Source organism: Schistocerca serialis, chromosome 1 (genome assembly GCF_023864345.2).
Source record: "Schistocerca serialis cubense isolate TAMUIC-IGC-003099 chromosome 1, iqSchSeri2.2, whole genome shotgun sequence".
In the NCBI taxonomy this organism is placed as follows: Eukaryota; Metazoa; Arthropoda; class Insecta; order Orthoptera; family Acrididae; genus Schistocerca; species Schistocerca serialis.
This window is the reverse complement of record NC_064638.1, coordinates 865,790,232-865,934,410: the sequence shown is the minus strand read 5'-3', so window position 1 is coordinate 865,934,410 and position 144,179 is coordinate 865,790,232. Positions and strand designations below refer to the sequence as shown.

Below are 144,179 nucleotides of genomic sequence, written 5' to 3'. Positions count from 1 at the left end.
AACAATTTTCTTAATTATTTTGTTGTTTGATCATCTTTTGGTCTAAGAGATAAAGTAGCTAAGGCCTTTTTGCTTCCCAAGCTCAAACCTGTTACTGCCAGTGACATTGGGGTCAACTCGTTGCCTGTTGTGAGTTACATGAGGGCGCCACCCTTTGACACAATATTAAAATTAACATGGTAGAGAATTGTTCTTAAATGAGCCACTCTAGTAGCTCATCTTTATTGGGAAGAAAGTGTAAGAGCAGAGAAGTAGGATACTCAAACATTCACCTCCAGTGTTCTATGTGAATTCTGGTGTCCTCTAATTCTAGACATCGGCCGTGAATACCACTGGCCACGCAGAACAAAAGAAGGGTTTTTCTGGTGGTTCATGATTGCATCACTGCCAGTCGCAGCTTGTCTGTAAGTCCACTGGGCTGTTGACAGACTATGCTGCTCACCCTGATAACCCCAACCCCCACTCCCCACCCACACCACATCCTGCTTCAGGTCCATCATGGAACACAGAATCCTACAGTTTAGTTACATCAAAAATGCCTTTATGAAATGAAACTGAAGGAACTAATACTCTAGTTATCAAAACTGTGCCGTGTGTTTAGTTTTCAGATAATAAAATGTATGATGTGTACATCTGAATCAAACTGTTTCTAACTAGAGAGAAAAATCAGTGAATGGACAGCTAACAACACTTTCTAACTCCAAGATGGGTCTAAATAATTTCTCATTTTAGCCAGAATCAAGTGGCAGTCTCAAATTTACTCAAGTTGGTGGAGTCTTCCTTCTGCCTTCCTGGCCCTAACGCCACTACTGAAAGGCTACTTTCACAAACAAATAATATTTGGACCAGCGACAAGACATAGCTTCCTGTAGAAACTATGAAAGTAAAGTTAGTGGCTAGAATGACTCGAGATGAAACTTGTGCTGGATTTTTTCACATGCAGTCAAAGCATACAGACATGCTGAAGAAAATTCAAAGCACTGATAGATACAATTGGTCTGCTCATACTCCATCTGAGGAGTTACTAATAAAGCATAAATTAATGTAATTTCTGCAACAACTTAAAGTAATATTTTGTATTTATAATTTAATTAAGATTTTCTCCTTTGTTTTGCAATAACAAATTTTGTAATGTGTTCCAAATTTAGATCTAAAAAAATAGTCACCTGAACAGTGGTGTCCAAGTAGGAATGCCTACTGTACAGCTGCCTCCAGCAAGGACTGATTTACTGTGGATCAACAACTTGGTCTTTACTTTCCAGACCACAGAAGAGTTGACTGTTCATTCCATAACTAGGCATAGTATCATATGCCTCTGATAATGCAGATTCCCGCTCTCATATGATGAAGAGGCAGTCATAAGATCCAAAATTGTTGAATCTGGAGTACAACCCATGCAATTACCAATGCCACACAGTTGTGATGAAAAGCTGCATCATGGCTGGAAGTGGCAGCAGCTACCACAAAGTGCTTTACCATCATCTGAATGACGTCTCCACATGGTGTTTGGAGACACCCTGCCTCAGCACTGCTACTGTGGTTGGCTGACTGAAGGCTGCCCACACTTTTGCAGAACGATTGGAATGGCTTATACAGTCTAGGTACACTCGCCAAGGTCTTTTTGCTTTATTTTATTATATGGCAAGCTATGGCACTTGATGTCATGGCTGCGGAAAGACTGCTGGTGGGTTGGTTGGTTTGTGGGATTGAAGGGACCAGACTACTAGGGCCATCGGTCCCATTTTACATGAACTTGAAACCCCCACAAAGAATAAAAACAAACAATGGAGATGACAAGAGATGACGTAGGGCAAGAAAGACACAGAGAGAGACGAGACGAAAGGAATTAAAATCACACCGAGTGTGACAATGGTTGACCGACCATAGAAACAAAAAAGGAAAAGCCAACCGCCAAGAAACGCATTAGAAACCCCAGTCTAAAATCGTAGGCCAAAGGCCAGATAACACAAAAAAGGACAAACACTTAGATCAAGAGATAAAAAAACCCTGCACGAATAAAACTCAAAACTAAATCTGCCATCGCCACGTCATCCGATAAAAGTACAGGAAGTGTATCAGGCAGAGCAAACGTCTGCCTGAGTGGAGTTAGAAGCGGGCAGTCCAAGGAGATGTGGACCACAGTCAAAGCTGACCCACAGCGACATAAAGGTGGGTCCTGACGGTGCAATAAATAGCTGTGCGTTACCTAGGTGTAGCCAATGCGCCGTCGGCAGAGGACAACAGAGCCCTTGCAAGAGACCCGCAAGGAGTAGTGCCATGCACCGGTAGCCTCCTTGATGGCCTGAAGTTTGTTGGGTGAAGGAAGAGCGTGCCATTCTTCATCCCACGTGCGAAGTACCTTCTGCCACAAAACTGACCTGAGGTCACTCTCCAAAAGGCCAATCTCCAAGGCTGGTGCACCAACAGCCTGTTTGGCCAACGTGTCAACACATTCATTTCCTTGGATGCCTACATGACCCGAGGTCCACACAAACACCACAGAGCAGCGGCAAGAGGCAAGAGTATGGAGGGACTCCTGGATAGCCATCACCAGACAAGAGCGAGGGAAACACTGGTCGATAGCTCGTAAGCCACTCAGGGAGTCACTACAGATAACAAAGGCCTCACCTGAGCAGGAGCGGATATACTCTAGGGCGCGAGAGATGGCGACCAGCTCAGCAGTGAAAACACTGCAAACAGCCGGCAATGAGTGTTGTTCATAATGATACCCTAGAGCACGAGCATAACCGACACGACCAGCAACCATCGAACCATCAGTATAGACAATGTCAGAGCCTTGAAACGTGGCATGGATTGAAAGAAAGCGGTGGCAGAGGGCCTCAGGAGGAACTGAGTCTGTCAGGCCCTGTGCCAAATCGCGCCGAAGGCATGGACAGGGCACACACCATGGGGGTTATACGCAGAGGGGAACGAAAAAGAGGTGGAAGACAGAAAATCTCAAGCCCAAAGAGAAGAGCTCCAACGCAAACTGCGATCATACACCCTGACTGGGGCTGCCGTTCTGGAAGACGGACAACCAACTGAGGGAACAGGAGATGATAATTGGGATGCCAAGGGAAGCTACAAAAGTGTGTAGCATAAGCAGTCAGTAATCATTCACGCCGGAACCGCAATGGAGGGGCACCTGCCTCCATAAGTATGCTGTTGACAGAGCTTGTCCGGAAAGCTCCAGTGGCGAGTCGGAGCCCACTGTGAAGGATGCGGTCCAGCAACCGCAATGCGGAAGGGGATGCTGAACCATAAGCCAGGCTCCCATAATCTAGATGGGACTGAATTAACACCTGGAAAAGCCATACAAGAGTAGACCAATCGACAACCCTGCTGGTGTGACTCAAGCAACGAAGAGCATTAAGATGCCGCCAGCACATTTGTTTAAGCTGCTGAATATGAGGCACCCAAGTCAATCGGGTATAAAAAACCAATCCCAAAAACTGATGCATCTCCAGTGCAGCAAGAGGTTCACCTTCAAGATAAAGCTGCGGCTCAGGGTGAATAGTGTGTCACTGGCAGAAATGCATAATGCAGGTCTTGGCAGCTGAAAACTGGAAGGCATGCGCTACAGCCAAAGACTGCGCCTTTCGGATAGTGCCCTGCAGCTGCCGTTCAGCAGCTGCAAAGCCAGCAGAGCTATAGTATAGGCAGAAGTCGTCAGCAGGCGAGGAAGATGAGACAGACGTTCCCACCGCAGCAGAGCGCCCATTAATTGCAATCAAAAAGAGGCAGACACTTAAGACAGATCCTTGCGGTACCCCATTCTCCTATATTCAGGAGGAACTATTGGGGGCCGCAACTTGCACACGGATGGAACGAAGTGACAGAAAATTTTGTACGAAAATCGGGAGTGCACCCCGAAGACCCCAACCATTAAGTGTAGAGAGGATGTGATGTCGCCACATCATATCGTATGCTGTCCGCATGCCAAAAAAGACAGCGTCCAGATGCTGATGGCAGGCAAAGGCCGTACGGATGGCACACTCCAGGCACACCAGATTATTGGAAGCAGAGCGGCCCTTACGGAACCCACCCTGAGACGAAGCCAGAAGGCCCTGAGACTCAAGTAGCTAACTCAACCTCCGGTTCATCATGCGTTCGAGCAACTTGCAAAGAACGTTGGCGAGGCTAATGGGGTGGTAGCTGTCCACCTACAGCAGGTTCTTGCCAGGTTTCAACACGGGAATTATGACACTTTCCCGCCATTGCAATGGGAACTCACCCTCAACCCAGATACAATTGAAAAGGTCTAGGAGGCGTTGCTGGCAGCCCACTGAGAGGTGTTTGAGCATCTGACAGTGGACGCGATCTGGCCCGGGAGCCATATCAGGGCAAGTGGCTAGGGCACTTTGGAATTCCCCATCACTGAACAGAGAATTGTACGATTCAGGGTGGTGCATGTGAAATGAAAGGCTCTGACGTTCCAGTCACTCTTTCAGGGAGCGGAAGGCCAGTGGGTAATTCGCAGAAGTGGAACTCTGAGCCAAATGCTCCGCTAAGCGGTTTGCAATTGCGTCGGAGTCAGTACAGACTGTTCCATTCAGTGAAAGCGCAGGTACGCCGACAGGGGTCTGATAGCCATAGAGTGACCTAATCTTGGCCCAAACCTGCGGTGGAGAGGTACGGAGGCCAATGGTGGAGACATACCTTTCCCAGCACTCCTGCTTGCATTGGCAAATGAGGCGGCGGGCTCGCACACGGAGCCGTTTATAGGCGATGAGGTGTTCCAATGAGGGATGCTGCTTGTGACACTGGAGTGCCTGCCTACGATCTTTAATCGCCTCAGCGATCTTGGGCGACCACCAAGGCACACTCCTCCGCTGAGGGGACCCAGAAGAACAGGGAATGGCAGATTATGCAGCAGTAATGATGCCGGTGGTGACCGAGCGAACCACCACATCAATGGCGTCGTTGGAAAGAGGCATAACAGTGGCAGTGGAGGTGAACGAGTCCCAGTCCGCCTTATTCTTAGCCCATCTGCACGGGCACCCAGAAGAGTGACGTTGTGGTAGTGACAGAAAGATCGGAAAGTGGTCACTACCGCACAAGTCGTCATGCACACTCCATTGGACAGATGGTAATAGGCTAGCGCTGCAGATCAAAAGGTCGATGGCTGAGTATGTGCCATGTGCCACACTGAAATGTGTGAAGGCACCATTATTTAAAAGAGAAAGGTCGAGCTGTGACAATACTTCCTCAATGATGCTGTCTCGGTCTGTTGCCACTGATCCACACCACAGAGGGTTATGGACATTGAAGTCACCCAGTAACAGACTAACGGCAACTGGACTATCAGTGCAGCTAGGACATGCTGTGGAACATCACCATCCGGTGGAAGATAGAGACTGCAGACAGTAACAGCCTGAGGCGTCCACACCCGAACAGCGATAGCCTCTAAAGGTGTTTGTAGAGGGACAGACTCACTGTAAAGGGAGTGAAGGATGTAGATGCAGACACCACCAGATATCCTCTCATAAGCTGCCTGGTTCCTATAACAACCCTGATAGCCACGGAGGGCAGGGGTTCGCATCGCTGGAAACAAAGTTTCCTGAGGGGCAATGCAGAGGAAAGGGTGAAGGCTGAGTAGTTGTCGGAGCTCAGCAAGATGGTGGAAAAAACCGCTGCAGTTCCACTGGAGGATGACATTGTCCATGGCCGAGAAGGGACCGAGGAGGCAGATTATGCTGCGGGGTCACCTGCTGCCACAGATTGAGCACCTGTGCGAGTGACATCCATTGTGTCCGAGTGTCTGGTGAGATCTAGGTCCTCAGCGGACGCCAGAATCTCTACCTCGCCCTCAGACACAGAGCTCGTAGGTTGCGGTGGGATGAGTGCCACTGCAAGTTCCTTCGTCTTAGAGGTCTTCTTCTTGGACTTCTCTTGCTGCTCCTTGGGTTTCACTGGCTGGGAGGGCTTCACCGATTCAGTCTCCGGGACAGAGGATGATCGCGAAGCCCTACGACCAGCTGCTTGTGAGCACTTATGCCACTGCCAGGTGTCATCCTTCACACTTGTGGAAACCTGGGAAGGGAGGGACCCAAGGGCCCCCTTGTGAGTGAGAGGAGCCGAAGAAGTTGGACGCTTCTCTGGCTTAGAAGTGGGGACGGGCATCCCTGATGGGTGGGGTGTGTTGCTCCCAAGGTAGGTGGTGCAGGAGCAACAGGGTGGGTAGTGCGCCCCATGGGCAAGGGGGCATGTGGAGTTGTACAGCTCAGTGAGCCGAATGGAATTCATTGAACTGATGGGTCTATCGCAGTTGTCGTAGTGGCGGCATATGAGGAAGTCATTCGCACAGGATGGAGTCGTTCATATTTCCTCTTAGCCTCAGTATCGGTCAGTCGATCCAGGGTCTTATATTTCTTGATTTTCTGCTCTTTCAGTAAGATACTGCAGTCTGGCAAGCAAGGTGAAGGATGCTCTCCGCAGTTGATGCAGATGGGAGGCAGGGCACATGGAGTATTGGGATGTGATGGGTGTGACATGTGAGGCTGGAAGTACGGTGGGAAGACATACGGCCGAACTTCCAGCACTTAGAGCACCGCATCGGGGGAGGGATATAGGGCTTGACATCACAGCAGCAGACCATCACCTTGACTTTCTCCGGTAATATATCACCCTCGAAGGCCAAGATGAAGGCACCGGTAACAATCTGATTATCCTTCGGACCCCGATGAACACACCAGACGAAATGAACACCTCGACGCTCTAAATTGTTGCGCAGATCGTCATCAGACTGCAAAAGAAGGTCCCTATGGAAAATAATACCTGGACCATATTTAAACTCTTATGGGGTGTGATGGTAACTGAAACATCCCCCAACTTGTCACAAGCAAGTAACCTTCGTGACTGGGCAGAGGATGACGTTTTTATCAATAGTGACAGAGCGCGCATTTTGCACAAGCCCTCCACCTCCCCAAACATGTCCTCTAAATGTTCTACGAAGAATTGAGGCTTTGTTGGCATGAAAGACTCCCCATCAGCTCTCGTACAAACTAGGAACCGGGGCGAATAAATGTCACTGCCATCCTGAGCCCTACGCTCCTCCCACGGTGTGGCCAGGGAGGGGAACGATTTGGGATTGCATTTCTGAGCATTGAATTTAGTCTGAGAATGCTTAGAGACTGCTGGGAGCTGGCCACCAGCAAGAGATGATGTACCACGCTTCCTTGGGGGTCATCCGCCCTGGTGCCACCCACTCCAACAAAGGGCCCTCACCATGGGTGCCACCCAGCCTCAGCAAAGGCCACCTGGCAGGATGACCATTGCTGGGAGTCTTGATGCCCCAGGGAAATAGGCATCTACTCCTTGGCATACGTGGGGAGTTAACCACGCAAGCATCAGCAGAGCGATCCCTGTGTTGTCTGGGGGCTACATCCAACAGGGTACATGGCGGCCCCACCACAACGGACTGTCTACTGTGCTGATGGTAATCGTCTCCGCAAAAAGCAACACTACACAGTGCATGGTGGAAATCGCACCCAGGAATGTATCCTTGCCCATGAGATGGAGAATGAGCAGGATGGCAATGCAACGATGAGAAAGTTGGCTAAAGGTCTCAATGCAAGAGGGAAACGAGGCACCACGTAAGGCGCCCTTCCCCAATTGGCTCGCTCTTCAGAAGAATTTGGAAATATGGAGCTCAAACCCGAGAGGGGAGTTTCACATATAGGCCGAAACATTTGAGGCTCCTTTTAGTCCCCTCTTACGACAGGCAGGAATACTGCAGGCCCATTCTAACCCCCCGGGAAGTCTGTGAGGCCACCTTTCATTACTGGATATTTAAACAGCAGCAGAGTTGCACATCTGATGCATATTGGTGGTGGCATTCATCACTCCATCAATGGACAGAGGCCACCTAGTAACATGGCCTGAGAACTTTGCAATGGGTAAGTCAATGATGTGGTGGACAACACTTTCCATGGTCCAATCTGTCCTCAATCCTGTGTCAGAGCTCAAAAGCAAACAGCTTTCTATAGAGTGACCAGTTTACTCTTCAGATTATCCGTCTTGGTAGCTTCTTTTCAGGGACTGCACCACCCAGTTAGATGGATCCAAAATGGGAAGGTCATCAGCATCACCAAGTTTATTTATCACATTCTGGACCTGTGCAGTTTAAGTTTGCTTACTCTCCACTGACCAGAACAGTGTAAAAAATGTAGACAGTTGAGTTTTATATGCCTCACCTAGGAGAACTTTTAGAAAGTGATGCAAGAGAATATAAAAGCTAACAGAGGAAGACTTTCTCATTATCATAATAATATGTAATGCAATGTATTTTCCAAAGATTTTTGTAAGGGAACAATAAGAAAAATGTGGCAAGAAACCATACATAATTTACATGAAACTTACTATAATCATTTGCAACCAGTTTAACAACTGACCAACACACAGAGAGATTGCTAACCATCATCAACTGATGAATAACAAAATGTGTGGTCTTTCTCAAAAATCAATAAAAATAAAAATGAACAAGTATGCAAAAAATTTGCAAGTATCTTTGCTAAAGCCCCCTCCCATACACGCACAAGGAAAATTCACACAGTGCGTAAAGTGGTATTAGTACACTTAGTTTCTCATTCTGAACCTTCTCTTGAGATGAATTACTGTCCAAAAGAACAGACATCATGCATTCATATACATATAATTACTGTAATAACAAACTCGTAGACAAGACATTGCAAGGTGCTGTAATAAATGTTAAATACAAGAAGAGTAAACAGGATCACAGGAAACAATCAACTAAAAGTTATATGAATTATTGTTTACTTTTAACACTGAATTATTTACATATCAATGAAAAGTATTTTTGTCTCTGATGGTCGACTAGAGCAATTTATTATGCCTATTAAATGTAATGGTACCCTTATAATAAGGGTTCTAATAGGCGAACATTTTGAAGGTTCTCGATACACAAAGTATCTTATTATGAACAGGGAAGACTGGTCATTTTAGATTCCAAAATGTTTATCTTGAAAGTTATTTAAAAGTACAAAAAGAAAATATCACTTCCAATACACTAGAAATAATCAGCACATGGCAAGGCAGCTTTCTCAGGTAACTCAGTTCAGTCACTTTTTTGTGTCAAAGAAGTTATTTGAAAACTCAGGAATCATTTGATAAACTACTAAACAGAATGACAAGAGCTGTGCCATAGTCCCACTGTCTACATAATGTTTCCACTACAGGAGATCACTGTGTGCTACTCATGTGACTAAGTGCTCATTCAGTCTACTACAGTCCAAGAAACATATTGTACATGAAACTGCCAAAAGCATCTCATTCAAGAAACATGAAGCAAAAAATTATTACTGTGGTTCACAATGAAAACCAATGTGAGACCGATATCAGAGATGGTCAATAAATTTAATGCATCATATGATATAATACAACATTGTGCAGTTAACGCCCTAAAGCAAGCCACGACACAGATGATCTACATCTATCATACGCGGCATAATAAATGGCATAATTAGCTCCAAATCGAGCAATGGGCTATGGTAAGTAAGCCAAAACTATATATGTAACTATTGTGAGATGTATCATTTTATGACTGAGTGTGGAATATATCCAGCAAAGGAGGCACAATGATCAGATAAAGAAATAACAGTGAACAACTGAAATGAATATAAAAGGACTAGTCACTTTCATTATAGATAACTAGAATCATCTTGGAAACAGCTGATAAAACTACAATTCTTTTTGTTGTAAATAAACGGTTTAATGTCTCTGTGGTCCAACAATACAGTAACTCATTTACAGTAAAGCTTCAAAGTCAGTATCAAACTCAGTCATTTTTTTCTTGGTGGTGACATGAATGATAATTTTGTCACTGGTAGCAGCCCAGGAGTGTTGAGCCCAACGTGAGACAGACCACTTGGAAATGCAACACTCAGTAGCAGAACAAACAACAGGTACTCAACATAAGTAGATGACTCAAAACAGCAAGTTGTGGATATATTGTAGCAGTCAAAGAGAAACTGTGCACTTCAAGAAACAAAGAAGGGTACCACTTTTGACTACATAATTAATTAGGTACACTGGAATCAGTATGTGAGTAATGCAGATTGGAGATATGAAGCAGAATAATTATATGTAATTACCTAAACATAAAATAAGTGGCAGTGAGAGCATACAGAAGATTTGTTGGATTAAATTAGGGATCAGAAGTGTGAAGTGTTATGTATCCTCATCACCTACTAATGAGCAAGTGTGCCTGTGAGTAATTTTATTACAGTGGTTAGGATGTTTAAATAGCAGAGAAATATTCATTTCTATGTATATAGAAATGCCACTAACGGTTAGAGGCACTCCGCCTGTTAGTAATTTTATTACAGTGGTTAGGGTGTTTAAATAGCACAGAAATATTCATTTATATGTATATAGAAATGCCACTAATGGTTAGAGGCACTCCTCGGGCAGTGTGGGACAGCTGGAGTTTTCAGCAGATGGCCATATGTCACAGCAGGTGCAGCATGGAACTACAAACCTGCACAGACTGCTTAGGTGGGTGTCGGGGTCTTGCATTAAAAGAATCACCAGTGAAAATGGGAGACAAGAATATACATTACGGGCTATTGAGACTCTTGTACATCCTGGAGTTAGTTTCAGGTTAGTCTTCACTCGTAACAGATTTCTCTAACTGAATCTGCAATAAAAGTTAACTACTGTCTTTGATTTTGAGAAATCACATTTCTGTACAAAAGACGCTGTCTTATAAACCCCTTCTATAACAGATGAGATTATAAGGTTTGACTAATAGGAAATATTTAATATATACACAGATGGGGAGCACAGACAACCAGAAGTGTGTTCAGCTGATGGGAGACTAACAAAAATGCTGCAGAATATACAATGGCAGACACATTAAGAAAAATGTTCAATATGTCACAGAAACCACCTTAGCAAATTCTAAAAAATGCAGAATTTCATGTATGATTTACATAACAGTACCAATTTCATAATCCAAATACAAACAATATAAACTCCATAACATCATTTATTAGCAGTGTTTATGAGAGGAACATTTTTAAAAAATTACAGAATTTGAGCAACACTTCTGAATTGTATAACAACTTTATTTTTCTGTGTAACCCATTATTTCAGCCTCACACTCCTTCATCATTAAAGTAAAATGGAATGATCAGAGAAAGCAGCATTGTTCAAAATGCATCAGATTCAGTTGGCTACACTAATTCTAATTCATAGTAACATCCATATTTACAATATATATATATATGTATGTATTTATCATACACTCCTTTCTTTTACACCTTAACTTTTTATATTAAAGATACAAAGGAAAACAATAAAAAATTAACGAGTAACACAAGCATATTACTTTCAAAAATAATGAAATAGAATTCACACACGAACTGAACTTTTATTTATGTAAATCAGTCAAATAAAAATTTAGCCAGGTCTGTATTGAACACTGACAGTTTGTTTTTGCAGATTACTGTAAAATCAGAAACTTGTGCTTTGAATCGTGTTTTTATTGCAAGACCAATTTGATTCCACATATCCAACTGAACTGATGACGGTTTCATTTAGGCTGCTCTGATGCTCTGAATTATCTGGAAGACAGCTGAAAATAAACAAAACAAATCAAGTACATATTTTAACTCAAACAATTTAAAAACTGAAATAAGGAATCTCATCATTTATTGCACATACAGCACAGGCATTTGAAAGCAAACTTTCTTGTAAAATAAGACACAGTTTGATGTTTCACACTTGATGATGCATCAATGTGTATATGATTTTCAGGTCTGCTATGTGCATTTCTTACACAGAATTGCTTCACATCCACAGGTGGTATGTACACGCTACTTGAAGATAACCGCTGCTATTGTCCATAATGCACAGCAATGTTAACTACATTCTGACAGTTTTGTATTTACCTTTCATCTGAGAATGTTACATTACTGTCATTTATATAAATATGATAGGATTTGTAAAATCAAATTTAGGAGTCATAAGTAAACATATGACCAGACTTTTGCTTGATCCTTCCAAGTATTTTTACATGCTCCCTCCTCAACCTGTGCATTCCACAATGCTTTGTTCACACACACACACACACACACACACACACACACACACACACACACACACAAATAAATTGTAAACCTATTCCAAATATTCCCATAGAATGACAACTTTGAAATCTTGCCTGTCATAACAGTATGCATTATACTTAAATTTTTCTTTAAAGCGACCAGCAGGTTTCATTAAAATTCCGTGAATATACTCCACTTGGTCCCTCTAATGATCACTAGAATACCAAATTTTAGCACCTGTTACTACACTTAATATCTACAATACGTTTTCTGGTAAGTTACTCCACTGAAATGATACACACAAGGCTGGATGCGTCCAGGTTGTTGCTTCTACTACACAACATAATCTGAAAGGGCAAACAGGTCAATTATAATTCAGTATAACATAGATAATCACCACTTAAGTTGAAGCACTGAGTCGTCAATACGTACATATGCAAGACAAAGTTTCTGAGACTTCAAATGAATCTTCCTTAAGGTCAAACAGGATACACATAAACACACATACATACATGCATCCATCTACATGACTACACTGTCTGTCCCAGCTGCAGGTTAACAATCATATATTGGCACATTAGTGTGAGCCTTAGCAGTGTGTTGCAGCAGCGCTGACAACAGGTGAGTGTGGAAAGTTGTCACTGCAATAATTCAACAAGGCCAGTGCAATATTGCTAAGCAGGTAAACTTGGTGCAAAATCAAACTCAGCTCTACTGCACAGATTACTGCACAAAGAGGCAAGGCAGATTCCCACACTGACAATAGCAGTGGTGTTTTGTGATATGTGAGTGGTGGTGATGAACAACGTGCATGCTGCTGCCAATTCTAAGTACTGGTCATTTTTGTAATGGAATTATTTTGAGTCTTGCAGCCTAACCAGGACAATGGGGCTGTGCTGGACAAGGGCACCACATGGACCTTCTACCAGTAGAAGTCACCAGTTTCTACAAACTAAGTTCCTGCCTAGACTTACTGCTGTGGTGCAGTGGGCCACATCAGGTCATCTCCAGCAGCACAGTCTATTTCTGCCCAGGGGCAGCAGGTTGCATCCCATGCATACCAGCAGTCATTTGCCATTGTGGGATGAATGTTTCCACGGGTATCCACCACCGTGACAATTAGAGGTCACCTGGGGCCAGGGGAGATACAGAAATATCAAGTACGCATGCTGCTGGGATGGACACCATGTTGCCAGCTTATGTAACAAGGCTTTCAGTGCAGTGGAGTGCCATGTCAGCATTGTGAGATGTGCAGACAGGCAGCAAGCCCAGCAGAATTCCGCAGCCAGCCAGCCACTGAACCGATGTACGAAGCAGCATAGATGCATCAATAAAAGAACTTGTTACATTTGCAGCTGCCTTTCTCTGGAGACCCCTGGACTCCTACCTCAACTCCAATACCTGCTCAAAGCATCTTGGCTCATAGCTGCCCCACCCATACCAGGGGGTAATATATGGCCAACAACATTAAATTAGTACTGCAGCTTGATTGATGTGAAGGTCTGTGTTGGATGGAGCAGGCAAGGAAAGAGCAAGAGGGAGGGTTGGGGGGCTGGCTGACTGCTGGAAGGGAAGGGCAACAAGCCCATGTTGTAGAAATGTGACACTGATGAGCTCAGTCTGATGCAATCAGGGAGAGTTGCTTTTGGTGCACAATGAAATGGAGTGGGAGATGTAGCAGAGGATGAGGGAAATTGTGGAGAGGCGGCTTTGAGTGCAGAATGAATGAAGTGATGTGTTAGGAATACATAAGTCATAAAGCTAGAGTAGGATATTTCACAGATTGGGTGGGCTGTAGAATACTACTTTGGAAAAATTGGGAAGGATTGTGGTTAAAAAGGCTTTTGGCTGGCTAGAGATGGACCATAAACAGTTTGGCATATGATGACATCATATGGGGTGTCCATTGCTAAGGCAGACTCACAACACAGTCATGAACCTGTCCTCTGAAAATGTCAGTCCCACAAAAGTATCAATCCCTTCCAAAGGCTTTATCTTTTGCCACACTCCCAAATTCAGTTGTGGCGGGCTTGTTACAGACCTCCTATCATTCTCCAGAAACCTACAGTGTAAATACTTTTGTACCATTAATTCTACCAATCAGACTCAAACCAAAACCAGTACTGAATCATGCCATACCAAATTTACTCCTCCATCTAACTGTGATCCACCTCCCTCCCTCTTCCCCCAAATCATCCCATTGAAACCCACCAGAATTTTTTAACTACGTACCTTGCCTCACTATTATTCCCGAAATCTCTTAACATGGGAACTTACCTCACATTCGCAGAAAAACTACAATCCACCACCTAAAAGCTGATCCTGACCTTATAATCCCATGCACAAACAACATTCCACCACTTTGGTTCTAAACTGCAAGGATTGTCTGAAGTGGGACTCAACCTGCTGCTAGATATGTCCACCTACAAGCCCTGCCACAGTGACTCCATTCCAGAAACCCAGCAGGATATCTGGCTCCTCGTCAAGTTCTTACATCCATCACAGAGCCTCTCCCCTAAGTCTGTCCCTGTCCTCACCCCCAACACTCCCCACTCTCATACCTTTTACATGTATCCTGAAGTTCATAAACCCAACCACTCAGGACAACTCATTGTGGCTAGTTACTGCGCCACACAGAGAGAATTTCTGTCCTTGTGAACCAACATCTTCAGCCTATCACCTGTAATCGAACCTCCTCCATAAAAGGCACAAAACATTCCATCCACAAATTCTCCACAACTCCTGTTCTTTTACCACCTGGCACCCTGCTCGTCACTGTCCATGTCACCTCCATCTACACGAACTTCCCAATGCCCATTGTACTGCCGCAGTCTTTCCCAACACCTGACTGACTCCAAACCTGCAATCTCCTTCCTGGTCAATGGGATCAACTAGAAGGGATGTTCAGTAAGTAATGCAACACTTTTTTTCCGAAAGCAGGGTGATTTTATTCAGGATTCCAAAACACCACTTTCTTCCCCACTCTCCTGACCTTATGCCACCTTACTGGGAGGGCCTATATGCCTGCTTGGTACTACTCTCCGGGTTGATGTTGGAGGTGACACATTGCAACATCAATAACTTCCCCATCATCCAATCAACCACATACTACTTCCTGTGGAGTGCATCCTTCACTGGAGCAAACAGATGGAAGTCAGAAGGTGCAAGATTCAGGCTTTAGGTTGGATGAGGAAGAACAGTCCAATGAAGTTTTGTGAGCTCCTCTCAGGTTCACAGACTCGTGCAACGCCTTGCATTATCATGGAGAAGGAGAAGTTCATCTGCATTTTTGTGGCAACAAACATGCAGAAGTAATTTCTTCAGTTTCCAGAGGGTAGCACAATACACTTCCGAACTGATCACTACACTATGAGGGAGGGTATCAAACAGAATAACCTCACTCAGAGTTCCAGAAGATTTTCGACTTTACCAGCCAATGGTGTGGTTTTGAATTTTTTCTTGGGAGGACAATTGGTGTGGTGCCTCTCTATGGATTGCCATTTTGTTTCTCAAAGTGATGAACCCATGTTTCATCACCTGTGATAGTGTTCCACAGAAGATTGTCATGATCAGCCTCTTAATGCACAAGTGATTCTGCACAGATGGTCCTTAATTGATCTTTATGGTCTTCTGTTAGGCAGTGAGAAACACAGCAAACATAAACCTATCAGTATCCCATCTGGTGGGAGTGTCAACACTACCAACACAGATGTCCATTTGTGCAGCAACATGTTTTCTTGTGATCCGTCAATCACGCTGAATGAAAGTGTCCACACATTCCAACATTGCAGGAGTCACAACAATTTGCGGCCAGCTGAAACATGGGAGATCAAACAGGTTTGGGCTACCTTGTTGCAATGATGATAGAGGCCTTGTCCAATGACTCACATTGCTTTTGTTCACTACTAAGTCTCCACAGACATTCTGCAAGTGCCTACAATATCTATGATGCTCTGGATTTCTGCCAAATGAAACTCAATGACAGCTCTCTACGTTGAAGGAACCTCTGTTACGGAAATCATTTTGTAGGCGATGTACAGTGCCACCAGGTATCGAAACTTCATGAAACTACAGCGGTTAAAGTGGTAATATGCCACAATGTATCACAATAAATTCCACATTTTTTTTCAACTGAAGTTGGCCAAGAAAAAAAGTGTGTTACATTACTTACTGAACATCCCTTGAATATCCTGAGTCAAAATCACTTCTCCTTTGAAGCCATCACCTACAAACAAATCCATGGTACAGCAATGGACACCACCATAATGCCTCCCACTCTAATACAGTTCTGGGCCATCTACAGGAATCTCCTCCCCCCCCCCCCCCCCAAACCAGCCACAGTCCCAAACCCCTCACCTAGTTCAGACTCACTGAAACACCTTCTTGATCTGGACCATCAGTAAGAACACCCTACCCACATTCCTCCACAACCTTAAAACCTTCTCCTCCATTCACTTCACCTGGTACTTCTCAGCCCAATAATCTATCTTTCCTGATGTTTACCTCCACCTCAACAAGGGCTACATCAGTACATCCATCCACACCAAACCTATTAATCATTAACAATATTTCAATTTTGAAGCTGGCACTCATTCCACATCAAGAAGTCCCTTCAATAAAGCCTAGCTACAAGTGATCACTGCACCTTTAGTGATGAGGTGTCCTTCACCAAATATGCCAAAGTCTCACTGAGTGTTTCAGAGACCAAAATTACCCTCTGTACCTTGTCCAGAAACTGATCTCTCATACCTCTCACACTCTCACCCAGCATTTCATATCTCTCTCTCTCTCTCTCTCATCGTGCCCTAAAATGAGAAATATCCTTCCCCACTAACTTCCCCCAATGGGATTCCACTATGCACACCCAACCTACTCAATACCCTTGCATGTCCCTACGTCCAACCCCTTGCCCCAAGACTCACATTCCTGGGATAGATCTATATGCAATACCTGTCCCATACATCCTCCCACTATCACCTACTTCAGTGCTGTCATGGGCATCTCCTATCTCATCGAAGTCAGGACCATGTACGAAAGCAGCCATGTGAGCTACCAACTTAGCTGCAAGCACTGTGCCACATTCTACACGGGCATGACAAATAACAAACTGCCTGTCCACATGAATGGCCACCACCAAACAATGGCCAAGAGACAGTGAGAATGTCACCAACACAATGTGCTTTACCGCTGCTTCACAGCTCATGCCATCTGGAGTCTTCCCATGAACATTAGCTCTTGTGGATTGTGTTGTTGGTAACAACAAATAATTTATTCCCCTAATATCCCCACCCCCTAGTCTCAACATTCTCTGGTCCATGTCTGCCACCTGCTCATCCCCTTCCCTGCTCTCACTTCAGTAATACACACACCTTCTATCCCGCCAGCATACCTATACAGTCCTTTCACCTTCTCTCCTCTCCCCTTTCCCCTTCTCTCCCCTCCCCAATCCCTGCCACAGCCTCCTGATGCAGTACCTAGCCCTATCCTGTTCCCACCTTGGCCCTGCAGACTTCTGCATGCACCTTCCCCTTCCCCTAACAATACCCTACCATCCTCACCCTCCCCACCTCACATCTCTTCCACCCCCCCCCCCACCCCCTACTACCCACCCCAGCTAGATTGTCACTCACCTCAGATGCAGCCACAGTTTGGCTCAATGCCTAGAGGTGACAGTGATGAGTTATGCTTGTGTCAATGTGCATGTGTTTCCAACTTCCTATGAAGAAAAGCAGAATATTTCTATCACTCTGCTGAGTGATAGAAAGCTGAATATTTCTATCACTCTTTTTCATTTTTCCTTTCTGTGACTCAGCACTGTCTCTATGTGGTGAGTAGCAAATTACCCTTTTCATATTGTTGTGATTTGTAATAATAAAGTAGTAGATTTTATTAAAAGTTTATGACTCAGTGGATTGTAAGCCTCTCTTCCATATTTTGTAAATACAAGGTCTGGACGTCAAAACCACTGCAACTATTAATAGTAGAAAATCTAAGGTGAAATTCAGGGAAGAAATTTTGAAACACTTTGAAATTAAAATAGGATTGAGACAAGGTGATGGACTCTCTGCATTACTTTGCAATTGTGTCTTGGAGAAAGTCATCCAAGTGCAGATAAATTTAAAATGGGAGTTTAAATTTGACAAACCAAACAAATTAGAAAGGACAAACATTAGATTAAACTGTTTAGCTTTTACAGACAACTTCACAATTTTGTGTCTGGACACTGAAACAGCATAAAAACAACATTTTCTTAAATAAATAATAGAAAAGAGGATCTCCAAATATCATTAAAAAAAAGGTCCAGCAGTCACTTGGCTCCCAAAATGCTAAATATAGGAAAATTGTGAGATGTTTTAATTTCAAATATTTCAGTGAATCCATTCAGGAGACTGGCTTGGAAAAGACTGTTTATGAAATTTGTTGCCATAAAATGGAAACAGTCCACAGGCCAACAAAAGGTGTCTATAACAAAAATGCATATAAAAATACACAAAACTTACACATTACAACAATATCATCAAACCAGAGTGTCTTTTCAAACCAGTGTCTGAAACACCCATTTTAAACAGAAAGAGAGAGACTGAGGAAATCCAAGAGAGGGAAAAACAATAAGCAGATTTTTGGCCTGTATCATACCAAAATGAACATACAGATTACGAGCAGATAAAGAAACTGCAAAGTATACCAACATTTCTTCGGATAAGAAAAAAAAATGCAGTCCAAAATTTTGTGGGCAATTTATAAGAACAGAATCAACCACATAAACTTGCCAGGATGTGAAATTCTATAAAAATCACAGTAAGCTTAAAACTGAAGAAATAAAGTGGACTAGGGCAGTAAACAAAAAAGGGAAATCTGCAGGGAGGGGGACTAAAACAACTTTATACACCGGACAGAATAATCTTTGGGCACAAAATTCACAACTGGACAGATGGCCTTGCAGAAAAACCTAAGAAGACAGGGTCAACTTGGTAAAATTCCCTTTGTTTTACATCACAGCCCAGCAGGGCTGAAAAGTCAATAAGGTATCTGCACAGTAGGAAGGCAGACACATCTCGTGATATAAGGAAAATCACTGAACAGGAAAAATGACATGGTTTTCTGGTATATTAACCTGGAATGTAGACACTTGGCTTTTTGATTGCATATAATAAATATGCTTCTGATCAACTGAGTTAAAGTACAGTGTGAGCAACATGTGATATCAGTGCATACGATCATAGATAGATCACAAAATGCCCCACACGTGTTACAGTCCACCTTGAATGTGCTTACACTCAGCTCTTTGTGAACCAGCAAATCAATGCGCACCAAGGACACCTAGATTTGGTGATGGAGCTGAAGTTTACTTGAGAACACACAGGCCACTATTACAGCTACCTGCAACTCTCACCAAGAAATGATACAGGAACCAAATGTCTGATAATGAACACTTGGCTATTCAGCTATAGACCTCACACGTGACAAGTAGCTTCAGCATGGCAATGCCCCACCCCATTTCTAGTGAATTATTAAATAATGATTTGAGGAACACTACAAGGACACGCGGAAGCTGCGAGCACACAAATTTCAAATGGGCACCATTTATCAACCATTAAAGGTTAAGAGTGGAGGGATCATTTGGTTTGGTATATAAATTTAACAACTTCAGAAAAACAAGCAGGAAGTTACGTCTGTCTCTAAGGGCATCTATGATCTACCTGATCTGCTCAGTGTCAAAACGCAGTTATGGCTTTTAGATACATGCTTGGACAACACAACATTACACTCAAAATAAATGCAAAGAAAAAACTGAGGGACTGAAAAAACTTTGTAAAATGATTTCTTAACTGACAATATATATTGAATGTCATTTCTAAATTTTTAAACAGAATTTGAAAGATAAAAATATTACACTCACTCAATCAACTTCACAACCTGAAACACTCTGCATCAGAAACCAGACCAGTGTTCATAATTGCGATACATTTCTGTCCTTGAAACCATTGCTGCCATTACCAATTGTCAATTTCTAAAAAACAAACTTCAAGCATTGATCATAAATTGGCAAGAACAGGAAGGAGGACACTACAGAAAAGGACTAAGATAAATGAATAAAATTCCAGCTGGAGACTGGTTATGAGGCTGTGTATCACGGACACTAAAAGAAAGGAATAAAACAGAATTTAGGCTACAGAAATAAAATTATTGGGATAAGTTTTGAGTATCACAAAAAGAAAAAGAATGATAGGCATTCAAATATGAATATCTAGGACCAGAAGGAAAGATCAAATTAAAGAAACAGATTATTAAATCACATAGCTGTACAATTAAAAACTAACTAAAGGAATTCTAATAATTGATAGACGCATACAAAAGTATAAAAAGACTTCCACACTTCTCGAACTGTTGGTTCCTTCCTCAGGAAGGAAGTAGGATAGGTTGGATCAGGACACACTGACCCCAGTTTGAGAGGAACCTGACTTGTGAGAACATGGAGACATCAAAGTGAGTAGGATGTCAGACAGTGCACTTGTAAGCACTGTGCCAGCTTCAGTTCAGATGGAGATGTAGGGGGAAGATAAATGAGAAGTGAAATGAAGAGTGCAATTAAAAACTGCTAAAATAGAGAGAAGAAAAAATGGGGTGGGGGTGTTGGAGGGGAGGGAGGGGAGGGGAGGGGAGGGGAGGGGAGGGGAGAAAGAGACCAGAGAATAAAAGGTTACATAGTTAATTTATGCATAAATAAAGAAATGCAAGGTGCAGCAAAAACAGGTGACAGCTTTTAATTAATAGTACATCGCTTGTTATACAGAATTTTAACATGTTTATTGACACAATATAAAACAAAGGTGTAGCATTTAAAAATGATGTTATCCGAGAAGCACTTATTTCTTGCCATGATCTATTCAAATCTTCAGGTGAATGAGTAAAGAAAACAAGCCCCACAAATTGTTTTAGTATGGCCAAGAGCGCACCTACTAAATGAGCTAGGAGGAGGGGTGAAGGGAGGGATTGGAGAGACTCTCATTTGTTTTGTGGTGAATTTTAAAATAGTTTTGAGATTTCACAATAAATGGTTCAGGTACTATTAATATCCCTGCTGGGTACACCCCTGAGAATGGGTGAGATTTCCTGGCGAACAGCTCCTCTAAGTTTGCCCAGCGTGCATATTTTCTTTACATACGCCCTTAATATATGACATCTCATTCAAATTCACTCCCCCCCCCCCCCCCCTCACACACACACACACACACACACACACACATACATACATTCTACAAGTCTTTGGAAAGTTTCCAGAAGTAAGTGGCACCTGATGCCTATACGAAGGTTATACAGACTTGGCATCCAATAGCTTCCCAGATGTGTTCCATCAGTCTCAGATCAAGCGAGTTTAGTGGCCAAGACAGCAACATGAGTTCACTATCATACTTCTCAAAGCACTGTAGCAAGATTTTGCCCATTCAATGCCACGAATAATCCTGCCAAGAGATGCCATTGAGAGAGACATGAAGAATGAAGGTATGTGGTGGTTCATACCAATGTACACAGTCCACAGCCATCACAGGGCCTTTAATTACAAATGGCCTGCACTTGAGGCGGGGTGCGAGATTTGTGCAGCCGTTCACTTTGACGACATAACTGAACACGACCATTGGCCTGGTGTAACAAAGAATGTGAATCATCTGACCAGGTGACATATTTCTGTTGATTCATAGCCCAACATCATTGATCCGGTGCCCACTGCAATTGTAATTGAGGATGATGTTGAGTCAACATGGCAATACATATGGGTCATTTGCTGTTGAGTCCCATGTCCAATAATAAGTGCAGAACACTATGCTCTGATACTTGTGCCAGCAGCAGTATTGTACACTGTCATCAGGTCTGCTATGGATTGCTGCTGATCCTTCTTTACAGAGCACTCTGTGATGAGGTTTAGACATCCAACACCTTGCCGCCTACTTGCATTTTCAACCTTCCTTCAACTGGTCTCCATATACGCTCTCACAGCAGCACATCAACAGCCAACAAGCTTTTCCTTTTCCAAGATGGGCCCACAACAGTCAGCCCTCAGTGAAAATCACATACCAAGGAATTTCCACATTTGTATTCCATATCATCACTAGAGTAACTCCTCATTTATCTTTGCTCCAGTTACATACTTTTGTTACTATGACGTGTCAACAATGCGACCAAGAAGAATCCAATTTCAGTGTGGGCAGTAACCATACGTAGGTTGGAACTTAAATAGTAGCAATACTGCTGAGGAGACACTATGCAATGAAATCTACTATTGTTGCTGGTAGCACACATTGTTTACATACCTACCTTACCTCCAAGCAAATGGACTTGCCCGTCCGACGTCACCAGCGTGCGCACAATAAAGGGAAACACAGTGACTTGTGAGCAAGCAATCTAATGTAGTGGTGTCACTATGTTTTCCAAACAGGAACAACAGAGTTGGATCAGGATTGAATGTGCCCGAGGTTGTACAGCACGACAGTGTCATCAAGGTCTTCAAGAGGCGTGCGGAGAATCGGCATTGCCATGCAGAACAGTAGCACGTTGGGTAAAAGCCTTCAATGAAGGTCGGCAAACTATGGCAGACATGCATCGGGCAGGTTGTCCTAGTGTCTCTGAAGAAGCAGTGCATGCGGTTGCTGTGTTAGTGGACAGTGTTCAACGCCATACAATTTGTGAGCTCGCCCATGAAACTGGATTAGCACATTCGACTGTGCTTCGCATCCTGAAGGAATGCCCAGACATGTGAAAAATTGCATCGTAATGGGTTCCGCACGAGTTGACGGAAATGCAGAAATGGATGTGACACCACACTGCTTTGACGCACTTGGAGTGCTATGAGTGCAAAGGAGAGGCTTTCTTACGCAGTGTCGCAACACTGGATGAGACATGGGCCACATCGTACAAGCCAAACCCAAAATGCCAATCCAATGAATGCATCATTATGGGTCGCCGCTAAAGTTGAAAGTGTGTCAGTGCCCCAGTATGGTGAAGGTTATGGTGATTCTCTTGTACGACTGATTGTGTTATCCTAATGCATTACGTTCCTCCATAGCAGACCATCAATGCACATTATTACTGTTTGTTTTTGGAGCATCACCTGCGACCAGCTTTGCGAAAGAGGCGGCAACACTTTCTGTGAACCCACCCATCATTTTGCATGACAATGTGCGGATGCATACAGAGCAAGCTGTTGCTGCTTTGTTCAGTCAATGGGACTGGGAAGTACTGTACCATCCACCATACTCCCCAGACTTAAGTCCTTGTGACTTTGATTTGATTCCAAAGATAAAGGAACCACTTCGTGGCATTCGCTTCAGAGCTGTTCCAGAGATTTGACAGGCAGTAGACTGCTCCATTCACACATCAACAGAACATGCTCTGCTAATGGTATACTATGCCTTCCACATCACTGGCAATGGGTTCTACACAACACTGGTGACTACTTTGAAGGACAGTAGCAGGTGCAAACATGTAACTCTTTTGTATCGGTTGTGAATAAATAGTTGCCACTATTTAAAGTTCCAACCCTCGTATTTTCTCTCATCAATCTGTGTTGAAATCCATGAAACACGCAGACTGAGCAGGGTCACCATTAAGAGAAATTACAAAATCAGGTAATTAACTCGATCAGAATTCCATGCAATGTTGGCTGTGTGAGCAGTTGTCCCATCTTGCTGGTACTACATTCAATGACGATTTAGACACCTTGTCAGTTTGGGTGCCTGAAATTTTTCGAACATTCACTTATAAGGAGTACAGGATCCGTACCAGATACGATTGATAGAGGAAATAGAGAAGATCCAAAGAAGAGCAGTGCGTGTCAGGTGCTTCAAGAAAGGCAGTCCGCATCACATTGGCCTACTGTTAAAGTTCCAAGAGTGTACATTCCCAGAGAGTCAACAAATATATTGCTTCTCCTATGTGTATCTCACAAAAAGTCCATGAAGACAAAATTAGAGAGATTTGAGCCCATGTGGTGGTCTATGAGCAATTTTTCTTCTCGCGAACCATTCCTGACAAACAGGAAAATGGGGGAAGTGACCGTGGTATACAAAGCACCTTCTGCTGGACACTGAAAGATGGCTTGCAAAGTGTATATGTAGGTAATGCCCTGCAGCTCCTCAAATTTGTCCTCAATTCCCCTTTACGGTGTACGATCTAACTGCAAACATATTCATAACAGCAAATCACATTGCAACTTTATCACTGTGAGGGGAAAGTTGGGGTTTTTATATGACAAACAGTGAAAGTTCTTATTGTTGTTATGACCATAAATACGGTGACAACCTTTGTTGCTCATCACGAGAATCTTATTTGTTCTGAGAATGTTACTTGTTTTACGTAATCTAGACCATTTAGTCACTGGACCATGAATGTTATGCAATGGAGAAGTGAAATCATAGCAAACAATTTGCCTTACACTGCAATCAATGAGAAACATTTCAACAGCACTCTTACTAGCTGACCAGTATGTACTGGTCTTCACAGCACGTCTTAATCCCTCAATGTCTTCTTATGTTCTGACTGATGATGGACGAACTGTCAAATAACTTACTTTGAAGCTTTCATTCTAGAACTAAACCAATTACCCAGTCATTTTCCCACCTACAATAAAATCCAGTTAGAAGAGAGTACCTGTCCTCTTTCATCCATATCGAAGAGCTGGAGGAACTGAAGCCAAATTATAATGCCGAATGGATGGTGCTCACACCAGAACTGCTTCAAAGCTACTGAAAGAGCATTGCGTTGACAAGAATGTGTCGCTATGCATCAGTTTAAATGTTTCTTAGTAAGTGAGTAGTTATAAGTTTACAACATCAATCTGACCCTTTAAATTTTGGGCATGCAGCAGCATAAATTATATAATCTTCTCCTAATATTTCAGCCATTTACCTTTCAGTCATCCACAGAGTGATCCGACAGACTGATGCTACACAGTACTTCCTCCATTCTTTTATATACGCAGACTGCACCACTGCACATGCAGACATAGATACCCAAGTGCCAGAGATGTTGACCAATGGCAAAGGAGCATGCATAAATTTAAATCTGTGGTTACATGTTTGATCCATGCTGGGATATCGATAACCAAAGATGGAGTGAGCCTGTAGCATCGATCTGTCAGGTCACTCTGCATACAGCCAAAAAGTGTACATGTACTGGGAAAAGAAATAGATTGTGGCTGCAGGACCACAATTTGCTGGACAAGTCATTGTGCCATTAAAACAGAAGGATGCACACTGTTCTCACTTAGCTGCACCATCTATTAGGAAAATGAAAAAAGTATGAGAAAAGTTGAATGGGGGAAAAAGAAAAATGCGTAAATAAAGACAGGGTAGTGGGAGTATGTTAACAGGCACTACGTCCAGGAGCATGGCTGTTTGCAAGGATATGTTGCAGAGAGAGTTCACATCGCCACAGTTTGGGGAAACTAATACTAGATGATTACCAACTAACGTGTTCATTGTACAGCTTTTTATAAAGGAACAACCACCCAAGTGGACGTATAAGAACTGTCTGCTTTGAGGACATCCCATAATCAGTTGCTGGGCACTCGCTACAGCATGACTCAAGGGATCTGAGTGCCACACCTGCTGCACCACATGGACCATTTGAATCCTCTCACCAGTACTACCTTCCCTGAATTCCCGGAGATTTTTCCCTTGCTCCAAAATGTATCTTCACTTCCAGTGCCCCCCCCCCCCCCCCAAGCACTAACCAGTTTTTTTCTATTTTCATTTTTGTTAGTAGTATTTGTTTGCACATTTCCAACAATTTACTTTGTAACTTGTTTTATCTTTGTGTTTGCTTCTCTTTCCCTTTTCGATCATCACCCATCTCATTTTGTGCTGCTTTCCTTATAATTCTTAATTGGATTATCCATTCCACTTATTTCCTTTCCTCTTACTGGAGTACAGGGAAGGGAAATAAAATACGGAATGAATAATGCAATTAAGAACTCTCACTCTGTCTATCAAATCCAAACTGAAGATGACCATAGTGCTTACCAGAGTGCTAACTTTGACCTCCTAACCTGCTATCTCCAAACTTCACGTGTCTTCCTTTGTCTGCACAGCATAGGGGCCCTCACAATCTAAGGTCTTAGTAATCTGCTCATCCTCTCTAACATTTTCAAATCTATCTTACTGGGCAAGTCAATGGTATTGTGTATAATCACAACTCTACATTTTAAAACACTATGGATGGCAAGACAAGTTTATTCTACATGAACTGTGTGTACAACCTGGGAAATTATTTTCCTAGCTCATGAAAACAGATCTCCAACAGAAAATTATCTTCCCAATACATTTAATTGACTGCTTCTACATCAAAATAACTACAATTTTAAAACATACTCTATAAAGGAAGTTAGCATACAACTGAACATGCTTTACTTGAGGGGATAAGGTGTGTCTCGTGATGAGTGTAGCACTAAAAGCACATCATGGCCAGAATCCAAGGAACAAATAATGAATACAACAGTCATTTTTTATATAGAAGATTATGTCACAGTGATACTACACTCCAGAGGAACATTGTCTACTTTCAGCTTTGAAAACAAATACAAAGGGTACTAACAGACAATGAAATTTACCATTATATATACTTTACAGTCTTGTATCTTTTAACAGTAAGTGCAATACCATTATTGGTCACATTTATTTGTCCTTGATGACAAGTTTTCCAAACTATACATTACCTTACAAGTAAACTATTTTAGCAACGCAATTCTGTTATATATTCTAGTTTTATTATCTCACATCCATCTTCTATCACAATAGTGCACTTCCCCTGGGGATTGACTGACAACAATACACATTACTATGATAAATGAGGATTTTACTTCCGCAGAGTACATTTTTTTTAAGGTTAGGTTAGGTTAGGGAGTCACTGTGTATATGTCAAAAAAAAATGTTGGCAGTGGCGATAAATCTAATGAGAATTCATGAAATTTATCTGTAAATAAGACTCTGAATGTGAATACTTTACCTGAGCCACATACGACAAATATAAATAACGCCAGAAGACCAGGCCCCACTGGGTATTTATCATCTTGTGGTTTCTGCAAACAAGAAAGAAAAGGATTATAATACAAAATAATAGCCCGATAATAAGACTAATACCTTTCAATCTAACCTACACAACTAGCCGGTTTCATCACTACAGTCTTGAGTCTAAAAAAGTTGAATAAAAGGCGTAACTGTGGTAGCACTAATTTTAGGCAATATTTATGACATACTGTAGCTATGAACAATATGGAATGCTTTCAGTTTCAGTGCTCAAAATACTGCGTTTCTTTTTTAAGCTGTTGTTGGTTTCCTAAAACTATCCTCCCATTAACTGCACAAAATTGGTATACTGTCAAACTATGTACCATACGCACCTTCTCTGCCATTGCTATTGTTCTAGGCCTAGCCAGGCCTCGAGGGGACACACACACATACACAGAACAAATGTATTCATGTCAGTGCCAACAGGTTGACAATGGAAATAAAATAAAGTACATTCAATTTTAAAAAATAAATAAAGATCTGAATCTGATGTTGATGCATGAAGAGGTAGAAAGAGAAAAATGCTTCTGTGACTAAAAGTTGAACAACACTTAAATTTGAAGACCATTTAATGAAACTTACCCAGAGAATCAAATCAATGTGGTTTGTTCTGAGAATAATTTCTAAAGTTTGCACGCTGGAAGGCATTTTATTGGCATATTCTGGTTAGCTGCAGACCCTTGTAGCATATGGAATAAATAGTATTCTGGGGGTGAAATATTCATATAAAAGAAAAGCATTATTTCCACCATTTAACAAGGGCACACTGCAAATAATAGTGAAATGATGAATGGAGTAGAGTTGGATGGATTTTGTACATTTATGTCTGAAAGCAAACAGTATTCATGTGCTGGTGATGCATTTTGTTAATTGATTTTTTATATTATGTGTGCTATCTGAAGCCTTTAAATGTGTGTGACTTTATAAGTTGTTTCTTTTACATGCAAAATACTGAATAAGGTAGTATAAAGTAAAGAAACTGGGCTTCCATTTGGGAGGAGCAAGACTAAAACCTGTGTTGCTGTCCAGACTTAGGTTTTCATGAGTCACTAAGGTGAATAACGCAATGATTCCATTGAAAAGACTCTGGCCAATTTCCTGCTCTGCCCTTTAAAAACTGACTTATATCTTTCTTTTTATACAAATGTATTTTGTGTAAATATCTCTGTAAAGTGCAACTTCCTGATAGATTAAAAGTATGAGCTAGACCATGACTCGAACCTGGAACCTTTGCCTTTCAAGGGCAAATATCACCAACTGAGCTACTGGCATCATGGCTCATGATCTGCACTCACAGCTTTACTTGTGCCTTTACTCTCTCTTACCTTCCAAACTTCACAGACGTTTTACTGCATACCCTGCAGGATTATCACTCCTAAATAAATAAATAAATAAGTAATATGGAGAAATGCCATCCTAGGCGAAGGAAACTTTTCTTTACACTGCAGTGGAATGAATGCCAATTTGAAACTTTCTGGCAACTTAATCTGTCAGAACTGGTCTCGTAGCAATATTTAAGAAGTGGTTTACAAGGACGTCTGCACTCTCTACATACAAGTAGGTCATATTTAATAGAAACAAAGCTGAAATAAAGTATGCCAGTCGGTTTAAGGAATCATAACATTTCTGTTTTTAATTTTTTTTTTTTTTTTTTTTTTCTTTATTCATCCAAGGACAATCTCATAATGAATAGGATTTGTCAAGGTGCTAAGTGCAAATTAAGAAGCCAACACATAGAACACAATATGCGTTTGCATTATGGGGATAGGACTAAGCCAGTGCTCTCCAACACCAACATTAAATCAAACAAAAGTAGCTCAATCACTCAACCAACTCCCATATGCAAGATGTGGAAATAAAACTACTTAGCTCAGACCAAAATTTTACACCAATCCCAGCTTACTGTCCAAAATGCACACATCTACTGAAAGGACTGGCATAAATTTTCAAACAGTTACAGTATCCATATCTCCTTTCTGGAAATTTCAATGCACGTAGCATAATGTGGAGTTCTGCGATAAGACACGCTTATGGATGTGAACTTTGAATTATACTGGACTGTATTACTAAATGGCAGGAAAATAGCATTAGTTCCTGCTCTTACCACAGACCAATTGCAACAGCTATGTCAATGTGTTCTCCAGAACTAGCAGCAAAATGTAAGTGGTTAATTAAAAAAAAGGATCCCATGGGATCAGATCATTTTCCCCCAGCCATCTTCTAGTCTTGGCTATCTATCTCAGTCAGTTTTTGTTGTTGTGTTTGGTTTTAGGGCACAAAAACAAGTAGGGTTATACGCGTCCATGTCAAAACTGTAGAACATGAAGAAAAAGAGAGGAGTTAAAAATGACTACACATCAATCCCAATCAACAGAAGAGAAGACAGCTAAAAACATGGATGTGGAGAAAGGTCTATAGCATACGCCATAGAGAAACGGAGGTTCAGAACTAAAAATTAAATGGCCTTTGCCATATTCTATGATAGACAAAAACTAAAACGCAGTCAACAGCCCATGTGTCATTTGCTAAAATGGCCAACAACTCAAATGGGAACACAACCAGTTAAAAGAAGGGCATTCCGACAGGAAATGCAAATAGTCAAAAGTTGAGTGCAATGTGCACCAAGTGGTGTGGAAGCTTCACTTAATAAATGGTGATGGCTAAAAAGAGTGTGCCCAATACACAACCTAGTTAAAATGATCTCCTCAGGGTGGGAGCGCTGAGAGGTGACTGTCCAGGCTGTTGGGACAGGCTTAATAACCCAGAGCTTGTTCCCATGAAGGAAGGGCCAGTGATCTGTCAGTCATCAGGAAAGTGAAATACCAAAATAGCTAGAAGGCCTGAATTTCCTAAAATAATGGAGGTTAAATCTGTAATACCATGACACTTGAATCCCTAAAGATCAATATCACACACTTATGAGATGCACACAAGGATTGGCAAAACAATCTGTTTTCTTCTTCTTCTTCTTCTTCTTCTTCTTCTTCTTCTTCAGTCCAGAGACCAGTTTGATGCAGCTTTCCAGACTTCTCTAACCTATGCAAACTACTTCATCTCCAAGTAACTACTGCAACCTACATCCTTCTGAATCTGTTTAGTGTATTCATGCCTTGGTCTTCCTCTACGATTTTTGCCCTCTGCACTTCCCTCCAATACTAAACTGATGATCCCTTGATGCCTCAAAACATGTCCAACCAACCGATCCCTTCTCCTAGTCAAATTGAACCACAAATTCCCCTTCTCCCCAATTCTATTCAATACCTCTTCATTAGTCACGTGAGCTACTCATCTAATCTTCAGCATTCTTCTGTAGCACCATGTTTCGAAAGTTTCTATTCTCTTCTTGTCCAAACTATTTATCATCCATGTTTCACTTCCATACATGGCTACACTCCATACAAATACTTTCAGAAATGACTTCCTGACACTTAAATCAATAATCGATGTTAACAAATTTCTCTTCTTCAGAAACGCTTTCCTTGACATTGCCAGTCTACATTTTATATCCTCTCTATTTTGACCATCATCAGTTATTTTGCTCCCCAAATAGCAAAACTCCTTTATTACTTTAAGTGTCTCATTTCCTAATCTAATTCCCTCAGCATCACCCGACTTAATTCGACTACATTCCATTATCCTCGTTTTGCTTTTGTTGATGTTCATCTTACACCCTCCTTTCAAGACACTTTCCATTCTGTTCAATTGCTCTTCCAGGTCCTTTGCTGTCTCTGACAGAATTACAATGTCATCGGCAAACCTCAACGTTTTTGTTTCTTCTCCACGGATTTTAATTCCTACTGTAATTTTTTCTTTTGTTTCCTTCACTGCTTGCTCAATATACAGATTGAATAACGTCAGGGATAGGCTACAACCCTGTCACACTCTCTTCTGCTTCCCTTTCATGCCCCTCAACTTGTGTAACTGCCATCTGGTTTTCGTACAAATTGTAAATAGCCTCTCGCTCCCTGCATTTTACCTCTGCCACCTTCAGAATTTGAAAGAGTATTCCAGTCAACATTGTCAAAAGCTTTCTTTAAGTCTACAAATGCTAGAAACGTAGGTTTGCCTTTCCTTAACCTATTTTCTAAAATAAGTCGTAGGGTCAGTATTGCCTCACATGTTCCAACATTTCTACAGAATCCAAACTGATCTTCCTCGGTGTCAGCTTCTACCAGTTTTTCCAGTGTTCAGTAAAGAATTTGTGTTAGTATTTTGCAGCTGTGACTTGCTCACCAGATGGTACAGTTTTGTCAGGGCTGGCTCTCCCAAGGCTATCAGTAGTTCTAATGGAATGTTGTCTACTCCCGGGGCCTTGTTTTGGCTTAGTTCTTTCAGTGCTATGTCTTCATGCAGTATAATATCTCCCATCTCATCTTCAGCTACCTCCTCTTCCATTTCAATAATATTGCCCTTAAGTACATCACCCATGTATAGAACACTCTATATACTCATTCCATCTTTCTGCCTTCCCTTCTTTGCTTAGAACTGGTTTTCCATCTGAGCTCTTGATATTCGTACAAGTGGTTCTCTTTTCTCCAAAGGTCTCTTTAATTTTCCTGTAGGTAGTATCTATCTTACCCCTAGTGATATATGCCTCTACATCCTTACATTTGTCCTCTAGACATCCCTGCTTAGCCATTTTGCACTCCCTGTCAATCTCATTTTTGAGGCGTTTGCATTGCTTTTTGCCTGCTTCATTTACTGCATTTTTGTACTTTCTCCTTTCAACAATTAAATTCAATATCTCTTGTGATAGCCAAGGGTTTCTACTAGTCATCATCCTTTGACGTTCTTGATCCTCTGCTGCGTTCACTATTTCATCTCTCAAAGCTACCCATTCTTCTTCTATTGTATTTATTTTCCACGTTCTTGTCAATCGTTCGCTAATGCTCTCTCTGAAGGTCAGAAAATGAAAGATGCAGAAAACTAAAATGAAGTGAAGAAAGGAGTAGTTACTGTGAAGAAATGCTGAGACAAAAGAAATTAATGTACATTAAGATCAGGTGGGTGGCAAGAACTAATGACATGCTGCAGCACTAGTTCCCATCTGCGGAGTTCTGAGAAACTGGTATCTGGGGCAAGAATCCAAACGGCACGCATAGTGAAACACGCACCAAGGTCACGACTGTCATGTTGTGCAGCATGCTGTGCAAAAAGATACTGTTTGTTACCGGTATACACCCTTTGTCAAATTGATAACTTGGTGGTAGTGATGCCGATGTAAAAGGTCGAACAGTGTTTACGTAACAGCTGGTGTATGACAGGTTTCATTTCACAGGTGGCTCTCCCTTTGATAGTATATGATTTTCCAGTCACGGGGATGGTATATGTGGTGGTAGGAGGGTGCATAGGGCAAGTCTTGGATTGGGGATGGTCACAGGGGTAGGAGTCCTAGTGTAGGGAGAAGGGTGCATAAGGAGCATAGAATCTGACAGTGATATTGTGGAGATTGGAAGGACAATGAAAATCTATTCTAGATGTGGTGGGCAAAATGTCAGACAAAATGGATCTCTTTTCAGGGCATGATTTGAGGAATGCATGGCCTTGTAAATTTAGCCGATTAATACATTCAAGACCAGGATTATACTGAGTGACAAGTGGTGTGCTCTGAAATTGTTTTTTGGAGGGATCAGCAGTACCACGATTGGATGTGATGGCCCAAGAAATCAGCTTTTGAACAAGGCTGGTAGGGTAATTATGACCCGTGAAGGCTTCCAAGAATTCCTCACATCCAGCATTGCTTCACAACCCTTCCTCATGTTCCTACAACATGACCCTAACCTGTCCTTTGCAGAACTCCAGGCTCTACAGTCCCTAAAAACTGATGACTCCATCATTATCCTCCCAGCAGACAAAGGATTTCCCACTGTGGTGCTTGGTTGAAAGGAGTATGTTAATGAAGGTCTACACCAGCGGTCTGACACCTCTACATACAGCGCCTGGCATCAAGATCCCATCCCTGTGGTTCAAACTGACCTGCAGTCCCTCCTTAAAGCCTCAGGTGCCTCACAAGGACAACACCTAAATCCACAGAACTTCTCACCCCACCCAAAACACACACCCCCACCTTTTACCTTCTTCCTAAGATCCACAAATACAATCATTCTGACCGTCGTATAGTTGCTGGCTTCAACGCATCCACCAAATTTGTGTCTGCCTTAGTTGATCAGCACATGCAACCCATAGTACAAAAACTTCCCTCTTATATGAAAGACACCAACCATTTACTAGATTGTCTGAAACCTGTGCCCATTCCACTCCCAGCACACACACCTTGCTCATCGCCATTGATGTCACATCCTCTATGTACATGGTATGTCTGCTGCTGAACATTTACTCAGTCAGTGCCCACCTGATTTCAAGCCTATGACATCCATCCTGTTCACTTTAATCAACTTTACTCTTACCAATAACTACTTTACATTTGAGAGAGAGAGACATACAAACAGATCATTTATTTATTTATTGATTTTTGTCACTTCCACAGTTTCTAACTCTCCAAACTGTCCTCTCTTGCCATGATGAATCCCATCTCATACTCAATCCGTTCTTTTCAAAAACATGCCTTTGCACTGTCAAAACTAAAACACCACATTGTGTGTCTTGAAACCTGCTTGTCTCTTGGAGTTACTCCAAAAGGCCTATCACACAAAGTTACTGTTTCTGGATGCAATCCTACCCCACACCAAGCTCTTTTACAGTTTCAAATACAGCAATCTCTTGCTCTTACACAACTAATCTGTTACGTGTATGTCTCATCAGCTGGTTTCCACTCTACCAGACTTCTTTACTTCTACAGAATCCAGCAGTTATCTGTCCCTAATGTTTCCTTGAATGGGATCACGCACCAAGCCAACTTCAAAGTGCAATAACATGCCAAACTTCACCACAAAGAGCTATCTTACCTTCTCCTAAACTACCTGATTCAAAACCTATGACATCCTTATTACTCACCTTAGTCAACTTACCAACAACTACGGTACCGTATTTACTCGAATCTAAGCCGCACTTTTTTTCCAGTTTTTGTGATCCAAAAATCCGCCTGTGGCTTAGAATCGAGTGCAAAGTAAGCGGAAGTTCTGAAAAATGTTGGTAGGTGCTGTAGCAACTAACTTCTGCCGTCGAATATATGTAGCGCAACACAGGCATGTTTTGCAGGCCAAAACCTCCTTGTCAGTAAATAAATTAAAAGAAAAGGTAGAAGAATGTAAACATTATGCTATGCATTCTTTCGTGTTTGCTGCTATCTCATTTAAATCCTGTCTGAATAATAAACCATGAAACTAGAGTGAGACAACAGCGAACGCGGAAGAATATACATACCATGTCATATTTATACTCATATTATTCTTATGCTGAATAGTGATACAGTCAGAAATGAAGCACGGCAATTGACTAGATTTTTAAATCTAAGGTGACTAATTTCTGTGCAGGATGTAATGTACTAAAGAGGTGTCTGCAAAGATTTTCAAACGGAGAAAAATTTTTGCTTAACTTTCGTTCAGAACATCTTTTATCATACGTAGTTTATTATTTGGTTCTTGTTGATCATTATCAAAGAAAGCAGCAGTGTAAGTAACAACAAATAGCAGTCTCTTGCCATTGTTTTGCTTATGAGACAATTCTTCTCTCCTATTTTTTTTTTAATTGTAAGCAGCGGTAGCATGCACAAAAGCAAGCCACGCTGCGAGCGGCGACAGGTCGTAAATGCTCATTATCAGAATTCGACAAACAATGCATGACACAGTACAATAATGCATTTTAAGCTTAGAGTGACGTAAATACCTATAACAAAGAGAACGTCACTTATCAGATCAAAGCAAAACAAGCAATCGATTCAAACCAGATGAAGCACATGAAAAAGGAAGGGTACCCGTACAAATACGGACGGAGCACCTGACACACAGCAATGGCTACTTGGTAAAGCTTAACTGTTAAGCTTACGACTCGAACCAAACTACTGTAGCTGTATCTTCATCCATTCGACCTAAGTTGTGTCTCTTCTTGCAATGGACCAACTTTGTTTCTATTTGGAGGTGCGGTCTAAAACTTTTCTCTCCCCTTGAATTTCGAGTCTCAAATTTCAGGTGCGACTTAGATTCGGGAATTTTTTTTTTCCTTGATTTTGAGTATCATTTTTCATGTGCGGCTTAGATTCAAGTGCGGCTTACATTTGAGTACATACGGTACTTCACCCTTGAGGGGCAGACATACAAACAAATCATGGGTACAGCCATGGGAACCAAGATGGCTCCTCCCTATGCCAACCTTTTCATGGGTCACTTGGAGGGGCTTTCCTGGGATCCATATGCCTCCAGCCCCTGGTGTGGTTTAGATGACTTTTTGCCATATGGACTCAAGTCGAGGTTCACCTGTTAAAATTCCACTATTTAAACTTCACATGGTTCTATTCTGAACCCCACGCCACTTTCCTTGATGTTGATCTAGTCCTCACTGAAGAACAGTTACACATTTCTGTCCACAATAAACCTACTAACAAAAAACAGAACTTACGTTCTGACAATTACCATCCTTTTTACATCAAACATTCACTCCCATACAGCCAAGGCAAACATATCTGTTCATATTCAGACTCTTTACAGCAGTACACCACCATCCTTACCTCAGCCTTCACTGCACACAATTACCCAACCAGCCTTGTTCAATAGCAGATTTCCCGGGCCACCACATCCAATCCTGGTACTGCTGATCCCTCCAAAAAACAATTTCAGAGCACACCACTTGTCACTCAGTATTATCCTGGTCTGGAATGTATTAATCAGCTACTTCAACAAGGTCATGACTTTCTAAAATCATGTCCTGAAATGAGATCCATTGTCAGAGATTATGACCACCACACCCAGAATAGCTTCTAGTTGCCCTCCCAATCTCCGCAATATCCTGGTCAGACCCTATGCTCCTTCTGCACCCATCTCCCTACTCATGGCTCCTACCTCTGTGACTGTCCCGGCAAGACTTGTCCTACGCACCCTGCTACCACCACTTATGCCAGCCCTGTAACTGGCAAAACATGTACTATCAAAGGGAGAGCCACCTGTGGCACGGCACATGTCATATACCAGCTATTATGTTAACACTGTTTAGCCTTTTATATCAGCATGACTAACACCAAGTTATTGGTTAGGATAAATGGGTGTTTGGTGAGAGTGTATACTAGCAACACATGCTGCAAAGCATGCTCTGCAACATGACAGTCATGACTTCAGTGACTGTTTCACCAAGTGCACCATCTGGATTCTTCCCACAGACACCAGTTTCTCAGAACTCCGTCAGTGGGAACTAGCACTACACATTGTTCGTTCTTGTCACCTGGACTTAATTTACGTTAATTTCTTCTGTCTCAACATTTCTTCACAGTAACTACTCCTTTCTTCACGCCATTTTTGTTTTCTACAGATTCATTTTATGACCTGTCTATTTTTTGCTGCCCCTTCCATATGTACTATGCACTTGGCTTTTCACTCTTCTTAATGTGTGCATAATATTTCTGCAGTATCCTCTGTCTTATGTATTACTGTGTCTTCCATTTTTAAGCTCACAGGTTTTGAAATCTCATCTGGCGCAGTCCCCTACTATCAATTTTTCCCTCTCATCCTATTCAGTAAGTCTCCCCAGACCCGCAGTTCAGGGCGACTTTTCTGAAATCTACCCTTTTTTCTAAACCTCTCTAGTCCAGTAGCTCAGATGGTAGAGCACTTGCCCGTGAAAGGCAAAAGTCCCGAGTTCGAGTCTCGGTCGGGCACACAGTTTTAATCTACCAGGAAGTTTCACATCAGCGCACACTATGCTGCAGAGTGAAAATCTCATTCTGGAAACATCCCCCAGGCTGTGGCTAAGCCATGTCTCCGCTATATCCTTTCTTTCAGGAGTGCTAGTTCTGCAAGGTTCGCAGGAGAGCTTCTGCAAAGTTTGGAAGGTAGGAGACGAGATACTGGCAGAAGTAAAGCTGTGAGGACGGGGCATGAGTCGTGCTTCGGTAGCTCAGATGGTAGAGCACTTGCCTGTAAAGGCAAAGGTCCCGAGTTCGAGTCTCGGTCGGGCACACAGTTTTAATCTGCCAGGAAGTTTCAAACTAAAAATACCTGATTTAAAAAATGCAGCAATTATCTCTACCTTCTGCAGACTGGAACTGGTAAATAAACACTCCAGCAAAAAGTAGATAGCAACATTAGATTAGATTAATACCTGTTCCATAGATCATGAATACGACACTTCATAATGATGTGGAACATTCAAATTAAGTCATCCATTCAGTTTCAAGCATTGTCTTGATATTGCTTAACTTGGATTCTTCACATAAAGTATCTCACTGGAAAAACTGGAGAGCACAAATTTTTTATGGTACCAACACGGAAACGGTTGGGAGTACACCCTCATACCTTCTTGCTTATTTATAAAGAACTGGTTTGTTCTAGAATAGATTACAGAAGCATCTTCTGAAGACAATATTTCTAAGTTGGAAAAACTAGATAAAGAACAATAAAATGCCTGTGTATGTACCTTGGCATAATGATGTCCACACCTATGAACAAGTTGCTATTGGAAGCTACAAGAAAGCCATTGATAGAAGGCTCACAGAAAAATTCTTTCATAGTACAGAAACTGACTAAGCACATCATTTCTCAACAAAGTTGAGATGGGATAAAATAAGATTCATTGATACAATCTTCTTCGCTGGAAAAAGACAATTATGCACAAATATTATATATCTCCATTATACATGGTAAACGACTTGTAACCTACTTGTTACTGTAACCTGATGTACCAGTCTTTGAACATAATTTCCAGTTTATTGCTGCCTGCCTCCCCCACAGACTGGACAGCAGCCCACTTGAAACTTCACATTTGAAATTTCATTCAACAAAGTACCAAGGCTTGTTTGAAATTCATACTGGTGGAGCAAAACCCCATGACAGAAACAATGTAGGATGTGCTATTTTCTGATGAGCACTCAGCACCTTTTCCATCCCCAAAATAATGTGTGTCTTCTCTGCAGAAATATATGCCAGTTGAAAAGCAGCTATGTATAGAGCAATATCACCTACAAAGCTTGTTTATAAATCAGATAGCAAGAGTGTCCTTCAGGCCTAGCTGTTGACCAGTAGGACACACGCAATTCATACTTATTCTTGATATAAAACAAGTAATGGCAAAATATCCAACACTGTCAGCTGATACAATTCGAGTGGGTAAGTGGTCACTCTGGAATGATAATCAATGAGCAAATAGACTGATAGCTAAAAAGGCAATGGACATACTACAAACTCGTGATTTCTATCACAAATTGAAAGGAACAGTATTACATTAATTGGAGATTTGACTTGTGTAGTAATTTTTTCCCACTTGCAGGTACCATGACAGAAAACAAACAGAGCTAATGAACCTTAAAAGTTCTATCCAAAACTGAACCTTTGATATTATGTTGAAAGGTACCAAATGCTGTTGACTATTTATCATCTACGAACAATAGGAATGCATAAAAATGCCAGCAAAATATTTAAGTGGGCATATTTACATAAATACAACTGTAACATAAGCATGAAAAGGAAACGTTTTTATATTTGTGTAAAGAAACATTTTAATACGTGGATTAGTGTAGGCTAGTATGAATAATGCAAAAATTATTAAATAATTAATAAAGGAAAAATCTCTAACAGAAACGTACGTACCTAGTTGGTACATATACCATTTAAACTAGAAAGATTGTGGGACAAGCGTAGTGCCATGTGACTGGTGTGCTATGGTGTCACTAACGAACATTTTATACGGAGTAAACATCTAGAAATCTAAACAAATACATTGTTTCCTTCTCTAATACGCTCATGCTTTCTATTTTTGTTTGGTGGAATTACGAGCGTTACCAATTTTCCAAACAAACTTTAACACCATTCCTATTAGTACCATATGCCAGCAAGAAACTTGTTATTTTTCACTAAAATGAACCTCTTGCACAAAATAAGTATTAGGACTCTTGCGCTGTGTACTGGGTGAAAGAATTAATTACCGCGTAGCGTGTAGTCTGCTAACTAATTTGACAGCTGTTAACTCACTAAACATACTTACGGAAGATTTCGGGACATTTCCCCTCATGGTGACGTTTTTGCTGGCTTTCTCGTTAGCAATACGCATCCTCTGTTTTGGAGCCATTGTTTTATATAAAAGTATCAACGAGAACTAAGCCGAGAAAATTTAAAATCCCGAACTCGTTCACAGGCAGCACGCCTCCACCTCTCACACTCCGATGTTGACGTGAAAAAGGTGTGGGAGACGTACACTACTACTAGACGGAAATGAATGAAGTTCCGTTACTTGTTCCTCCGTTCTAGAACGGAAATGATTTTCGTCCGTTAAAATTTCTGATAGCTGTGATATATAAGTAAATTGTTTTTGATCGAGTGAAACTCATATTATAGCACTTGGAGAGTTAAATGATAACAGTGTTTCCCGTAAGGCAAACATACAACTGACCATCGTATTATTGGCTCTACATGTGGCATGTGTTGTCAGCAGTTCAATGTTTTGGAAAGTGGCGATATGAAGTCTGCTACGTTGACGAAGTTCTTTCGGGTGCTTGTACCAACCAGATAAAGTGATGACACTGAATATTCAACTGTAGTACAGGATCCCGTAGTCGGGGTTGACGGGTCACACTGCTAATAATAATTAATGTTTTTTGTTTCAGTTGTGAACCCGGACTGCAACAGCTTAAGGACAATGTTTAAGCCTTTTTGCGTATTTCTTTAATGGTAGACTTGAAAATTAAACATTGTGTTAGTCCAAAATAGGGATGGTGCCATAAAATAATTTTTTCCCAGCAAGAACTCTATTTCATGACAGCGCGGGAGAAAAGCGAAACATTTGTGCTGCCACAACATCTTTTATATTTCTTTTACACAACACTACGGAAAAAATACCCACTAGTAAAATAATGGTTTTCAGTACGTTGTGAAATAAAAACAAACAACAGTCATTTTGCAAGTTTACCTGTTACTGGAAATTAGCCTGTCATGGAGTTAGACTCAGTGACATGAGCACAATTTGTTATAAATTTCGAATTTAATACGAATTACTCAACTTCACGTCAGCCTTTATCAAAGCCTGTGAACACATCCTTACCAAATGAATCCATCACCACCGTGCAACCCCAACACCCAATGTGGCTTTCATTACAGTTGTTCCATTGACGACCAGCTTCTTTCCTTATTTGTCTCCCTCGATATCCAGAGGTGTATGGCGTTCTGGGTTGCACTTTAAGCTGCAAAACTATCTAGCTACTCATGATGCCCTGCAACCATCCCATGTCTCCCTTGAGTTCAATTTCAGTCTCCTAGTTGAATGGTGTAATATGTGAAAACTTCAAGTAAATTCACAGAAAAACCAAGCCACCAATTTTCGTCGCACATTTGCATCATCCAGATTTCCATCTCTCCATTTACAACCAACCCAGCCCTCTGAATAACACAATAAAATATTTAAAGACTAATGCTAGACAGAAAACTAACCAGGACTGCACAACTCCATACGAAAGAACACAATCCGCCAAATTGATTAAAACCACTAACTATATAAAATACTAACAGGCAGCACTTGGGATCTACATTGTTGTACCATTATCCTGCACTCTGCCTGACCATCTGATTTGCCTCCCATAACTAACTAGCATCCATGCCAAATCATCCACTACCCTCTTTCTATCTTCTTGGAACACCTTCAGATCCACTATATTAATCACAAAACCCAGTTTCGGCACCCAATATGCCACACACTAATCACCAGTCCAGTTAACCTGCTGCACCATCACATTCATATTTCACCTTCCATGCACCTTCATGGCTTGTCCGTCCCCTCCTGGCAGAATTTCAACCAACTTCCACTCCCCAACAATGAAAGCCTCCCAAGATATATAGCACTGTTTCCAACCCTATTCACAATGCTCACTGCATACCATGGTCCCATATTTCTCATCCCCCCCCCCTTCCTCCACTGCACTGAGCAATCTTATCCACCTTCATGGAGAATAAAGAGAAATCGAAATAACAATAAAGAGAAAGAAAATAACGTAAAGTGATGGCTGTGAGTTAGTGGCAAACTGTATGGGATGTTGTGAGGAGATACTGTATATGTAACAATGAAATGGATAATTTTCATAGAAAATAATGTGCTGTCAACCCACTTTTTGACATCAAAAGATGAGTATAAGACTGGTCTGAACATACAGTGTGCTGCTAAGCATCATGTTACTGGGGATATATGCTCTTGCAAAACCTGTCGAAATATTATGCCTACCCACTTTTGGGCACACTTACCATTTATAGATTTGGGCAGCATTTTGACTTCTTCACAGGCACAAAATTTAGTAGCAAACTGCACGAATTCCTACTTTAAAGTAGATTGAGTTGCCCCTAACGTGCTGCCCACAAAAGTCAAGAATCTGAGTTCAGACTAGTTTTGTAACAGCATTTAGTTGCTCTTATTTTGTTAATATCACATGTACAATAATTACACAAAATATTTAATTCATTATTCGTACTTTATTTCATTGAAATTTATAATTCACTGCAGAGTTCTCAGTGCACAGATGATAGGACATTCACTTATTATGGAAATATTTCATTTAAAGGAATGTTCGTGAATTACGATTCACACAAAATGGAATTTTCAGTGAGCAAGTAGCTATTTATTTCTAAAATAACATTACTCATTTAAAAGCCCTCATCCTCCACTTTCCAGCATACATTTTACTTTTCCCAAAAACTTTATATTTCAGAAGTTATTTGAATTCAAAATTTTTGCTGCTTATATAGTGATTATTTCCAAAATTCAATGCCATAGTTTTGTATCCAAGATTTTTATGATTACAATAACACCTACATCCAATAGAATTACTGTTAATTTGTTAATTATTCCATTTGGAAAACTTCACCTACTCGAAACTTTTTGACATCTCAACATGAAATCTACATTCTAGCAGTGATCATAAGGATTTTATGTCGTCAAGAAGAACTTTCACTCACTGTCAGGACACTCACAACTCATCCCTAAAGGTATATGCGTAGGGACAGCCTAACCAGTCCAGGAAGGGCAGCTTAATACCATTGATGAAGAATTGTGCTCCATTACCATTACAGGCAATGCAGGGGAAAAAGCTATTATCAAACAGCCATTAGGATCCGACATACCTGAGGAACAATGTCAACGAGTGTTAGCTATTCTGTGCCACTTTCCAGATGCTGTCAAATTTGGTGTGGAAAAACTACAGACCATATCAACACCGGGGAAAATTGACCAATTCACCAGCACTCATACTAGGTGCTGCTGGCTGAAGAATGGATAATCGAGGAAGAAGTGGAGAAGATCTGCAAGACAACATTGTTGAACATACTGAGAGTCCTTGGTTGTCTCCTGTGGTGATTGTGAAAAAGGATGATGGCACTTGGCATTTCTGCATCAACTACTGATGACTGAACAAAGTCACGTAAAAAGGTGTTTACCCATTGCTGCACATGATGACACCCTTGACTGCGTAACAGAAGCAAAGTATTTCTCAATGATGGAAATGCAGATACACTGTTGGCAAATTGAGGCTGGCAGGGATGACTGTGAAAAGACTGTCTTCATAACTCCTGACAGCCTCTATGAGTTCAAACTCCAGCCACCTTTGAACTTGTAACGGACAACCTGCTTTAGTACCTTAAATGAATGACTTTTCACTATATGGATGGCTCTGGTGTCTTTTTGAAGACATTTGAAGAACATCTAAGCCACCTTGAAAACCTTATTGAAGTGAGTTCAGGCTCCTGGCCTTTGCCTGAATCTGTAAAACCTTCACTTTACTATTCAAGAAATAAAAGTCTGGGTCATAAAGTGAGTCCATCCTGATCCAGGAAAAATAAGAGCATTTACAGTTTTATGACTCCTCGATGCATTCATGATGTAAGTAGTTTTCTTGGGATTGGAATGTGCTCATACTACTGATGATACATAAAGGACTTCTGTACCAAGGCAACCCCTTGCAAGAACTACTGCAATAAGATGAGGTGTAAGAAAGTTCTTCCCTTTTCCTTAAGGAGGTGCTAACATCATCTCCACTCCTAGCTTTGTATGATGAGAATGGAGAGGGAAAACTTCACACTGGCACTACAAGTTATGGGATAGGTGCAGTTTAGTACAACTCTAGGAAGGTGCTCAAAAGGTGATAGCTTACACTTCCAGAGTACTATTCAAGTGTGATATGAACTACTCTACAACCAAGAAAGAGTGCCTTGCAGTTGTTTGGGCAGTCAACAACCTGTAACCATATTTATTTGGCCATCCAGTCACTTCTGTGATGGATCACCAGTCTTTGTGCTGACTGGCCTACTTGAAGGGTCCTTTGAGTTAACTGCTGAGATTGGCACTGAAACTTCAGGAATACATCTTCACAATGGGATACAAAAATGGATGCAAACACTAGGATGCCAATTGTTGTTGAAAAAATCCTGTGTTGAAGCAGAATAACATGGACAAAATCTTAGCCATTGCTGATGAACAAAGGAAAGATCAAGCATTCTTGAAAATCATACAAGCCTTGGAGAATAAAGAAACAACAAAAAAGAATTCCAATTGATAAACAGAACATTGTGTAAGAGGAGTGGATGAGTGGAAATTGTTGCTCATCTCCCAGCTCATTTATGGGCAGCTGTCCTGAAGTATTTCCATGATGCTCCTCACCTGGGATTCACAAGGACTCTAGACAGAACAAGATGCAGGTCTCTACCAGTCCATTACGGCACTATGTGGCACTCTGTAAGAAATGCCGGTGATGGAAGCACATGCTGCAGTTACCTCCAGGGCATGTGGTTCCAATTCATCCTGCAGCTGTGTCATTCCATCGAATTGGAATCAACCTCTTCGGGTAGTCCCTGAAGTCAACAAATGGAGTCTGAACAGATTACCTCACCTGCTATGCTGTTACCAAACCTGTGACAACACCAAAGCTCCACAAATTATGAAGTTCTTTGTAGAAAACATCATTTTGGAGCACAGAGCACCCTGGGTGATGATCTCTGATCACAAAACAGTTTACCAGCTGAGACTAGTATCAGAGGTAATTGCATGTTGTGACATCAGACACTGGATGATGACAATTACCCACAGATGAATGATCACATAGACATTAACAGATATGCTACTGGTGTGCATTGATGTCAAACAGAGTAGAATGCAATAATGCATATCATGGCATTCTCAAACAACAAAGCAAAGCAAGACATACAGGCTTCACACCATTCTTTCTACCCCATAGTTGAGAGGCTGAAAAAACAGTGGGTACATTGATCCAATTTCGACTGGATGATACTCTTGTTCACTATGTGAAACAGTTCTTCAGCAGGACCAAAGAAGCAAGACAGCTGGCTTAGATACAGACCCTTGATACCCAGGGGAAAGACAGAAAGTATAATAATGCCAAGTACTGGCCGGTGAGATAGAGCTTGGGAGACTTGGTATGAAGTTTTGCACCCATTCAGAAAGTGGGACTATTGGAAAAGTTACGAAAGCACTACTTTGAGCCTTATTGCATCCTTTGTTGCTTGTCAGATATCGGTTGAGTTGAGGATTATGACACTTTGTCAAGAAGACAGAATTGCATAGACATTTCCTATGTCCACCGTGCGAAGCCCTACTACAAACCTGAGATGTAGATCAATGACGGGGGCTTCTCGCTCAAGGAAACAGAAGACCCACTTGACCACTGTGTAGCTTCAGTAGTTGCAGTTACCATCAATGCTCGTCATAGTGAAGAGGAAGTGATAACATGACCAGAACACAAGGATCTGCCAGTGCTGCCATACAGAAGACCATTTACAATATCTAGATCCAGAGTGCTGTAGTGATCTCCAGTGAGAAGTTCTGGAACAGTAGGTCACTGTTTCTGTGGGAGAGGGAGCATGGCATGAGCTGTAATGCATGCAGTGTGGCACAGCGATTAGTGCTGCTGGCTGACATGCTATGGGTTACTTGCTCAAATCCAACCATCTGCATTTATTGGCGATTTAGTATTTATCATTCCTGGAAGGTTCTCAAAATTTATATTTGTATATTCTGGAATATTTGATGTTATATAAATAACTGCACTCTGTATCCAGGAGATAAGTTATTTTGTGGCTGTATGTTGGAGTTCATAATAAATATACTTTCAGTTTTAACAGTTGTACTTCATTAATGACCCTACTTTTGTATTTGAACTTGGGTGTGGTTACAATGTGACATTATGCCACCTGATAACTGTGTGATGTAGTGTCTAAAGACATAACTGTTCACCTGGTTCACATACTTGTGACAAAGCTGATCACCAGACAAGTATCAGTTATTACAAATAAAAACGAAGACTCAAATACTCAAGTACTGTAGTGTAGAGTAAAATATTTATCAGGTTTGTCAACGTTTGGAAAATTAATATTCAAAGCTGCTGAAGATTTGAACAGTAGGTGAGCAAAGCTATAGTATGGCACAAATTTTTAATCTATCAGAAAATTTTGCACCATCATGCACCTAAAAGAGAAACAATCATTCAGAAATCAAACCCTAGGGTGTGATTAATTTATTTATGTAATGTCCTTTTTGTTGGTCCATCAAGGTGTGAGGAGATCTTCTATAGTGTTATGAAAGTAGGAGAGAGGAACAGGCAGAATTGTAGCTGTGAAGGAGTGTCATTTATCATGTCTTAATTGGTTGAGTATTGTCCTACATCTGGATTTAAACTTCTGACACAGCTTTAATCTGTTGGAAAATTCCAATTAAAATATAAATAAGTTCTTCAGTAGAAAAACTGATAATGTGTCAAACTTTAAAATTATAGTTTTCACCTTTAAAATGTAACAGTGACATTTACTGTAAGATTAGTCAAGTTTTTCTCTACTTATATGTATATGGAGAGATGCTAAATGAAACACGATTGGCTGTCAAAACAGCAGTGTGTGAAGTTTTCAGTGACAACCATAGCAGAATCTTATATAAAATATCTCTCACAAAACCCAAAAAAATTCTTGTTATACATAAACACTGACAGTAGCACAAAAATTAGTTTCCATACACTCTTGATTAGCTTAGATTAAGTGACAAATCAAGTGAAATTGAGGGCAGCAATCAAAAGGAGAAATGCTGAACTTCACTTTCACGTTATCTTACACAAAGGAAAATCCAGGCGTACTATCCCACTTTAATTTTTGTACCACCGCAAGTATGAGTGAAACAGATTTCAGTACCAGTGGTACTGAGAAAAAGCTGAAATATCTCAAAATAAAGCTCTTGGACATGATACAACCCATATCAGATTCTATAATACAGAACTTGAATCAGGCTCTGTCTTAAACATAATGTATTATAGATCTTCTAAACAAAATAAGTATGCCCAGTGGTCAAGAAAAAGTAGAAGTCATACTGTCTACAAAAAAAATATCAGAAGTGATACCAAAACTACCATTTGATGTAATTGGTATCAATCTGACACTGGCTCTTTGAAAGTATTCTGAGGCTGAGGTTGAACAGAATAATCTCCTCCACACCCACCAACATGTACTCTGTAAACACTGAGCATACAAAATACAACTTTCTTACATGACATCCTGTAAGCCTTGTGTAACAGGAGTCAGGATACAGTATTTCTTGGCTTCAGAAAAGGGTTTCACTTAGTACCGTACTAATGCTAATTAACAAAAGTATGTTCATAAAGGTATCAAACAAATTTTGCGGCTGAATGATGGATTTATTGATAGAAAACCCAAACAATCAATTTTTGACAAAATAATTTAACTTGATAGATAAAAAAAATATACTTGCCAAGCGGTGGCAGAACACACATATAAAAGAAGGTTGTAATTAGGAAGCTTTCGGAGCCATGGTCCCTTCGTCAGTCGGAAGGCTTAAAGGGGAAGGAAGAGGGGTGAAGGAAAAGGACTGGAGAGGTCTAGGGAAAGAGGTAGATTTCAGGAAAGTCACCCAGAACTGTGGGTCAGGGGAGACTTACTGCATGGGATGAGAAGGAAAGACTGACTGCTGTAGACTGCATTGGGAAACATTTGAAACCCTGAAAGCTTAAAGGTGGAAGACAGAATAATATGCAAAACAGATTACTGCTCAAACATCATGAACGAGTTAATAAGAGTGAAAAGCTAAGTGCATTGTACATAACAGAGATGGGAGAGGTGGTGGTGAAAAATAGACATGTAACACAATGAAAGATGTAGAAAAGTAAAATGGACTGAAGGAAAGAGAAGTTGCTTTGAAAAAATGTTGAGACAGGAGAAATTAACGTAAATTAAGGCCAGGGGATGTCAAGAACCAAGGACGTGTTGTAGCGATAGTTCCCACCTGCATAATTCTGAGGAACAATTTCTCAGGTGCTGATGAGGCACATCAACATAGCATTTATAGCAGCCAGTAGGCAAACAGATTCTTGTAAGATTTTCCAAGCCCACTGCACAGATTACACAACACGTAAAATACCCCCTGCCACCAAACGGTTCATTTGCTCAATTGTTTCTTCAATAACACAGCTGAAGAATATGGAGACACAGGCGAAGTCAGAAACAAAGGTTTAGCTACCACTGAGAATGCTCCATTATTTTTTAAATTCTTTTATAGTTTGTGTTCAATTTACAATTTTCTATGGAGTGTGTGTAGCTATAATCTACATATATTTTGACAGTAGTATCCTCATTCATACAACAATCTTTTAATGTTTACCATAGTGAATAAAAGTACATTTTTCAAGAATTTTCAGACATTTCCTGTGTGTAAGATACACTACTGACAAGAAATGAAGCACCTAGAAAGGGAGAAGGAATCAAAATGGTTTTTCAGTTATTACAGTATCAAGTCAAACTTACAAAGAATTTGGCAGTGTAAACCTCCATATGCGCAAGACATTGCACCCCCTTTGACATGGATGAATACACGGATTCTGTTGGGAATGGTGTCATAAAACATTTGTATCTGCCCCTGAGGCAATCTGGCCCTCAGTTGTTAACAGGCCCTTGATGTCCTGAATATTGGCATTGGGGTGGAGTTGATGTCCAAGCTGGTCTCCAGCTGTTCTACTGAGCACATATTTTTTGATCCTGCTGGTTACAGGAGCACCTCAACATCACACATACAGACATGTGCCACGAGTGGTTGAACATTGTCCTGTTGAAAAATCACATCACAACACTGTAGCTCGAGAGGTGATGTACCATTATGCCACAAAAGTTTCCCCAGTCACTACCAGATGTGGCCTAACATCATTCCTGATGGTTCTCCACACCATAATACCAGGAGTAACAACCTCTAAGCCACTTCAAAACATTGGAAACTGGATTCTCTCTCTTGGTTGCCAGCACACTCACTGATGATAGTCATCAGGGGAAGTACAGAAATGTGATTCATCACTGATCATAATGCAATGTCGTCCATCAGCAGTCTGTGCATACTAGTCATGGCACCACTCCAAACACATCTGTTTATGTCATGGTGTTAATGACAGCCTACACACAGGATGGTAATTTCCTAGTCAGGCTGCTGCTAGTCTCTGAATGGTGAGAGGTAACGCACAATGCTTCAGGGAGTCCATTACTTGTTCTCGGATGGCAGTGCAGATGTGAAGGGGTTACGATGTGCTTCATACACAATCTAGTGCTCCTACTTTATGTTGGTCAGGTGTGGTCAACTGGAACCTTGATGGCAAGTGTGCCTATCTGTAAGTTTCCATGCAGTTCAACGTCAGGCCACTGTCACATTTGAGTGCCCTACAAATCTGGTTACTGGATCATTTGGCCAGTCAGCCAAATGGAGATTCACAATAACACCCCTTTCAAACTCTGTTAGGTGCTGACAGCACTGTCCCACATAAAGTATGTGGCACCTCCATGTCAGTCACAGTGATGACAAGACATCTGATGCTGTTCTAGCCCTTATATACCCCTACCAGGCATGGTAATAATGCAGAACATGAGCAATGCTAATGCACTCTGGTAGCCATTCCATCTGTCATAGAGAATTACATTTGTAATCATTTAGATACTCATCAGTGGTGTGTATATGTACAATGTTACATTGCCATATGACTATATCTTTTGAGTGCTTCACTTTTTTCAGGCAGTGTATTTCTTTGTAAATTGATGGTTATGTATCACAGTGTAAGTATTTACATAATCAGTGAATATTTTTCACCTTTTTCTGCATGTGAATAGTTTGACCTACAGAAGCACTTGAAAGTTTACTGTCGTGATGTAAACAAAGTTCGTGAGATTGATTGCTGTAGCATAGTTCTGTGTTCTGCACATGTAATGTTATAACTGTCGTATCATGATCCAAGCTTTCCTTTTCAACAGCAATGGCTATTGTCTTCATTTGTTGTAAATTTCCACTATTTTCATGTTTGTCATACACATTTGTTAGTGAGCATAATATTGATAAATCATAAGTTCAAGACTACAAGTTTGAAGTAGCTTCAAGGAATCAGTAAATATTATCTCGTTTCCTCTCTCATCACAAAATGAGTCACATTGGGTGCTAATGGAGTCAGTTCTTGAAATAAGCTTCTAATCCTTAAAATCCTAGTTTAAACTTGTTTACTTTTCTGAAAAACATTGCACCAGTCACAATGCAGCCCCACTGTGAAGCTGGTGTCATGCATCAGCTGTCTTAGATACTGTTTGTAAACAGCAGGAAATCACCTTGGCTACTGTCAAGTGACTGGAAGCTGTTGCGAATGACTGTGTTGGGAGGGATAGTGAGAGAGACATATCAGAGATGCTATCCTCTTCAGGTGTTCGTTTTTCCCGCACGCTGTTGGGGAGTGGAATGGTACAGAGATAGTATAATTGTGGTTTTATGAACCCTCTGCCAAGCACTTAAATGTGAATTGCAGAGTAGTCATGTAGATGTAGATGTACAAGATATATCATCAGTCATCAACATTACTGTTAGTGTCGTGTCTTTGGTATGTCTACGGCCCCATTACAGGAGAGGCAGGCACCAGATAGGACTCGGGGTGACTCACTTTTGCCCCTGAGCATTTGGGAACCTAAGTCAGTTGCAAATTCTAACAGAAAGAGCAGGGTTCTGCTGCTAGGTAGTTCACATGACTAAGGTCTGGGTTAGCAGTTGCAGGAAGTGTTGGGGTGTGAGTACCAGGTCACCAGCATTGTGAATCCTAGTGGAGGGTTGGCTCAGGTGGCTGTTAACGTAGGGGAGTTATGTAAGAATTTTATGGAAGAGGATCAGGTAGTGATTATGGGTGGAGCTGGGAACAGCCTTAATAGGGACAGGGAGTATGATTTAGGAGGTGACCTGGTGAAGATAGTTGCTCAAACTGGTGGCACGAATGTGCACTTTGTGCTTCTGTTTCAGCGTTATGATCGGCCTCACCTTAATGCTGCTGTTAGGCATTTTAACATGGGGCTGAAGAAGGCACTGATGGTGGAGGGCTTGGCTCACATTGCAATGGTGCCAGTTGAGTCTATCAATAGATCTGGTTTCACTAGGCACGGCCTACTCCTCAATAGGTATGGGAAGGGAAGGTGATAAAGCCTATAGGTGACAGTATAGCGGGTGGTGGAGGGATCACTCATGGGAAAATTGCTGTAGTAGTTGGTGTTAGAGATGCAACTTTTTTAGACTTAAGTCAGCTGATAGGTGTCCCTACTTAAGGGAAGTCTTTCTAACAAAGCAATCCATTGAAAGGAGGCCAGGCATCCAAGTAGTGAAAGAATTGGCTTATTTCATCAAAATATAAGAGGTTGGATAAAAAAAGCTACTCACCAAGCAGTGGCAGAACACACACATAAAAGAAACATGTAATTGACAAGCTTTTGGAGCTGGTGATTCTCCTTCAGGCAGAAGGGTTGAAAGGAAAGGAAGAGGGATGAAAGAAAAGGACTGGAGAGGTCAAGGAAAACGGGTAGATTTCGGGAAAGTTGCCCTAAACAGCGGGTCAGGGGAGACTTACCTACAAGATGAGAATGAAAGACTGATTGTTGGGGATTGGATCAGAAGAGATTTGAAAACCTGAGAGCTTAAAATTGGAAGACAGGATAATATGCAGACAGAGATTACTCCGTAAACATCACATATGAGTTAGTAAGAGTGAAAAGCTAAGTGCATTATATGGGAGGCGTGCGGTGAAAAGTAGATGGGAAAGACAATGAAAGATGTAGAAAACTAAAACAGAGTAAAGCAAAGAGTAATTACAGTGAAGAAATGCTGAGACGGAAGAAATTAACGTAAATTAAGGTCAAGTGTGTGGTGAGAACCAAGGACATGTAGTGCTAGTTCCCACCAGCAGAGCTCTGAGAAATTGGTGTCTGGGGGAAGGATCAAGATGGTGCATGTGGTGAAACAGGCATCGAGGTCTTGAATATCATATTGTAGAGCATGCTCTGCAACAGGATATTGCGAGTTGCCAGTATACACCCTCTGCCCATGCCCATTCATCCTAATTGATAATTTGGTGGTAGCCATTCCAATGTAGAAGGCCAAATAGATTTTACATAACATTTGGTATATGACATGCGTCATTTTGCAGGTGGCTCTGGCTCTCCCTTTGATAGTATATGTTTTGCCAGTTACATGACTGTTAGAGGTAGTGGTAGGAGTGAAGCTTAAGTCAGCTGATAGGTATCCCTGCTTAAAGGAAGTCTTTTTAATAAAGCAATCCCTTGAAAGGAGGCCAGGTATTCACGTAGTGAAAGAATTCGCTTATTTTAGAAATATAAGAGGTTGGATAAAAAAAATCTACTCACCAAGCAGCGGAAGACCACATACACAAAAAAATCATGTAATTGACAAACTTTTGGAGCCAGTGATCCTCCTTCAGGCAGAAGGAGGTGCCCGAGGTGTTAAGGAAGGACTGCAGGTCAGTCTGAACCACAGGGATGGGATCTTGATGGCAGACACTGTATGTAGAGGCATCAGACAGATGGCGTAGATCTTCACTAACATACCCCTTTTGGTCAAGTACTACAGTGGTAGATCCTTTGTCTGCTGGAGTCATCAGCTTGCAGCGAGGGACAGTCACAGGGGTAGGAGCCATAGGATAGGGAGATGGGTGCAGAAGGAGCATAGGGTCTGACAAGAATATTGCAGAGATTGGGAGGGCAACGGAAAGCTATTCTAGATGTGGTGGACAAAATTTCAGACAGAATTGTTCTCATTTCAGGGCATGATTTTAGGAAGTCATGGCCCTGTCGAAGTAGTTGATTAATACATTCCAGACCAGGATAATACTGAATCACCAGTGATGTGCTCTGAAGTTATTTTTTAGAGGGACCAGCAGTAGTACCAGGATTTGATTTGATGGCCTTGGAAATCTGTTTTTTTAACTAGGCTGGTGGGGTAATTACATGCAGTGAAGGCTGATGTGAGTATGGTGGTGTATTGCTGTAAAGAGTCTGCATCTGAACAAATACTTTTGCCTCGGATGCCGAGGCTGTGTGGGAGGGAACATCTGAATGGAAAGAATGGCAACTGTCAAAATGTAAGTACTGTTGTTTGTTGGTAGCTTTAATGTGGACAGAAATGTATAGCTGGGCTTCAGTCAGCACAAGATCAACATCAAGGAAAGTGGTATGGGATTTGGAATAGGACCATGTGAAATTTAATTGGGAGAAGGTATCCAGAGATTTGAGGAATTTTAGCAGGTCACTCTCACCCTGAGTCCATATGGTAATGATGTCATCAATGTATATAAACCAAACCAGGGACTGAAGACTTATGGATACCAGGAATGCCCCTTTTAAGTGACCCATGGAAAGGTTGGCATAGGAAGGAGCCATCCTAGTTCCCATGGCTGTACCCCTGATTTGTTTGTATGTCTGCCCCTCAAGGGTGAAGCAGTTGATGGTAAGTATAAAGTTGATTAAGGTGAGTATTAAGGATGTCATAGGTTTTGAATCAAGTGGTGCTGACTGAGGAAATGTTCAGCAGCAGACAGACCATGTACGTGGGGAATGTTGTTATAGATGGAGATGGCATCAGTGGTGACAAGCAAGGTGTATGGTGGGAGTGGGACAGGCACAGGTTTCAGATGATCTAGAAAATGGTTGGTATCTTTGATGTAGGTGGGGAGTCTTTGTACTATGAGTTGCAGGTGTTGATCAACTAAGGCAGATAAACGTTCAGTGAGTGCTTTGAAGCCAGCAACTATAGGATGGCCAGGATGTTTGAGTTTGTGGATCTTAGGCAGACGGTAAAAGGTGTGGGTGCCTGGTTTGGGTGAGGTGAGAGGTTCTATGGATTGAGGTGTTAGTCCTTGTGAGGTGCCTGAGGTGTTAAGGAAGGACTGCAGGTCAGTCTGAATCACAGGGATGGGACCTTGATGGCAGATGCTGTATGTAGAGGTATCAGACAGATCGTGTAGATCTTCACTAACACACTCTTTTTGGTCAAGTACTACAGCGGTAGATCCTTTGTCTGCTGGGAGGATAATGATGGAGTCATCAGCTTTTAGGGAATGTAGAGCCTGGAGTTCTGGAGAGGACAGGTTAGGGTCATGTTGTAGGAATTTGAAGAAGGGTTGTGAAGCAATGCTGGATGCGAGGAATTCTTGGAAGGCTTGTAAAGGATGATTTTGAGGTAGTGGTAGTAATAGTGGATCAAGTTGGGATTGCGGTCTGAACTGTTGAAGGCAGAGCTCAATGTCAGGATTGCTGTTGGAAAAGTTTTGAGATTGGTTTGCAAAGTGATACTTCCAATGGATATTATGTATGTCCTTCAACAAAGCAGCATGATCAAATGCAGGTTTGGGGTTGAAAGTGAGGCCCTTAGATAATTCAGGAAAGTGCTTAAAAGATGAGAGGTTAAGGACACTGTACTGTTGTGACTGGTTCTTGGGATTATGGGTTATTCTTGGTCTGGGAGGTAGTGGTGAAGGCTGTGTGATATTAAGGAAGTTGGCAAAGCTTGGTTTGTAGGAGAGGAGTGGTGGTTGACGGTGTGGCTGTTTAGGGAGATGCAGAGGGACAGGAAGGAAAACACCATTGTTCAGATAGTTTAGGAGAAGGTAGGGAGAAAAGGAAAAGAAATAATAATGATATGATGCATTACATTGGCTGCTCCTGTACTCAATGGCTGCTTCTATAGAACCTACTCACTGACTGGCTGCTGTCGTACTGTGGCCAGGAAACCTAAGCACTGATTGGCTGTCGCGTCTCCTTCATCAAAACTGTACTGTAAACCGTTCTTGAGCTCACTGTCAACAGCGAGTGTGGATATATACAAGCTCTATGCACAATGTCAGTAACAAGAAAAAGAAGTATGTAAATTTAAATGCTGAATAAATGAATTGAATATTGGGGGTCTGTTGATATTAATGCCAGTTAAAGTTAACTCAGGATATGTGTATCTTCCAATTTTTTTTCAATTATTATTTCAAAATTTCTTTTTTTAATTATGTAAACAGCAATTATTAATCAGTTTCCATTATATATCACATTTTATTACCTCCTGCCACTATTCAATTGTGACCTTTCAAAGGATAGCACCGAGCCAAATATGAACAGACCTTTCAATTGTTGAGATAAATTTTTTTTTGAGATAAATGATCTATTTTATCATTACAAGAAACTAATGAGGCCTTTGTTGCATTTGTTACATGTCCATGGGGTTGGAACTATTGACAACTTGAAGGAGCAAATTAAAAATTAAATACTCCCTGCAAACGAGATGCACTGGAAATGCAGATTTCAGTGGTTAAGGTAGGAAGCTGCTACACCATATGCCTATACGGCCACGCTTGGCGCCGTGTCTCTTGCAGTAGGTAATCTCTTTTCCTTCCAATTAATATGCTTTACAGAAAGTGCATTTCTATACGAAAGATGAAAATTTGTATAAAGTCAACATTAGAGTGCAAAATAATTCATTCAAATTCTGTAAGGCTGTATCAGAAAATAATCAGGATCAGTAATGACTATGGATATAAATCTGCTTTAATTGAAAAGTACTGATACAAACAAAATCATTTTTTTTTTCTTTTCATAATTTTGCTAAACACTGTTAACAATGGAGTCAAAGGAAATGGCCATTGTTCAAAACTCATTACAAAATGCAATATGCCAAGAGGTCAGAAATCCGAGCTTTGGAACAGTTAAAAGTAACGTGCCAACTCATGAACTGGCCAATGGCTACCAAACAACCAGGCTGGCGTCTCACTACTATAAAATGATGACACTGGTAATATAACTAATCATGATGTCACTTCTATGATGAACAATGAGACAATTTCCCAGTTCTCACTGGGAAACATTTTTTCAAATAGTGAAACTGAAGCGCGCGACAGCGAAAATTCCTTTGGTTATTCGCTCACGACGCCACAAACGCAAGAGCAGGAAACAGTTCGAAAAAGCAATGTAAATACTAGCGACACCCACAATTTGACACAACTCATGCAACTAATAACACAACAGCTTACAAGACAACAGCAATTTCGAGAAAGTTTACACAACAGCTTAAGAGTGTAACAACAGCGGTTGACAAAACATCAAGAAAATATAGGGTGTCAGTTTACACAGCAAAATCAGGCATTTCACAATTTCCATAACAGTATTAGTCAACAGTTCAGTGGGGTGAGCAAAATTATACACACTGAGTTATCAGGTGAACTATCCAGGAAGTTGACAGAGCTCGGTAAACAACTAAAACAAGAAATAATTACCGATATGTCCTGCAATATAAATACATTAACAGAAAAGGTAGCATCCATAGACTGTAAACAGGAACAACTTACAGGTGAGTTTCAAAACCTCAGTGAAGCATATTCTCAAATTCAGGAGACGCAATGCTTTTAAAGAAGTTAAGATTCCTTTACCGGTTATCCACAATATGGGGTTAGCATGTCAAAGAAAATAGCAAAGTTTGCACAATGCAACAACACTTGCTGGCAGTTGCACCTGTCGAGCAAGCACAGTTGCCATGTGCTACCCCACAAGCGAACATAAACATGCCTGTCACTGATGGTGCAGTGTGTTTGTCAACATTACTTGCAGATGAGGGGTTACTTAGGCATTGACAATCCCTGATATTTACTTCTGAAGGGAAAAGAACAAACTCTGTGGTCTTTATCAGAGCATTTCAAAATGTTTTACCTTGTACCTTGACCGAAGCCCAGAAAAATAGACTTGTTGTTGGATACACACAAGGTGATATTCTGCTATGGGCTACGGACATGGCGGAATGTTGCAACTATTATGAACAATTTGAGAGAGCATTTCTGGATAAGTATTGCTCTGAGGCTGTACAAGAGGGGCTCAGACATGAAATATTCAATCCAGCTCCATTCAATGGCAAGTAATGGAAGCTTAAGAGGCTATTTTTAAAGACATCTGAATGAAACCAGATTCTGGATGAACCTGGTATCTCAATTAGACGTGCTGAAAATTTTAAAGAGCCGTCGTCCTGCCCACATTAGGGAAAAACTTATTACCATCCTGGAAAACAACACCAAATACTTTCTATCTGTACTGGACTCAGTAGATTTAATATATGAAGAGAGATCAGTACAACCGAAGCCTGTTAATATGCCAATCACGACACAGAAATTTACAGACCAACAAGTAAACAACAGATTTGTAGTACAACACGAATGGCAACCTTACCCCACACAGTTCTATGGTAATGGTAACGGTAATCACAATGGCAATGGAGAAAGCTGTAAATACAAAGGTGGACAGAAAATAAATGGGCGAAAATTTAGCAAAAACAATTACAATGGGCGAGTAGCGTATGGCCAGCTTGTACAATATGTGCGGGCACAAGCTGCCAGCAATAATCAGCTGATTGCTTGGTGAAGGCAAAACAATAACAGACAACTGCATAACCCACAGACAGCGGAATTCTGCCAGCAAAATAACACACATATGCCGAGGCAGAGGCAAAGAGAATTTCAGTCGAGAGCTTCTCAGGACACTAATTGGCGTAACCAAACACCAATGATCAACATAGTGGAAGTTACGCCTAACCTAGAGAGCGATGCCACCGTTATGATGGAAAACTTGAACCGGTCATGATAGGCCCCCATTCTGTGACCTTGGAGGGGAGTGGGGGCACAAGCTTGATCAATACTTGCTTTATCAGATACGATCAGGGTAGGTATACCCTCTAAGTTGTATATATGTATAATAATATGAGATTTAGGATGCTGGAAAATCACATTGCAGCATTTATGTTGTTAGTTGATAAGGAAATTTTTTTCTTATATGTAAGATTGTGTAAATGATAAGGTGAGTGGATGTAACAAGGAAGATCTTTACATTTATGTGTCTAAAGACGACAATACTTTAAACACATTGCTTTGCCTTGTGCATAGCGCAGTTGTAAATGAATAAACACTTGTGGAACACACGGTAGCATGCACTGCAGTACACAACTCGCCGTGACATTATTGGTAACAGAGCGATGCAGCGCATGAACGTTGGGGAGAAAGCTAGTCAACAAACTGTAAGCATGTACATGCCAGACACAGCTGAAAGTGTTGCAGCACCCAAATCAAAGAAACCCTATGAGCTATGGCCAGCACTAGCATTTTTAAAGCCTATTGAATAAACTGAGACATAGAAAATTGAGGGAGAGTCTATGCCACAACTATGACTATCTACACAATGCACACAAACAAAGATAAGGGATTATATACACAGAAGGGATCCTAAACTATGAAATATTTACTGAAGTTATGCTACTATGTACATTATATCTATATAGTTACAAATTTAAGTATTGAAATTACATGCACTAATTATAATCGAGGGACCAGAAAACTCTTGCTGCAGGTAAACAAGCGAATACAATATAAGTGACAAGCTGAATAAGAGGTCACACCATGCCTATAATATACTTTACCTTTTAGATTTATGAGGTAAGTAGAGACACACGCACACAGTCCTTCACTTGTTACTTGCAAGAAATGTAATAATTTTGAACAATATGGGGAAGGGCATCCACTGAATTTCATTAGAGAATTTAATGATTTGTCTGAAACATGGAATGACAAAGAGAAAATGTAATTTGTGTGAGGTTTTTTGAAGGGGGATGCTTATGCATGGGCAACTCAGGTATTTCATGGTAAAGTTTTGAGAAAGTGTTTGTAGATGAATATTGGTCCAAAGAGAAACAGCAGACTACTTTGAGTGAATTTTGGGGAGGAGAGAAATCTGACTCTAGGAAGGGTACTGTGAAAGGTTTCTGTCAGCTTTGGATAAACAAACTGAAATATTTGGACAAAGAGTTAGATAGTGAATTCATAATTATGGCTTTAGAAACTAAGTTGCCTCAGAAAGTTAGAGAATTGCTTGTACCTGCCCCTATGGGTAATATTAGTGATTTCTTGAATTATGTTGGTAAAGTGGTGAGGGTGAAGTCCTCAGTGGAAGATCGTAGGAGGAATTTTGATGACAATAATCAATCAGAGAGAGAATTTCAGATAAACAGGATGGACAGGACTGACTGCAGTAGAAGTTCAAGGAATGGTTGGGTGGAGGATAGCCAGAATGGGCACAGAAATGGTAGGACAAATTCAAGTAAAAGAAATGGAGGAGATGACTTTAATTCTGGATCAATATTTATTAGATAATAAAGCAATAATGAAATAATAAAACAATGAATAATGTTAGGGTCTTAATAGTTAGGGAGTCTGTCTTTGCAGTAGGGATATTTTTTGGGAATGCACTCCACTACCTAACAGGATAAGAAATGATGTAACATAATGGAGCTGACAGAGGTGGTTGAGTAATGAAAAAGATGAATATATACAAACAAATGTGGGGTAACTGTATTGATAATCTAATTTTGAACTAGGTGACATTGGATACTGTGTATATTGTGTAATTCATGACAGTGCAGCTGGAAATGAGAGATTAACAGAAAGAGCAATATTTACAAGTCATATAATGCTGCATCATTGAGTCTATAGGTTATCTGAAAACTTCTATTTGTGTTCTGAGGAATTATGAGCTTAAACTAGTAATACTGGAGTGAAGAACAATAATTTTGCTGATTAACTGATAACTGTGGTGCTAGTCTGATGTGAAAATTCTGACAGGTCAACTATTTGGTAGCATTTTGTGTGGATTTAATTTTTTGGTTGAATGAGAGTAGTGCTCACAGTTGAGTGGAGAAGTGGGGCAATGATTTGGTACAACTTCCATCCCCTTAATCTTGATTTGAATAGTAATTAAGTTATGTGATGGTGACTAATTTTTTTCATAACTTAATGATTAGTAAATCTATGCTACTGCAGATCTTGAGTTTTTGCAAATGGGAAAGAAACAAAAGTCTTTCAGGTTTAACCAGTTTCAAACAGTTATGACTTAGAGTAACGTTTTGTAGTGTAATGTGTAATTGATTTTCAGATTTTTTCTATTCCCCACCTTTTGTACTATAGTCAATGTTAGTGATAATTATTGTGATGTTATGAGGGCTGTGTAATGTATGTATTTATGAAGTAATGACTATCATTTTTAGTGTGAAACATTTTTCTTAGACGTTTAAGTTAGAAGAAAAAGTAAGTGTGCTAAAGTAGAGTATTTTGTCTAATTTTTTCATGTACTGTGGCGGAGGAGAACCACCTCCAAGGGAACGGATAGCAGTGCCTTTCCTTGCTGACTGCTACTTGGACCTGTTGAATGTGTGGACAACTTGGTGAGAAAGTGTGTTAAAGCTCATTAAAAGAGTAAAAGTGCTTGTGAAAAATACTAAACAGTGAGCGAGGGAAATTTTCTGTCAAAATGTGAACTGCAATGCGCAGTATAATTCAACTAGTGCAACCCTTGAGGATTTGTTATTTGAAGCAAGACAGGACTTGTATCAAGTGATATTTATCTTAGAATGTAGTCTTTGTTTGTTCAAGGAGGACATCATTTATGATGAAGATACCTATTTTTATTAAAAATATAACTTTTAGATATTTTGTGCAATTGTACGATACACTGTACGTAAATAGTTTGTATGGGGATTTTCATATGGCCAGTTCATATAAGTATAAATCTGAAAAAATGTATGTAATGTAGTTTTGATAAGATTTCTTATGTAATATTTTTTTTGGTGTGTTGATTGTTAAACCCCATGTCTGGGGTCACTTGTGGTCACTGAATTGCCCAGTTAGCTATTTGCAATATATATCTGGTCAATCCAATGAGGGGCTGATGTGATGAAGCAAGCTGGGATCTTTTCACTTCCCCTCTTGTTTTGCCATCTGCCTCCTTAAATTCATTTTTTTTCATTTCCGACTAGTTACCATTAACATACATGAGAATAATCCGCATTTTCATAAAAGAGAAGGTTGGCCCTGACTTTTAAAGAATATAACACCAGATCTAATTTTGTGCTTAGTTTTATGTATGTAATTTATTTTACAATTTATTTTCACTAGTTAATATCTTCCATCATAGGATGAAGACAGTAACTGTTTCGTCACTTATATTCTACTGTTGTCTTATAAACAAATATAAATCCTTTAATAATTATAAACATTTGGAGGAACAACTAATAGTATTCTTGAAGGATTTATTTGGCTCTATTCATAAACATGTTAGCAAAGGCTGATCTTAATTAATTCCAAAAAAATTACCAATTTTGTTCAAAGTATTGTTTGCATAACTATATGTGTTAATTTCATCAGTTGAACAAATAATTCGGCCTAACTCTTATAGTAGAAGAAACTGTTAAAAAGGTGCAATTGTTCAATGTATTCAGTTAATTTAATGAGTTAAGTTTTAATTGTAATTTCTGTAAATTAAACATCAAACAATGTGTAGTTTCAGTGCCTATTATTGTGATGATATATAAGGGCCTGATTTTTGGTCCCAAGATAGTAAGTCCATGGCCGAATTTCAGACAAGAAATCTGTGTTGGTTAGAACAATAACAATGCAACAACTTAACTGTGAAATAAGTATTACACCAATAAGCCGTGTGTTAAAGTAATGACTGTGTCTGCTCAATTTATTTGAAAGACTGTAAAATGTGTGGTTAGGTTTTTACTGCTCGTAGATGTTCAACAGTAATCTATTGTAGCAGTAAGTTGATGTTTGCCTGCAAACTATTAAAGAGGCTTGTCGAAAGTTAAACAATAGTGAACTGGCCAAATAACTGTGTAATATTGAGGGGTTATGAACAGTGAAAGTAAAGAACAGTGAAACGCAAATGTGCACCTGTCAGCTACATCATTTAAAGTAGTGAGTGTTGAACTTCCGCCCCCATTTTTCATCCAGTATAGCAATGCAGTATGTTGACACAGAGGACAATCAACCAAGAAATAAAGCAGGCGAATGTTGCAGTCTCCTTTACAGATGAACAGCACTTTCCTAAAACTCTCCCAATAAACTGAAGTCAGTCATTTGCCTTCCCCACTACAATCCTTACATGCTCATTGCATTCCATGTCACTTTGCGACATTATGCCCAGATATTTAAACACCACCCGACTGAGTCAAGTAACACACCACTAATGCTGTATTCGAACGGTATGGGATTGTTTTCCCTACTCACTTACATTAGCTTACATTTTTCTACATTTAGAGCTAGCTGCCACACTTCCTTGGGGCACTCCTCATGATACCCTTGTCTCTGATGAACACTTACCATCAAAGACAATGTACTGGGTCCTATTACTTAAGAAATCTTTGATCCACTAAAGCCAGTAACAGGGATAATGAATGTATACAAAGAAGGTCAGCATGCACTGTGTCAGGTTTGTTTGACCTAGGGAAGAGGGTGCTGAAAAACCTGAATTGTCAGATGCTTGAAAACAGACGCCATCTGCCCCACAAAATCCTAGTAGCAAAGTTTTGAGAACCAGTCTTAAGCGAAGAATCTAGGATATGCTGTTACTATCCATGTATTGCCCTGGTAGGTGCTAGTAAGAGAAATCTAGTCTAATTACACCAGACACAGAAGCATTTAATCAGTCTTTCTTTGTGCACTCCATTCACAAATGATATGGAAAGAAATACTAATATCTGGTACAATTACAAGTGCACTTCATCATACACTCCACAGATGTTTGCACTGCATAGATGTAGGTGAACCTTTCAAGGCAGATGCTTTATTAGTTACAATAAAATAATTCCTATAGTTATCAAAGCAAGAAGAGTAACAAAAGCTACAGTTTTTTGTAAGTATACTTTACAGGAATATCTTGCACTGGGTTCTTCTGTCTGTTGATGTATAACATGAGTCATTCCATTTCACTGAAAGCTCTTCTTCTTCTTCATGAGGTTTGCAAAGCATTGTGTATGAATGAATAATAAAGAACATTATGGTAGACCTCTCATATCCATTTTGATAATCATCTACAATATTAGTAAAATGTTTTTTAAACTTGTTACTGACATAACATATTCAGAATGAATAAATCTGAAGACTGATTTGAACAGCACAGCACTGTGTGGTCAGTGACGTAAAAGATATATGTTTGTGGGGTCACATGTGCACACCAACATTCACTGTAATTATTTAATGGACAAATGCATGCATCATTCATTTGTCCTTTATTCATTCATTCATTCATCCATCCATCCATCATGTTCCATAGATTCCAACAAGAAAGTAGATCTCTCTGGGATGCGGAAGGAGTCAAGATATACAGGTACATCAACAGAAAACTGGCAACTTGTAGAAATTTAATCTGAATACTATACTAAAAATAAACTAACACTATATTGTTTAATAGTATTTGTGCTTAAGTCAGCTAAAGATAAGACAGTAATCAAGAAGGAAAGATGCTGCTTCCTCAATTGTATGAACAGTTACTAGCTGTAATAACAACTGCCGTTTTTCTTCTATTAGTGGCTTAATATTCAGTTCACCAGCAGTAAATTCATATTTTTGAAGGAAAATAGTTACATGCACATGTAAAAAACAAATGCCTGCTTATAGTACACTACTACTTGTGCTACTGTTACTTGCCATTTTGGCAACAGGGATTTTCAATCCTTTAATCTAGGTGACCAGATAATGTGTAGCTGTGATTAATGAGGTATATTTTTAATATTCTTTTCCAGCTGTTTCAGATTTCCAAATAAGAATGTGATTGTTTCATGTGAGCATACCATAAAGAGTGAAACCACCCAAACATAATATCTTTTTGGAAGAAAGAGCCACTGCAGAAGAAGTTAGGAGGAAGAAGACATTGTTGTTGTCCAGGTGAATAAAGACAGCACCACAGTTGTAATGGATACCATGCAACATGAATTATAAACAGCTGATTTTTGAGTGATCCCATTTCCAAATAACTTAAAAAGTGATTTGATGGGGAAGATTATTAAGGAGATTTGCACCTTAATCCAAGACTCCAGAACTGATTATGACACAGCCAGGGACTCATCACTGAAGACCTGGTAGCACCAAGAATTTATGGAATGCATAATATCCATAAAGAAAGCTGCCCCTTGAGGCCTATAGTTAATGACTCACCTACCAACAATCTGGCAAAATATCTCACTAGAAAGCTATGTCCCCTTGTGGGACACACAGAATCATATGTGAAGGATTTAACTCACTAAATTCACCTTACACAGGACCAGCGAATCTTTCTTCACCAATACCAATGAAAGAGACTATCAGCAGCACTCAAGACAAAACACCACATGATATCAGTGACCTTGTGTGGTTATGTTTACTGTCAACAACCTATGTCACCTGGCACAGCAAATATTATGAACAAATGGATGAAATAAAAATGGGAACCCCCCCTCCTGCTCTCCCCTCTCTTCAACGGCAGTAGACATCTTTTCCAAGCATTTGAGCAAACTGCTTTAATCTCCACACAGTTGGCTGCAATACATCGACTACACAATCATCATTTGGTCTCATGGAGAAGCAGAGCTGCATAAGTTCCATCAGCATATTAATAGCCTGTATAAGAACATCCAGTTCACAGTACAGCAAGAAATTAGTGATGTGATTCTATTCCTGAATGTGGGAGTTGTGATATAATTTTGTAATTGATTATCAGTTATTGAAGTGAAATCTGTTGCAACATCTAGCGACATATGCACTGACTATAACTTAAACAGGTATCATGTTAGCTCTACTTTTTTATACATAAGAGATGTTTATAACAACAGCACAACACTGCTGACTGCTTGCTGATTCCATAGATACCACACAATCCTTCTGAAACTGTATTTTAGATTTCCTATGAAAAATCTATATTTCAAATGCTGAAATCAGTTAAATTCATTACTCCATATTTTGCTACCATAAACTGAGGATCTGTAACAACTGAAGATCACAGTCGGATAACAGGTTTCATGGGGCCCTACTCACTTGGCTAATTCGAAAATTGTGTCACATACTGACAAGAGAACTTATGGTACAATCTTGAAATTGTCATGGTGCCGAAATGTTGTAACAAATATGTTTGAAGAGGCCATGTGTAGAATCACAAATTATTATTATTATTATTATTATTATTTTATTTTATTTTATTTTTTTTTTTTTTTGGGGGGGGGGGGGGCGTCTTGGTGATTGGTTCCTATTTGAGCTAGGAATAGCCATTTGAACCATTCTTACTGTAGCTATGTTACAGTAATTAAGCAAGGTTTTAACAACACACTTGAGCTTGCACCTAGCAAAATTGCATAAACTGATTAATTTCTTTTGCAAAAGTTAATTAGGCTGAAATTAATGCTCAGCTAATGACATCATTTGTATGTGCACCATTCAGATTTTATGTGCAAAATCATGCAAAAAAAAAAAAAAAAAAAAAAGTTTTTCTGGGAGGTTTTGAAGCACATCTCTTCTACACTTTAAACTTGTATGAACTGGATCAACTTTTACACTAAGGTAGGTATATGGACAAGGTCAAAACGATTTTTTTTAAATTCAGTAATCTTTACCCATTGTTGAGCTACATGTACAAAGGGCATTCAAAAAGTTGTGCACAGTTTTGTCTATTTTTTTTTTATTTTTTGCAGCAGGAGAGTGAAATATTATGTGAACATACTTGGAACATTTAGCTAGATTTGGTGTATAAAAGTATTTTCTTTTATTTACAGGTGAGTCACAATGGACCGTGAAGTAGATGTCAGGTTGCGACAATGGTTGGTGATGGAGTTCCTCTTCACGACTGGCATGACTCTGCCACATTGATTCACAGGAAGTTGCTCCCTTTTTTATGGGAAGGGCACAGTGGATCGCAGCAGTATCCAGCAGTGGGTGCAGAGGTTTAAAGAAGGTGATTTCTCTCGATTGGTCTACCGCATCCAAGATGCGGTAGACCATCGACGGCAGTGAGTGATGTGAATAAGGAGGCCATTGATCAATCATGGAGTTCCTCTTCACGACTGGCATGACTCTGCCACATCGATTCACAGGAAGTTGCTCCCTTTTTTATGGGAAGGGCACAGTGGATCGCAGCAGTATCCAGCAGTGGGTGCAGAGGTTTAAAGAAGGTGATTTCTCTCGATTGGTCTACCGCATCCAAGATGCGGTAGACCATCGACGGCAGTGAGTGATGTGAATAAGGAGGCCATTGATCAATCATGGAGTTCCTCTTCACGACTGGCATGACTCTGCCACATCGATTCACAGGAAGTTGCTCCCTTTTTTATGGGAAGGGCACAGTGGATCGCAGCAGTATCCAGCAGTGGGTGCAGAGGTTTAAAGAAGGTGATTTCTCTCGATTGGTCTACCGCATCCAAGATGCGGTAGACCATCGACGGCAGTGAGTGATGTGAATAAGGAGGCCATTGATCAATCATCCAAAATGACATACGTGTGATGACATGCCATCAAGACCACGTTCCATCAAGACACACAGACCAAGCTTCAGCATCAGCTCACCAGAGTACACCATGACAATGCCAAACCCCCATACAGCCCTTATGACACAGGAGACAATCAGGAAAATGGGTTGGAAAATTGTTCCTCATCCGCCCTAGAGCCCAGGCTTGGCTCCGTCTGAATTTTACCTCTTCGGTCATCTGATAGTGAGAAAGACCTTATTTCCTGTGTCAAGCGATGGTGTAAAAGACCATTCCTAGAATTTTACCAAAGTGCATTTACATCATGGAAAGAACATTGGGCCAGAAGTGTCACAGCTGATGGAGGCTACATTGAGTAGGCTCAATGTGTAGCTAAATGTTGCAAGTATGTTCACAAAAAATTTCATTCTCCTCCTGCAAAACATAAAAAAATTAGAGCTGACTATGCAAAACTTTTTGAACACCCTTTGTAACATATAAAATTTGTTCTTATGTGAATATAATGTACAGAAAACAGTTTAAAGTGAACAATACAAATAAAAAATGCACTTTTATGATGAAACTGAAAACTTGCTTTCAAAAATCTAGCTCCATTCTGGTCTTATGTGCAAAAACGCAAATTTTTGTGAGTTTCTTTATGTGCACGACTTCTATGTTTCAAACTTGTGCGGATCGGTTCAAATTTTGTAAAAAGGTAGACAGTTACATGTAATTTAGACAAAAATATTTAGTTAATAGTCATCCTGTTGTTTTATGAAAGCTTTATCCATTGCTGTGATATAGCAGTCATAAGTTGCACATGAAATGCATATAAAACCAATTTTACATGAACTGCTTGTGCTGAGATGGGTTAAAGTGATAACATATTATAATGAGAAATATATTCTTACAGTAATTACAAGAAATGTTTGCGAAAATCTTTCATTGTTCAGGTTTTAAGTGCAAAAGAACATGCATTTGCACACGAAATTGTGTTTCACCACAATTTATTGCATTTTAAGTGCTGCATTTTGATATGATATATAAAAAAAAGATTATTACAGTTAATTACCATTTCATTGTTTATAAGTTAAAGATTTTAACCACTGGTGGCTTTATATCATTGATAAATTTTTGGATGTGCAAAACACTGCATGTACTACACAAGAATTATGCCCAGTCCTGTACAAAATGGTACAAGCGACAGTTGGGTAAGTTGACGACGTTAAGGTATATTGTGATTTTTCTGGCCTTTACTTTGAAGTCAAATAGTTTATTTATGGCAAATCAATTACTTCATGTATTCCCTTTAGATTTGAGTGCTTAAGTATTTCCTGAAACTAAAGATTTTTTTTGTCAACTTACCCTACAGGAGAGGCTAGATGACTTTGGGGTATGGGTAAGATGACAAAATGAAATTTCATTTAGAAAACAAAGACATTTTATTGATGATTATCTATTTTTCACAAAAGTCACAAATATAACACTTTTTACTTTCTGTAATTTAAGCCCATACGTAGAGCATGAGCCCACTCTTTGCATCAGGAACACTGAGACCACATTTCTGTTTTTCCAACCTCATCACAAAGGATGCTGTCTCTTTCATCAACATAATTGGAAACACGGTCAGTGTACTCAATTTCATTGGATGTGTCTGAAGATGATTTGCAGAAGTCTATTCTAGGATCCTCTCTTTGTTTCACTTCAAAACCTCTGCTGAATGCAAGTTTACGTTTAGGACCTTCGTTCATATTTTTTTCTTTTGCATTTGCATTCTCTCTCAATTTTTTTACATCTCTTCATTTTTCTTTCTTCTTCCTGTTGTTCTATTTTCTTTGTCTCTTTTCTTCCAGAGCTATTTTCGTGGACGTGCTAGTTATGGGTAGATATGGCAACTTATTTCTTTGTTCTTTTGCGCCTCCTTTAGGAGGAGCTTGAGGTAACAGAGGTAAAGCGCAGCTAGATGTGGAGTTAGGTGTATGTGAGGGCACTGATAATTCACCAAGTTCTGCTTGCGGTAATGGAGATAAAATAGAAGTAGGTATAGGGTTAGATGAAGACCCTGGTAGAGGTTCTGCTTGGGATAACAAGGGTAAAATAGGGCTAGTAGTAGAGTTAGATGAATGACCTTGCAGTGCATCAAATTCTGCAGTTGGGTTTGCTGACATACCAGGTAGAGCACCTGTGTTGGTTGAATTTTCATTGATAGGAGTGTCCATTGTTAGCGATGCTGTGAAGTCTTCATCATTAATTTCTCAGTTCCTGTGTCTATAATGGCCTTGATTGCATTGTTTAAAGATGCAGCTTTGTTAAAGATAATGTTGAAAAAGCTTGCAATGACTTGTATTGTTATTACTTGGTCTGGATGATTAGCAAGATAAATCAGTACAAGCTCTACTATAGGTTGTCTTCAGAGGTCTGTAAAATAACACATCCAAAGTTTGCAATCCGTGTCTTGTGTGCAATGGGAAACCTAGGAGAGTTATGAAATTATCTCTGCAGAGGGTAATGGCTCTCAAAGTGAGATGTGAAGTATGATTATCCAGAAACAAAAAGATTGGATATCTTTGTGACGGTATTACTTATTTAATGAAATGCTCCACCTATTTTACAAAGCCCTGAAGCATGCCAGATTCATGGCCAACTCCAACAAATTCAGGTGAAGCACCATCAACCCTTTAAATGCTCTGGACGTATTAACGCACATGCCTTTGTACCTGTCCCTGTGTGCTCTGAATGCATTTACGCATGCCACCAGTCCTTCTACCTGGTACTCTGAGCATGCCTATGTGTAGACATGTTCAGAGTGCCAGGTGAAGGACTGGTGGTGCGCGTAAACACGTTCAGAGCACACAGGCATAGATACAAAGGCGCGCGCGTTAACACGTCCACAGCAGTTAAAGGATTAAGACATGCTAGCTGCATTTGCGCTGTACCCGCCCCACTGATGAGTTTTATTATTTGCGTAGTTCGGCTCTGTCTTATTGTTGACTAAATTCGTCAAGTGAAAGAGGGTACGGTGCAGCTGATGAAGAAAATGTCGCCTATGGTGATCATTCATCAGTAACTGACGCTGTCTGACTGCTTCTCGTAATAACTCTTATTCAGAACTCCTTTTTTACAATAGTTACAGCAATTTATTTCTGATACCTATGTACAGTCGGCTCTTGAGGTACCGCCTACTGCGTTACCAGCCATTAAATTGCTTCTTCCTGCTTTCGCTGTTACAGACAAAGTTCCTCATTATACATTCTTCGTTTTTTTTTCTCCGAAGTCCAACAACCGCCTCGGAGTATCACGCTGCCGTGACTCTGGACCTCCATGGAGCGATGTCATCAGCCTCACTGTGTTTGCTGCATGGTGGCCTGCTACTTGCCGCATCAAGGAAAGTCCGCGCCAGTTGTTGGCTCGGTGTTTGAATTATCTGCACATATAAAAACCAAATACTTCCGCAGTATTTATGCACATAACTAACAAATCCTAATCCGCAACTCAATTTTATCATTTAATTAGAATTTGTGCTAGGCCAGGGGCGATAGATGGCGCATGCAACAGACCACTTGTTGTCTGTTACACCACACACATTCTGACCCTAAGGTAAATAAAAAGTGGAGGTACGAACTGACTGTGACACTAACACAGCAAGCAATGCTAATACTTGTTCCCCACTCAGCAGAGGAAACCTTTCCTACCTTTCCTTTGCCATCAGAGCTTGATGCTGGTGGTACCTTTGTGGGAACTGTTGAAAATCCTGTCTCATCAACATTAAAGGTCTTGCAGGGCTCAAATTTGCATTTTGTTCCTATTTCTCTGCGTAAATTAGAAAATCCCTCTAAATTCACGTAACTAAATGCAGCCAATCTAGCTCCCAACATAAGTTCTGGTATACAAACAGAAAATTAAAAATGTGTCATGAAATTTTGAATAAAATCTTTCCCTGCCATCTTTTTAGCTTTGCTGAATCAATGCTCTTTATTCTTAAATTCAGCATAATGGTAAACAACTTGAGTGAAGTCAAACCTTGTCAGTTCAAAAGCTCTTCTGTCTGAATCGATGGCATATTGCCCAAATTCTTGTAATCATGATTAAATGTATTTATAAACCTGGCTGCATTCTGCGGCAAATCCTGAAATAAAAGAAGCAGTCTGAATTATTAGGTCTACAATGAGATTTTTGAAAACTTAAATAACAAAGACTTTATTTTAATTTTATTTTTAATGAAAAATAAATAGATAAAATACAAATTTAAAATGAGATTTTCAAATATATTTAAATATGAATACAACCATAACTTACTTCATCAGTATGTTTTTTTACATAGTAATGTAAAGTAGCTTAAGGAAAGTTGAACTTCCTACTGCCAGCATTAACAGTAGTCACATTTCTTACAAGCCGCATCGCTTTTTCGTTGACTCCTTGCTGCATTTCTGTCAATCTGTCTTCCTTACATTCATTTTCCCCATATTTATTAGTTAGCATGTGATCAAATTGACATGGTTACACAATAACAAAGGGATTAGAAGCATGGCAACAGAGAGAGGTAGGAAAGATGATGAATTCGTCACCTTAGCCTCTGCATAATTCACCATTTTAACCACAGTCAACATTTTGGATACAGACTTAACATGCACAAAGTCTTACAGAATAATTTCATTGAACTGTTATTAAAGAATCAATATATCTATAAGACTTAACAGGAATCAACTATTATTCATTAATATAACAGAATTACTTACATGAAATTTATTTAAACCATAGGAAAAATTGTTACAAAAACAGCATCCACTACCAAGCCTCTGTTCTCAATAAAACAAAATGACCAAGTGTGAATAGTTCAATAGACATGCCTGCAGAGCATATTAAGGAAACAATAGCATAGTACACATAGCACCACCTGTAGGGTTGAGAAATTCAAAATTCATCATCTTAGGCTCCTCATCAACTTACCCAATCTTCACCTGCCTTCTGAGCAAACGTTTAAAAGCTTTATCAGTGTCGATGCAGAAAATTATACTACCCCAAAAATTGCTATAAAAATAATTGTCAGAAAAGGTCACCTCATCTGACCAATAGAAACTGTTTTACTGCATTTTCTTCAAAAACTAGTATGCTATCTTGTAAAAAAAATTTTTTCGAGCGAAACAAGCTTAAGTTCGTCAATTTTCATACAGGACTAAAAAGTTGATAATGTTTTGTTGCACTTACACTGTTTCACAGTTGTTCTGCTTATTTCAGTCAATCATACACATTCTTAATTCGGATTGGTTATTACAACATTTTGCGCAAAAATATTCACGTATGTTTTTCTAGTGGCAGTTTGTTAATTTTCAGTTTTTATTATTGTATACTTTAAATAAACAATGTCAAGAATTTTAAGATAAGAGATAATAACAAGATGTATGCTTTTCCATAATTTATAGTTGTTGCATGAATCATGCAGCTTGTGACATAGTATGCTTTTATGTAAGTATATCTAAGTAATGTGGTAGTATAAGAAGTGTATCTATTTAATATGAACTATTTACATACATTATTATCATAAATTTTCCACAGTATTTAATATTTCGTTCATTACCATATTAATGTTTGCTGTTATTTTGTGCACTATATTAAGTATTTATGGTTACTTTTCATATGTTCGCATATACAGTCTCATGCATGTATCGATAAAATGCATGCAACTATAACACAAAAAATTAAAAGGAAATACAAAATAAACAAAATTTTAAAAACTAAAACAAAACAATAAAATATTGACAACAATAAAATAAAAAATAGGAACAAAATTTAAAAATAAAACAAAAAACCTCATGCAGGCATGTGACCTTGAGGTATTGGTGAGCTCTGTGTGCTCTGAGGACAAAGTAAGCTATACTGGACAGGCTCAACCATATCAGACAGGTAACAATAGAGGAGCTAAACTAATGATGCTCAACTCAAGTGGGAGAGGGGGGGGGGCAGGGGGAACCGCAGCATGGGGGTGGTGGAAGACGCTGCTGCCTATGGGAGTGCACAGGGATGTACCAGGGTCAGGATGGTGAGCTCTTAAGTGCAACATCGAGAGGCTGTACTTGAGGGGAAAATGGAAGAGGAGAGAGGCAGAGAGGGGGAAATGACTATCCAGATATGCCAGAGGAGTAGAAGGCATATGTGACACTGGAGTGCCAGCAGAAAACAGGATAAGCACAGGTGGAAAACGGTCCAATGAAGACTGAGACCAGGGGGTTTATGGGAATGAAGGATATGTTGTATTGAGAGTTCCCACGTGTACAATTCAGAATAGCTGGTGTTGGTGGAAAGAATCCACATGGCACAGGCCATGAAGTAGTCATTGAAATCAAGCACACTGTGTTGTTGTGTGGCATGCTTGGCAACAGAGTGGTCCAGCTATCTATTAGTCACAGTATGGCAGTGGCCATTCTGTGCACAGACAGCTTGTTAGTAGTCATGCCCACATACAATGCCACTGTTGGCCTGTGACAGGCCTAGAGTAGGCTGTAGTGGTCAATGTATGGGACAAGTCTTGCATCTAGGTCTATGATATGGATGTGAGCCTTGGGGCAAACGGTTGGGAGCAGGCTTGCATTAGGTAGGGACAAGAATATCACATTGATTGGGTTAGTGGCAGAATATTACTGAGGAGGATAGTGGGGAAAATATTTCTCATTTGAGGACACAACAAGAGGTAGTCAAAACCCTGGTGAAGAATATTAGCCTGTTGCCCCAGTCTGGTGACAGGAGGGAGGGGTGTACTCCTTTCCAGCCAGTCAGTGGGTATGGGGGTTATTATAGGTGACTAGAGAGATAAAGTACCAGAGATCTGTTTCTGGACAAGTGTGGAAGGGAGACTATGTCTCTTTTTACCCATTTTTTATCATCCAATGTGGATTTTTGTTCTTTCCATCTGCATCAATGAAGGAAAGTTTCCCTTCTCCTAGCAAGAACACAGTCCTACATACTGTTCCTGCAATTTTCTCATGGACTCCCTCCAAATAGCCTGACCATCAAATTATCCATCTCCAGCTGCAACCAACACTTCCATAATGACAAGGTGGGAAGGTTAATTTTGGTTTGTGATGGCCACAGTGAGACCCTCATCAGATTTGTAGAGGGTCTGCTCATCATTGCAGATGTGGTGATCACATTGGATGCATTGTATGGCAGGGACTTTTTGCCTGGAATGGAAGGCAGCTGATGAAACAGAGGTATTGTTGATGGTTGGTAGGTCTGATGTGAACATGGGCTGGATGTGACTTGTTGGGCTGGGGAGGAAGTTGCTCCTGTGCTCTAATGCCAAATGGTCTTACTGCTCTTCTGCAATTTACATACTTCTTTCTGCTGGTGGTCAGGCAAAACATTTAAAGTCCAGAGACTGGGGGATTAACCAGACTTTATATGCATATCACAACATGAGGAATCTGTGTCAGATGGTCAGAGACAGTTCCCAAGCCTTGTCCTCAAGACTTTGTTTTCCAGTCTAATGCCCATGATCTTTAAACAGGATTGTGCAGAACCATACATAATACAGCCATAGTTCAATAATGACTGATGAAATTCTCTGTAAAAGAACAACAAGTGGGATCCGTCTGCTGCACTCCAGATTCTGCCACTATGACCTTCTTTGAGATACTTAAGGTGTTAAAGCCATATGAATTTTTCAGTGAAGCTAGGTCCCAGGAACTTTACTTATTCCTTCAAATTAAAAATGGTGTCCCTAGTCACAGTTCGTGTTGATTTACAACTTAATGTTCACAGTCAACATTAACACACAAATTTATCTGGGAAAAACTTGAAGCCTAGGGTTTTAGCACATAATTCTAGTCTTCTTACTGTTAGTTGCAGTTAACATGCAGTTATCTTGAGTCTAAAAGATGAACAAAAGACTGAACAATCATCCACAAAAAGAGAGCACCAGGCAGGGTTCCTGACTGTGGTCACTCTACTATTGATGGCTGTTGCAAAAAGAGAACACTTAACACATTCATCCAAGGGACATCTTTCTCCTGAGTATCTTGATGTGAGTGTGCACTACCAACCCTGTGGTCAGAAAGGAACTACACTTTAATTGAAAGATGACCTGGGAAGCTCCATTCATGCACTTAGTCAGATGAAATTGTATCTTCATGTAGTGTCATTGTCCTTTTCAATATACAAAAATTCCCATTAGTTGCTGTCTGCAAAAAATAAATATGTAAGTAAGTAAAAACCCTCTTGCATAACAGACTCAAGGAGTGTTAGACTGTCAGGTGTAGAATGCTATTTACAGAATCCACACTAAATGTGAATGAGAAGCTTTCTGCTTTCTAGAGTCCATACTAAGAGGCTGTTGATCATTTGTTCCAGTGTTTTCCCTATACAAATGGCAATTCTACCCAGCAACAACTACTGAAGCTGTTGCAGTCCTTCCTTCCCAGGCTTCAGTAAGCGGATCATTGTTTTCCTCCAAGAAGCAATATATATTCTCATTATTTAAATGTTCCAACATATAGTGTCTATGTTTGGCTCTTGTGTCTCAATTGAAAGCTTTACATAGTTCATTCTTTAACTCCTCTATCTAAAAGGGCTGTTTGTTCTCTTCATTGTTACTGGACTTAAGGTCCAACCATGTTCCCTCAGCAACAGAGGGTGGACAACAATATGGAAACACCAAAAACACCTTACACTTACATATACATCTACACTCTGCAAACCACTGTGACATGCATGGCAGAGGGTACAACCTGTTGTACCAGTTATTAGGCTTTCTTGCTGTTCCTTTGACGCACAAAAGACAGGAAGAATGACTGTTTGACCGCTACTGTGTGAACTATAATTATTCTAATCTTATCCTCGTGTTCCCTTTGTGAGTGATACATAGAGGGTTGTAGTAGATTCCTAGAGTAATCCTTTAAAGCTAGTTCTTGATATTTTGCTAGTAGACTTTCTTGGGATAGATTACGTCTATCTTAAAGAGTCTTCTTGTTCAGTTCCTTCATATCTCTGTGACACTCTCCCACAGATTAAACAAACCTGTGACCATTTGTGCTGCTCTCCTCTATGTACATTCAGTATCCCCCGTTCTCCTATCTGTTACAGGTCCCACACACTTGAGCAATATTCTAGAACTGGTCACACAAGTGAATTGTAAGCAATCTCCTTTGTAGACTGATTGCTCTTCCCCAGTATTCTACCAATAAACCATAGACTACCACCTATTTTACCCATGACTGAAGCTAAGATATCATTCCGCTTCATGTCCCTACTACAAAGCATTACACCCACATATTTGTACGAGTTGGCCAATCCCAACAGTGACTCATTGACATTATAGTCATAGGATATCACATTTTTTCATTCTGTGAAGTGCACAATTTTACATTTCTGAACATTTAAAACAAGTTGCTAATCTTTGCACCACACTGAAATCTTATCAAGATCTGACTGAATGTTTATGTAGCTTCTTTTAGACAGTGCTTCATTATAGACAACTGCATCATCTGTAAAAAGCCTGATTTTATTATTAATATTGTCTGCAAGGGTCCCAACACACTTCTGTGGGACATACCTGAAGTTACTTCTACATCTGATGATGACTCTCTATTCAAGATAACGTGCTATGCCCTCCCTACCAAAAAGTCTTCAATCGATTTACAAATTTCACTTGATACCCCATATGATCATACTCTTGACAATAAGCATAGGCATGGTACTGAGTCCAATTCTTTTCAGAAATCAAGAAATACTGCATCTACCTGGTTGCCTTGATCCAAAGCTTTCAGTATGTCATGTGAGAAAAGTGTGAGTTGAATTTCACATGATTGATGTTTTCAAAATCCTTGCCAGCTGGCATTGAGAAGGTTATTCTGTTCAAGACATCTAATTATGTTTGAGCTCAGAATATGTTCTAAGATTCCACAACAAACTGATGTCAAGGATACAGGATGGTAGTTTTATGGATCACTTCTACTATGCTTCTTGTAGACAGGTGTGATCTGTACCTTTTTCCAAGAACTGGGCATGGTCTTTTGTTCAAGGGATCTACAATAGATTATAGTCCAGAAAAGGTGCTGACTCAGCCACAAATTCAGTATAGAATTTGACAGGGGTTCCATCAGAGCCTGGAGCTTCATTCTATTTTAATGATTTCAGCTGTTTCTCAACACCACTGACACTAACACTTATTTCACTCACCTTTTCAGAGATTTGAGAATTAAATTGGGGCAATTCCCCTGGGTTTTCCTTTGTAAAGGAACATTTGAAAATGGAGTTAAGCATTTCAGCTTTTGCTTTGCTACCCTCAATTTTAGGGACTGGACACTAACTTTGGTGCCATTAACAATCTTTAGACATGACCAGAATTTCTTTGGGTTTTGTGAAAAATCATTAGATAGTATTCTGCTACAGGAGTCACTGAAGGCTTTACACATTGCTCACTTGACACCCAAATGCATTTCACTCAGCATATCTGTAGTTCTATGTTTTGTTTTACACTTATTAAGCAGTAATCCTCCCACAGGTGAGAACCTCAAAATCCTTATCGTAAACTGCTGAAGCATTTGCAATGAAGTGCCAGAGAGTGAAGCGCTCATGAAAAGCAATGAAGCTCACATAATACTATATACAGAAGGCTGGATGAAACTTGAAACTGATAGCAGTGAGGTTTTTGGGGAACATTTAAATATATATCAAAAGGACAGGTAAATGGGAAATGGAGCTGGTATATTTGTCGCAGTGGACAAGAAACTCAAATCCACCGAGGTATAAATTGAAGCTGCATGTGAGATTGTTTGGGCAAGACTCAGTAACAGGGGTGAGCATAAAATGATGATTGGATCCTACTGTCGTCCACCAGACTCACTGGCTGATGTAACCAAAAACTTTAGAGAAAACCTCAGTTCACTTATATGTAAGTTCCACAATCATATTGCAGTCATAAGTGCATACTTTAATCATCCAACAATTAATTGGGAAATTACATTTTTGTTAGTGGCATGAAAAGACATCCTGCAAAATGTTACCAAATGCCTTCTCTGAAAACTAGCTAGAACAGACAGTTAGGAGCCCCATGCATGATAGAAATATATTAGATTTAATGGCAACAAGTAGATGCGATCTCTTTGAGGATGTCCACATCAAAACTTGTATCAGTTACCATGACACGGCTGTGACAACAATGATGACCAAAGTACAGAGAACAACTAAAACAAATAGAATGATACACTATGTGATAAAATGTATCTGGACGCCTGGCTGAAAATGACTTACAAGTTCATGGCACCCTCCATCAGTAATGCTAGAATTCAGTATGGTGTTGGTCCACCCTTAGCCTTGATGACAGCTTCCACTCCCGCAGGCATATGTATCAGTTACCATGACACGGCTGTGACAACAATGATGACCAAAGTACAGAGAACAACTAAAACAAATAGAATGATACACTATGTGATAAAATGTATCTGGACACCTGGCTGAAAATGACTTACAAGTTCATGGCGCCCTCCATCAGTAATGCTAGAATTCAGTATGGTGTTGGTCCACCCTTAGCCTTGATGACAGCTTCCACTCCCGCAGGCATATGTTCGATCAGGTGCTGTAAGGTTTCTTGGGGAATGGCAGCCCATTCCTCATGGAGTGCTACACTGAGGAGAGGTATCAATGGCAGTCAGTGAGGTCTGGCGTGAAGTTGGCGTTCCAAAACATCCCAGAGGTGTTCTATAGGATTGAGGTCAGGACTCTGTGCAGGCCAGCCCATTACAGGTATGTTATTGTTGTGTAACCACTCCACCACAGGCCATGCATTATGAACAGGTGCTCGATCGCACAGAAAGACTCAATTGCCATCCCCGAATTGACGCAATTGCCATCCCCGAATTGCTCTTCAACAGTGGGAAGCAAAAAGGTGCTTAAAACATCAATGTAGGCCTGCGCTGTGATAGTGCTACACAAAACAACATGAGGTGCAAGCCTCCTCCATGAAAAACATGACCCACACCATAACATCACTGCCTCCGAATTGTACTGTTGACACTACACACGCTGGCAGATGACGTTCATCAGGCAATTGCCATACCCACACCCTGCCATCTGATCGCAACATTGTACACTGTGATTCGTCACTCCACACAATGTTTTCCCACTGTTCAGTTGTCCAATGTTTACACTTCTTACACCAAGCAATGCATATCTGGGATTTACCGGCGTGATGTGTGGCTAATGAGCAGCCGTTCGACTGTGAAATCAAAGTTTTCTCACCTCCTGCCTAGCTGTCTTTGTACTTGCAGTGGATCCTGATGCAGTTTGGAATTCCTGTGTGATAGTCTGGATAGATGTCTGCCTATTACACATTACGACTGTCTCCAAGTGTCAGCAGTCTCTGTCAGTCAACAGACAAGATAGACCTGGACGCTTTTGTGCTGTACGTGTCCCTTCATGTTTCACTATCACATTGGAAACAGTGGACCTAGGGATATTTAGGAGTGTGGAAATCTCGTGTACAGACATGACACCTAATCACCTGACCACGTTCGAAGTCCGTGAGTTCCACGGAGCACCCCATTCCGCCCTCTAATGATGTCTAATGACTACTGAGGCCACTGATATGCAGTACCTGACAGTAGGTGGCAGCACAATGCACCTAATATGAAAAAGTATGTTTTTAGGGGTGTCTGGGTACTTTTGATCACATAGAGGACAGGAGCATGGAGAGGAACTCAGACTCAAGTTTAAAAGAATGCCTGTAAACTGAAGGGGGATTGCTGCTATCATCTGCAGTAGGACATTAAGCAGAAAGAGTGGTGACAAGCAATAATGTGTATCATACCTGAATCCGAATGCAGGACCTCCTGCTTACTAGGCATGTGTGCCATCCAGGACACAGTGTTATCGTAACTGCGCCTGCCTAGTAAGCAGGAAATCCTAGGTTCAAATCCTGGTCCAGTGCAAATTTTTGCTCATCGCCACTGATTCCACTTCATCTCCCGCTGCAGCTGATAGCAGTGATCCCCCTCCAGTTTACATATAATGTTTCACACCTGCAGGATCTGCATAGTGTCTGTTTTTTCGAATGAACAGACACCATGCATTCAAATAATTTAAAAGAATAGTTGACCATGCACTGGATAGATATGTATCCAGTAGAAAAGTTCATAAAGGAAGGTATCCTCCATGGTATACAGTCACTGTAAAGAAACTTGTAAAGAAGCAGAGATTACTGTATAATACTTTGTAGGTGTAAAACAAAATGAAACGTGTTTGGCTGTCAAGAGAGCAATGTGTGATACCTTCACTGACTACCATAGGTGTCACATGATCTTTCACAGAACCCAAAGAAATGCTGATCATACGTAAAGGCTGTTAGTGGCACCAGTGAATGCGACAGGAACTGAAATTGAGGCTAGCAAAGCAAAGGCTGAAATGCTTAACTCTGTTTTCAAATGTTCCTTCACAATGGAAGACCCAGGAAAACTGCCCCAATTCTATCATCATACCACTGAAAAGATGAATGAAATAAGTATTAGTGTCAGTGGTGTTGAGAAACAGCTGAAATTGTTAAAACTGAACAAAGCTCCAGGCCCCGGTGGAATCCCTGTCAGATTCTATACTTGGAATCCCTGTCAGAATTTGTGGTTGAGTTAGCCCTTTTTCATACTATAGTCTATTGTAGATTCCTCAAACTAAAAACTATGCTCAGTTCTTGGAAAAAGGCACAGGTCACACCCATCTACAAGAAGCATAGTAGAAGTGATCCACAAAACTACCATCCAGAATCCTTGACATCAATTTGTTGTAGAATCTTATAACATATACTAAGCTCAAACATAATGAGGTACCTTGAACAGAATGACCTTCTCAATGCCAACCAGCAGAAATTCGAAAACATCCATCATGTGAAACCCAACTCACACTTTTCTCACATGACATACTGAAAGCTTTGGATCAAGTCAACCAGGTACACACAGCATTTCTTGATTTCCGAAAAGTGTTTGACTTAGTACCACACCTATGCTTATTGTCAAAAGTATGATCAAGTGGAGTATCAAGTGAAATTTGTGAGGGGATGAGGACTTTTTGGTGTGGAGGACAAAGTATGTTTTCTTGAATGGTCAGTCATTGTCAGATGTAGAAATAACTTCATGTGTGCCCCACGGAAGTGTGTTGGGACCCTTGCTGTTCATATTGCATGTTAATGACCTTGCAGAGAATATTAATATCAAAATCAGCCTTTTTGCAGTTGATGCCATTATTTATAATGAAGTACTATCTGAAAGAAGCTGCATAAATATGCAGTCGGATCCTGATAAGATTTCAACATGTTGCAGTGATTGGCATCTTGCTCTAAATGTTCAGAAATGGTAAATTTTGCACTTCACAAAATGAAGAAAGGTATGACTATAATATCAATAAGACACTGTTGGAAGTGGCCAACTCATACAAATAACTGTCTGTTCAGTCATGGGTAAAGCAGGTGGTAGACTTCGGTTTATTGGTAGAATACTGGGTAAGTGCAATCAGTCTACAGAGGAGATTGCTTACAAATCACTTGTACAACCAGTTCTATAATATTGCTCAAGTGTGCATGACCTGTACCAAATAGGACTGACAGGGGATATTGATTGTATATAGAGAAGGACAGCATGAATTGTCACCGGTTTGTGGAACTGAACTGGAAGACTCTTGAAGATAGGCATAAACTATCCTGAGAAAGTCTAATAACAAAGTTTCAAGAACCAGCTTTAAATGATTACTCTAGGAATATACTACGGCCCCCTACATATTGTTCACACAGGGATTGTGAGGATAATATTAGAATAATTACTGCACGCACAGAGGCATTCAAACAATCATTTTCCAGCACTCCACATGTGAATGGAACAGGAAGAAATCCTCATAACTGGTACAATGGGACGTACCCTCTTCCATGCACCTCATGGTGGTTTGTAGTATAGATGTAGAATCTCTGTTTCTTTAGAAGCTTCTTTAAAGTGGCTGTATACCACAGGGGGTCGCTCCCATTATGAACTGTTCTACTGGATATGTATCCATCCAGTGCATAGTCAACTACTCTTTTAAACTTGAGCATTTAGTAATGTTTCACACAGTGTCTTATCGTGTCCACCACTAACAAAATTGTAATTTTCCCAATTGATTGTTGGATGATTAAAGACTCCACCAATGATTACAGTATGATTGGAGAATTTACGTACAAGTGAACTGAGGTTTTCTCTAAATTTTCAGTTATATCAGGAAAGGAGTTTGATGGGCAATAGAAGGTTCCAATTATCATTCTATGTCCACACTGATACTGAGCCTTCCCCAAACAATGTCACATGCTACTTCAGTTTCTATATTGGTGGATTTGAGTTTCTTGTCTACTGCGACAAATACACCACCTCCATTTCCCATTGTCTAGTACAGATAGGGAGACAATCGGCATTTGAAACATCTTCCAGTCATCACAAAATGGATAAATAAAGATCCTGTATGGTTTTCAAGGGTACCTTATACCATTCTTCCTGCAGAATGTTGGCAAGTACGGGTAGTGATGATGAAGGTAGATAGTGATCAAGCACCCTTCTCTACAAAGTAGACCACAAGGGCTCAACAATATTGAGATCTGGTGAATGTGGTGGCCAAGGGAGATACAACAACTCACCCTTGTGCTCACAAGTTGTGGGCAATGCAAGCTATGTGAACAGGGGTCCCAGTCGTCTCAGAATATGGCATCACCACTAGGGAACTTTGTAGCATGGGATGGGCCTGATCAATCAAAATTGTCACATAATCCTAGACAGTAATGCGATCTTTCAGAGTAGCCATGGGGCCCACGGAATACCATGATATAACTGACAAAATCATCACTGAACCCCCGCCTCTTGAGGTATACACTCATCCAGAAGTTGGAAACAGTGCAACCAAAAGACATCCGACCAACTGACTTTCTTCCATTGCTCCATAATCTAGGTTTTATGGCTTCTCTTGTAATGGAGGAACCCATGATAAATGCACCAACAATCTGCCTACTTTGAAGTCACTTAGCTCCAACATAATGCACTCACAACTACACAAAACACAGTTCTGACCACAACTGACACTTGCTCTTATTGAGGACATTGCACAGGTGCCATTTGTGGTCGAATCCTACTGCGCAACCTGCAGGCTTGGCAAGCATACAGTTTTCGCAATGTTTCCATATTTTTGTCCAACACCTGTAATTCCCATCCACAGCAGAATGCAGGATCTTGTTGGGCATTAGTTAAAAGTTAAAAGAGCGCTGAAAAATTTGCAGTTATACTTGAATATTTCTGGTATCTCAACTGCAGATTTTTCAGCGCTCTTTTAACTTTAGGACTCTGTATCTCAGAATGAACAAAAATGGACTTGTACCACTATTGAAATAAGCCCTCATATGTAATTTGTCCAAAGTATTTCACCATTGTCTGGGCTATAGTTTCTGGTGGAATAATTTGAACACCATTATCCTGTGTGGGCACTGCAGTATGTGAATTAACCCATTATTGGTCTCATTTCTCAGGTTTTCTTGGCATGACTGATTGATGGTGTGCTTCCATCTGTTCAGGCACAGTGGATGTCAGGAGTCAAACTCAGCTACACATAGCAGCATGAGACTAACAATAGTTCACAGCCTGGTTGGAGTCCAGGCAGCAAGTAAACATAACAGCAAAACTTGCAGAATTTGAAAAAGATGACTAGGTTGTCATTCAAATATTGTGCATAAAAGGAAAACAACAACTGGGCTGAGCATCTGGAAGTGCACCATTTACCCCTCTCAATGACTCACAGACATTTACTGATGGTTTAAAAGTGTTAATAGATTGTATGAGGGCATATTGAAAGGTAACGCCTCAAAATTTTTAATGTGAAAACTCTTAAAGCTTTTAAGTAAAACAAAAATTATTAATGGTGCCGATAGAAAAGTGTAGTGGCACTGTGCTCTCGTCCAAAAGGCAAAAAATAAGCAGTTCGTCGTGTAAAGAATGTGAAAAGCGAGTTATGAAAGGTATTTGGTGTGTCAAGTGCAACTATTGGTTACACGAAAAGTGCGCGAAAATAAACTTAAAATACATCAGTGAAGATTTTCCGTGGACGTGTCACGCTTGTTTACGTAACGAAACGGCCGATCTTGCAACTATAGTGGACTCCAAAAATGAAATTATAAAATTACTTCAAAATGACATTCAGGCATTAAAAACTGAAATACTATGTTTAAAAGAAGAAAATTCTAGATTAATACATGTAAAACAGTCTGATGTGGGTGAAATACATAAAACAAAACAGCAACAAGAATTGAAAACCACGTGTGAAAGTGCAACTGCAAATGCAAGTAGTGTCACCAAAACTACAAAAAGTGGTCCTAAGGTTAAACAAGCTCAATTTCAGTGTAAAAAGAATGTTAAAATTTACGGAGATAGTCATGCACACAATATTTCAGATTGTATGTCTAACTCGACCACAGAAAACGTGCGCATTTCATCTGTTATTAAACCTGGGGCGAAGTTTGTTGATGTAACAAGATCTGTAAACAACGACTGCACCGATTTTACAGAAAGTGATGTCGTTGTTATTATAGCAGGTTCAAACGACGTTTATTGCAACGAGGCCAGTTCATTTATTAAAAAGTTGATTGTTATGTTAATGATGTTGTCCCATACAAATGTGATCTTGTCAAATATTCCGGCGAGATTTGATCTGCCTGACTGGTCATGTGTGAACCGAGAAATCCGATCTACAAATAAAAAATTAAAACATTTCTGCTCCAAGTTAAAAAATGTGAGACTGCTGGACCTTAACAGTTATCAAAGAAGCAGCTTTACTGTACATGGACTACATCTTAATCGTTTGGGCAAGAATACTCTAGCAACTGACATCAACAGAGCTATTGAGGAAACAAAATGCGATAATTCAAATGTGATACCTTGTACCTCAGATGTCATACACACGAAAGACGGAAGTGATAATTATATATGCCTGCAGAGCAAGCAAACCGAAATAATTCCTCACTGCAGTGTCAAGACTGTTGATTTTTTAGGATAAAAAAGTCCCTCAGTTTTCCCAATTTAGAAACTATCAATTTGTGTGATAATGTTAACCTTGATTGTACTAATGTATCATTTTTACATTATAATGTTGAGGGCTTGGGTAACAAAATCGATGTATTTGAGGCCTTAGTTACAGATCTAGCTCCGCATGTAATCGTGGTTACAGAGCATCAAAAAGCTAACCATAATATTCAGTATTATAAGTTACAGGAGTATAATCTTACATCGTTTTTTTGTAGAACAGAACATAAAGGAGGGGGTGTTGCTACTTACGTAAGGAAATGTAACCTAATAAGTTCTGTAGAAAAAGTATCATGGGTTAAGGATTATTGTATCGAGAAAGACTTTGAAGCAGTGATAATTAAGTTAATCATTGTATCCGTCTCACTTATTGTGCTAGGTATATATCGAGCCCCTTCTGGTAATCTCGAGGTTTTCCTCGAACCACTGGATAGTGTATTGGGGAAGCTAAGCAAGGGTGGCAATACAGTAAATATTGTAATGTTAGGAGACTTTAATATAAACACACTAAGCAACAGCCAGGAATGCAAAGATTTACAAGACTGCATAAGATCCTATGATATTAAAGATCTACTTGGTCATGTGCCCACTAGAATAACTGAGTCAAGCAGCAGTTCCATAGATCATGTGATGACCAATTATGAAAATGTTGTTTCGGCACAGACTGTAAACGGGCACATATCTGATCATCTAGGACAATTATTAGTGATTGGTTGTCTTAATAAACTTAAACAAAACAAAAAATTTGAGAATAGAAGATTATTTTCTGAATACAACATCACCATGCTAAAGAATACTTTGGGTCAAGAATCTTGGGAATCAGTTTATAGAGAAGGGGGAGTTGACAGCAAATGGGAAGTATTTGTAAAAATTTTAACTAGACATATTGATATTACTATCCCGGCAAAGAAGATGAATGTAAATAAAAATAAACCTCCAGTAGTCAAACGTGTAAAACTTGATGAAAAAACGAAAAGACTCAAAGAAGGAATGGAGTATATGTATAAGCTACACAGAGAAACCAGTCTTGATTCATGTAAAGAGGATTATAAAAAATATAAATATGAGTATCGCAAGGAAGTAAGGAGAAGGAAAGTAGAACATATTAGTAAACAGATCCGAAATTCTGACTGTGTCTCAAAGTCGTGCTGGGCAGTAGTTAATGATATGAGGAACACTGATTCAAAAACTAAAATTAATAATATAGAGTTAAGTATACATAATGATAATTTTTCTGATCCTTATATAGTTAGCAATATATTTAATGATTACTTTACAGATGCTATTGAAAATGATACTTGCATGAAACAGGAGAGGCCGTTTAAATATGATATGGAAAAGGAAAGGGACTCTTGTATGCTACCTACAGTAACCATCAAGGACGTAACAGAGCTAATTGACAACCTAAAAAATAAAAGATCAGCTGGATGGGATGAATTCTCTCCTTTTCTACTGAAAAAATGCAAGGGTGAGTTAGCCAGACCGTTAGTCCATCTAATAAATTGTGTACTTGAAGAAGGTGTGTTTCCGAAGAAACTGAAACTTGCTTTAGTTAAACCTTTATATAAAAAAAGGGGAAAGAAAACAACCACAGAACTACAGACCAGTTGCCTTAACGTCAGTGTTTGGTAAATTAATTGAAAAAATAATGCTAGAAATCCTAATTGAGCACTATAATATGAATAACTTAATAGGAGATTTCCAACATGGCTTTAGAAGTGGTCGGAGCACCATATCTGCAGCAGTACAGTTTGTACACTGTCTGATGGAGAAAATAAATGAGGGATACGAAATGGCAGGAGTGTTTTTAGATCTTTCCAAAGCGTTTGACAGAGTCCATCATGGCGCTCTTTTAAGTAAACTTGCTTATAATGGTGTCAGTGGGAAACTGTTGCTTTTAATAGAATCTTACCTTAAAGATAGACAACAATGCACAGAAGTTGTATATGATAATGGAGAGGTAATTGCAAAAAGAAGATCAAAGCTAAGGAACATAAATTTTGGTGTGCCACAAGGCTCTATCTTGGGCCCCTTCTTGTTTATTTGCTACGTGAATGATTTCCCAAAAGTATTATACACCAGTCATCGTATTACTATGTATGCTGATGACACCTCTGGGGTTTGCTGGGCACGTAGTAATGATGACCTAAATTCAGTGGCACAGAATTTTGTTGAAAAAGCCCAAACACATTTTGAAAAAGAAAACCTGAGGGTCAATATTAACAAAACTAATTTAATTTATTTTAAGACAAGTAGTTCAAATAAAAATACTGTTCTAAATGAGGACATTCAGGAAAATACCTGTTCAGAATGTAAATTTCTGGGGATATATATAGATGACAGGCTTTCGTGGAATCAGCAAATAGATCATGTCCGTGGTAAAATAACATCTAGTCTGTATTTACTAAGGAGATTAGTTCAATATTTAGATATCGAAGCAATAAAAATAGCGTATTTTGGGTTGGTGTATCCCCATCTATCTTATGGAATTGTATTGTGGGGTGGGTGTAGCCAATACAATATAAAAAGGGTATTTGTATTGCAGAAAAGAGTAATAAGAACTATGGCAAAAGTAAGACCCAGAACTTCATGTAAAAACCTGTTTATTAAGTTTAATATTATGACTATCTATGCAGTATATATGTTTCAATCAATATTATTAGTGAAAAAAGACAAAAAAGTGACAAACAGGAATATGGAAATCCATGATTACAATACAAGACAAAAATCACACTTTCATATGGCGAGCAGACGATTGAATCTAACAACAAATACCCCATTCATTAAGGGAGCAATATTTTATAATTCTCTGCCAAACAACCTGAAATAGCTTTCTGGTAGAATTTTTAAAAACGAGTTAAAAAAATGGCTTGTATTGAAGTCCCCATACAGTATGGTGCTGACATGATTTGACCTCAGGAAAGCTATATTAAATATACTTAAATGATATTTTACTTAGTAGCATGTAATCTATTTATATTGTGTATCAATAATCTGAATGTAATTATTATAACATTGCCCATGCATGTTAAATACATGTTTCGAGCTGTAAGATAAATAAATAAATAAATCTGTATTCTTCATGTCTACATATTTGTTTCTCACCAAAGTCACCCTCAAAATGAACTCATTTCTCCCAACAAGAGGCCAGATTTTTGATACCATCACTATAGAATGTCTGACTTTGTTGGCAGAGCCACAACCTCTCCTCCACCTGCACCACTTTATCACTACCAAAGTGAAATTCTCAAAGATGTTCTTTGAGTTTCAGAAACAAATAAAAATCGGGACTGTGTGGAAGATGATCGATGACAGTGAACCCAAGGCATCAGGCAGGGGGATTGTTGCTGATGTTGCAGTGTTCATGTGTGGTCTGACTTCGTTGTGCTGAAGGAGGAGGTGCTCATTGTGTGGATGAACTCTTCAAATTTGAAACTCGATTAGCGTACTGTTTCTCACGCACCGGCATAACTACACTGCACACTTTACATGATACAATTCAGAGCCCCCTAATGGCAGAGGGCTGCAAATATGTAGAAATGAAGAATCAAGATGTAGAATGTTAATAACATTTGTTTTATTTAAATAGTTTTAAGAGTTTTCACATTAAAATTCAGAGGCATTACTTTTCAGCATGCCCTCATAAAAGTCCTTGTCATGTTTGCTTCTTGTTCACTCTGATAATGGGTTGAACTTTTTCTTGGGCAATGTGAAAGGCTGTAACACTGTTAACAAATGGCTTACAGTGGACCTCCACAGTACCATTTGTCTGACCCTCAGGGCTAAACAGCATTCCCTGTTCCATGATGTGAGTGGCCATTTAGGTGATTTGGTGGCAGTTGCAGATCCAGTTGGCAGATGGATCCAAATGAGAAAATGGTCACTAGAGAGACAATCCTCCACAGTTCCCAAAGGGCAGTATCAGTTAATGTAGAAGACTAAAGTGGCAAGTTAATGCCTGTGGATGATCTGTATAGCAATGCATTGCTTTTCCTGCATTGAGGAAGCACAAATGAAGCATGAAGGACAAAAGGATCAGACTAGCACAGACAGAGAGAAGATTCCTTGCCAAAATAAATTTACTAATATCAAACATAGGCCTTAATTTGAGGAAGAAACCTCAGGGAACACACATTTGGAACACAAGTGGCTCATGGACTGTGAAACAACTAAAAGAGAAGAGAATCAAAGTGTCTGATATATGGAGTCAAAGAAGTGTATTGGAAACAAAATGGAAGTTTTCCACATAATAGGTAAGAAATTGAACATGTGGTAAACATTAACTAGAACAAAGGACACAAATATCCGGCATGTGTTAAGACATCAGTGAATAACGTTTATGGTACTAGAAGGAGCCACAGAGGGAAACACTGAAGATTTAAAAACTACAATAGATGATTGAGGATGAAGAGTTAAGTGCTACTAAGCTGAAGAGAGTAGCATAAGAGAGCAAATAATGGCACACTGCATGAAACCAGCCAGTAGAAAAGAATCAGGATTCAAAGAAAGTGGAAAATGTCAAAGTATGAATACATAGGGAAAGAATTACATCCATAGAAGCATGCATGACAGTATGAAAGGAGGATGCTACTTACAGGAATTACAAAGAAACCTTTAGAGAAAGAGAATCAGCTGTATGAACATCAAGAAGGAAGGTGGTAAGCCACTACTAAACAAGGAAAAGAAAGCTGGAAAATGGAAGGAATAAGTGCAATGGCTGTGTAAAAGATAGAAACTTGAAGCCAATAAAATGGAAAAGACAGGGGAAATGGATTAATAAGAGATGAGAGGTGGCATTCTTTGAGCTGAAATTGATACTGAAGGACATATATCAAGGCATGGGAGCAGGCAACATTTCTTCATAATTATTAAGATCCTTGAGGGAGCCATCCATGATGTCATTGTTCTACATCTACATCTACATTGATACTCCGCAAGCCACCCAACGGTGTGTGGCGGAGGGCACTTTACGTGCCACTGTCATTACCTCCCTTTCCTGTTCCAGTCGCGTATGGTTCGCGGGAAGAACGACTGTCTGAAAGCCTCCGTGCGCGCTCTAATCTCTCTAATTTTACATTCGTGATCTCCTCGGGAGGTATAAGTAGGGGGAAGCAATATATTCGATACCTCATCCAGAAACGCACCCTCTCGAAACCTGGCGAGCAAGCTACACCGCGATGCAGAGCGCCTCTCTTGCAGAGTCTGCCACTTGAGTTTATTAAACATCTCCGTAACGCTATCACGGTTACCAAATAACCCGGTGACGAAACGCGCCGCTCTTCTTTGGATCTTCTCTATCTCCTCCGTCAACCCGACCTGGTACGGATCCCACACTGATGAGCAATACTCAAGTATAGGTCGAACGAGTGTTTTGTAAGCCACCTCCTTTGTTGATGGACTACATTTTCTAAGCACTCTCCCAATGAATCTCAACCTGGTACCCGCCTTACCAACAATTAATTTTATATGATCATTCCACTTCAAATCGTTCCGTACGCATACTCCCAGATATTTTACAGAAGTAACTGCTACCAGTGTTTGTTCCGCTATCATATAATCATACAATAAAGGATCCTTCTTTCTATGTATTCGCAATACATTACATTTGTCTATGTTAAGGGTCAGTTGCCACTCCCTGCACCAAGTGCCTATCCGCTGCAGATCTTCCTGTATTTCGCTACAATTTTCTAATGCAGCAACTTCTCTGTATACTACAGCATCATCCGCGAAAAGCCGCATGGAACTTCCGACACTATCTACTAAGTTATTTATATATATTGTGAAAAGCAATGGTCCCATAACACTCCCCTGTGGCACGCCAGAGGTTACTTTAACGTCTGTAGACGTCTCTCCATTGATAACAACATGCTGTGTTCTGTTTGCTAAAAACTCTTCAATCCAGCCACACAGCTGGTCTGATATTCCGTAGGCTCTTACTTTGTTTATCAGGCGACAGTGCGGAACTGTATCGAACGCCTTCCGGAAGTCAAGAAAAATAGCATCTACCTGGGAGCCTGTATCTAATATTTTCTGGGTCTCATGAACAAATAAGGCGAGTTGGGTCTCACACGATCGCTGTTTCCGGAATCCATGTTGATTCCTACATAGTAGATTCTGGGTTTCCAGAAATGACATGATACGCGAGCAAAAAACATGTTCTAAAATTCTACAAGAGATCGACGTAAGAGATATAGGTCTATAGTTTTGCGCATCTGCTCGACGACCCTTCTTGAAGACTTGGACTATCTGTGCTCTTTTCCAATCATTTGGAACCCTCCGTTCCTCTAGAGACTTGCGGTACATGGCTGTTAGAAGGGGGGCAAGTTCTTTCGCGTACTCTGTGTAGAATCGAATTGGTATCCCGTCAGGTCCAGTGGACTTTTCTCTATTGAGTGATTCCAGTTGCTTTTCTATTCCTTGGACACTTATTTCGATGTCAGCCATTTTTTCGTTTGTGCGAGGATTTAGAGAAGGAACTGCAGTGCGGTCTTCCTCTGTGAAACAGCTTTGGAAAAAGGTGTTTAGTATTTCAGCTTTACGCGTGTCATCCTCTGTTTCAATGCCATCATCATCCCGGAGTGTCTGGATATGCTGTTTCGAGCCACTTACTGATTTAACGTAAGACCAGAACTTCCTAGGATTTTCTGTCAAGTCGGTACATAGAATTTTACTTTCGAATTCAATGAACGCTTCACGCATAGCCCTCCTTACGCTAACTTTGACATCGTTTAGCTTCTGTTTGTCTGAGAGGTTTTGGCTGCGTTTAAACTTGGAGTGGAGCTCTCTTTGCTTTCGCAGTAGTTTCCTAATTTTGTTGTTGTACCACGGTGGGTTTTTCCCATCCCTCACAGTTTTACTCGGCACGTACCTGTCTAAAACGCATTTTACGATTGCCTTGAACTTTTTCCATAAACACTCAACATTGTCAGTGTCGGAACAGAAATTTTCGTTTTGATCTGTTAGGTAGTCTGAAATCTATCTTCTATTACTCTTGCTAAACAGATAAACCTTCCTCCCTTTTTTTATATTCCTATTAACTTCCATATTCAGGGATGCTGCAACGGCCTTATGATCACTGATTCCCTGTTCTGTACATACAGAGTCAAAACGTTCGGGTCTGTTTGTTATCAGTAGGTCCAAGATGTTATCTCCACGAGTCGGTTCTCTGTTTAATTGCTTGAGGTAATTTTCGGATAGTGCACTCAGTATAATGTCACTCGATGCTCTGTCCCTACCACCCGTCCATTGTTCTACATGCATGCAGAATATATGAAAAAGATGAAGTAACCTCAGATTTCGGGAAGGTAGTAATTAATCCCAATACTAATGCAGACAGATGATGATGTGTTACTGAACTATTAGTTCAATAAGTTGTTGCTGTTGTTGTGATCTTCAGTCCCGAGACTGATTTGATGCAGCTCTCCATGCTACTCTATCCTGTGCGAGCTTCTTCATCTCCAAGTAACTACTGCACCCTACATCCATCTCAAACTGTCTAGTGTATTCATCTCTTGGTCTTCCTCTATGGTTTTTACCTCCACACTGCCCTGCAATACTAAACTGGTGATCCGTTGATGCCTCAGAACATGTCCTACCAACCGATCCCTTCTCCCAGACAGGTTGTGCCAAAAATTCCTCTTCTCTCCAGTTCTATTCAGTACCTCTTCATTAGTTACATTATCTACCCATCTAATCTTCAACATTCTTCTGTAGCACCATATTTCAAAAGCTTCTCTTCTTGTCTAAACTATTTATTGTCCATGTTTCACATCCATACATAGCTACACTCCATACAAACACTTTGAGGAAAGACTTCCTGACACTTAAATCTATACTCGATGTTAGCAAATTTCTCTTCTTCAGAAACACTTTCCTTGCCATTGTTAGTCTACATTTTATATCCTCTCTACTTCGATCATCATCAGTTATTTTGCTCCCCAAATAGCAAAACTCATTTACTACTTTAAGTGTCTCATTTGCTAATCTAATTTCCTCAGGATCACCTGATTTAATTCAACCACATTCCATTATCCTCATTTTTCTTTTGTTGATGTTCATCTTATATCCTCCTGTCAAGACACTGTCCATTCCGTTCAACTGCTCTTTCAAGTCCTTCGCTGTCTCTGACAGACTTACAATGTTATCAGCAAACCTCAAAGTTTTTATTTCTTCTCCATGGATTTTGATTCCTACTCCAAATTTTTCTTTTTTTTCCTTTACTGCTTGCTCAATATACAGATTGAATAACATTGGGGATAGGCTAAATCTCTGTCTCACTCCTTTCCCAACCACTGCTTCCCTTTCATGCCCTTCGACTTGTATAACTGCCATCTGGTTTCTCTACAAATTGTAAATAGCCTTTTGCTGCCTGTATTTTATCCTTGCCACCTTCAGAATTTGAAAGAGAGTATTCCCATCAACATTGCCAAAAGCTTTCTCTAAGTCTACAAATGCTAGAAACATAGGTTTGCCTTTCCTTAATCTATCTCCTAAGATAAGTCATAGGGTCAGTATTGCCTGATGTGTTTCAACATTTCTACGGAATCCAAACTGATACTCCCCGAGGTCAGCATCTACCAGTTTTTCCATTCATCTGTAAAGAACTCGTGCTGGTATTTTGCAGCCGTGACTTATTAAACTGATAGTTCGTTAATTTTCACATCCGTCAACACCTTCTTTCTTTGGGATTGGAATTATTATATTCTTCTCGAAGTCTGAGGATATTTCGCCTGTCTCATACGTCTTGCTCACCAGATTGTGTAGAGTTTTGCCAGGGCTGGCTCTCCCAAAGCTATCAGTAGTTCTAATGGAATGTTGTCTACTCCTGGGGCCTTGTTTTGGCTTAGGTCTTTCAGTGCTATGCCTTCATGCAGTATAATATCTCCCATTTCATCTTCATCTACATCCTCTTCCATTTCCATACTATTGCCCTCAGGTACGTCGCCCTTGTATAGACCCTCCATATACTCCTTCCACGTTTATGCTTTCCCTTCTTTGCTTATAACTGGTTTTCCGTCTGAGCTCTTGATATTCATACAAGTGGTTCTCTTTTCTCCAAAGGTCTCTTTAATTTTCCTGTAGGCAGTATCTGTCTTACCCCTAGTGATATCTGCCTCCACATTCTTACATTTGTCCTCTGGCCTTCCCTGCTTAGCCATTTTACACTTCCTGTCAATCTCGTTTCTGAGACGTTTGCACTCCTTTTTGCCTGCTTCACTTACTGCATTTTTATATTTTCTCCTTTCATCAATTAAATTCAATATCTCTTCTGTTACCCAAGGATTTCTACGAGCCCTTGTCGTTTTACCTACTGGATCCTCTGCTGCCTTCACTATTTCATTTCTCAAAGCCACCCATTACTCTTCTACTGTATTTCTTTCCCCCATTCTTGTCAATTGTTCCCCAATGCTCTCTCTGAAACTCTCTACAACCTATGGTTCTTTCAGTTTATCCACATCCCATCTCTTAAAATTTCCACCTTTTTGCAGTTTCTTGTTTTAATCTACAGTTCATAAGCAATAGATTGTGGTCAGAGTCCACATCTGCCGCTGGAAATGTCTTACAATTTAAAACCTGGTTCCTAAATCTCTGTCTTCCCATTATATAATCTATCTGAAACCTTCCAGCATATCCAGGCCTTCTTTCATAATTCTTAAACCAGGTGTTAGCTACGATTAAGTTATTCTCTGTGCAAAATTATACCAGGTGGCTTCCTCTTTCATTCCTTACTCCCATTCCATACTTACCTACTATCTATCCTTCTCTTCCTTTTCCTACTATCGAATTCCAGTCCCCCATGACTATTAAATTTTCATCTCCCTTCAATATCTAAACAATTTCTTTTATCTCACCACACATTTCTTCAGTCTCTTCATCATCTGTGGAACTAGTTGGCATATAAACTTATACTACTGTGGTAGGTGTGGGCTACAATAATGTGTTCACTATGCTGTTCATAGTAGCTTACCTGCACTCTTATTTTTTTTACTCATTATTAAACCTGCTCCTGCATTACCCCTATTTGATTTTGTATTTATAACCCTGTATTCACCTGACCAGAAGTCTTGTTCCTCCTGCCACCAAACTTCACTAATTCCCACTACATCTAACTTTAACCTATCAATTTCCCTTTTTAAATTTTCTAACCTACCTGCCTGAAAGGGATCTGATGTTCCACACTCCAATTCGTAGAACGCCAGTTTTCTTTCTGCTGATAACGACATCCTTTTGACTAGTCCCCACCTGGAGATCTGAATGGGGGACTATTTTACCTTTGGAATATTTTACCCAATAGGACACCATCATCATTTAACCATACAGTAAAGCTGCATGTCCTCGGGAAAAATTATGGCTGTAGTTCCCCCTTGCTTTCAGCCGTTTGCAGTACCAGCACAGCTAGGCTGTTTTGGTTAATGTTGCAAGGCCAGATCAGTCAGTAATCGGGACTGTTGCCCCTGCAACTATTGAAAACGCTGCTGCCCCTCTTCAGGAACCACACATTTGTCTTACCTCTCAACAGGTACCTCTCCGTTGTGGTTGCACCTATGGTACAGCTATCTGTATCGCTGAGGCACGCAAGCCTCCCCACCAACGGCAAGGTCCATAGTTCATGGGGGGGGGGGGGGGGGGTTAATAAGTTATAGCTGCAAAATGAGTTATGTATAAGAGACTGGGATACCTGGTAAAAGCCAACATGAACTAAAATCGCTTTCAATTCTGGAGAGATGAAGAAACAGTTAAAGTAGTGCTAATACAATGATTTATTTTAGAAGATAGATTTAAGAAAGCTGTAGGTTCAATTATAATATTTTTAGATCTAGACGGAGCTTTTGGCAATGTTTCCTGGAATAGACTCTTTGGAGTTCTAGGGCAATCAGGAATAAAATACACGGAACAAAAGACCTACAACTAGTACAGACCAGATGAGGTCCCAATAAACAAAGGGCATGAAAAGGAGCCAGTAATTGAGAAGGTAGTGAGACAGGATTGTAGTCTATCCTGCATATTATTCAATCTGTACAATGAGGAAGTTGTAAAGGAATCTATGAAGAAATCTGAGAAATGCATTCAAGCCTAGGGAGAAGGAATAAAAACTTTCAGTTTTGTCGATGAGATTATGATTCTTGCAGATAAAGCAAAGGAATTGCAAGATCAGGTGAACTGAGTGGATAAGTGTCTTGAAAATAAGTTACAGACTGAACATCAACAAACATAGCATGAGGGTGATTGAGTGTAGCCAAGTTAAATCAGTTGTGGCAAAGGACTCAGAGTAGGAAATGAGATGCTAATAAAAGTAATAGAGTTTTGTTATTTGGAAAGCAAAATAACTGATAAAAATTAGACAATAAATAGTGTGGGCAAGAGGAGAACAGAAGCTTTTGAAATGAGATGTCACAGAAGAACATTGAAGACTAACTGAATAGATCAAGTAACTAATTGAGAGGTACTCAACTGATACATTAGTTGTCAATGGATAGTTTATTTATTCATCCATTGACCATTTGGTACAATAGTATTGGACATGTCAGAAACATACAGGAATAATATATACAAATAAAACATTAACAAAATAGGATAGGATAAGGTGAGGATAGAGCAGCCTAATAAAAGGAACCACACCAGCATTCATGTTCGTGACAAGGGGGAATCGCAGAAAACCCAAGTCAGGCTGGTCAAATGGGGAATAAACCCCAGCCCTCGTGAATGTGAGACCAGTACATAAGGACTGGAGTAACCACCTCACTCAGTAAATGATTGGAAGGGGAATCACAAAATACATCTACATTGTGAGTATAACATGCACAATACGTAAATAAATGAAAAAGAAAAACACTACCAAAGAGGTGCAAAGACACATGAATAAATTACACCACACTGCAGAAAAGTACAAAATGCATAATAAGTCAATAAATAATGCAGGTATAACATGAAAATTTGATTTAAAACACACCTTGAAAAATAAAACACAAGAGCACATTATACAGCACTGCCATAATCATCACAATTAGGTTGGCACCAGATCCTTTCTCGGCAGAGGTGTGTCACACAGCATCTGAAACAGAAAACCTACAGCAGAAACATTCTTTGCAAAGACAAACATATCACCAATGGTACATCAGTTAACAGTCAAAATAACTGAACAATGAATATGAATGAAGGCCCAGTAGTCCCATGAGCTAACATATTCATTTACATTGTAGAAATACTTCTCAACCAGAAATGATTTTAACTCGTTATCTGGAAGCCTCTTCCATCTCCAGCCTCTTTATGTATGTTGGAAGGACATTGTAAAGAATTGTATCAAAGAGCCTCACATGTCTTGGAGTGTGGGTTGTTCTAACTTGTTCTATATGGATGGATGCACAGTTGTGAGTATTATAATGGTGGTAATCAGAATGGGTTAGCAGGTCACCAAGGCTAACTCCTCTCATCAACACACATTTGCATTTGTACATGAAGGGAATATTAAGCAAAAACAACTTTTTAAATAAGGGCTTGCAGTGAGCCATAGCCAAGCTACCATATATGACAAGATTCAAATAACTCTTTTCTGTAATGCAGAAATTTCATTTAATCAAGTATTAATTTTACCCCAGAAATCTATTCCAATAGCTACAAGGGACTGGAAGTAATTAAAATAAGCCATTCTAGCACCATCTGGGGAGCAAACTTTAGAAATAATTCTCAAAGCAAAACATGCATAACTGAATTTCTGGGAAATATTAGTTACATGGTCTTTCCCATTTAAGTCTTGGTCAACATTCATTCCTAAAAGCAACATGCACTGTACCCCTTCTACTTATTTCCACCCAGTACCAAATATAGATCTTTTTGAATTTACCCATACTCACAAATTGTATATAGTCTGTTTTTCTTATGTTTGGTGTCAGATTGTTTGCAATGCATGAATTAAGGACTTTTATCAATAGCTGCGGACAGAGATTCCTTAACATCACTCGTTACTACAATAGTGTCATCTGCAAACAACATGATCTTGGTGGCAATGTTTCAGATGTGTATCAGTTACATAAATGAGGAACAGAAGGTGGCCTAACACACTACCCTGGGGTACACCTATTTCCTTGCATCAGATACTATTCCAATTTTATCAGTAGCATGAGTTGATGTGAGCTCCACAACATGTAACTTATTTTGCACATATTATTTGAGCCCAATCTTTTATTCCTTTTTTCCCATTGCATCCAACTAATTTAAAAGAATTTATGATTAACCATATCAAAAGCTTTAGAGAGATCTATATTAACTCTGACAGCACCATTGTTGTTATCCAAATTACTAACAATTTCATCGGTGTAATCATTTATCATTTGAAAGCCACTCTGATTTTCAATTGCCATTCAGCAGGATGTGGCCATTTAAGTACTTGGTGATTCTTTGTTTCATTAATCGCTCTACTACTTTAGAGAATACCAAGAGGAGTTTTCAACTTTATGCGTATTTCCACACTTGAATAATGGTATTGTCTTTGATATTTTTTTTCTTTCAAGGAACATACACTCAGTGGATGATAAAATTAACACTGTGAATCAAGAGCTTTGAAATTTGTGTAGCAGTCTGGATTACAAGTGACACTGAAAAATCATATACACAAGGTAACATTTCGCAGTGGAGGCCTTTACTGCTTCCTGCTCGTTAGTTGGAACAAACCTCATGCTGTATGCAAACCCCAAATAGATCCTGATAAGTGAAATTTAAGCTAAGTGTTTGGAAAGCATTTATATAAAGTAATCTTTTATTTAATTTAGCAGGGCGTCTTTGCCAAATTTGATATCATCAAAATTTGTAAGAATAGTTTCCTGCTCTTCATGTATCTTCCCTGTTTCACGTTTTAGAATATCCCATACATATTTTGATTTGTTACCAGACATTCTTATTATATTACCATTTCTAAGAAGCTTTGCTTCACAATGACCTGACAATATACTTTCCTATAAGACTTTACGTGTTCTGCAAATCTTCTCGTCTGCCAACTGAACATTCCAACAGAGGATGAGTTGAGGGTTAAAATTATAGAGGGAGACAATGACTTGAATGGAGTAAGCTGTGTGGGATGTATATAGGACGCATTAGTTATGCTAGTAAGATTAGACTTTTAGAAGGCAAGACCACTGTTGGATCTGCATAAAAGCAGTCTTCTATCTGATGCTGATAACACATGGAAATGGAATGTAAGGGGCAGTTGGGCACGCGTCCATTGGAAATTAGTGGTAATGTAGGCCTATATGGACCACAAAGACCTTTGCTACATTCCAACATATAAAACACTGATGCGAAGCGTTATTGGAAGTAGACAGCTGACTTTAGAAAAGATGCTGGGGCAACACGTTTTCATAATTTTAAGGCCGTAATTTTAAGAGACGGTCAGTAACCAGGAGTGGATTCAAATGATTGAAGAACGTGTATGTTTCAGAACACATGCAGCAGCTGTTTAGCGATAAACGTCGCCTTTTGTAATATAATAGATTACTATGGGTTACTGATACCGCACTTTCGGCATCTTAACTACAGAGTACAGACTACAGACAAAGGAAAGACCTATCCAATGATGAAATGAATAAATGTTCCAGTCAGGCTCACTTGTTCCGACAGTCACATCTTCGTAGCTTGAATTTCGTGTACCCTTTGTTTATGTTTTTTTTTTCAATTTTTTTGTCACCATTTATTGAGAATAAGAGTTACACAAAGCCAATAGGCTAGGGTCGCCAGACATTTTGCGGCCTATTGTGAAGTAAAGAATAATTCACTAAAATAATCGTAAAACTAGAAAACCAAACTCTGAAAATAAATGCTTGATGCGCGTTAACATATTGCCAACATTACTATTAGTGTACCAAGCAACTAGCGTTTTGCGTTTAGTATTTGAAGTGAACATTTGGTTCTAAAATATTGTAAGTGCCCTGTCAGACGTGTCTGGAAATATGTCAACTAAAACTGAACCGTAAGTTCTAGTATACGGGAGTCGTTCCCTGCCGCTTTCGTATTGACTCCGATATTTAGTTGTTGATTTTTCTCCTTATTTGCTAATTTTCCTAACTTTCAAATGACTGAAATGTTGATTGTGTTACTGCTTTAATATATCGTTTACTCCATTCATTTGATGATACAAATTCGTCGCATATACGGTTTCGTTTTAAATTGGCAATCGTGTTTTGCTTCAAACACGAGAAATAAATCGTCGTGGGCAGTGCTTGAGTTGTGACTGTTTTGTTTTGCGTATTGCTGTAGAAGTCTTTGTATTCATAAAATTTAAATGCAGAACATGGATAAGTTGTGGTTAGTACTGTTTAGTGATTATGATTCATGTGTCTGAATTATTTCATAATGTTTTATGACAGTTTGCTTTCTGATTGCAAAAGCGCCGTAAGTTAATGGTGCTAAATTATGGTACATTCTGTATCGTTATCTTTACCATTTCTTCTACGTCGTAATATACGTGTTGTGGTAACATGACATTTGTCTAATGCTCCTTACAACGCATGTATATGTTGACATTTGTATTTATATGTATTAATGCTGTTCCTCATATTATGATGACAAATCTTGCACCGCTGTAAAATAATCCTTGAAGAAATAAATTGCTATTTTTTTTCCCCCACAACAAATACCGACAGGTTAACAGAGACCATACCACCTTGCTTGCAGACGGCATCCAATCACCGAAATCCATTTCATGTGTTTATTTTGCTCTTACATTTTTAGATTCACGGTTTTAATCATCGTTTTGCTTATTGCTAATTGGCCAAGCTAAAGATATATTGCATCATTATTGACACATTGCGGTAAATAATTTGTGTAAGAGAGAAAGCATTTGCTCTACAGTAAGTGCTATTGACCTAGCACACGGTGATATGTTATTCCTACTTAATAGCTTTTTTTTCATTAAAAAAAAAAAAAAAAAAAAAAAAAAAAAAAAAAAAAAAACCGCACGCGCGCGCGCGCGCACACACACAATTTCCAGTATTTCCTCCCAGTATTGCTTGTTTGGAGTACCAGTACTAAAATGCCTCTGTTCCTTTTGTATAAATGAGGCAACAACAGCACAAAACTGTAGTAGGCCTAAAGGTGTGAAGACATTGGTGCAGATTTTGTTTGTCTTTACAGTTATATTTGATGTGGCAAGGTAATTATGGAAATAGCTTTGAATAAATATAGGGTAGGTAATTGATATTCTTCTCTAAACACATACAGTGAAATCAAACTGTTTCCACATCAGTATATAAATATAGCCTACTCATATTGTGATTGCCAATAAATATTTTCCTTTCATGGCACATTTAAACTCTGGACATATTATCCATAAGCCAGATTATCTGTTGGCCTGTATAGTTGGTTTCTGTGTATAACATTTGAAGTTAGAAAGTGTGCGTTAGGCAATGTGTAACAGCTGTTGCCTGTAGTGTTTATTTTCTGATATGTAGGATGTTGGTAAATATATTTTCAACCATGCCTAGTGTTTTGTTAATATACCTTGATGTCCTCAGAGTGGAGGGGAGAAACTGATGGTGGGTTTATAAGTGGTGAGCTTCTTTGCCAGTCTTGATTCTGCTCTGATTGTTCAGTCTTGATACTGCTCTCAGATTGTACTTTCATCAACAGTGACAGTCGTTTATTAAACAGGATCAATAAAATTTTGATGCTACAGAGCACTGTGAACTGCATGTTCTCTTAAGTGTCACCTAGGTATACCTGTGGAAGTACAGAGCGAAGTGGCGCAGTGGTTAGCACTCTGGATTTGCATTCGGGAGGACGACAGTTCAAACCCACTTATGGCCATCCTGATTTAGGTTTTCCATGATTTTCTGAAATAGCTTCAGCAAAGGCCGGGATGGTTTCTTTGGAAGGGCACGGCCGACTTCCTTCCCTAACCTAATGGGACCGATGACCTCACTGTTTGGTCCCCTTCTGCAAATCAACCAACTAACCTGTGCAAGTCACAGAATGAGTACTAGATCCAAATGGCTATGTGCCTTGATATAGCATCATCTCTCCCCCCCCCTCCCCCCCCCCCCATTAGGTCTTCTCACTATTTAAGCTGAAACAGGTTGTATAGAGGATAATTCAAGCATCATTACATTTGTGCCCCCTGTCCCATATTATTGTAATCTGTCTTTATTCTTGTTTGATACTGTTTTATATCTTTACCTATCAGATGCAGATTTTTTTTTTTCATATCTACCTCACTATTATATCAATCGCTCTCTGTCACCTGTTTAGAATATTTGTCTTTGGTTGCTCATACCACTGTTCTACGGCTTCTTCTAATGCGAAATTAACTTTTTTTGAATGCTATAGCAGATGTCCCACCAACCTGCCGTTTCTTACTGTAAGGGTTTTCTGTGAACTACTTTTGTCACTCATTGTATTAAGAACTTTACTTTATAGGTTATTTGTCCACTTAATTTTCAACATTCATTGATAACATGTTGCTTCAGGTTTGTTCATTAGATTTTCAGCGATTTGATATTTCACCTCCACATAATGCTATGCTCCAGATGTACCAACTTCAGAAATTGTTCCTTATTTCCATATCAGTATATGGTACCAGTAGAACTCATTCTGTTGATGAAAACTTTCTTCCCCTGTGCCGAACTGCCTTTTTTTTCCCCCCATAACGTGTAAATTACGCTTTCTATAACAGAAATTTTTTTTGCTGTTTCTGGTACTGTGTCATTACCAACTTTTAATTGAAGCAAGCCCTTACTCTTGTTCCTCTCTGCAGATGTTCTAGGTATGCCTTTCATTTGGCCCGAATTATTTATTGTCTTTTGTGAACCACCGTTCTGAAATTTTATTTCCCTAGCTTTGTTAATTCTTCAATATACAACTGCCTTAACACCCTTCTTAAGATGAAAATGCCTCTTTTGACCTTACAGTTTCATTATTCCCGTTCACAATGAGTAGAGGTAAATTATTTGTCTGACCATATTTTAGCTCCAATCCAAACAATGTGAACATATACACTTTGCTCACCACTACTAAGTACAATGTCAGACATGCATCTCAGACCATGAGATATGGAATTCGTAATAATAAGCTTTCCAAAACTTTTTCTTTAATTATTTCATCTCCCAGCAATTGTAACAAATTCAAATTTACTGAATTGGAGCCTGAATAGTAATAACATATGCTTCTTTGGGTCTAGTGAACAATGCAAGCCATTGGTATATTTTCTGAAGTGTGACATTGTATGTTATATTGGTGGTGGTTGGTTTTTTTCCCAGTTGTACATGTCTGTTATGTTTTGTTGTAATATGTTGATCATTTCATGTGGGTGGTTGCTTAGATCATGTTGTATAGGTTTCTTTTATGACGTGGTGGTGACACTCAAATTTGTGTAGCCCAAGATCTAGGGGGTTGGAAGATGATAGTTTGAGAGTTCGTGGAGGCAGGGAATGTTGGGACAAGAAGCTATTTTTGTTAAATATTGTGGTGACAGATGTGCAGAGTAGAAAGAGGCCTAGGTTTGGTCGATTGGTTTGCTTGAGAGTTTAGCCAAGCCAACAAATGTGTCATAAGTCATAATTTTACTGAACTGAATTAGGTTGGTATGTAAGATTGAAGCATTTTTTTCATGTGGGTATTCAGATTGCTATGGATTAATTTAGCAATTGCAATTTATTTGTTGTTCACTGTTGCTATTTGAGAATTTATATTTTGTCATGGGAAGATAGTGAGCAGAGCTGTGGACACTAGAAAATGGAGTGACAAGTGAAGAAACTGGAATATTCAGACATAGTCTTCCATTTGAGTTCAGTAGAGGGGCATCAGCAGCAAGGAAGCCAGAAACATTTGTGCCATGTATGGGGATTATGTCGTTGGACAGAGCATGGCAAGAAGATGGTTTGCTTGTTTTAAGAAGGGTTTTTTTGACGTTAGTGACTCTCCACATTTAGGATGAATTTGGGGTTTGATGAAGATCGTTTAAATGCATTAATCCACATTGATCAACATCAGAGCACTTTAGATCTGTCGTATGTGATGAACTGTGACCAGTCGCCATCGTGCAACATTTGCATGCAATGGGAAAAGTTAAAAAATCAGGTATATGGGTACAGCATGCTCTAACCCAAAATCACAAAAATCGGCTGGTGGAGATAAGTGCACCTCTGCCTGTTCATCAGCTGGCTCATGAACAACACAAACCCTACCCCACCACTTTGTGCTCATTGCACTCAACCTTTGATGGTCCACCATTTCCTGACTGAATGCCCTTTTTTTAACCACTTACTTTCTCGTTTGTGTTTGCTGTCTGCGTTATCTGCCATTTTAGCGAATGACACGCGGGCTGTCAACCACGTTTTACTTTTTATCCATTGTAGCAATATGGCGAAGAAATTTAATTTTCAGTTAAAGACCTCTGTTTCTCTATGGTGTATTTTAGAGACATGTATTTCCGCATGTCCCTGTCTTTAGCTGTCTTCTCTTCCTTTGGTTGGTATTAACGTGTAGTCGTATTTACCTCTTCTCTCTGTCTTCATTTTCTATAGTTTTGACATGAGCGTGTACGACCCTAGTTTTTGTGCCCTAACAAACACCAACCATTCACATCCTGTATTGTTACTGGTGATGAGAAATGTTATTTTTGTGCTAGCATAAGGAAAAGAAAGGAATCAGTGAGCCCAGATGAAGCAGCTACTCCCCCTACAAAGACCTGCATGTGTCCACAAAAGATAATGTTAAGTATCTGGTAGCACAGTGATGGTGTGGTGTACCACATGTTGCTTCCCCGATATGTAACCATCACGGGTGACAAATATTGTCAACATCTGAGAACAATCAGGAAGACTGCCTAAAGTGATGCTATTCAATGCTAACCTCTGTCCGCATTCTACTAGACTGACAGGAGTTGCGTTGAGAAGTCATTCCACACCCACATTATTTACCTGAACTTGTGCCCTCAATGTTCATCTTTCCTGCTATCTATCGAATAACCTTGAAGGGACTTTCTTTCCTGATGGAAATGGACTCCGAACGTGGCTTGACAAGTTCTTCACCTCAAAACCACGTGATTTCTATAGTTGCATTGGCAGATTGTTGTAACTAGTGAAGGAGAATATGTTATTGATGACAAAAGTTTCTGTTATGTGTATCTGTTTTGTTTATTAAACTTATGGAAAAATGCTGTGGACTTGTGCACCAACCCAATACTTTCTGCTCCCCTGGGGGCTCACGGTCCTTTCGTGAGGACATGTGTGGCAAGCACGGGGCCTCGAGCTATTGCAGCCTTCCTTCTTTCCCAGGCTGCATTTCCTTTGCCTTCCTCTCCTTTCCTGTCCTTGCTCCTTCCCCTCCGCTCTCTCCTCTCCCTCTCTTGGTGTCCTTGTTTATGTTAGCCCCGCTATCCTCCTGGTTATGTTGGCTTTGCAATTTGGTTTTGTTGAGTAATTACCTCATCCTTTTGTCATTCTCTGGTTCCCCTCTGGGGTTTGACCTCCATTACGAAATTTCTATTCCGTAGTGTGAGCCATTTGGGAAAGAGCACCTTACCTAGTGTCTCCGGCGTGTGCCGTTCTAGTTCATTCCATCTTTTCCCTCACATCGTTGTCTGATGCTAGGGTACATAGCCGGCCTGTGTGGTGGAGTCGCTATGTACCCTTTTGGTTGAGCCCCCCTGAAAACACAGGGATCACACTTCTGATACCTGAGGTGTGACCACCTCATGTAAGCCTAGGAGTGGTTGCTTGTCACCCTGGAGCAATGGAACTTCTAGCAATGACCGCCGTGCCAGACGGCCGTTGCTGTGGTTGGGTGGTGCCCGTGGGGAGAGCCCCTGATCAGAGTGGGTTGTATCAAGGCAGAAGCTACGCAAATGAAACTCGTACGGGTTCAGAACTCTGGCCGTTCTTCTACGGCCGTCTCTTTGAGTGGAACTGATTCTTTTAGTGCTGCTTTTTCGGCCTTCCCTTCCATGTCTACCCCCTGGGAGGGGGGCCAGGCTAGTCGGCCAAGGGCAAAACCTTTCCCCTGCTATCTGGTTTGCACCAGGACTGATGATATACTTTCACCAATACCAAACCTTTATTTTTTGTGGAAGACATTGAAGACAAGTTTGGTGAAGTGGACTCTCTGAGCAAGATGCGGTCGGGTTTGATCTTGATCAAAACTGCTTCATCTGCCCAGTCTGCAGCCCTTCGTGCCTGTGACCATCTTGGCACAATTCCTATGTCCTTTACCCCCCCCCCCCCCCCATCAGTCTTTGAATATGGTTCAAGGTGTAATTTTTTACAGGAACCTCATCATTCAAACTGATGAAGAACTTAGGGACAATCTGGGACGGTGGGGTGTTCACTTTGTTTGGCGTGTTCAGAAGAGTCTGAAGGACAATCGCATGGATACAGGTGCCTTTATCCTGGCCTTTGAAGGGGATACTCTCCGCGAGAAGGTCAGGATTATGGTTTATCAATGTGATTTAAAGCCGTACATCCCACCACGTATGAGATGTTTTAAGTGCTTGCGTTTTGGACACAGGTCTTCCCGCTGTTCGCAGGCCCCTCTCTGTGGTGACTGTGGACATCCACTTCATGAGGGGAGTTCCTGTGTTCCCCCTCCTGTGTGTGTGTGTGTGTGTGTGTGTGTGTGTGTGTGTGTGTGTGTGTGTGTGTGTGTGTGTTAACTGTCATGGCAATCATTCTCCATGTTCACCAGATTGCCCGGCTTATAAGAAGGAAAAGAAGATACAGGAGTATAAGTCCCTTGATCGTCTAATCTACACTGAGGCTTGTAAGAAGTATGCACGTCTTCATCCTGTGTCAATGATGTCTAGCTTCCTTACCCCAGTACTGAACCCCTCTCCTCCCCCCTTACCATGGGGTCCCCACACCCTCCCCTCCGGGTGCCACTCCCCCTCCCCAGCCGGAGGAGTGTCCCACTTCTTCGGCATCTACCAGTTAAGGGTGCACCTTCCCAGCACCTTCCAGGCCAAAGGTCTGCTGCCACATGACCACAACGAGAACCGCATTCTGTGAGCCCCCAGGTCGCCTGCTCTCTTTCTGTTTGAGATATTGCTGCAGTTGGCTCCCTTTTGCAGCACAGCCCTCCTCGATCGCAAACAGAAAGAAGACGAAACATAAGTCCCAGGACAAGGAGCCTCTGGTGTCGCCAGAGGTCCTGTCCCCACCTTTGCAACCTGACTCTGACCTGCTGTTCATGGATGTCGTCCTCTCCTTGTTGCTGACGGATGGTGACACGGCGGCATGACTGGCCTTAGCCTGTTCACTCCCCCATTTGAAACACCGTTCTGTGGTTATCCAATGTAATTGTAATGGATATTATCGTCACCTTCTGGAGTTGGAATCCCTTATTTCATCTTACTCTGCAGCTTGTGTGGTTCTACAGGAATCTTTTTACTGATGATCACTCACCGACCCTCTGTGGATTCCGTGCTTTCCGTCGAAATTGGGTCGGGCCTCTGGTGGCATTTGTATGTTGCTCCATACGGACGTTGCTAGCATGTGGATTCCTCTTCAAACTACATTGGAAGCGAATGCTGTTAGGGTCCACCTGGACTCTGAGGTCACGGTTTGCAATCTTTATCTCCCTCCTGACAGGACTCTTACACCTGCTGCCTTAACTGCCCTTCTTCAGCAACTTCCTCCTCCCCTCCTCCTTCTCGGGGATTTTAATGCTCATCATACCTTGTGGGGCAGTGCATTTCCATCTAGATGAGGTCTTCTCTTAGATCAGTTTATTACGGACCACGATTTGTGCCTTCTTAATGATGGCTCCCCTACTCATTTCAGTGCTGGTCATGGTACCTTTTCTACCATTGATCTTTCTCTTTCTTCTCCCTCTCTCCTCCCTTCATTACACTGGTCGCCACACGACAAACTTTGTGATAGTGACCATTTCCCGTTGATTCTCTCGCTCCCTTCCTGTTCCGTGGTGGACAGGTTACCTTGTTGGTCTTTCCAACGCGCCAATTGGCCTCTATACTCTGCATAGGTCGTGTTTTCTCCCTCATTGTCGGGTTGTATTGATGACGTCCTACGTGATGTGTCTGATGTGATTGTTCATGCTGCTAGCCTTGCTATCCCACGCTCATCTGGACCATTTCGCCGCCGGCGAGTCCCGTGGTGGAGTACAGCCATCGCCATCTGTGATCGCCGTCGAGCTTTGCAACACCTTAAGAGGCACCCATCCGCTGTCAATCTTATTACCTTTACAATGTCTTCACGCCAAAGCCCGTTGCTTAATCAAATGGAGCAAACGGGTTTGTTGGGAACTGTTTGTTTCTTCCCTCAGTTCTACTGTCGCTTTGTCATGGATATGGGCTAAACTTTGCTCTCTCCAGGGTTGCCATCGGCCTTGCCCTACTGGATAGCCTTTGCGTGGACCCGTTGATTCTCGTGGAACATCTTGCAACCCAACAGCATGAGCATCAACCTCCTATCTGGCTGCTTTCCTTCACCAGGAACAGCAGGCTGAAGCTTCCGCCTTATGTTTTACCCTTGTCAATCAGAATCTTACAACAAACCTTTTACTGAATGGGAACTTCTTTCCACACTTTCTTCTTCTGATGATACGGCCCCTGGCCCAGACTCCATTCGTAACCATTTGCTTCAACATCTCAGTGCTCCACAACGACAACATCTTCTCTGAATGGTTAACCGTATTTGGCTCCAGGGTGACTTTCCTTCTCATTGGAGGGATAGCATCGTGGTTCCTGTCCTTCAGCCTGGTAAGAACCCACTGTTTGTTTAAAGCTATCAGCCAATTAGTCTGACAAACATTGGTTGCAAGTTACTTGAACGGATGCTAGCCTGTCGGCTCAGTTGGGTCCTCGAATCTCGGGATCTATTGTCCCCTTACCAGTGTGGCTTCCGAGAGGGACGATCTCCGATCAATCATTTACATCGCTTGGAATCCGCAGTTCAGCAGGCTTTTTCCCAGTGCCGCCATTTGGTTGGCAGTATTTTTCGACCTTCGCAAGGCCTATGACATGGCTTGACTCCATCATATCTTATGTATACTTCATGATTTTTATCCGACAGTTCATGTTCCATTGGTCGTTCAGGGTTTGGGTTGGTACTGTTTTTAATTCTCCATGGACCCAAGAGAATGGCATCCCACAGGGTTCCATATTGAGTGTACTTCTTTTCCTCATTGCTATAGATCAACTTGTGGCCTCTGTCTGTCCTTTGGTTACCCCTGCTCTGTATGTGGGCGATTTCTGCATTTGGGTTAGTTCCTCTTCGATGGACTCTGCAGAGCGGCAGCTTCAGGGTGCTATAAGGCATGCCCCTGCATGGACCCTCCTCTCCTTTAAAACCGCAGGTGGTCCACTTCTGTCGCCATACTACGGACCACCCTGATCTGGAGCTCTACCTCGATGCTAAACGATTACCTGTGGTCCCACAGTTTCGTTTCTTGGGTTGTCGTTTCTACAACAAGCTCACTTGGCTGCCTCGTATCAGACTTCTGAAGATAGGATGTTTCCGTAAACTCAATGTCCTTCGCTTCCTTGCCCACTCTTCTTGGGATGCGGATCGTTCCCCTCTTCTCCTCCTTTATCGGGCTTTAGTGCTGTCTCGCTTGGACTCTGGTTGTCAAGTTTATGGTTCAGCTGCTCCTTCCACACTGCGCCTCCTGGATCCAGTCCACCATCGTGGTATCCGTTTGGCCACTGGTGCCTTCCCTACTAGACATGTTCATAGTCTCCTGGTTGAAGCTGGGTACCTACCCTCCCCCCCCCCCCCCTTTCTGTTCAGCGGTCCCAGCTTCTGGTTTCTTATGCAATCTTTGTCCATTCCTATCCCACTCATCCTTCCTATTCTATCCTGTTCCCAGACCAAGGACGTCTTGCGTCTCTTCGCTATGGTTTTCAGCTTCCTTCTTTGTCCTATATCCCACAGTCCTCCCCCCCCCCCCCCTCTCTCCCTCCTCCCCCTTGGTTAGTACCTCAGCCCCAGATTCGGATGGATCTCCACAGAGATCTGAAAGATTCCATTCCCCCGATGGTGTTCCATTGTTTCTTCCGACGACTTTTATGGGAGTTTCAGGATGCTATTGTTTTTTACTCAGATGGCTCTAAATCTGCTGGTCACGTGGTATACGGCTTCACATCCTCCATTGGCATGGTAAATCATCTCCTGCCAACTGCATGTGGGGTGTTTGCTGTGGAACTGATGGCAATTTCCCAGGCCCTTATCTTTATTAAACAGTCCCAACTCAACTGCGTTTTGTTATGTACAGACTCAATGAATGGCCTTCAGGTTATTGATCGGTGTTTTTCCTGCCATCCCTTGGTCTCGGCCATCCATGACTGTCTCGCTGATCTTCACCACGCTGCTTGTTCTGTTGACTTCCTTTGGGTCCCTGGCCATGTGGGTATCCCAGGTAATGAGCTTGCTGATCGTTTGACTTGGGGAGCTTATCCTCCCCCCCCCCCCCCCTCCTCCCCTTCTCTGTAACGCCACCTGCAGCAGATTTACAGCTTCATATCAAATCCCACTTCGCACAATCATGAGCCAACTTTGGGGAGGCTACACATGTCCCATGGCATTCTTTTCTCCGCCTCTCCCGAAAGGACTCGACCACGACCAGCCTGTGTTGTCTCTGCATCAGCCATACCAGGCTAACCCATGGTTTCCTTTTGCCTTATGAGCCATCCCCACTTTGTGGTTGTGGAGCCTTCCAGTCAGTAGCCCACATTTTGGTGGAATGCCCCCTTTTGGCTCTGCGTACTAAGTACAGACTTCCCCGCACGTTACCTTTAATATTGGCAGACGATTCCCGGATGGTTGAACTGGTTCTCAGTTTCCTCTGTGAAAGTGGTTTTTATTTTCAGTTCTAAGGTTTTTAACCTCCCTCTGGAGTAGGGGCAGGGCAGTGAGGGTTGGGGTGTCTCCCCCTGTAAGCTGTGTTTGGAGATTCCTGACTCCCCTCCCTGGCCAAGATCCTCTTTTCTCTGCCCTTTTACTCTGTTTTTATCGCTTTCTAGATTTGGTTAGTATCCCTTTACAATACGCACTTTTACAATCTAGCGGTTGAATGCTTTTCAATAGCAGGTGGTCTTGCCTGTACTGCATCAGAGGTGGGATATTTCCTGCCTCTAGCATAGCCTAGGGATTGCCCACTTGCTGACTTCCTCCTTTTGTTTTCACCATTGACAACACAACTGCACTTTTGTTTTTTAGCCTTTGCCCTTTTATCGTTATGACGATTCTGAGGTGTAAATCCTCTGCATGGACCGCCTTTGAGACAAGGGACTGATGACCTTGCTGTTTGGTCCCTTCGACCCCAATCAATCAACCAACCAACCAATACTTTCTGTAGTCAAATTTCCTCCATGATTGAAACCCCTATTCTCAATTTTCAAATTTTTAATATGTGTGAAGGTGTTTGTAACACGACATTCCTGCTCCAAAATCCTATTTGACTTGGAGGTCCCATTAGTATGTTAGAATTTATTTAGCTAATGTTTTATGGTGGTGGTTATGTTAGCCATGGGTCTTTTCATAAGGCTTGTATGTCCACCATGTTATTGGAGTTATTGGTCTATCGGCACAGTAACACCTTGTTAACTAGTCCCACTTTTCAATGTTTGATTGTACATTTTTCTGCACAGAACTGATCTGGAGCACAGGTATTCTTAATATAGCAGCTTTGAAAGCTTAAAATGTTGTATACTACATGTCCATTATTCTGGAATACAATGTCTTTAAAAAACATTCACTTGATTTCACATACCAATAGTGTCCATACTAGTGAAGATGTTAGCTTACACAGTTTCAAAAGAACCATTCAGTTGTACTAGGGTGTAACTTTTACATGCATCACGTACAACCTTGGGTTGTTTTTACAATTACGTATAGGATCAGAGTTTGAAGGTATATTTAAAGAATGTTCAGTGTGTCCTCCCCATGTCATGGCTTTATTTGCTGTATTCACTGCTGTTATTTAAAGGAGATGCACACAGGTGGGGGTCTTCACTCAGAACCGACCATCCCCATCCCCCCCCCCCCCCCCCCCTCAAAAAAGTGGGACTTGACTATGAAGGGCAGTGATATAATGGGAGGTCTGTATGCCGGCCCTTTTTGCTGATAAGTTGTTGAGGCAACACATTTTTTTTAGAAATGCTCTTACATACACAGAATGCCCCCCTGCGGGTCCGGGGGTTGGAATAGGCCCGAGGTATTCCTGCCTGTCGTAAGAGGTGACCAAATGGAGTCTCACACATTTCGCCCTTTATGTGATGGTCCCCTGTAGGGTTTGACCTCCATTCTTCCAAATTTTTCCTAAGAGCGAGCCAATTGGGAAGGGCGCCTTACGTGGTGCGCCATGTCCATCATGCGCTGAGACCTATCGCATCTGCACTTCTGCTCATTCTCCAACTGTTGGGTGAGGTCACACCCTCCTGTGTGCGTATTTTTTCCATCATCTGTGCAGTATCATTTTCTACGCTGACAATGATGGACTTGTTTGCTTGGTTGCACCTGTAGCCAGTCTGTTGTGGTGGGACCATCATGTACCCTGTTGGTTGTAGACCCATGACCACACAGGGATCGCTCTGCTGATGCCTGCGCCTTTAACTTCCCACATATGCCGAGGTGTAGATGCCAGTCACCCTGGGGCATTGGGACTCGGGGCAATGGCCATCCTGCCATTCAATGCACAGAAGTATGACCCCAAGTCGTTCCCCTTCCTGACCACACCATGGGAGGAACGTCAGGCTAAGGATGGCAGCAAATCTTATTCGCCCTGGTACCTGGTATGGGGACTCCTTTGTCTTGATGAAGCCTCATTTTTTTGTAGAGCATTTAGAGGACAAGTTTGGGGAGATGGAGGGCTTGTCCAAAATGAGATCTGCATCAGTCTCGATGAAAACAGCATCCTCTGCCCAGTCATGGGCGTTGCTCACTTGTGACAAGCTGGGGGATGTTTCTGTAACCATCATGCCCCATAAGAGCTTAAATATGGTCCAGTGTATCATATTTCGCAGGGATATTCTTTTGCAGCCTTGACGATGAGCTGTGCACCAATTTAGAGTGGTGAGGTGTACATTTTGTTTAGCGTCTCCAGCGGGGTACAAGGGATAATCAGGTTCTCACTGGTGCCTTCGTCTTGGCCTTAGAGAGTGATACATTACCCGAGAATGTCAAGGTAATGGTCTACCGCTGTGATATAAAGCCCTATATCCCTCCTCCAATGAGCTGCTTTAAATGCTGGAAGTTTGGCCATATGTCTTCCCACTGTACTTCCAGCATCACATGTCGAGATTGTGGACGTCCATCCCATCCCAATACTTCATGTTCCCCACTTCCCAGCTGTGTCAACTGCGGAGAGCATCATTCCCCTTGCTCGCCAGACTGCAGGATTCTCTAGAAAGAAAGGAAAACCATGAAGTACAAGACCTTGGACCAAATCACCTACACTGTGGCTAAAAGGAAATTTTAATGCCTACATCCTGTACGTATGACATCGTCTTACGCCGCGCTACAACAGTTCTAGCCCCATCAGCTCCGCCAACCCCAGTCACCTTTCAGAGCCAGAAGACTACACCTGTCCCCTTGATGGTGGGTGGCACTTCCCTCCCTGTTGCTCCCCTGCACCACCTACTTTGGGGCAAGCCCCCTCCCCCTGCCCCCCCAACCATGAATCCCCACTTCTGCACGGGATAAGTGTATGTCTTCCTCGGCTCCTCTCTAGGAAGGGGTCCCTTGGGTCACTCCCTTCCCAGTTTTTTGCTAGTGGGAAAGATGACACGCGCCAGTGGCTGAAGAGCCCAAAAGCAGCTGGTCGTAGGGCTTCACAATCATCCTCAGTCCCAGAGACTGAATCAGTAAAGTTCTCCCAGGCAGGGAAACACAATGAGCAGTGAGAGAAATCCAGGACCAAAGTCCCAAGATCAAGGGAATTGCTGTGCCACCCACACCACTGCTACCTACACGCCCTGCATCTGCGAATGAGGTGGAGATTCTGGCGTCCGCCGAGAACCAAGATCTCGCCGGACCCTCAGACACAATGAATATAGACTGCTCAGGCAATAAATCAGTGGCAGCAGGTGACCCTGAGGCGTAAACTGCCTCATTGAATGTTCCATGCCTTTTCAGTCTCACGACGACGTCATCCTCCAGGGGAATTGGGGCAGTTTTTTCCACCGCACGGCTGAGCTATGGCAACTGTTAAGCGTTACACTTGCTTTCTGCATTGCCCTCCAGGAAACCTGGTTTCCACCAAATCGGACCCCTGCCCTCCGTGGCTATAAGGGATATTGCAGGAACCATATTGACTGTAATCAAGTGTCAGGTGGAGTTCGTGTTTGTCCTAAACTCGGTCTGCAGTGAAACTGTGCCCCTTGAAACCCTTCTTGAATCTGTGTCTGTCAGAATAAAGGTGACGCAGGAAATAACTGTTTGCAGTGTATATCTTCCTCCAGATGGTGCAGTACCCCTGAATGTATCAGCTGCAGTGATTGATCAACTCCCTAAACCTTTCCTACTTTTGGGAGATTTTATCGCCCATAACCTCTCGTGGGGTGGCACAGTGCCTACTGGCTGAGGCAGAGAGGTTAAAACTTTACTGTTTCAGTTCGACCTCGGCCTCTTAAACACTGGGGCTGCCGCACATTTCAGTGTGGCTCATGGTAGTTACTCGACTATTGATTTATCAATTTGCAGCCCAGGAATTCGCCCATCTACCCACTGGAGAGCACATTATGGCCTGTGTGGTAGTGACCACTTCCCCATCTTTCTGTCACTGCCCCAGCGTCAGGCCCATGGACGCCTACCCAGATGGGCTTTAAACAAGGCGGACTGGGAAACTTTCACCTCTGCTGTCGCTGTTGAATCTCCCCCACACAGGCACATCGATGTGATGGTTGAGCTGGTGACAACAATAATTCTTTCTGCGGCAGACAACGCGATCCCTTGCTGTTTAGTGTGCCCCGGTGAAAGGCAGTCATTTGGTGGCGGAAGTCGCTGAAGCTGTTGAGGAGTGTCGGCGAACTCTGCAGCAGCACCCTCCCCTGGAGCAACTCATAGCCTTTAAACAGCTCCGTGCCCGCATTCGCCAACTTATCAAATGATGGAAGCAGGAGTGTTCGGAGAGATACGTATCGACCATTGGGTGTCGTATGTCACCTTCCCAAGTCGGGGCAAGGATCAAATGCCTTTTTGGGTACCAGACCCCAGCAGGTGTTCCCGGCGTTAACATAAATTGTCTGTTGCCTACCGATGCAGTCGTGATTTCTGGGCACTTTGCTGACAACAATGCTTGAGCTTCTTCGTTGGAGAATTACCCCCCAGCCTTTTGCACTCTCAAGCAGCGGCTGGAAGGTAAAGTCCTCTCATTCACTACTTGCCACAGTGAATGCTATAACGCCCCATTTACAGAGTGGGAACTCCTCAGTGCCCTAGCACATTGCCCTGACACAGCTCCTGGGCCAGATCGGATCCATAATCAGATGATTAAACATCTCTCATCTGATTACCAGCGACATCTCGTCATCTTCCAACCTGATCTGGTGCGATGGTGTCTTTCCACCACATTGGTAGGAGAGCACCATCATTCTGGTGCTCAAACCTAGTAAAAACTCGCTTGATGTGGATAGCTATTGGTCTATCAGGCCACCAACATTCTTTGTAAGCTGCTGGAACGTATGGTGTGTCGGTGGTCGGGTTCGGTCCTGGAATCACGTAGCCTACTGGCTCCATGCTAAGGCGGCTTCCGCCAGGGTCGCTCTACCACTGATAATCTTGTGCCCCTTGAGTCTGCCATCTGAACAGCCTTTTCCAGACGCCAACACCTTGTTGCTGTCTTTTTTGATTTACGAAAAGCGTATGACATGACCTGGTGACATCATATGCTTGCCACATTATACGAGTTGGGTCTCAGAGGCCTGCTCCCGATTTTTATCCAAAATTTCCTGTTGCTTCGTACTTTCCAAGTTGGTGCCTCCCACAGCCCCCCCCCCCCCCCCCCCCCCCCCACACACCTTTCCCCTCATATTCAGGAGAATGGCATTCTACAGGGCTCTGTGTTGAATGTGTATCTATTTTCAGTGGCCATTAACTGCCTAGCAGCAGCTGTAGTGCCATCTGTCCCACCTTATCTGTATTCAGAAGAGTTCTGCATTTCGTACTGATCCACTAGTACTGGTGTTGCTGAGTGGCGCCTGCAGGGAGCCATCCACAAGGTGCAGTCATGGGCTCTAGCTCACGGTTTCGAGTTTTTGGCTGCTAAGTCCTAAGTTACGTGCTTCTGTTGGCATCGTACCATTCATCTGGAACCAGAACTTCACCTTAATGACGATCCATTCACTGTAGTGGAGACATAGATATTTGGGACTGTTTTTCGATGCCTGATTGACTTGGCTTCTTCATCTTCGTCGGCTTAAGCGGAATCGCTGGCAGAACTTCTATGCCCTCCACTGCTTGAGCAACACCAACTGGGCTGCAGATCGCTCTACACTGCTGCAGCTCTACAGAGCCCACGTTCAATCCCGCCTTGATTATGGGAGTGTGGTTTACGGTTCGACGGCGCCCTCAGCATTGCGTTTACTCGACCCAGTGCACCACTGTGGTGTTCACCTAGTGACTCGAGCTTTAAGGACAAGTCGAGAAACCAGCGTCCTTGTGGGGGCCGGAGTCCCTCCATTGCAGGTTAGGCACGCACAACTGCTGGCCAATTATGTTGCACACATTCGTAGTTCTCCTGCACATCTGAATTACTGTCTCCTTTTCCCGCCCATGTCAGTTCATCCCCCACATCGGTGGCCCTGGGCAGAGCTTCCAATTGCAGTTTGTGTCCGATTCCTTCTTTCCAAACTGGAGTCCTTACATATACCACCTATACTTGAGGTCCATTCATGGACACCTCCATGGTGTACACCTGGGCCATGGCTTCGCCTGAAACTTTCACATGGTCCTAAGGACTAATTTAACCCTGCGGCTCTCCGATGCCACTTCCTCGTGATTCTTGACATGTACAGAGGCCATGAAGTGGTTTACACTGACAGCTCTGGTGGATGATCACGTCGGTTTCGCATATGTCCATGGAGGACATATTGAACAGTATTCCTTGCCCGATGGCTGCAGTGTTTTCACTACTGAGTTGGTGGCTATATCTCGTGCTCTTGAGCACATTCGTTCATGTCCTGGGAATTAGTTTTTTCTGTGTACTGACTCCTTGAGCAGCCTACAAGCTATCAACCAGTGTTACCCTTGTCATCCTTTGGTAGCGACAATCCAGGAGTCATCTATGCCCTGGAACGGTCCAGTCGTTCAGTGGTGTTTGTCTGGACCCCAGATCATGTCGGAATCCCAAGCAACGAACTTGCTGACAGGCTGGCCAAACAGGCTGCACGGAAACCGCTAATGGAGATTAGCTTCTCTGCAACTGACCTGCATTCAGTACTATGCCACAAGGTCTTGCGGCTTTGGGAGATGGAATGGCATAACCTCAGTACATAACAAACTGCATGCCATTAAGGAGACTACAAATGTGTGGAAGACCACCACACGAGCCCCTCACAATGACTCTGTGGTTCTGTCAGTTCAGCTTTGGCCACACTTTCGTGATACATGGCTACCTCCTGCGCCCTGGTGACCCACCTCAGTGTCGGTGCGGCACCCAGCTGACAGTGGCCCATATCTTGGTGAGCTGTCCTCTTTTGGCTGCCCTGCGACGGACTCTTCAGTTACCGGACTCGTTGCTAGTAATTTTAGCTGACAATGCCTCATCGGAGAATTTAATTTTAAGTTTCCAGAATTAGATTTTCACTCTGCAGCGGAGTGTGCACTGATATGAAACTTCCTGGCAGATTAAAACTGTGTGCCAGACGGAGACTCGAACTAGAGACCTTTGCCTTTCGCGGGCAAGTGCTCTACCATCTGAGCTACCCAAGCACGACTCGCGCCCCATCCTCACAGCTTTACTTCTGCCAGTATCTCGTCTCCTACCTTCCAAACTTCACAGAAGTTCTCCTGTGAACCTTGCAAAACTAGCACTCCTGGAAGGTAGGAGACGAGATACTAGCATAAGTAAAGCTGTGAGGTCGGGGCATGAGTCGTGCTAGGGTAGTTCAGATGGTAGAGCACTTGCCCGCGAAAGGCAAAGGTCCCAAGTTCAAGTCTCAGTCTGGCATACAGTTTTAATCTGCCAGGAAGATTAATTTTAAGTTTTTTATGACAGTGGGTTTTATCATTCTATATGACTTTTTGCTCATGTCCTTTGTCCCTTTGTGCTATCCACTCTAATGCTTTTAGGCTGGATGTTTTAATGTGCTGCAGAGTGGCTAGCTTTTCGTTTTTATTCTCATGGTCGGCCAGCCACCGTCATCTGCTCTCTTGTTTTTATCCCTTCTGCCTGCCTCTTGCTTCTCTCTGGTTTTCTTTTCCTGTTTTGTCCATAGTAGTGTTGGTTGTCCTTCTGTCATTCTTCTGCTTCTTCCATTCTCCTGTTGTTGTGCTGTACGTCTCATTTTTCTTCTTTATGTTGTGTAATTATTTTACTGGGAACGAGGGACCGATGACCACGCGGTTTGGTCCCTTCCCCCCCTCCTTTATACCAACCAACCAACTGGTGCAATGATGTTCCATGTCGTTGGTAACTGAAATTTTTTGCATGTTTCTGTCACTGTGGAAGAAGTTAAAAATCCCACCTATCCATATTTGTGAATCCTGTAAGTGCATTTTCTGCAAAAAAATAAGTCCTTTTTTGTGGTAACAGTGTAAAACATTCTGAATGTGAATAGAAGTTGTTTATATCCATCTCATAAAAATGTTTTGAACCATTTGTGTATATTTTCTGTAATAAGGTATTAATTCACTATTTTTGCAGGCTGAAAAATAATACTGAAGGTGGAGACGATTTGTCAAGTAGAGACATACTAAAAGTGGAAAAAGATATGGTATGTATTCACCGTTATGTATACCTTAACCCTTACAATAAAAATGTTATTTTTTTAGCGTGCGGTATCAAAAGGGCGCCGGGTGGGGAGGGGGGGGGGGTTGTGCCCACCACAAAACATTTTTTATTAACAAAAAATTGTATAGTTATTGATGTGTAATAAAGGTCCAGAAACTTTACATTTCTTTTAGCACTCTGTACAAAGCTGCATTTAGTATTTTTCATTTTTTCATCATTTAAGTTTATTTAGTCTTATTTTCTTGAGCAGTATCTCTTTACAGCAAAAGTCATTAGAGTTATTGAAGAACATTTCATTGTAATTCAAAAAATTACAGATATTTTAGCTTAAATACAGCAGTTTACATACATAGTTTCTGGGATCACTTATTCATTACTTTCTCCAGAAACATCTTCACACTTGGAAAATATAACAGTTTCCTTGTGTTTAGTGCATGTGTCTCTCTTTCAGTTGTTACAGATCATTGCTGTTTTGTTCACTTTATTGTACTTCATTGCTTTTGACTGGTGACTGGCTTTCACAACACAAATGACATCTTTCTCCTCCTCCTCCTCAAGCTTCCTTTGCAGCGAACTTCTACTTCATATTCCATCTGATAATACCTCCCATGGCTGAAACCACACATTTTTGGAGTCCTCTAATATCTTTATCCTTTTCCTCAATGTGTGGTTTCGTGAGCTGTGGTCCCAATTCTTTAAGAAGAAGCAGTCACTTATTACATTTTTTTTTATTTCAATCTGGAAACTTGAGCAGAAGAAATGTATAACCATTTAACTGTGCTTTGTACAAGAGTATAGAAAATAGATAGCAGCTAACTTCTTGTAGCACTCTTAGTTTAAAATTTCCTCACCGTTTGATCAATTGTGTCAATGCCGCCTTTTGTCTCATTGTAATATAAATTTGACTATTTTCCTCGTAGTGCAGTAGGTGAACCAATTACAGTGTCATAATGTTGAGCCGACAGCAACAGAAGGGGATCTGCCACCCCCATCCCCGGGAGAATATAGGAAGCAGTTGTGGTTGGGATATTTCCAGACTATAATCATTGAATGCAAATTTACTGGAATATAATTTTCCTCTTGAAATGCCTTTCATTTCTTGAGGTATATGCTTCTTATTAGCTTGTAATGTTTCCCTAAGAGTTAGCTTGTGATTCCTCCACAAATTTTCAGCCAACTCAATTGAATGTCTGTGGCGACATTGCACCCTGAGTTGTGTATAGGAACAACCAGGCATTTCACTACAGCTGCAGCTGAATTTGATTGTTGTGTGCTATCTCTTCATGCAGCTCCTTTCTGAGTACATGGTTTTAGAATCTGTGAGCATTCATATAAGTGTACCATAATTTCCAGGAAGGGACACCTACCACAGAACAATGTGACAGCATTTTATCATAACAGTGTGCATCCATGCAGATTAATATCTTGGCAGTAATTCAATCATTTTATCAAATACTTCTTGTATTGCAGCAAACTTGGTGTATTAGTATGAGCCACTTGGTTTATCTTCACTCTGGATTTGAATGCATCCAAAAACTGGCACAGGACGGCTAGCACATGGCGGCAATATTCCTCAGTTAAGACAGATTCTGTTGCTCGTTGGATAGTAGCTTCCTTCACTTTGTTATATTTAATAATAATGCAGCACGATTCTTCGTCTATGGCACTAAGCTTCCTGGACTGGTTCACACTAAGCTTCCTGGACTGGTTCAGTGGTCATGTTCTCTGCACTCATTTCACATCACTCTGTCATCATATCTTACTGTTTTAGTTAACTGACAGAATCTAGTTCTACTCATAGTATCAGTATAAATAAACCTCCATGAAGTGTTGCACCATAAATCCTTCTCCATTATTATAAGTAACTATATACATGCCATGAAATAAAGTCTGTCTGTTTTGGGTAAATTCCATCTCAGTTCTTCTTCACTGGTATGATTTATTATAATGATAAAAATTTCCGGAGGAAAAAATCTTTTCGAATGTTGTTCCTACTTAAACTTCATTTGTTTTGCCTTCTCGCTCTTTCACTATGTTTTGTGCTACTCACCTTGTGATATGAAGATGTTTGGACATAAAAACTTTTCCAGTGGTTGTAAAATACTTCTCACAGACCTCACCAGCTGTGTCATTGTCTGCTGCAGGTACCCATTGTTTGTCTTCAGAGTCTGTACAACAACACGTTCCTCTTCAGTTCCGCTCTTCACTTCTTCGTTATCACCAAATTCAATTTCAGAATCTGTTGATTCTTCTAAAATGTCTAATACTTCTCTCTCAGTGAGAGAGCGTTGTTACATTTTCAGTCACTGTCATCTGTAGCACTGGCCAAAATGGCACTGAATAAGAACTAACAAGAAACAATCAGAAGCCAAAGAGAAGTGAATTATTGTTGAGATCATTGTTGCTATCCACAGAGAGAAATGTAATTCACAGAGGCTCATCACTGCCGAAATGTCATAAATTATGGAATAAGACAGTTGTTGTCAAGTCACATTTACTACTAAGGAGGTAGACTTTGATGACAGCCAGTAGACTTAAATTAACAAATTAAGTTTAGCTGAAGAAATGATATATTTATAAAATTGGGCTTAATAAATATTTTTATCAGAATTTTCAAAGATGAAATACGAATCTGAATTACAATATTTATAAAAGGTGGGCACAAAGTACCCTCCCCCCTTGGTACTGTAAGCAGTGAATTTGTCACAATAAATAAGATAAACAACTGTTGCATCCTGTGCTAAGAAATAGTGAAATAGAAATAGTTAGTTTAAAGATGAAAACGAGAAGTTGAGAATGAAACCAAAATGTAATTCTCAACCTCATATCAGTTATAAAATATGTGTAGTAGGAAGTTGAGTAAGCGGTCAGAACGAAATTTCCGAACTTGTGTGTGTCTAGGTACTGATTCGTCCAACTAAATTGGTGATTTGAAGAGAAAGTATGTTGTGTTAAATGTTATTTTCATCTAAACAGCGTAACAAACAAATGTCATACATGACAAACCAAAATTATATGCTAATATATTATATCCATTCACTCTTTAGCCAATGAGGTAAGATCTTATCACAATAAATTTCCCCTAAAGAGAGATTTTTAGTTTCATTGTATTTTACTTATTTTCAGGCTCCTTTACCAGTTCCAGACGGAGAACATAAATTGGAATATGAATACTGGCTATGGTATAGTCATAGGACACCAGGAAAACAAGCATCAGTACAAAATTATGATCAGAACTTGAAACTTATTGCAAGGTTTGCTACAGTTGAACAATTTTGGGCATTGTATTCTCATTTAATAAGGCCCTCAGAACTATCTAGTCAGAGTGATTTTCACTTGTTCAAAATGGGCATAAAACCGATGTGGGAGGTAATGAAAGTCACATATTGAATACATAACTTAAGATTATTCAGCTATTTTTATCAAATTTCACTTTTTTGTGCCTTTTTCATACCTTTTTTCTTTTTTTTTAAAAAAGCAAAGAAACAAGATGAATAATTCTTGTCAAAGTAAGTTCAGAACAATATGATCATTAAAATGTACACATGGAGGTTCAGGTTTCTACTTTAGACAAAAGTTAAACCAAGATCAGTGATTGCTATGTTTAATGACAGACTGGTTTAATTTCTAGTGTGAGGCAGCTTAACCATTGCAATATTGTGCCAAGTAACATCACAAACAAATTTAGCATAAAAAAGGCCCTGCCAAAAGTGGCCAGTAAGGATTGAATAACCAGACAATGGAATAACGTGTTTCTCCTTCTCTGTGAAACGAGAATTTACCTTGTATAAGATTCAGCACAACATACTACAGTATGTTTTATCTTCAACACTATAGCATTTTAAGAATAGTTCTGTACAAAAAAATTTTGTTAGTAGCAAAATCAGACTGGGAACAGAACTGGGGGGGGGGGGGGGGGGGGGGGGATGAAATGATCGTATGGCATTTATTGGCCAGGATATCCCCTTCAGGGTTCGGCCGCCATATTGCAAGTCTTTTTAGTTGATGCCACTTCGGCGAATTGTGTGTCGATGATGATGGACATAAAACACCCAGTACCCTGCTAGGAATCAAACCTGGGCCCTCCTTGCTCGGTAGGCGGTAATGCTACCGCTGTGCTACGGAGTTTGATGGAACAGAACTGATTCCATGACAAAATAAGTGCTGTCAGACACACTTGGCAGCAGCAATTTGAGTGTTGTTATGCTAGTAGAATGTGAAAGAACTATGGAGGGTGTTTCAGCACACTCAGTTGAAATCTGTTGTTCAACATCAGAAAGATTTCTGCTTTCTCATTTTCTCCCTCAAGCCTGGTTCTGTTGTTATTTTATATTTAATTTTTTTTCTGCCGTATCCTCCCCCATGTTTCTGTATTCTGCATCTATTCAATTTCCCCATGTGTACTACTTCTAAACAGTCCACTGAATTTCTAGATGCATGGCATAGTGATGTACACATTAAGTTGAAGTGCATTTATCTGCTGAAGCTAACTAAGCACTGTCAATTTGAAGACATATAATTCAGTAGAACAACACATAAATGTTAAGCTTTCTGACAATTTGTGGAAAATAGGAACAGATGCATGCATGTTCATGCAGCTATACTGGGCAAACTGAACAAATTCAAAAGCTTTCAATACCTAAAGGAAACTATTGATGACACACGTAGCATGTGTTGGGAATGACAGTGATGTCATCTTCAATCTTCTGTTTAGTTTCATGGATAGTTGCATGATATGTGTTGTGCACATTGCTTTTAAGGCGTCCTTACAGGAAGAAATCTCATACAACATCAGAGGATCTTGCAGACAATAGAATGTCACTTTTGCGGGAAATATGTGCCTTCCAAACGATTGGCAAATGGCTTCCATCAAATATCAAGTAGTATGTGATGTGACTTCATTTGGCTGAAATGATTGTTTGAGATATTAAGATCATACAATCTGATTTTAAAGAATGTTTCAAGTATATCAGCAGACTGACTGGATGTTACTGTTGTTACAATGTCATCCTCAAATTCAAAAAGAGTAAGGGTTATTGATAGCATGAAATGATACAGTACACCTTGGTGCTGTATAATGGATGGTTGTGAAACTTGCAAGGATTTTCTAGTGCATAGTAACAGAAATTCTGTTTTTTAACGTATCCATTAATGTTGAAGTGAGAACCATCTGACATCCACATGCTGTTGAGGAAGTTTGTGTCCTCGTTGACTTTATTTAACAATTGTTCATCTAACTCCCTATGTGACACAGACTCGTGAATTTAATTTCTTTACAATCTGTAAATGATAGGCTTGGAACTTCAATTCATGCAGTATTCTTTGTACGCATGGTCACCCAGTCTCGAGTGCACCTCCATGGTGTGGAACTGAGTGGCGATGGCCCCTCTCAATGGAAACTTGGACAGCTGCAATGTTCTCTGTGGTACATACTGTACAGATGCCACCTGGAGGCTTCTTTTTCAAAGCTGAACCAGGTTCTTCAAAATTACGCACCCAGATTGTAATTGCATGAGCAGATGTGTCGCGTCTAAGATGTCCAAGCTGGTAGTGCGGTCGAAATACCCTGTGTGGAGCAGTACCTCGTTCCGCACCACTCCAGTGTTGCATGTTTGCTAAATGGCAACACACTGCAACAGTTAAATATCAGTTCCAAACAATTGCCAGATATACAGTGTTGATAACACTAACATTCAAAATTTCCTATTTCCTTGCTCCACCCTTTATAATCATTTAAAAATGGCATTTAGCTATTTCATCTCTCTCTGTGTGCCAGCAAATTGACTCGTGTGATATTGACAGTCCTAGTGTCTTTTGAGCTTCCCACATCCTTTTTAGTTTCTCATTCTCCATAGTTTTATGAGAAATCATGGTACTCTTCCACAACTATACTGAGTCAGGTGGTGCAGTGATTAAAATACTCGGCTCACATTCTGGTGGAACAGGGTTCAAATAACCGTATAGTCAACTTGATTTAGGTTTCTCATGATTTCCTTTAAACACTTCAGGAGCTTTGTACGGCTCTGATCTCGCTTATAACTTTAAAAAATATTTTTACAATTTAATATGTTAAAATTGTATATATGCTAATGAGTGTGTGCTTGCCATTTAAGAAGTGTTGTGCTAATATTATATGATATGTTAGTGACAGGGAGGAAGGAGGGACATTGAAGGCAGACCAATCATTTTTTAATCGACAGACTCCATGTTCATACACTGAATGCAGTGGTTAGCACACTGGGATCACATTTAGGATGATGACAGTTCAAATCTGCATATGGCTATTCTGATTTGGGCTTTCCATGATTTCCCTGTGTAACTAAAGGCAAACGGCGGGATGATTCCTTTGAAATGCCACAGCCAATTTCCTTCCCTAATCAGAACTTGTACTTGGATTATAATGACCTTGTTGTTGGCGGAATGTTAAACGCTACTCTCCTTCCTTCATGTATGAGCTTAAGGTCGAACAGCATTGCCAAACCTTCATTATTTGATTATTGTGCTGCTTTCAGTATTGATAAAGTAAGAGTTCTATATATGCTGATTAGTCTGAGAGACCAGTTTTCTCCTCATAATTCCTTCAATTGATCTAGGCTTATTCTGTGTATCTGTTTTTCTATTAAGTGAGAAGTGGGGTTGAGTATAAAAATTAAGTTAACTAGATAAATTCCATATATTTTTTGGAATAGGGAGGGCTAAGTAACAAATGAAAAATTTGGATAAGTGGCACAAATATTGGCAAAAAAAAACAGAAATGACAAAGGATAATGTGAAGGCTGAAACTAGAAGTGTTACGGATCAATGAAGTGAAATGGAAGAAGATGAAGGTATGTAGTCAAATGTACATCGGGTAATAGGAACAGCAACAGAAAATGGTATAATGGGGGTATGGTTTCTTTTGAATAGGAAGGTTGGGTAAGAAGTAAGTTCCTATGAACAAATAACCAATTGTGTTATTCTCATAAAAATCAAAACCAAACCAATGCTAAGAGCTGTAGTTCATGTGTACATGCTGATGTTGCTAGCAGAAAATGATGATATGTAGAGAGTGTATAGGAGAATTGAGTTACTCCGATTATAAAGGAAGATGAAATTCTAATAACCATGGTGAATTGTGAAGGCATAGAAGGGAATGGGAGAATACAGGCTCTGCAATAGGATGTGGTAAAATTCAAGACAACAAGAAAACCTAGGAAAGTTCTGAATGCATCATATCATGGTGTAACAGGGATTCTGAAATAAAATAGTGGATTGCAGGGTATACCCACCATCTGTAAATGCAGATTGCAATTTGGCAGTGATGAAGAGTAGGCAAAATTCAGTCATTTGCAATAACAAATGTATGAAGAAGTAGGATACTGAAGTATTGAGGAACGAAGCGTGTTGAAAGATACTGAAGCTATTTGTAATGCAATAATAATACCACTGTAGATAGTGCTGTTGAGAAGAAAATCCATTTGTAAAAGGGGTGACAGGAGTTGAACTGACAAATATAGTTAAGAGAATGGTAATTGTGTTGAAATTGAGGGTAACAGAAGGAATACTTTATTTGATGAATGAAAGAAGAAAATGAAATAATGTTCAGGAGAAGGAAGGTTTTCAGCTTTGTCATTTGGAAATGAAATCATAAGGAAGTTCAAGGAAACTAAAGTGAAACAGCTGCAAAAAAAAATAAACAATTAAAACACAAATGTCATCAGGATAATTCAGCACACACACAAAAGTCAAAACAACTTCCACAGAATTACAAATCAAAGGCTTATCCTCAAAAATGTAAAAGGAACTGTAAAGTTAAATGCAGATGAGAGTGGATAAATTGAGGGATTACCTTGTTATGCTGTATGAGTAAGAAGACTGTAGGTAAGGAAAAATGGATGTCAATTTTAAAAACATATGGCACCCATTATTAAGAGTCAGGGGTTTGGTAGAGCTGTGGGGAACTTGTTGTCTAGCAAAGCAGAAAGGATAGATAAAATTATTGTTGAATTTCTAAAATCATTGGGGGAAGTGGCTATGCAGAACCTACAAGGCTAAAGATTATCATCCCAACAAAACATATAACAGCAGGGACAGATAAAAGTGAGAACTATCAAAACGTTGTTGTGACAGTAATAATAAAAAATAAATAAATAAAAAAAATTGAGGATGCCAAATCACTTTATCTTTAGGAAAGATAAAATCTCCAGAGAGGCAGTTTGACATTGTGTGTGATAATGGAAGAAAGAAGAAACAATAACACAGTTCTGTAGAAATTATCAACCTAGTTTTTTGCAATGTTGAGTGATGTAAAATATTTGAAATCTTCAGAAAATAGGTACGCACTATATGGAAACATGGTGAGGCCACTAAGACAGACCACCTCACGTATGTCAAGAACACGTAAATATTTTAAGGTATAGATTTTGCTTAGCTATAATAAACAATGTGGTGGTTTTGCTTATGATTGTAAATAATGTTTAAAGTTTATAGATGCTGAATTGTGACACTGACTTTATAATAGAACTACATACTTTTTCTCTGGCATTATAAAGAGCCTTCAAAGATAACTTCAGCAACATAGCAATTGTGGAAGTAGGTGACAGTACTGTCAGGAGAAGTGATACCACAAAAATTTGCCCTAGTCTACAAAATATAAGCAAATACACAACTATGATAGGGTTTGTGGGATCACTTGGATGTTTTAAGCCCAATGGTCTTTGCTTTGCCACTGTATAGATAAAAAATTTGCTCATGGAGCCACCCGGACATTCACAATGTGTACGAAAAAGTGGACATGCTTTTCGTTTATGACAAATATTGCTGTACTTAAGACCAGCTGTGGAGTTGTAGGCTGAAAAGTATCCTGAATATATCTATTCAAAGTAGCTGTAACAATATTACATCCTTTACACTAGACTAGTAGCATAGCTGGAAGTGCTGGTTGAAGTAGTTTAGCATCATGTTTCCTTCCTGTCATTGTGTGATTTTCTTTGTAGGAAAACATTATCTTATATTTGTACAAATGGCTTCCTGCATATATATTTCAATTTCCTGGTGAGTTTTAATTAATTTTTCTGTTAATGTTTCTTATTATAATTACCTATGTCTTTTCTTGTTTCTCGTACTCCTTTAAACTGAAACTCAATTTTTTCCCTGACTTTTACATAATCATTAAGCATTATATAAAGAAAAGCTATTTTAAATCTTTTCTTGTGGAACAGTGCCGCTGTTACATTTATCTTCAAACGTGTTACTGGCCTTCTTACGGTGCTTGGATTACAATTGATTTTCAATTTAAAAATGTATGTAGATTCATCGTATCTTGAAAAAATATTTATGATTTATTTCTAGTTTTGGAAATTCAGTATTTGTAAAACTTTCTATTTTAAAAAAAAAAAAAAAAATTCCCTTGGATTCTTATCTAATACTTAAGCTCTAACAGTTATTGAACTACAATTATTTTTAAAAGAACCTGTACCCATTTTGTCTTTTTGGTTTTGATGTGTTTCTAGCCTTATTCATTAAGGCTTTGTTTGAAATAGTGACACTGTCATGATGATCAGTGAAAAATAAAAGTATGGACCAACTGGAAATGTTCTTTTTTTATCCACATCCTTTGTGAGTATATATCTACATCCAAATTCCCAAGGCTTTGTTTGATGTGTTATAAAGGGAAGATTCTTCAGTTCAAGAATAGTGAATAGAAAGGACAGCGGTTGGTATGCTTTACATTGGCCAAAAATTTTAAAAACCATGAACATTATATAAGATGTATGTGTTAGGAATTAATATCTTCCTTGTCTCATTGTAGAACATCCACAATCATAATTTTAAGGATAAGTCTTTGTGATGTCTGTAACATTTCACTCTTAAACATTTCTTTGGTGACCACCTTTATGCAACAAATGTAAAATTCTTTTCTGAATATCAGCAAATGATTGACTTGATGATCCTTTGACTGACTCTCAAAGGTGTTTTAATTGTGGCATTTACTACAAATAAGGACTGAAGGAAGCACTGAAATTTGTTTTTTGTTATGTTGTAAATGTTTCGATTAGTCCATATCTTTGCAGCTGCCACATACTTTTTTCCATGTAAAATAAGCCTATTTTGATAAATATGTTCCCTCCCCCCACCCCCTATGTACACACTTTTAAATGATATCTTTGTTAAGTTGCTTTGTAGCTGACCTCCCCATTTGTAAATCTTTATTATATAATTTTTGCTTTATACTTTTTAGCTCTTTTTCCATTAAATGTTTTAAGTCCTTGTGTTGTTTTGTCTGGCAGTTGTATTAATAATGTCTGTGCCCTCCAATTCCCTCCTGTTTGCATATATAATTCCATTGTATTCTCATTCTTTTACTCTATGGCTGCAAGATAATGATCATCCTGTTTTTGTGTTACTCTGTCTGGCTGTTATAAAATTCGAACTCAACTATTAGAAATAATATTTCGGACTTTTGATCACACTCTTCTGGAATATTTAAGTAACACATTCCTCTGGTGAATTTTCACTTGCTATTCAATTTAGTATTGCACAGCCAAAAGATATCCACTTTGTTCTTATTTATTTCAGTTTCTTAACTGGCCATACACGCCAAATGTTGAATGATGACCAGGTCAGCAGAAACATTGATTGTAATATTACCTCAACCTTTTGGAACCAGAGGTTTCTTCTGGAGATGAGATAGACGGAAAAATGAGGAGGTAAGGTGAAAGATGTCATCTCCAATCCTTAGGATTGACAATCATTCCATGTGGAAACAGCCAGAAATCAGATTGGAATAAAAGATATGTTTGTACCCCATATCTGTGCTAGCCAGAAAAACATTTGGCGAGGAAGCCGGCAGATTATGGTCCCTGTTTTAGCCATTTTTCTGAGTTTGTGCTGTGCATACTTCTACTGCTCAGTTTTGATATCAGTGCATAGCTTCAGAAAATTCATGTCAGAGGAAAGTTTATAATCTGCTACTCATATTCTCTCTCTTTCATTGAACATAATGTACCACATGGAACTGCAGTCAGTATTAAAACTTAAACAGCTGTTAAGTTTTTTTTTTATTTGAAGCATCAAGGATGTTTTTATCTGACATGTGAAAAAGGCATAGTACACAGTGGAAGTGAATTTGTGCAGTTCACAACGCACCAGTGCATAGCAGTCACGTATCGATACCTAAGCTCAACTCGTAGTAAAGTTCATGAAGGAATTTTGGCATGTAGCAGAATGGTATGAGCAAGCTTTTAAAGGTGTCAGTTGATTTTTCTCCACAACAGTAACTTTCATCCAGAGACGATCTCTCTTTATTGTTACACCTCCCTCGCCAATGCACAGCCGCCATACCAGTCATTATCTTCACATAATTTTGTCTCAGTACTTAATGCTCACTTATATTTTAATCAAAAGTTGATCCATATATTAACAATAATCACTTTCGTCAGCTGTTTGCTTATGGAGAAATTGAGAGTCAAGACTCTCTCCCTCTCCCCGACTGCAGATATTCCAGACACCCTGTAATTTATTTACTGCTGCTTTGTCCCTTTTATAATCTTTCCAGTAACCAATAGTTGCACCTTCTTTATTTTATTTGCTTGTCTACACATGTCAAAGACCAATAATGTACTCCACTTTCACAGAAGAAACTCCATGCAGTGATGCTTTACTGAATATATTAGACAGCACTGCAAATTTACGTATTGTAAAACTTCCTCACAGTGTTCTTGGGAGTTTATAAATATGTATCAATCAGTCAGAATATATCCTAGTAAATTTGGTTGCCAGAAAATCAACTGGAGTTAATGACCATATCTGTCAAATCTGTTGATCAGATTTGGATGTTGTGGCATGTGTCTGCAAATATTGTCATCTGCTTTGAAGCTTCATTTGTAAGAATGTGTTATGAATGGAGTGGTGTGAAATTTAGTGTCATCCATAGAATTATAGTTTGTAGCCTGTTTTACAACAGGTTATCTTATTCTAGGATACAGTGTTTGCAAGACTTTATATTCCTGAATGAAGTATGGACGGTTATCTTCTGCTAACAATTTTTATTCCATATACTTACTACTCATTGCATCATAAGTGCATGACAAATAGTAAAAAGTAAGTTTTTTTGTGCAGATACTTTGTAGACAACAACATTTATGTTTATATATGACCTTGTCTGAGTTTTGTGCCACTTTCTGTAATAGTTCATTACTCGATGGATATTCTGCAGTATGGTTTACTTCGGCAAAGGAATAGTGAGTGCAAAGTTAAGTTAAGGTCTGGATGAGGTACCTGATGTGCAAATTCAAATACAAGGTGAAAAATTATAATCACACCATTGAATGTCCTGAGACCACTGCAAAACCAACTTGCGTGTGTCACAAAGCCATCATATTTCAATTTTTTTTCTAACATATAGAAAGATATGTTGTCACTCAGTGTTCATAACTATGTTCCTGATTTTATCCTATTGCTTAGTAATTCCTTTCCCTTTGAAATCCCCTAGTCAATCCCAAAGCTTGGGGTAACATAGTCTCTTAATATTTCATGTGAATCTTCTTGGGTGTCTATGATACAGACAAATTTTAGGTTAAAACATATATTCTCAGGATAATGTAATTGTAAGTATAATCACAAAGAAGACATGGAAAGTTCTGGCAGAATGTAAATACACTGTAAAGTCACATTAATGTAACTATCTATCAAAAACCTGAATATTTACCTTTTACAGTGCGGACTCCTGCGAGACATGCAGGGAGATATTCGATGAGGTTCTGGAAGGTACCGACAGGGATGGGGTGCCATGCTGATGCCATTGCTGTGGCCAGCTAGGCTCGGTTTCTCAGTTGAAGATCCATGGCCTAAACGGCCTGATCAAGGCGGTCCCACAGATACTTGGTGGGGTTTAAATCCAGGGAGTTTGGGGGCTAGAAAAGTACAGTAAACTCATACTGGTGCTTTTCAATTGATGCACATACACTGCAAGCTGTGTGTGACATTGCATTGCCCTGCTTGGTGATGACATTGTGCCTGGGAAAAACAAACTGTAGTGGTGGACACATTCCCCAAGGAAAGCAGCATACTTGTATTGTTCCGTCGCCCAGGGAATGCCCTCTGGCCAGGATCCTTTCTATGGCTGTTGCAGGGTGTTTGCTTCCAGGCATTTCACGCTGTGCATGCCAACAACCATCCATGCGATGGAGCATGAAACATGATTCATCTGAAAAGACCATCTGTTGCCACTCAGTGGATGTATAGTTGAGATACTGGTGTACAAACTGCAGCCTTTGTCACTGATGAATAGCAGTCAGTGTGGGTGCTTGAATTGGGCACCTGCTGCTGAGGCTTATGCGCAGCAATGTTCGCAATACTGTCAATAAGGCCACACTGTTGGTACCCCTTAGTTCATGTGGGCAATCAGTTTCTCAACTGTTGCACTTATAGTCGCCGATACGTATTTCCGCAACTGTTGTTCAGCCCTGTCATCTATGGCTCATAATGAACTACAGTTGCCTCGCTCCAGTTTCGGATAGTGCCATTTTGCCATGCGTGGTATACTTTAACCATGGTACCACACAAATAGCTACAAACTTAACCATTTTAGAAATGGTTCCACCCTTGCCCGAAAGCCAATGATCATGCTCTTTAGGACATCAGATAAATTGCTCCATTTCCACATTACGACAATGAGTGCACTGTTTTCCATGCCCCTCAACATGCTTTATACACCCTCCACTGCTGGTGCTGTCACCTGTCATCTGAGAGTGGTTATTGCACTTTGATGCCGAACATAGGTGATATTCACATTAAGATGACTGAACAGTGTAATTTAGAAGTGAAGCTAACAACTCATCAAATAACAGGCGCATGGAGTTGTAGTCATACAAAAATCTAGTGGTGTTCTCATTATTTCTTGCATGTGTGTTAGTGGCTCAATGCTCCTACTGTTTGGTAAGTTGTTACCTGCACTCTTAAATTATTAACTATACTTATAGTTGAAATGATGTTGAAGGTTACATAAAACTGAAAGTATTTTCGAAAGTTCTTTTGTGTTCAGTTTTGTGAAATGGCGTACTCCTTGCTGAAACCTACCACATTTCATTACTTAAATTTTTTTCATGAATTATATGTTTGATTTACAAGGCATTTCTGGAAAGAAAATATTGCTTTTCAAACCACGATTTTTACAAGAAAGAGCTTTTCTTAAACTGTCTTTCTACATAGTTGCCACCGTTGTTAAGACATTTGTCTTAGTGGGAAACAAACTTTTCTATGCTCTCTTCATAAAATGATACCACGCACCTTCTGATTACTGCTTGTTCTTGATCTCAAAATGTGATTTTGAAGGAAGACACTTTTACAGCAATGACAATGCAAAAAAATGGTGTTCAGCAGTGGCTGCCTCCACTGGTAACATCTTTCTATGAAGAGGGCATTGAAAAGTCTGTTTGTTGCTATGATAGATGTCGGAACAATTATGGCCACCATGTAGAAAAATAGTTTAAGAAATTTTATTTCTTGTAAATATAAATTTTGGTTGAAAAAAGGACTTTATGAGTTTTTCCCAAAAGAGTCTTATGTTCTGGATATGCCTCATATAATTTTAATAAGGCTTTTGCTTCTATGTGCAGCATAGATATTATTGTATTATTCTAAGAAACTGCTATCGAGGAATATAATTTTGTTAGGCACTAACTATTTGCTATTGGCATCCTGTGAAATATTACGATGAGACCACTCTTCCGCAGGATGAAGCAAATCGAAATGGTGGAAAGTGGGTTGTCAGACTGAGGAAAGGAATTGTTTCACGTTGTTGGGAGAACTTAGTACTTGCCATGTTGGGAGAGCAGTTTATGGTTGGAGAAGAAATATGTGGTGCTGTGGTTTCCATTAGGTTTCAGGTACTGTGTTACTTTTAGTTTTATTGAAATTACTATTCTTTTTAGCCCTGACAGTAACATTAATGATAAATGAGGCAAACTGACATAATGTAAACACTTTTCAGCAGGAACTGTCACCTCTGATAAGAGTGCAGCAGAGATTAAGTTTATTATTATTAATAATAATTTTAATAATAATAATACAAAAATCTTCTTTAATAACTGAAATTTTAACACCTCTAAATCCCATTTCTAAAGAAAAATGTAATTTCAAGAGTGAGGGAATGGTGCTTCTTTGGAGGAAATAGGACCATTCTATAAGTTCGGAGCTGATAGTAATGTGAATTTCTGCTTTACCAAAGGCTTAGCATCAGATATTTCAATATATGCCATGAGAAACTAAATTATAACCAGAATGAAACTAGTGCTGCTACTTGTGTAGTTAATTAAACTTAACTGCGTGCCTAAGCTAACAACAACCTAAGTTATTGTGTGGGAATTATCTGTTGGAGGAACATTGATTAGTGTCTCATGATCACACAGTGAGAAAGAGTGTGTACATGTGTAGTCATAAACATAGTGCACATACAAAATATAGAATTTCATGGCAGTTTAGTCTTGGCAGGCAGTGGGTTTTTTTTTGTGTGTGTGTGTGTGTGTGTGTGTGTGTGTGTGTGTGTGTGTGTGTGTGTGTGTGTGTGTGTGTGTGCGCGCGCCTGCCTTTTTATGATACTGTTAGAATTTCAAGCAGCCATTAATCGAAACTCTACATCTCCATACTCTGCAAACCTCATTAAAGTGCACGGCATTCATTGTACCATGTATTGATTTCTTCTCAATCTGTTTGTGAATGGAGTGGAAGAATTACTACTTAAATGCCTCTGTTCATGTTGGTAATTAGTCTAATCATTTTCATTGAAGTCTTTGTGGGTGTTTGTCTGCATCGTATGCAATAAAAAAAATACCAATGTTTGGGCTGCTATTGCAGGCAGCCTACATTTTGTGCTACCTAATGGAGAAAAATGTAGGAGGCTGTGGTGTGTTCCTAGATTCTTCACTCAGTGTTGATGCTTGAAATTTTGTAATTTGTAGGCGTGTGTGAGATACTCGGCATCTGTCTTCAGACGTCTGCCACTTCAAGTTTTTCAGTATTTCTGTGATACCATCTCATGGATCAAACAGATCAGTTACTATTTGTGCTGCCCTTCTTTCTATATATTCAGCTTCCCCTATTAGACCTATTTGGTGAGAGTCCCACACACTAGAGCAACATTCTAGGTTGGGCACACAGCTGTATAATCTCCTTTTTAGACAGTTTTTCCCATTGTTCTGCCACATGCTTCATCCACAAATGAACCTATATGATCATTCAATTTCATGTCCAAACAAATTGTAACACAGAGGTATTTTAAGTAGTTGACGGATTACAATTGTGACCTGTCGATATTGTTGTAATAAGATTCTACATTTTTGCACTTTGTGAAATTCAGAATTTTACATTTTTTAAATGCCACAAAAAGCAAAAGTGACCATGTACAACACTGGTTTCCTACCAATCCTAACATATGGTGTAGAAACAAGTACCCTAGTAAACAAAGACCTCAGCAGAACTCAGGCAACAAGAATGAGATTCATTACAACTTTGAACCAAACAACTAGAAAGGACAAAATCAGGAATGAGGTGAACAGAAAAGCAGCTGGTATTGAGGCTCGTATTACCAGTGTCATTAAGTAGTTCAGGCTCCAGTGGTATGGGTGCATAATGAGAATGAACAGCATGACATTTTTCAACATTTAAAGCAAGTTGCCCAATTCTGCACATTTAAAGCAGGTTGGCCATCTTTGCACCACTTCGAAATCTTATAAAGATTGCAGGGACTGCAGTAGCAAGCAGTCAAAATAACTTCTATACATCTAAAAGGTACAAGGAATATGAAGCTTTCATTTTCTAAAGCAGATGACTGCCACATGTTAGATTGCTGTGATGCAGACTAGGCCAGAGATTCTGAAGCCAGACAGTTGACCTCTGAAAATCAGTTTAAATTTCTAGGAGTAGTGATATCCTGACCAAGTAAGAAACAGCTAGCAGTAGCCTTATCCAAATCCAAGCCAGAATGTATGGCCCTTATCTCAGTGTGGCAGGAGTCTCTCTCTCTCTCTCTCTCTCTCTCTCTCAAACTTTCAGGAAACATTCCTCACACACAAATAAAGAAAAGATGTTATGTGGACATGTCTGGAAACGCTTAATTTCCATGTTAGAGCTCATTTTAGTTTCGTCAGTATGTACTGTACTTCCTCGATTCAAATTGAAGGAAGGTAATGTTGACTTCGGTGCTTATGTTGACATGAGACTCATTGCTCTACAGTACTAGCATCAAGCACATCAGTACGTACCATCAACAGGTTAGTGTTCATCACGAACGTGGTTTTGCTGTCAGTGCAATGTTTACAAATGCAGAGTTGGCAGATGCCCATTTGATGTATGGATTAGCACGGGGCAATAGCCGTGGCGCGGTACGTTTGTATCGAGACAGTTTTCCAGAACGAAGGTGTCCCGACAGGAAGATGTTCGAAGCAATTGATCGGCGTCTTAGGGAGCACGGAACCTTCCAGCCTATGACTCGCAACTGGGGAAGACCTATAATGACGAGGACACCTGCAATGGACGAGGCAATTCTTCGTGCAGTTAATGATAACCCTAATGTCAGTGTGAGAGAAGTTGCTGCTGTACAAGGTAACGTTGACCATGTTACTGTATGGAGAGTGCTACGGGAGAACCAGTTGTTTCCGTACCATGTACAGTGAGTGCAGGCACTATCAGCAACTGGTTGGCCTCCACGGGTACACTTACGCGAATGGTTCATCCAACAATGTGTCAATCCTCATTTCAGTGCAAATGTTCTCTTTATGGTTGAGGCTTCATTCCAACCTGATCAAATTGTAAATTTTCACAATCAACATGTGTGGGCTGACGAGAATCCGCACGCAATTGTGCAATCACGTCAACAACAGATTTTCTGGGAACGTTTGGGCAGGCATTGTTGGTGATGTCTTGATTGGGCCCCATGTTCTTCCACCTACGCTCAATGGAGCGTGTTATCATGATTTCATACGGGATACTCCACTGTGCTGCTAGAATACGTGCCTTTACAAGTACGACGCAACATGTGGTTCATGCACGATGGAGCTCCTGCAAATTTCAGTCGAATTGTTTATACGCTTCTCAACAACAGATTCGGTGACCGATGGATTGGTAGAGGTGGACCAATTCCATGGCCTCCATGCTCTCCTGACCTCAACCCTCTTGACTTTCATTTATGGGGGCATTTGAAAGCTCTTGTCTACGCAACCCCGGTACCAAATGTAGAGACTCTTCGTGCTCATATTGTGGACGGCTGTGCTACAATACGCCATTCTCCAGGGCTGCATCAGCGTGTCAGGGATTCCATGCGACGGAGGGTGGATGCATGTATCCTCGCTAACAGAGGACATTTTGAACATTTCCTGTAACAGTGTTTGAAGTCATCCTGGTACATTCTGTTGCTGTGTGTTTCTATTCCATGATTAATGTGATTTGAAGAGAAGTAATAAAATGAGCTCTAACATGGAAAGTAAGCGTTTCCGGACACATGTCCACATAACAAAAAACAAAGATGATGTAACTTACCAAATGAAAGTGTTGGCATGTTGATACACACACACACACACACACACACACACACACACACACACTCACACACACAGAGGGAGGGAGAGAGAGAGAGAGAGAGAGAGAGAGAGAGAGAGAGAGAGAGAGAGAGATCCATCCGCACATATACAGACACAAGCAGACATTTGCAAAGACAAAGAGTTTGGGCAGAGATGTCAGTCAAGGCGGAAGTACAGAGGCAAAGATGTTGTTGAAGCGGCGGCAACTTGAAATTAGCGGAGGTTGAGGCCTGGAGGGTAACGGGAAGAGAGGATTAACTGAAGGGCAAGTTCCCATCTCCGGAGTTCTGACAGGTTGGTGTTAGTGGGAAGTATCCAGATAACCTGGACAATGTAACACTGTGCCAAGATGTGCTGGCTGTGCACCAAGGCATGTTTAGCCACAGGGTGATCCTCATTACCAACAAACACTGTCTGCCTGTGTCCATTCATGCGAATGGACAGTTTCTTGTCGGTCATTCCCACATAGAAAGCTTCACAGTGTAGGCAGGTCAGTTGGTAAATCACGTGGGTGCTTTCACATGATCAAAGGCAGAGCCACGTGTGAAAGCACCCAAGTGATTTACGGCCAGCACATCTTGGCACAGTGTTACACCGTCCAGGTTATCTGAATACTTCCCACTGACACCAACCTATCAGAACTCCGGTGATGGGAACTTGCCCTTCAATTTATTCTCTCTTCCCGTTACCCACCAGGCCTCAACCTCCACTAATTTCAAGTTGCTGCTGCTCGTACCTTACCTGTCATTCAACATCTTTGCCTCTGTACTTCTGCCTCAACTGACATCTCTGCCCAACCTCTTTGCATTTACATATGTCTGCCTGTGTGTGTGTGTGTGTGTGTGTGTGTGTGTGTGTGTGCGCGCGCCTGACCTTTTTCCCCCCTAAGATAAGTCTTTCAGCTCCCAGGATTGGCATGACTCCTTACCCTCTGCCTTAAAACCCACATCCTTTCGTGTTTCCCTCCCCTCCCCTTCCTTCCTTCTTTCTTGATGAAGCAACCTTCGGTTGCGAAAGCTTGAAATTTGTGTGTGTTTGTGTGTTTTTTATTGTGTCTATCAACACACCAACGCTTTCGTTTGGTAAGTTACATCATCTTTGTTTTTATATGTATTTTTCCCACATGGGATGTTTCCCTCTATTATATATAATAGAAGGAAACATTCCACGTGGGAAAAATATATCTAAAAACAAAGATGATGTGACTTACCAAACGAAAGCACTGGCATGTTGATAGATACACAAACATACACACAAAATTCAAGCTTTCGCAACGAACGGTTGCTTCATCAGGAAAGAGGGAAGGAGAGGGAAAGACGAAAGGATGTGAGTTTTAAAGGAGAGGGTAAGGAGTCATTCCAATCCCGGGAGCGGAAAGACTTACCTGGAAAAAAGGACAGTTATACACTCGCGGATGTGTGTGTGTGTGTGTGTGTGTGTGTGTGTGTGTGTGTGTTCGTGTTCCTTTTTTCCCACTAAGGTAAGTCTTTCCGCTCACGGGATTGGAATGACTCCTTACCCTCTCCCTTAAAACCCACATCCTTTCGTCTTTCCCTCTCCTTCCCTCTTTCCTGATGAAGCAACCGTTGGTTACGAAATAGTTGTGAGTTCAGGATCTATGAGTTGCATATTAAAGTGTCTTTTGCATTGCTGTGGTACAACTATGCACTTCCTTTGTTTGTGTAACAGTTCTGTTAATGTGTTTCCACTAACTGTATTAATTCCAATCAGATACCACTCGTAAATTACTGTGTAAACAATAATATAACAAAAGTAGTTTCCTGAAATATAAACACTGTAGTGTGTAATAGCAGTAGACTGCTGTTTTACAAAAGCTGCTATATTAGTTTGTCATAGTAATAATTTTTTCATTTAACTTTAAGGTCTGTACACTTTTTACAATTAACGCTGTTTTGCAGATTTGTTTACGTGAAATTCCTAAATGTCTGAGCAACTTAAATTCTTATACTGTCTGTGATATAAATTTACCTGATCGTTCTAATTTTCTATTCATGTTACAGGAAGATATTATCTCCATTTGGAATAAAACAGCTTCGGATGCAGTTACAACAGGTCGGATAAGAGATACTTTAAAAAGGGTGTTGAATCTTCCTCCAACCACAATATTAGAGTACAAAACGCACAATGACAGTCTGAAGTAAGTATTTGTGACTGGAGGCCCCCCACTTTTTTTCATTCTCTGGTACATGAATTTATCAAAATGCCATTACACTTGTATACTGTCTTTTGTTGCTTGCCTAGTCTGTATGTTGTTAATCAGTGTAAGTGTGAGGAGATAAAATAGAGATATTGTAGAGTGATGTTCTCATAAAACTTGAGTGGTTCCTAACAAAGAGCTCATCTGTCCCATAAAACATAGTACAGTACATTTAGTTCTGTACTATGTAGAATACAGCTCCACCAATAACTACAAAACAGGAGGGAAATAATATGAAAAGAACATGAATTGAAAATCACTTAACTGCTGCATTTCTTAAAGCTTAGCAGCTTTTACTTACAGTAACTGATTTATGACAACATGCTCTCATTAATGTTCTGTGGAGTATTATTTTCTCAGTGGTAATATTGGACATGAAGTATTAATTATGCAGAAAGGTGTATTAATGATGATTTTGTGTTGTGTTCATGTGGCAAGCTGTTATAGTATGTCTGACAAATCAGCTGTGGGCAGATGAAAATAATTGTTTGGAAGTTAAATTGTTAAAACACAGCTATTTTAATTTCGTAGAGCTATACACTTTTAATGCACTTCCAGTCTTTCAAACACGGAAAATGTCTTCTTTTGTTAACCCATGTACATGTTCCATAACAAATTCTATCAGCTCAAAGCAAGTGATACTGTAACTTGTCTGTTTTTCTAGTTGTCATTTGTATATCTACATCTACGTAGATACTCCACAAGCCACCACATGGTGCATAGCGGAGGGTACCATGTACCACTACTAGTCATTCCCTTCCCTGTTCCACTCACATATAGAATGAGGAAAAAATGACTGTCTGTATACCTCAGTATGAGCCCTAATTCTTCATATCTTATTTTCTTGGTCCTTAAGCGCAGTGTATGTTACTCGCAGTAGAATTGTTCGGCAGTCAGCTTCAAATGCTGGTTCTCTAAATTTTCTCAATAGTATCCCTGGAAAAGATCACCACCTTCCCTCCAGGGGTTCCAATTTGAGTCCCTGAAGCATCTCTGTGGCATGTTTTGTTTGAACCTTGCAGTAACAAATCTAGCAGTCCGCCTCTGAATTATTTAGATGTCTTCCTCCTTTCTGACCTGTTATGGATCCCAAACTCTTAAGCAGTACCCAAGAATAGGTCACGCCAGTGTCCTACATGCGGTCTCCTTTACATGTGAACAACACTTTTGCAAAATTCTCCCAATGAATCAAAGTCGACCATTCGCATTCCATACCACATTTCTCACATGCTTGTTCCATTTCGTATTGCTTTGCAATGTTACATCCATATATTTAAACAACTTGACTGTGTCAGGCAGGACACTACTATTACTGTATCTGAACATTACAGGTTTGTTCTTCCTACCCATCCACATTAACTTACGTTTTTTCACATTTAGAACAATCATCATCAATTACAAATTTTGTTTAGATCATCTTGTATCTTTCTACAGTCACTCATCGTGGACACCTTACTGTACACCACAGAATCATCAGCAAACAGGTAGCAGACTGCTGCCCACCCTGTCCAACAAATCATTTATGCATGTAGAGAATAATAGCGGTCCAATCACACTTCAGTGGGATACTCCTGACCATACCCGTGTCTCTGGTGAACACTTGCCATTAAGGGCAACATACTGGTTTCTGTTACTTAAGAAATCTCAGATCCACTTGCATATCTGTGAACTTACTCAATATGCTCGTACGTTCTTTAACAGCCTGTACTGGAGCACTGTGTAAAATGTTTCCAGAAATCTAGAAATATGGATGACAATTGTGTGTGTTGTTCATCTTACACTATTCGTTGATGGATGCTTTTATGAATCTTTAGCACTTTGAGATAGGAATAAAATGGAATCAACGCATTGAAAGTCAATGATTCCCAGTCATGCAAGCTAATATATGCCTCTCTTTTCTGTCATAGGTAAGTTGATAGCTTAATTGTCACACTAAGCTAGCATCACTTGCTTGGGATATTTTTGCTAATTGTCACCATTCATTACTGATGTTGCCAACCAATGGATTCTTGATGAGTTGTGGCACTAACTTCATTGTCATGATCGTGCTGTACAAGTGATTATGTGGCTCAAGAAGTGTTGCTTGAGTAGATAATGAAATGTCCCATCTGTCTGGCACTCACTATCATGCTGTCTAAAAACTCTTTTTGTCATGTTATTCAGGGGTATAATCCCAAGATTCCACCTTCACTGGATTTGTCAGAACTACTGATATGTCTGTGCATTTGCAAGTCGTTCTCTGGGGCATAGAGGGTTCTTCTTCTTTCTCGTGAATATCTCATAACTTCTGTCACACCATCATTACAAATTTTTTTCAACCTTAAGCTGAGTAAAAATATTGTTAGTAGGTACCTGAAAAATTCACATCTTGCAATAAACACAAATTCAGCCTCAAAATGTGAAATTATCTAATAAACACTATTTAACTACAGTTCGGAGAAAGTGAAACATCCAGATCGAGAGATGTGATCAGCGAAATTTATTCCACTGATTAGGGACATGACACACAAACATTCAGCATTACAGACTGTGCTGGAGCTATGTATGGCCCTCTTCTCTCCACTGGTTCCACATGTGCCTCACTGTAGAAGCAGCATACCCTTTGAGCCACAGTGTCATGGAATGACAGACCCACCTCCTGGAGACCAATCATTCTGTCCCATTTGAATGCATTCACATGCTGACATTCCATTCAGTAATGCCAGTAAGGTGTAGATACACTTGGTTTCCATTTCGTATGTCTGATCTGTGCTGATTCAGCATTGCATAACACTGACCTGTCCAGTCACACAAAGTTTGTACATCTGATCATTAAAAAAAGTGAATTTTTTCAAATTTTCAGATTTTCAGATCCCTAATTACATAGCCAACAAAATTTTACTTTTTTCTGCAACTGGCTTGAAAATGGCTATTTTTATGCTTTCATGGGTGATGATAATGAAAATGTCAATGAAAGTGCAAGATTAGCTCTCGTTTTGAAGCTCTGGCAACTTTGTTATTGCCTGTATAAGTTTATGCATGTATTTACCTTAGTATTATCCCTCAGAGGAAGGTCACTGTGCATGGCATTTGTAGTTTTTTGCCAGTGATTCCCTGATAAGCAGTAATTGGCTAAAGTTGATGCACTCTACTTTCACTGGCGTCTCATTTCCATGTCTGAAATTTGCTGGTCAGAGCGTTCTCCATGCTCATTGGTTACAGTACCATAGTTGTCAGGAAAGAAGTCCCAAGTGGGTCTTTAGGAAATGTAACTTTAAAGACAGGTTGCATCCCAATCTACTGTAGCAGTGCAGAAGATTGCCCACAAGAGCCTTATAGTTTTCTGCCCTCTTATTTCCTAGAATGCTTGTTGACACTTGAACAAAGGTATCCCAAGCTAACTTATCACACTTCAAGAACAGTGTGATAATTCCAATTCTAAGGAAGACAGTCACTGGCAGGTATCATTATTACTCAAGCATCAGGTTGTCATGGCTGCAAAATACTGCCACAGATTTAACAGAAGAATGGAAAGACCAGTAGAAGTCAACTTTGGGGAAGATCAGTTTGGGTTACTGAGAACTGTAGGAAGGTGGGTTGGAGAAAAGCAAACCTACATCTATAGCATTGATATCTCTAAATCTTTTGACAGTGTTGTGTGTAATGCACTCTTCGAAATTCTAAAGGTATCTGGGATAAAGTGCGGGGGGGGGGGGGGGGGGGAGGAGGAGGAGAGTAGGAGGAGGACAAGAGACACGTTATTTACAACACAAGACGGCAGTTATAACAGTCGTAGGACAAGGAAGGGAAGCAGTAACTGAGAAGTGACTGAGACAGGGTTGTAGCCTGTCCCTGATTTTATTGTCTGTATATCGAGCAAGCAGTAAAGGAAATAAGGAGAAACTTGGAAAGAGAATTAAAGGTAAGGGAGAGAAAATAAAAACTTTTCAGTTTGTGATTATATTGAAGTGTGTCAGTCGGTATAGGACATAGAAAATCAGTTGAACGGATTGGATTGAATAGTGTTTTGAAAAGAAGTTATAGGATGAACATAAAAAAAGTAAAAATAAAAAGGTAATGAAATCAGGAGATGTTGAGAGAATGAGATTAGGAAATGAATCTAATAGTAGTATTGGTTTTATTGTTTGAACAACAAAATAAGAGAAATAGCCTAAATAGGAATGATGTAAAAGGCAGACTGGCAACAGCAAGGAAAGCTTTCCTGAATGAGAGAAATTCGTTATAATTGAACATAAATTTAAAATTTAGGAAATCCTTTCTGAAGATTTTGATGTGCAGTGTAGCCTTTTGTGGAGTGAAACTTATGCATTAAACAGGTTAGACAAGAAGAGGATAGATGCTTCAGATATGTGGTGCTGTAGAAGAACGAAAACGATGGTGATCAGAGTGGAAGATCCCACAGCTAATGAAAACGCACTGAAACGAATTTGGGAGAGAATAAATTTGTGGCACAATTTGAGTAAAAAAAAAATGGATTAGTTGCTCGAACACATCCCGAAACGTCAAGAAAAGGTCAGTTTGGTAACGAAAGCAAGTTTGTGGGAGAAAAATTTTGTGAGAGACCAAAGCTTGACAACAGCAAGCAGGTTGAAATGGCTGTAGATTGCAGTAGTTATGGAGCGCTGCGTCAAACAAATCTTCAAATTGAAAACTATCACCACCACCACCACCAAGAACAACAACAACAACAACAATAGTAGTAGTGGTGGTGGTGGTGGTGGTGGTGGTGGTGTCTTATTGCGACACGCGCACTTATTTGAAGTTTCGTGTTGCACTTTGTCACACATTGACTCAAACATTTTTTTGTGGTTGATTATTATGTTTAATGTTTCACAGTGTGCTGAATGTCATTTTTATGTATTTTTATTTTTACAGGGCATGGAAATCAGTTCCTCTGCTGAAATCGTGAAGTACCTGAGCCATGAAAAATATGGAATGCGATGTCAGTGGAGCTGCATTTGTTTGGATGAATTATATAACATATGGTTTATATGATTTGAATTGTTGTTTGTTGCATTGTGTAATTGGACATTCATTATCCAACCGCCTCTGTCCAGATGTATGTTTTGTAATGAAAACATTTTTTGAATGTGAATAATTACAGAACAGTTGTTTATGGAAGTTGTCAAAATAAAATATTTATTGTAAATAATATTAAATTTGGAGAAGTAATTTGGAATTAGAGGAATTGGAGTTCCTGATAGCAGAAAAAGTGGAAGAGCTGCTGAAACATACCACATAACATTTGTGCTCCATGGTTGCTTGGCTGGCTGGTTGGTTGATTTTTGGGAGGGGACCTAAGAGAGAGGTCATCAGTCCCATCAGATTAGGTATGGATGGGGAAGGAGGTCAGCCATGCCCTTTCAAAGGAAACATCCTGGCATTTGCCTGAAGTGATTTAGGGAAATCATGGAAAGCCTAAATCAGGATGGCCGGATACAGGTTTGAACTGTTGTCCTCCTGAATGCGAGTCCGGTATGCTAATCACTGCACCACCTCGATTGGTGTGCTCCATGTTAGGAGGGGCTGCCAATGGCATCTGTTTCCCCATGCCAGGGGACCTGAACTTGTCTCCTGTGGCTAACAACTTGAGTCCTAACAAGATGGACTCAAGTTGT

At 40.4% G+C, this 144,179-nt stretch overlaps 1 protein-coding gene and 2 long non-coding RNA genes across 4 annotated transcripts; 2 read left to right on the top strand and 1 right to left on the bottom strand.

The window, feature by feature from the left end:
- The first annotated feature begins 39,643 nt into the window (after positions 1 to 39,643).
- LOC126485652 (uncharacterized) lies at positions 39,644 to 45,339 on the top strand. The gene is made up of 2 exons (XR_007588063.1): positions 39,644 to 39,743; positions 39,837 to 45,339. It is a non-coding gene; the product is annotated as an uncharacterized LOC126485652 (long non-coding RNA).
- Positions 45,340 to 68,927: 23,588 nt separating this feature from the next.
- Positions 68,928 to 98,706, bottom strand: LOC126485641 (uncharacterized). Its single transcript, XR_007588061.1, has 2 exons — positions 95,852 to 98,706; positions 68,928 to 69,971 (listed from the first exon to the last, which is right to left on the bottom strand). It is a non-coding gene; the product is annotated as an uncharacterized LOC126485641 (long non-coding RNA).
- A 3-nt stretch (positions 98,707 to 98,709) lies between these two features.
- On the top strand, positions 98,710 to 143,720 carry LOC126485615 (eukaryotic translation initiation factor 4E type 2). 2 transcript variants are annotated; one of them, XM_050108890.1, is made up of 6 exons: positions 98,710 to 98,860; positions 117,703 to 117,772; positions 120,916 to 121,158; positions 132,504 to 132,656; positions 138,365 to 138,501; positions 143,437 to 143,720. In XM_050108890.1, exons 1-6 carry the CDS (start codon positions 98,841 to 98,843, stop codon positions 143,468 to 143,470), a joined length of 657 nt encoding a protein of 218 aa, XP_049964847.1. In that variant the 5' UTR covers positions 98,710 to 98,840; the 3' UTR covers positions 143,471 to 143,720. The 2 variants fall into 2 exon arrangements, with proteins under 2 accessions (XP_049964847.1, XP_049964846.1); XM_050108889.1 differs by lacking the exon at positions 98,710 to 98,860 and adding an exon at positions 99,070 to 99,195.
- The last annotated feature ends 459 nt before the right edge of the window (positions 143,721 to 144,179 follow it).

Bases quoted from the DNA above. Each gene is read 5' to 3' on its own strand.
- LOC126485615 (XM_050108889.1), top strand. From the start codon at position 99,173: ATGCAGAACATGGATAAGTTGTG. The intron at 121,159-132,503 runs GTAATGAAAGTC...ACTCTTCCGCAG, and splicing joins GCATAAAACCGATGTGGGAG to GATGAAGCAAATCGAAATGG. The intron at 132,657-138,364 runs GTACTGTGTTAC...TTCATGTTACAG, and splicing joins TGGTTTCCATTAGGTTTCAG to GAAGATATTATCTCCATTTG.